Raw genomic sequence first — 144,179 nt, 5'->3', positions numbered from 1 at the left:
ATTCTATGATTCCATTACATTGTATTTTGTCAGGATCTTTCTTTCACCACTATTATTTTAGTCTACTAAGAAAATATGTAGTTTACCTATGAGTGTGTGTTTCTTTCTTCATTGTTCCTCACCTTAATATAGATGAGAGTTTTACAGAAATGCAACAGGCATTTTGTTCTCCATAATTATTAAAGTTTTGGCTTCAATGGTGTTCGTGAAAGATAGATGGTGATTCATGGATGGAATTTTAGGCAGTGATAAAACTAAGAATTCACTAAGAATTGTAATAATTTCTCATACTTGTTCTTACCTACTGTGCAAAGCACTTTTTCTTGAGTAACCAAACTATATTGCTCTGAAGTGCACTAACTAGTTCATAAAATATAAATAGATCAGATTTCCTATTGAAATTCCTTAAAGATTCACTAGCATACAGAAAAGCAACATAAATGTCTTTCAAACATTATTTGCTCCTACAACAAGTTTTCCACTGTGTTTATCTGTATTTTAAGATCACTTTGCTGCATTGATTTAACATTAGTCTTCCAAAATATTAAGAAAGACACTAATTTAATATCTGTGTTCCTAAATTTTTAACACACTGAAAGGAAATCAGGTAAGATTATAGTGACTAACATTCCAAAGTACTGTATAGTGAAGCAAATGCCATTTAGTTTTAATCAAGAATGGCTTGTATCCCCAACATTTGGATATTTTGTCTATTGAAATAAATTTAATCAGTAATATTTGCTGTGTTAAACCCCCTATTTTCAAATTATCATGGCAGATTTGAAAAATCTCTTCACATTTATATAGCTGGGGTGAGGTCTATGGAGTCTGTAAGCTTCACAAAATTACATGAAATGTTCCGATAAGCCTGTGAAACCTAGGAACATCTAGAAAGGGGGCACAACCAGGTCAGTGGAAGAGATCAACACTAGAAATCCTCTTGTGGAAGTTGGTTATAGAATATGTCAGGCAAAAGGAGGAAGATCTACATAAATATTTCATTCAGCCTGGAGAGAGGTACTTCTTGATTTACTTCACTAAGAAAGAGAGGACAAGATAGAATGAAAAGCAGATGGAAGGATTTTCTTGAGAACTGTCAAAAGTAAGCTTTTCTGACTAGTCTTTTGTTAAGTCTCACTACCCTAGAGTTATTCCTTGTTATATTTCTACTATTTGCCATTTAAGAGTAGTCCCTTTGGCATTACTTACCTCATGTGGGAGAGTATCTAACATTCAGTAAAATCTCCCTCATGTCTACCCTTTCCCAGTCCTTGTGCCTTTCATCCTGAACAGAGTCCTACACCACTGAAGAACACATTGCCTTGTGTGTGGGCTTTCTCTCTATTCCAGGCACTTAAAATAAAAGGTTAGTTCTATCCCACTCAGAGTTCTTCTGCAGTTCATCTTTCCCCTTAAGGATCCACACCTGGAGCTAATCACAGTTCCTATCTTTTGGTTCTTCTCATTTTCCTCAGTGACAGATCCTTTTTCAGCCTCTCCTGATTTGTGTGAGGCTGTCTTTCTCCCTATCCTCTCTTAGGATGGTACTGAAAACACAACCATCCTAAACATCTTTATAATCTGCCTTAGATTCTTCTTTTTAATCTCATTTTGTCATCATGACCATGGCCTCTTCAGGTGTCAGCAACAATTGTACATTTAAACTAATTTTTTCACACTTTTTTTTCAGAGTTAACCTTGTCACAGAGCAACAGATGCTAATGGTCGGCTGCTATCTCATAGCAGCCAACAGATGTCATTAATGCCATTATCTTTGGGAAGGACTAACTGTCTGGCAACATGAAAGAAAATAAAGGATGCAAGAACATTAAGGGCTTATTACGCATTTCTGCATTTCAGAATACTGTGCATGGGATGGAAACCATGCCTACAAAGGATGCAATCATCAAGCCAGACTTGAGTAAAAGTGAAGCTTTTTTTTTCAAGTTTGGTACATTTGCCTTGGCACATGTATCAAATTTGAATGGAAAATAAAATAATTGTGTTCTAAAATAGCTCAGAACTGTAGTACTTTCTTGGTACTGGGGAAAAAAAAAAGGAACTAGTCACTTCTGTTTTCATCTAGAACACTGCAACTGTATGCTGTCCTTACTCAGACATACTGTAATTATGGACCTAACCTTTATGCTGCTGTAATTGTGTGCCCCCAGCAGGCTGAGGTATTGTGCTATGAGTGTCACAGTAGAGATAAGTGTCCCTTCACAGTTACACCTGCTCTTGTTAGTCTTGTCACTGAAACAGAGATGGAGTTGAGTTCAGTGGCCAAATTACATCAATAGGTTTACTTTGTAATGTTCTGCATATATTCATAGCTAATTCAAATTGAATCCACAGTGCATTCTAAATACTTCACAACATTGGTTTGACCCCCAATTAGGTGATGCGTGTCCACAAGTAAATGTGAAATACAACATGTTTTCAGTGTTTCATTATCTTCTCTTTTCTTCAGTGAGTCTCTCCACTACCTGCTCAACAGACAGATGAGTCTCTTATCAGAAGTAGCAGATGGCAGAGCCAGTCTGTTTGAATTTTCCGACATGCACTTGTAGAACATTTCTGCAAATTTTGTTAAAATGCATTATATTACAGCACAATTGGGCATATAAGCAGGGGGATAGCACAACTTCTGTTCAGAAGTATATTTTTAAACCTTGTCAAAGAGTTCTGCAATGCAAAGGCTGCATTTTTTTAGCTGAAAGAAAGCAGACTGACTCTTAAGCAACATTGGCTTCAGCCCCTCCCCCATTTCAATGTCAAAAAGGAGGTTCAGAGGATGAACCGAGGAATTGTCTGCAGTTTGTGAGCTGGGGGAAAACACGCCCATGGATTTAACTGAGAACTAAATGACACTTAAATGAATAAGATTATTGTATAATACTGAATACTGCAGAATTTCACACTTCTCATGGCCAAGAAATGGACCAAATGGTTAATCTCTACAGTTAATAAAAATGTGCCAATATTGCTTCGTGATTTACATACATACATACACACACATATATATGTTTACATCAGACCTGTCCTTTTATCTAGGTTTTGGATAAAGTAATGTAATTATTCTCTAGGTGCCTCATTTCATAGAACAAGAGAGTGAGAAAAGAAAAGAAAAGAAAAGAAAAGAAAAGAAAAGAAAAGAAAAGAAAAGAAAAGAAAAGAAAAGAAAAGAAAAGAAAAGAAAAGAAAAGAAAAGAAAAGAAAAGAAAAGGAATTGGTAGAACTCTTTCATTTAGTTGACCAAAGTCAATATGAGATATAGGGCACACCTAGTTAATCTGTATTCTCAAACTTCCTAAGGAAACATGAGGACCATATGATCCTCTTCCACATCCCTTTTACCTCCTGAAGTTGACAGACATGAAATCTAAGCATGCCTTGCAGATGAGAGATAGACTCTCAAAAAACTATTCTTCTAGTGAAGACTGACAAATATTTTACAATGTTCCCTATTTCTTTCTTATCTTCAGTGTCTCTCTATATTGCAAGGGAAAACAAATGGGTTTGAAATGAGTTATCCCAGATGCTATTCATAGTTTCAAGGCAAATCATAAGCCTTTTTTTTTTAATTATGAGGGTGCACCATGCACACACACACAATGAATAAAATAAAAGTAAAGACCTCTAGAAGCTGTGAATTTATGCATTGTAAAATCCAGAAATCTTTCAGAATAAAATTGAAGTTGATGCCCGTAAATGTTCTGCTTTATTGCTTTTATATTATTTCCATGTTCTGTCATACCAGTGAGATGGATATAGGTAAGCTTTATTTTAATATCTATTCATAAATTCTTTTGATTCATATTCTGAGGTCACATGCATTTTAAATCTAAAACAGTTAAACTGAGGCCACCACACTTGACCTGAATCAGTATTCTAGACCCAGCTTCCCAAAACTTGGTGGTGTTTGTGTTAGTGCCCCTGTGAAGTCTTATAAGGTGAAGACTCAAATCTGAAAAAACCACAATGTTTAGAATTTTGGAACATTCACTCTAATGGGATTAAAAAAAAAAATTAAACTTTTAAACAAATGCATCTATTAGGATTTAAAATGCAGTGGGCAAACTGCACAGTGAGACAGCTTAACTGTTCATGATCTGACAGAGCCAGAAGTTCTACGTACAAAAGAAGCAAATAAACAAAGACAGGAGAAGCTCAAGGACAGACAGGGAAGTAGAATTTTTTTTTCTCCTACTTAATGGTAAAGATTGTGATCTGCATTTTTTTCCCCATTTTATGTATCCATGAAGATATTGTCTAGATTCTGCCCTTTCAAGAAAGAAAACACTGTAGAATATTTTGGTGCACTTCTCTCTCAGCTGGAGGAAAACTGAATGCATATTTCCAAACTATTATTGCCATTCTTGCTGGGAAAAATGACATTTCTTTTGTGAACTGAAAAATCAATTGCTAGTACAACCCTCAAGAAAGACAGCTGTGGTATGAACCTGGAAGTTAGGTAATGTGAGGAGGAAGGGTGAATGATAAGAAGAACATACTGACAAATACTGCCTCAGTATTTGTATTCTTATATTCAGCTAACAGGACATAACAGTAAAGAAAATTATAGAACACAAATGCTTACTTGTTTCCTTAGCTTCTACTAATAACAGTTGCAGCTGTGTTATTTTAAGAATTGGTATATATTAATTTTGAAAAAATCAGCCAACTGTTAAACCTAAAATAAGTGATTAACAATCAGCTATATACATTACTAGAACACCTGGTCTTAAGACTTGATAATTTAATTTCATCTATTTGATTTATAATGGATTGTTGGTTAATGAGTTTTTATTAAATGATCAGATTTTCTTTTCAGCAATAAATATTGCTGATGTGAGACATGTCTCACATCAGAGACACATGTCTATGCAGTACACATTAAGAGGAAGAATTTAGCTGTGGACATGTCCAAATGAAACTCAGTCACTGAGTTTCACAGATGAATCCCATGACAGGGGTGTGACTATCAAGTGCTACTGACTGTTGAGATGAGACAGGGGAGGAATGAGGGACAGAGATGTTGCCCTGCACCTCAAGAGGTGAATTAAATGTGAAGAGTTGCATCTGAAGAACAGTCCTGAGCAGGTTGAAAGCATGTGGGTAAGAATCAGAGACTGAGGCCACAAAGGGAAACTCGTGGTTGGCATCTGCTACAGGCCCCTGATCAAGGAGAACCTTTTGACTCTCGACATGAACAGCTGGGGGATTCAACCACCCCAGAATCTGCTGGGAAAGAGGCACAGCAAGCTGCAGGCAACGCAAGAAACTCCTGGAATGCAGGGAGGATGACTTCCTAAGTGATGTAATAGCCAGTACTACCAGTGGGGATGAAGTACTGGATCTGTTGGCCACCAATGGAGACCAAGTAATTGAAGTCACCTGGAGCAGAGTCAGCCTGCGCTGCAGAGATTACCCACTGGACTTTGCAGTCCTGAGGGATGTGGCCAGGTAAGGAATAAAGTCAGGCCCCTAAACTTTAGGAAAGAAACTTCTACCCCTTCAGGGAAGTAGTCAGAGTGCTTTCCTGGGAGACTGCTGTCAGGGACAAGGCAGAAAACAGAGCTGGCGGATCTTTTAAGGGAGATGCCATGGAGTGCAAGAGTTAGAGATCCCCAGGAGCAAGAAATTGGGCAAAGATAGCAAGATATAGCCAGGCTGAGTAGGAACCTGCTGCTCAAACTAAAGGGAAAGAAGCAAATTCATAGGCAGTGGAGCCAAGGACAGGTAACCTGGGAAGAGTATGGGATGAAGTTCACTTGTATAGGGATAGTATGAGGAAGATCAAGGTGAAGCTGGAACTAAACTTACTAAGGGATGCAACAAATAACAAGAAGGGCTTTGACAAAAATAGCTCGGACAGATATATTAACCAGAAAAGAAAAGTTAAATAAGGTGTAAGTTCCTCCTCCCCCAATAAATGAGGCTGGAAAACTGGTAGCAAAAAATGAGAGGGAGACTGAAGTACTCAACAATATTTTTTGCCTCAGTCTTCAAAGGTTTATTTCTATCCTAACCAAGAGAACAGTTTTGTATCAATTCTCATTTCAATGTAAATGTATGAAACTCTGCTATACTTCTTAAGTGCAGATAGATTGACATAAAGCATACTTACATTTTTTAAATACATGTTTTTCCTCACATTTTCCAGTTTCTGTCAGTTTTTCTTTTTTTTTTTCTTTGAGCTAGAAATAGTTGTGAAACTTGAACCACATGGATAAAGATTTACATTTTTTTAATGTCTCATTTAATGATATGATAGACACATGATACAGAATTATCATTAGCTCTATGATTTGGATGTTCACTTCAGAGAAAGTATATTTTCTCATATAAATGTATATTATGTATACATTTATATGAGAACATGTATATATTTATAAATACATCTTGCATTAATACTATGCATCTAGCATAGAGAAGAAATCTTAAAAATATCTATTCCGTATTTATTTTGTGCTCCATAGTCACTAGGCTATGGATGACAGCCCAGTCACTAGTCCATCTATGTGTCTTTACTCTTAAATATATTAGATATGTTACTATTATTTTACAGATCATTATCAAAGGGGATTGAGAATAAATTACACAGGAATTTAGAAAAATCCTCCAATTTAAAAGATACTAGTATAATTTAACGAAGTCAAAAAATGAACATGAGTGAACATTGATAAATGAGTTATTCTAACATAGCACTCATTTTAATATCAAATGTTATTCTAAGCTCATCTTTTTAGCACACTTATAAGGAGTTTGAGTCACAAGCACAAAAAAATTACTATCAATCATCGAGCAATAATTAACTGAGAAATATCCAGCTTTCTACATAGTTTTCTACTGATGGCAGATTTTTGTCTGTGGAAGAAAAATAGAGAAAAATAGTATTATTCAGAGGCTCTGAAATTTTGTTGCTATTTTTAGAACATAGCCAAATTTACTGTCTTCTTAATGGGCTATGAGTTGAGCACAATGAGAGTTAGTATCTGAAAATAAACAGACATTTAATTATTCCTACTCTTTACTAAGAAGACATTTTTAGTCAATAAAGCATAGATATGTTATCAGATGCAAAAATATAAATTAAGTGTTTTCAAAGCTTTTTGAACAAGGGGATATGGGTTTTTATACGATAACTTCCTGAAAGTTGAGAAAGACTGATGTGAAATGGAAAGATATCAGTGAAATAGACTACAACAGAATACTTTTTTGTTCATTAAAGTATTTAGCAGAAAACATTCCCTGATATATTGTTGATGGAAATTAATTTGGAATAACCAATATGGGTTTTAAAAAAACAGTGTTAATACATAAACTTCACGTTGCATGATTGCTCTAGCACCTACAGGGCTCAGTAATGGTCAGCTTGAAATACAGAAGAATCACAAGTGGCCTGGTCTCAAGAGATATATACACATGCAGACTCTGAGGTACTTTTGAGACCTCAGAGTTTAAATGTCAATATGTTTAAATTAATATTTCTTTTGCAATGGAGAGAGATAGTAATAAAAACAGGATCATTCATATTTGTATGGACTATTTTGTCATAAACATTGCAAAAATACTCCAAAATAAACTGAGAGACAATATTGGTAAAATGGATAATATAACTGTGGCATCACACCAAGTCGAATCAGTAGTAAATTAACACTGTCTCACTGTGGGGCATTTGGAGGTTTTACCTACAATTCATATAGTGACTCTATGCAAGTGTAAATTTGTGCTTTGACCAAGCCTTTTTGTTAGATCAGAAAATAGCACGTTATACTGGAAGAATGAAATTTTTTAGCTTCTTTTGATCCACTCAAACTTCTCTGTGGAAAAAAATATTATGAATAATTTAGGTTATGAATACTCCTGGCTTTCTTCATCTTCACTCTCAGAGAAGGATAAGGTACTTTGTCAGAAGTTTGTTAAAAATTCAAATCTGAGATGGGAAAAATTCCCAAACATAGATGGGAATCAGTTTCCACCCAAAAGGTAAAAATGAAATAAAATGTAAACCTGCTGAGATGAGGGTCTTTATCAGACATCAACAAGGTATGGTTGAGCTTTTAAGGCTTCAAAAATTGTTCAAATGCTGCCATAAAATAAGGCTTTCTAAGTTTTCTGTCGGATGTCTACTTAACATCTGTAGAAGGTGAGGCTGTAAAGCCTATGACTGTCTGATTTGACTCATATGGTTTTAACAGTGAAACTTTTTTTTAGAAAAGAAGCTTCAAACTGAAGAAGACAGAAGGAGACAATCTTAACCCCTGGTGTGGCTGTCCATATTCATGAAGTGAACTTGGCAGTGCTATTTTCACAGTCTTATTACATACAAACATAGGTTTGTTTTTTTTTTTTATCAGTTTTTTATGGCCTTTCCAAAATGTATCTAAATCCCAGTAAAATTGCTTTCTTTTCTTATCAACACTGGGAAAATATTGAGTGAAGTGTTATCTGCGTGTATGTGATTTTAAGCTATGTGTTTCAGTGCTGATAAGAAGAGATGTGTTGACTATGATAAAAGAAGAAATACTGGAAAAGGTGCTGCTTGCCCAAACATTTCTGAAAAAAAATCCTAGCTTTCAGGGTAAGATCTTCAACGATAGTGTTTCATAGTAATTGAAGAAATTGAAATTATGCCTTTCTTAGAAACATGTGAAGCCAATTACATCAGGTTGGATAAATTCACTGTGCTCATAGATGACATTTATAGCTAAAGTGAGACATAATTTATACAAGTTAGGTTTACCTAATTTGTTAGCAGTTAGATATATGTTAACACAGCAAGTATTTATTTTTGCAGGCAAGACAAGATTGGCTATGGTGTAAGTATTATTATCATGCTAAGAAATAGCAAACCCAACAATTTCTGAGGTTACTTGGGCTGTAAAAATGAGTATTTTGGAAGCCCTCTGGAACAGCATCTAAACATCATACATTCTAAAGTCTGAGATATTATCCCCTTAAAGCAGATGTTAATAAAATTTATATCTAGGATTGCTGTCATTATACTTTAAATATTTGGAAAGCTACTCCTGCATCCAGTGACTTATCAGGTTCTTCTAAAGCTACCTAAATAGGCACTTTGCTAAAATAAACGGTAGGAATTTTGTATCCTGTAATTATTGATCAGAGAACTGAATTTGTGGACTCTCCTTGCCACAGTGTGTACAGTGTCAAAAGTTTCAATGACTACTTGGTTATTTCAGAAAGACCTCAGATCCTGTTGCACATGAAAAACTAGGCTTCTGAAAGTTAAGAAAATATTCAACACAGTTGATAATGCATGAGAATTCTGTTATGCAAGCCTGATCAAAAATTAACAGGGATAAAATCCTGGTAAGAAAAAAATATGGGGAGAAAGTATAGCTTGGTGATACTGGAGACCATCAGCATAGATACAGCTAAAGCTGTTGAAATGTCAGGGAAATCAGCATACTTTATTCCACCATTTGACATACAGATTAAATATTCTAGTCCTTAGTCAAAATTTCAATTTCAAGTGAATGAGAGTTCTGCTGAAACAAAGAGAGTGAAATGTGACTGAAACAGGCAAGCTCCCGGCATGTGCTTCTATGTGTCTGAAGACTGGCTTATTTAGCCTACTCTTTTTCAGCTGCACACTGGGTAAAAAAACAAAAGAGTCTTAAAATAAACTTTTTATTAACAGGAGAAAATAACATGGAATTGTACAAACAAAAACCCCTTTTCAAGACATAGTTTATTAGATTTTGGACATTTCATTGCCAGTCTAAGTGTGAGATCAAAATCTCTCCTACTTTGAAAAACTAGGAAAAAGGAAAAAAAAAATACAGCGAAGAGACACTGCTACAGATGTTGAATAGATATACATAGATATACTGTTATGATGATTTGTGTCTTACAGCATATGATGGGAAAGTTTGCTTTGACCAGCATTACAATTGCTTTACCTCATACGAAAGGATGCAATTGGAATTGCAGAAATGCTAACATGTGAAAGGTGATCATTTGTTTCATTTTGGGATGGTTCTACTGCATTAATTCAGAAGATGTGCATTAATGCACATGGCTGTTACCGAATGCTGTTCCCAATATTTAGATGCATTAATTTTGCTGACCAGTTTGTTTTAGCTATATCAGGAGCTGAATTGCTGTAGGATTTTATCTCCAAATTAGTGTCTAAATTTCATCATTATGGAAGTTGTCTATTACCTTCTTTCTTAATTTTAATACTAAATATTTTTTGTAGAAAATATTAATAGTTTAAAGTAATTCCTTACTTTTTGAACTCATGACTTCAAGAATTCTGAGAATAGCTGAAGAAAATTATTGCTGATTGTTAGTTATCAGTATTTAGTTTCCCCAGTTAAATAGATCATTAAATAAGACTATTGCAAAAAGCTTTTTCTGAGTACCAAATAAAGAAAAGTAATTGGAATATCTGTGACTTCTGCAGAACTCTGAATGCAAAGACTTATTTTTAGCTGCAAACTTTGGCTTCTCTGAAGTCAGCTTTTACCTCCAACATCTGAGTGCTTTTTCTCTGTAAGTGGGGCTGGTGACACACAGATAGAACTCATTACCTGCAATGCCACATGCTGCTGAAGAGAAAGTTTAACAAGGGTGAGAAAAGTGGCTCTGACTTTTACCCATTGTCTTCTATCACCAGTCATCACGACAGCTTCAGGAAATGTGACAGCTAATGCTGCTTCTGCAAGTGGATTTGCATGCAGGGATTGCACTACATATTTCCCCAAAAAGACGAAGCTATCAAAGCAAGTTTGCCTGTCGCACATATTAGATAGTCAAGCATTCCAACAGAATTAGCAATTTCTCTAAAATATAAAACCACTGATTGTCTTGAGAATATTTGTTAATAAGAATTGAAAATATTATTTAAACATGGCCATCTGAATATAAATTATGTATTCACAAAAATTCTAAACAGCTGTATTGAAAGGTAACAGAACAATATTTATAAAAGTTACCAATTAGATGAAAAAAAAAATCTAGTTTCCACTGCATTAGCTTTAAAAATAATGATCAAATATACTTCAGAAAAAATATTTTTCTTTAGACAGAGGGGAGACTTGCAGTAGTTGCAGGCTATAACATGCTGACCTGCTCCAGGTTAATTAACTGGAGCATTCCTCAATATGTCCATGTTTTGACCTTGTGGCAGTATTCTTTATTCTCTCATAACTGACAGCAATGGCCTGGCAAGGCACCTTCTCACACTACTGCTGGGCCATCCTTCTTCCAAACTTTAAAACCCTGTTTCAGCAAACCCAGCCAAACAGGGTTGAGTTTTCTTAGGTGTGTTGTCCTTAGGTGTTTTCTCTTTGACACAGAAGCCTTTTTTTTTTTCTTTCATCTTTTCTTTCAATGCAAAAAAGAGTGCACTCTTTTTATGTTCAGTTTGGTTCTGTAAAAGTATTGGCCTTTGCTGAATCAGTTGTGTGGACCTTTTTTACAGCTGAGAACTGATGGAATCAGATGTCCACCATAAACCAGAAATCCAAGAATTTAAGAGTTCAGAGCTAGAAAGGTGGGTACCTGGCCAGAATGAGGTATTACTGCCCTGTTACTATTTCAGCAGAAGCTGTAAGGCAGGTAAGCTGGTCTTTCTCAGAGACAAGACGTTGCTGACCAGCATGAGCAGGCAGCATCCTTTCATGTAAGCGAGGAGTCAGCTCCCCCAGCCTGTTGCAAGGTATGCAGTCAGTCTGACCAGCAGCGGCTCTGCAATTGCCTCTGCCTTGTACCTACAGAGCCCAAGGTCTTAGCTGTAGAGCTCTAGTCCAGATTTCCAGACAGGGTTGAACTTCTTCTTTCCAGCTCTAATTAAATGAGTGCAATAGATCTCTGATTGCAAGGCCTGAAGAGGCAGCTCAGAGGGTTTGATGGTGGACTGTCTGTATAAACATCTTCGTAATCTGCCTTAAGTGTTGAGATAATTACTGAAAGGAAGAAAAAGGAAGGGAACAAAATGCCTAATTAAAGAGCTGAAATGAACATAAGGAAACTAATAGCAAGGTACTTGTTGTAAACTTTCAATTTGTACAGATGAGCCACTTCTTGTGTAATTTTAAATTATTTATGAAACAATAATCTCTGCAAACTTGGAACATGTCCCACCAAAATCTCCTTAGAATGACTTGCATCAGATATGTGAATGACTTGCATTAGATATGTGGTAACTAACTGTGTGCAAGTCCAGCTCCAGTGACTGGTAAGATACCAGCTTCCTAAAAATAAAAGTGAGCTGGAAGAGAGTCCATTAAAAAAAATCATCTATTATTAAACCAGATTTTGGTTTTTCTTTTCAAGTTTGGGTTTTTTATGTAATTCTCTTTCCGTTTGGGCTGCATGGAGCTACATCTCTTTTAAAGTTTGAGGTCCTTGACATTGTACAAGGTTTGACCTCAGCTTCTTTTGTTCAAATCTTTCCCTGTATAGATCTATTTTCCATCCTGCTGGCAAACAGAATCTGGACCATGTCAACATGCTGTGAAAAGAAAGAAGTTTTATCTCTTCACTCTTTTATTTTGGGATAGGGGCTCAATGTAAATTTTCCTAAATTTGTGTGTTCATTTCATGTGTTTCTGTGATCAAATTGGTATGTCTCAGAATGCTCTGAGGAGCAGAACAACAACATATTTGCTAAGACTCTTGTCCTATTTTTTATTCACTCTGATGGAGAGAAGATAGAAAAAAAAGGAATTGCTACCATTAGTGGCTGTGTTCAGCAGAGCAGGATACTTTGGAGGATGCCTGAACAGACTTCCACCAAGAATAGCACTATAGAAGGAGGAGAAATAAAAATGAGAGTAGAGGGGAAAGGGTGTAAAAGCAGGAAGTAGATAGAGAATAAACAAAGAACAGACAGGCAGAGGAAGAGAGTTATGGTCTTTCTGAATGTAGGATGGACAGGAAAGAGTTTCATGCATGGAAAATTCTTGGTTGAACAGTTTGTTATTTAGTACAAAGTGTGTGATTTTCAGAAATTTTCAGCATTCCCAAGCATTCAATAGAGATGTAATTATTGACTCGGGCTTGGAAAAAATATTCTTGTGTGTCTGTTCTTATTCAATAGCTTTGTAAAAATTAGCCTAGGAATTGTAACAGGAGTGCTTTTTTCTTGTTTTTAAAATGTTTTGGAAAAGGAAAATTATTGGTGTGAGACAGCCTGAAGTTCAGCTGCAAGATTCCCAGTGCTTTGTGACTCAGGACAATCTGATGAAGCATCATCATCTACACTATGCTGATCTGAACTAAGAAATAAAAGTACTTTTTCCTAATAAAATGAAATTTTAAAAAAGAGGGGAATTCTAAGAACTTTACACTTTAATTGCCTTGCAATTAAGTCCCACAGGACCTACAGAACTCAGTGAAACCTTCAATATTAGACACTGTAGTTCTTTTATTTGAATGTTAAGATCTTATTTCTTTCCATCTCCCAATCCATCAGGAAAAATAAAATAAAAAATAACAAAGACTACATATTGTCATCTTACGCTGCCCATAAGCTTAGTCGCACACATTCAGCAAACATTTAATGAGAGCTTCTGTTTAAGTGAATTGGACAGGAGGTTCTCCAGCTTTTCTATATTCAGACTGCTTTCATGGTCTTTGGCTCTGCATATGTACCCTATTTCTAAATGCATTTTTGTTTTGATTGATACAGCTTTAGAGAGTGCCTTGGAGAGAAACCCTGAATTATTAAGCCTTGAATATTGCTGGCTTTCATCCACTACGGTACCTTTGTCACTGCTCCATACTTCAAAGCTAATATTTGATAACAAGCTTTTTCTTTCTTTCTTTCTGTCTATGCTTAATGCAATTTCTGCTGTTAAAATTATAGCCCACATGTCTTTAAGAAATTATTTTCCAAATCCCCACATTTATGCTTTTTTGATGTCCACATCTACTGAGAACTTTTTTGTCTCTTTCTTTCTTTTTTTCTTTTTTTTTTAACATTTACTGACATGCTTCACATCCCACTCTTTTTTTTTTTTTTTTTGAGGCGCCAGCTGTACTATTTCCTATTTTTAATTTGTCTCTTTTAATTAGTAATCCTGTTCCAATCTGATTTTGAAAATGACATCCTGTCTTTGAATATCATTTTTACATTTTGGAAACTGGTTTAAAAAGCTTCTTTCTAAGTCACTACCATGAAAGAATTAAGCTGATTTTTTTCTTTTGCTAACATGAAGGTAAAGCTTCAAGCTTCTTCTGGAACTTTATGTGACCTTTTATGCTTCTGATGTTTTTTATATTCTTAAGGTTAGCAGCTTTATATCTCTGTTTCCTTAGGGAGCATAAATCTTTGAAAATTAGTGGGGGATTAATTGCTCTCTAGTGATTTTTCTTTTGGAAACACTGATTATATTTTCGCCACTAAAGTGTTTTCTGTGTTATATCCCAGATTTCTTAGTATACGTCTTGTTTTTCAGGAATGTTCTTTTTTCACTTTTTTTTTTAATATGAAGCTGATCTGTTCTTCTCATTGTTCATATGTACTCCTCATTTGTTGCCTGTTCAGGATAAAGCTGTTCACAATTTGGGTTTTTCTGTTGAGCATCATTTATTGCAGCAGTTGCATAGAGAGTGACCTCTCTTCTCATTTAACTATTCAGATTTAAATCCACCACAATTTCCTGAATGCTTGGAAGCCTCTGTTGGATTAATAGTCTGAGGCTTTGCTCTCATAGAGAACAGTTAGTCTCAGCCAAAGTCTAAATCTTTAACAATGTCTTTTACATGGGAAATGTCTGAAATATCTTCAAATTTTGTGGAAAGCTTTAAATCTGGGTCACACTCTGGCTTTCTCTGGGTGAGTAAAACCTGCTGAACTCAGCAGGTATGGAAGGCTGTGCAGAAGAAAAAAGATTTTGCTTTTTATGCCTATATTTCTAGTGACTGTTGATTTTTTTTACAAATTATATTTAAAATGTATATTTTGAGTCAGTTTCTATAAGTTTTTTAGGACTGACATGGGAAGAGATCCATCAGAAAAACCTAAGCTGGCATCACAACTGCTTTGGGGGCAGATGCATCATGCATCTCTCCCTGCTGTTCTGGTTTTTATTGTTGTTCTTTGTTTTTTTTTTTTTTTTTTTTTTTTTTTTTTGGTTTTTTTTTTTTTTTTTTTTTATCTTGGTGGGGTTTTTTTTAATGTGAAAAAAAACAGGGAGAAAAACCAGATTATTCTTTTGTCCTGACTGAAAGTCTCTCTCATAACTTCCACTAACTTTCACAATTGATTCTGGGTTATATGCATGTGGTCCAACCAGTTGACTTACCTTAGGGGGACTATCTTAGAGTAAAAAGTGTGTTTAAGTATGGAGAATCTACTCTTTCTGTTGCAACAGAAAGAGGAGCTGGGTTGAGCTAATCTGATTTGATCCACAGAACAAAGTGACCTTGCTGTTTCTGATCAACAATACTGGAAATAGAGGTTGGAGCCCAGTTGTCAACAAACACCAATTGCTGAAGCAAGATGATGGTACAATGCAAGAGAGTCTCTGGTGTACTGTGGTGTGCATGAAGTTGTGGAGGAGACATTAATGGGAAAAATGCTTTTGTAGCCCTCAGCAGACATATACAGTACACACAGAAGTCCCATTTATTTAATTAAAACAATGGACAAGCACAAGATTAATGTAGGTCTCTGGTCTAAGGTCCCAGCTTTCCTTTGCCATAAGGGTAGTGACACAAATTTTTTCATTAAATGCCCCAGTGAGCATCTTCCAGGTGAAAAGCTAAATAAAATATTAAAACATGAAGAATTACTATGACTCTGACATAAATAATACAGTTATTACTATTTTAAAGCTGAGAATAGTATGATACAGATGTGATATGCCCAAAAATGCAAACAAAACATATGGCAAAACAGAACTGAAATTATTATCACTTGAGACCCTGGATTTTAAGCAGAGTTAAAAATAAGCATACTGCTGATACGATATTAGTAGTGTGGTTGTATTATTTTTGTATTTCCTAATTTTTGAATGGTAACTCTTTGAAAAACTACGCTGGAATGTCTGCTTTATGATTATTATTTTATAATTAATTGATAATAAAATAATAATTCTAGTAAATAATTAAATTATTACATAGTAATGCTCTTTCCTTTCTCTTACTGCTGCATATTTTTTATCCTTGTAGTATTAGGTGGAGCCAAGGACTGGCCAAATTTGAAAAATGGTTTTGCTGCTGATAAACCTCCAGAAAACAACTGTTAGTTTGGGAAATACAAAATAATTTAATTAAGCTGATTGTCAGCAATATTGTCATGTTTTTTGTTATGAAAAATATAATCAGTTAAAGCTACATGTTCTACACTACATGAAAAACTTTGGTTGCAAATTAATCTCCTGTCTGCGTCAGTAGTCCAAATCTGGCTGAAATCAACAAACACTAAACTCATTATTGTAGCTGTTAGATCCTCTATAAAATTAATACTGTAAGTCTACTTGACTGCATATTTCTAAATTGTGAGATCTACTATTTAGATAAGTTTTTGTTTGGATTTCAAAAAAAGAAAAAGAAAAAAAAAATGTTTATAGTCTGAATCTCTTCTTCCACCCATATTATTTCCCACATCTCAGGGATGTAATTATAGGGAAGTTTATACTGCTGGTCCTCACACTATATTTGTTTCTTGAGCATAGAGGTTGTGCCAGTTTTGAGTAACATGAATTTGACAAATATTCCCTATATGCCTACAGTCTTGATTACTTTCTTGCTTTCAGCAGCTGCACAGGTCCCTAAAAATTTTTAGCTGCACTATATTCCTTCCAGAAGTCTTCAACCTCTTGAAAAACAAATTATGCCTGACCTTGTGTGCTTATCCAGATGTATTTACATAAAGTTGAAATTCTGTAAATAGTTATGACTATGTGTTTCTATTTACTGAAAAAACAGCTGTGTTAGTTGCATGGATCTTAACTTTTCCTAGGTTGGTTTTGTTTATATTCTTCCTTTCTTTCATGGAGGCCTAAAATCCAAAAGTATGGTAGCAATGATATGAGAATAAAAAGAAATAATTCTTTAACAACTAAAGTAATTTTCTATTCAAATACAGTTGCTCTAGCCAAAAGCCAAGCTGATCATGTATGAAATCACAGACAGAAGTCCATTGGTATTTTGCTGATTTAGGTCTTCTATAGTTATATATGTGCCATGACACTGTAAATATAGCTTCACATATCACATCTTATCTAGTGTTATGTCACCTAAATGTTCTCTCTCTCCTCTTAAAAATTTCACCTTTGACCTCATACTTTCTCCCAAAACTTTTTCTCACTATTTCTCTCTATTGCTAAGTCCTTCAGAAACAACATGGTTTTCACAGACTGACACAGAATATTTTGAGTTGGAAGTGACTCACAATAATCCTCAAGTCCAACTCCTGGCTGTGCACAGCACCACTCCCAAGAGTCCCACTGTGTGGACAACAGGATTGTCCAAACACTTTTGGAACTCTGTCCTGCTGGTGCTGTGACCACTTCCCTGGGGAGCCTGCTCCAGTGTCCAACATCATAAACTCACAATCTCTTCATCCTTTCCAATATAAAAAGCCATCCCTATAGCTCAGATTTTCCCTCACTGTTAGTCTGTTAGTAGGTTTTCCAGCAGGATTTCAGGCATTCTCTAAACCTTGTCTTCATCCTATCGTTTCTCATTCTGAGGGCTCCACATGCCATAGGTATTTTTTAAGTCTTATCTTTCTCTGAATTGTATTTTATACCTTTCTGAATCTATTCTTGCATCTTTCATGGTTCCTCTCATTAGATAAGTGCCTCCTTTCTTCTTCTTTGGCTACCTAACAGAAGAGCTCCATACTATGCTTCTAATTTCTATCTTCTGGGTGCTCAGCACCTTGTATCTCTTCTGTGCTAACAGTACACAAAGTTGTTTCCACTCTTGACTTTTCTTGATTTCTTTCATATTTGCATTTTAACATATGTTTTCTATATTCCCTGGGACAACCTCTTTAATTTAAAAATGAACACATTTCTAGGTGCAGGATAAGGCCATTTTAAAGGAATGATGCGAAGAACTGCATTCACAGCACACTCAATACAAATCTGGGAAACATCCAATGTCAGAAGGAAACTGGAAGTATCTAACTCTCATGTAAGTTTTCTTTTCCCCTTACTCAGAATGCTCTCCTAGCCTAAATAAAAGCCTTCTCTTCCAAGGAATCTGCAGCAAAATACCCTTTTTAAAGAAATGGTTGCCTAAGGAGGCATTTAGTCCTTCTAGTGAATCTAGTCCTTAGTGTATATTATTCTTGCCTCTTTAATTGAATTTAGAGGACTTAAGTATAAAAACCCTTTATCAGCAACATTTTCCATTTTTGCTTTTCATTACTCTGCGTAATATGGCTGAAGAAGTTTAGGCCCATTATTAGAGCTTCATTTCATAATTTGGGGCGCATTTTTCAATTGTTCCCTAAGGGATTGTTCCTAAAGTGCTTATTTACTGAAGTGCCAATAATATAGTGAAAATCATACCATTCGCTTGCTTGTTTTCATTGCTGACAGAGCACATGCCTCATAATTTCTTTTATTTATCATCTCTGGTTGCTGTCCTAGCATGAACAATTATTTTTAGACTTTCAGATTACAAATTTAAAACTGTTGTAATGAACTTTTTCAGTGAGACATGTTAGGATTCTTGACAAAATGTTGTACTATATTTGGGGAAAGGTTATACAAATGAAAAGCTCTGTGCTAGTTTACGGCTCCAGTTCAGTAAGAGCATATCACAGAGAACGAATATGAAGAGAACAGAGAAACACACTGGAATGTAAAGATTTATGAGTCAGAAGACTGGAGTTGTAGTCCATTCTCTGCTATGTAAACTGGATGTTGAGATGTCATCCAATTTTTAGAGGATATTTTGCTCATCCGTGCTTCAGATACTTCTATCTGTGTAAATAGGATATGCTGTTCTTCCTTTTTGAGATCATCAAATGACAAATTTCTATGGAACCTTCTTTGAATATGGTAGAAGAGTCATAACAGGAGGGCTAATGTGTTTTTAACATGAAAATAAATATGATTACATTTCAACCCATACAAATGCAAATGCTTTAGTCCAATCTGTTCAGTGTCCATGTTTTATTATATTTCTTTTGTGTACTTCCCTCCAGAAAAACACTCTGGGATGCAAGTGCAAGCATCCTGTTCTCTAAGCCTTTGGATGGCATTTGCACCATGCTGCCTGCTGCTGCTTCAGCAAACTTGCTCAGGAAACAAGGTGGGACTTAAAAGCCACAAAGACTTTTTAATTCGGTATGACCTAATGCTAATTAGCACTGGACTCTGATGGTGATGCCTTTCTGTCCCTTTGTGGTCACCAGAGAACTGATACAATGAGAGGGTACCTGGAACAGAGGCTAGACAGCGTTAAAGGAATAAAGTGGGTATTTATTAAAAGCCTTCAAAGGATACACCTTGGGCAGTACAAGAGCCGGGCTGTGACTCTGTCCAAGATGGACTCCTGGTCATGGGTTTTCACACTTCTATAAATTTTGGTGCATTTACATATTTGGGTTAATTGTCCAATTACAGCTTCAGGTAATGAAGTCCCATCCTCCCAGTTTGCTCTCTTCAATTCGCTGTTTGTATTTTGGGCCTGAAGCTGCGACAGTGTCCTTGGTTCTCAGGCTGGAAAAGGATTGTTTTGTCTAAATAAACTGTGAAGAGAACTTGCTAACACTTTACATGAAGTTCAGAGTCACACACAAGGAAGTACAGAATTTGGAAAATTTGAAAGCTAAAACTTAAGGCATCAGTGATGGTTTGTTAGGTCAGACATAGAGTTATGGCTTCATGTTGATCCTTATTGTTTTATATTCCTGAACCCTCCTCTGTATCCTTTTGTCCTTGGAGTTTTGATGATAAGCACAGAAAAAGTAATTCAGAGCATTGAACATTTACCCTGGAATGAAAAATGATTACCATGGTAGGAGTAAAATTTTAAATGGGACAAGCTAGCAACTACCTTGGGTATTCCAAAAGTTCCATCAAGTTATTCACCTTAGTCCAAGAACTTAAATTTTCTGGACACATTTTGGAAACTGAGACCAGGACATAGTAAAAGCTGATTTCCAGTCTAACCCAGACAAAACTGCTGCTGCATCCAGAACCCTGAATGTTATTTACAAGGTCGGGAGGCCAAGAAGAGCCTCTCAATAGTGTGTTCACTTTTACTGTTTTCTGCTAATTTCAGAGTAGGATAATGTGGCTAAATGAGAAATTCTGGGTTTAACTCTTAACCAATACTGTCTCTGCAATTCCCATTGGTGCCTTCAGATTTTACGGCCACATACACTATTTCCTAAGGCAACATTTTGACAAAATACTGTTGAAAGGTGTAATGGCACAATTTCCACATTCTCTTTTGTTACTGTGTTTTGAGAGAACACACACTATGTTAGGTTAGAACTATCAATACAAGGAAAAAAAGAAACAACAACCAAACCAAAACAAACACCACAAGGATCAGTCTTCATTCCATTGCATCCACATGTCACCATAAAAAATAGCCAAAATGCCTCCTTATTTCATTTTCTTATTTATTCTCAACAGTGTCCTAAGTCACACTCTCACACTCTGATGGAACTACTTTAAATTAATTTAGTATTAAATTGAACATATTTCCACCCAAAAAATAACAAAATACAGACATGAACTGTGAGCAGAAACCTAATAACAGGAGCACAATAGCCACAGTTCACATTTTGTACATAAAACTGGCTTCAGAGAAATTAGCTTTAGAAAGTAACCACTTACATATCAATTTTTTATATGGCAGAAGTCTGACTACAGCACATTTTCTGAGTAACAAAATCATTCAGCCTCACAATCTGTTGTGCCTGTTGCTTTTTGATATGACTTACTGAGTGCATGAGATTCCTCTATGTCCCGTAATTTTTTTTAAAGATTCCTAGAGTACTTTTATAATGAAATCAAATTTAAAACCTGGTTTATCACTTCCCTAAGTGAGCAAGTTGGTTTTCAGCTGTTTGGAGACATTTCATTTATTTTTTTCTCCAAGAACTGCATGGTCTCCAGTCAGTTTCTAGCTGATCAAAGATTTGGATTACTGAAAGCATCCTTTCTGGTGGGTGAAATACAAAATTTAATCAGATACCTTTTCTTTCAGCAAAAAATTGAGATGGGAGAGTTCCTTTCTGTCTTGAAATAAATTATTTAACTGCTTTGCTTTAATTTATTTTCATTAAAATATTTTTATCATGTAAATTTCTTTGGTAGGAAATATTGGAAAGCCAAACATATTCAAGAAAGGCTTGCCAAGATCAAAAGCAGAATATTTTTTACTACTTTAATTTTAGTACGGACAAAATTCTTTGGATTTGAACATTGCCCTACCTCATTCATGATCAAAATTCTACAGCACTTCACAACCACATTCAAAAGAGAATTGAAAATTAGTGTAAAGAATTAGATATACTATAAATACCTATATTTTCTGTATAGAGAGTAAATTTTTATTTTCACCTATCAAAATAAGTGAACTGCAAAAATGCTGTTGATTTTAAGTGACTTCAAGTACTTCAGTTTTAACAAGAAACAAAAGAGAGGGTTCTTATTTGGAAACTGTAGCTTTGTTATTTTTGTTTTGGTTTTATTGTGTAGGTGGTTTGGGTTTTTTCCCCCACGGTTTCAAATATATTTATTTATTGTAGATATTTTGCTTTTTTTTTCTTTTTCATTTTTTTTGCAAAGGAAGTGGGGAGGTTGGTTTGGGAGAATTTGTGGGAATTGTTTTTATTTTTTGATGTACTTCTCTCAGACCCTCTGAATTATAAGTATCCACCACTGTGAATGGAATGTATCCACCACTGGGCCTCATCTGTGCATTGTAATGTTAGTCTGAAAGTGATTTATAGGATTAAGAGATTGTTTAGATTCTTTAGCATTCAGATTACCACAAATGTATTGAAGTGATCTTGACTTTATGAAACATGCATCGGGAGGTCAGCCTTTAGGTATTAGTTAACACATATGGAAGGAATACCTCACAATACAGGTTCACCAATATTCCTTTTCCACTGGACAATGTGAACAGGCTACAAAAATATCATGGCAGAATATGAATTGGTAATTCTTTACATTTAATTTCCAGGAATTCTTGTGTTGACTCTAATTCTTAGGTATAATCACAGCTGAGGACCACTCTGGTGTATCCAGCAGAAGAAAAAAATTGTGAGATGGGATATAGTGGTCTCATAAACTATTATTTCCCCATCATTTTCTCGTCACTGTGTTTTGGTTTTTGTTCATGGAACTAACAAAACTTAAGCCAGAAACAGTTTGACGTTAGGAAACATACTTGGTAGAAAGTATGTTTCTAATCACTCTTGTGAGATAAATGGTCTTTGCTTCAACACTAATAATCAGACTAAAATCACCAAGATAAATTTGTTGGGCTGCAACAGTATTTAACTCCTAGAACCAGAGCTACAGCATGAATATTAAAAATCCGTGAGGGAGAGGGAGTGGAACACTTTGCAATAATTGGAATTTGCTGTAAAGTGCCATTTGCTTTCAGTGCCTTGAGGAAATTAATTTTAGATGAAATACAGTCCGTGTTGCTGATAGTGTAACTTTATTTTTTTTTACTAAGATGATGGAAGAATATATAGTTTTTTCTTGTATAGCCAGGAAATGAATTGACATACATAGTAAGGAAGAGTCTGCTAAAATCCATAACCATAGATGCCAGTGCAGCCTAAGGCAATACAGATATGGGATTAAAAAAAAAAAAGAAAAAAAAAAAAAAGGAGATTTCTGAACAATTTGGTGCAGGAGGAACAGAAATTTGCAATTTGTTCCCAGGTGCCTCATTCCATGCAATTGTTTCAGAAAGATGGTTGCATGTGAGCTGCCTTCCTCTAGTAGCCAATGCTCCTGGGACCCAGAGCCTAGCATGGCATGGAGTCACAGGGGAGACAAAATCGAGCAAGAGCAAAGGTGGATTTCTATTAATGCTTCATTGGAAATGACTCTGCTATATCTGGTCTCTCTAAAAAAGACTGCCCAAACCATCATGCAGTAATGAGATTTTGCAGATTACATTACCTACAAAAATCTGACCTTTTTTTAGTTCTGCTACCTAAAGCTGAGATTAAAGTTCAGTTTTAATGAAAAGTGAAATGGAGGATAGTCTTATTTCGTTTAGTTCCTGTTCTTGCATTTGTTCACCTAAATGATTCAAAAAGTATGTTTAATCCATTCTTAACTGCTAATTTCAAAAGTGGAACATGATATATTTGCAAAAAAGAACTCTCTTCATGCTTCTCAGTGATTCTATGTTATTTATGAATGTTTCTGTATGACTAGATTGACTTTTTCAGTCATCTCTTTCCTACTTAGGATATTTTCTACTGAACCACATTATATATTAAATTATCCAACTTGAACTATAGCAATTAACCATTTTGGCACGCTGGTAGCCAGTGATTTGTCTTCTTAGTCATCAGAAAACCACATGTAAAGAAACTGACATGTGAAAAACAGAATCACAAACGGTAGATGTTGTCTTGTGCAATTTCACTGTTGAGTGTAAGTGTGCATTTTAGGGTGATAACTCCAGGTGATTTCCTGACTTCATGTTGGGATTTTTTTCCCATCATTCAAAAGTTAATCCATCCCCCCAAAGAGTACACACACACACACACACACACACACACACAAATATGCTGACACATGTCTACATTTCCTCTTTTGGTCAATACTTGTATTATGAATTCTTGGCAGTTAGCATGCCCAGTCTAGCAGTGTGTTGTGTTTGTGCCAAGGTATTGATCTGTATGTGCAAAAACTAATTATGCATAAAAGAATTCCGACTGAAGCCATGTTGAGAAACAGAAAAGCAATATGTAGGCATAAATATAAGTTCTTATAAAAGACCATTTAGTACAAATAACTAGTGTGTTATTGTTTCTATTCTAACTGGAAATTAAGCTGCTTAGTTTCAAAAGAAAAATACATCAATTATTGATGTATGAATATTTTTTTAAACAGAATTATTTCCTATTCATTAGCATTTATCCAAAAGTCATTAATTTTAATATGCATTTGGGTGATGGTATTTGAATTGTAAATAATTTTGTATTCTCCACAATTTAACCACATTTTGCATATTCATGAGAAAATTTAGTCATAAGATGTGGCAGGGCATGCATTGCTTTAGGATGTAGTCACATTAGGTAATTCTGTGGTACTGTGTAGCCTAAGGTTTCACCTAATTCATTTAGCACCCAATAATATGAAAGATCCCATGCACCAGTGTCTCATGTAATTGAGATGAAGAGGCTCCAGTGAAAGCATTTCATGAACATATTCCAGTAAGGGTTTTCACATATGTTAATACAATCTTTATGCAAAATTATCAATCATAGAGAAACATAACAAAACCATGACTGAGTGAAAAAAATCAAAACATCTTTGTTTCCTGATTTTTGATTTTTAAACTGAAGTAATAATTTCTATATGCTAGATGACATAGCTCATGATGCTGGAGATAATTAGTCTTTGAAAAGGGGAAGTAATGATCTCTGCAGGCGTCTGTGTGGTAGACTGTCATGAGTCCTCCAGGATATCACAGGTAATTAAAGGCTGTAACCCACTAACCGATACTTGTACCACCTGCTTCAGATCTGAGTCTCTTAGAGCATGATTTAAAAGACAAGTTGGGCGTGGAGGGGGCAGAGGAGGATCTTTAACATTAATTGATTGATCAATGGTACCGCGCTGGCATGATATATTTTTCTCTTTGGTACATACAAGTTCTGAATCAAAAAAAATCTAAAAATATATCTGACAGTTGAAATGACATATTTCAAATCATACCCATGAAAAAACAGTTCCACAGAAAAGGTGGACAAATTGTTTTGTGAAGTCTATCACTTGCTATAGCAGAACAGTCTCCACCCAGAGACATCAAAAGACAAAGAATATGACAACAACCATACTTGAGAAATACTTCTCAAGAAAGAGAAAAGCAGGCTGTCTGAACAATGGATATGACATAAGAAGAAAGTGTATGCAAAATAGTGTAAATATTGCAAAAAGAATTTTTTTTAAATGCTAGTGAATATGGCAGTCAAGTAAACCACACTGAAGTTGTAATAGTGCATCATGAAGGTTGTCTGATATAAGTGAAAAAGTTTGAGGATATCACCTAGGCTTTAATGAAGCTTTTGACACTGGCTCCCACAACATTCTTGTGGAAGAAATGGCTACTCATAGCTTGGATGGGTGTGGTCTTTTCTGAATGCCAACATCAAAAAAATTACGGTAGAAGGAATTCAGTCTGTGCACAAGCGCTGTGCCCTGGGGCTCAGTATGGGGCCAGTTCTTTTTAATAACTTCATCAATGATGTGGAGAGTTAATACACTCTCAGTCAGTTCACAGACAACACCATGCTGGTTGGGAGTGTTGATCTGCTGGAGGGCAGGAAGGTTCTGAAGAGAGATCTGGAGAGTATCACTGGACAGACCAAGGAAAATTCTATGAGGTTCAACAAGGTGAAGTTCTGGGTCCTGCCCCTGGGTCACAATAAACCCGTGCAGTGTTACAGGCTTGGGGCAGAGTGTCTGGAAAGCTACCTGGTAGAAAAGGATCCGGAGATGCTAGTCAGCATCTGGCTGAAATGAGCCAATGGTGTGCCCACATGGCCAAGAAGGCCTGTATCATTAATATCGCGGCCAGCAGAATCAGGGAAATTATTATGCCTCTGTGCTCAGCACAGATGAGGCTGCACCTTGAATCCTCTGTTCAGTTTTGGGCCCATCACTACAAGAAGGACACTGAGGTGATGGAGCACATCCAGAGAAGAGCAACAAAGCTGGTGAGGTAATACAAGTCTTAGGAGGAGCACCTGAGGAAGCTGAGGGTGTTTATTCTGGAGAAACAGAGGTTTGGGGAAAACTTATTGCATTTTACACCTATCTGAAAGGAAGTTGTAGAGATGAGATGGTACTCTTCTCCCAGACAACAAATGATAGGATAAGAGGAAACAACCTCAATTTGTGCCGGAGGAAGTTTAGAATTGGTATAAGGAAAAAACCCACATTTTTCTCTGACAGGGTTGTCAAGCATCAGAACAGGCAAGGGGTTGAGTCACCACCCCTGGAGGTGTTTCAGACATGTAGATGTGGTGCTTCAGTACATGGTTTAGTGGTGGACTTGGTAACACTGGGTTGGACTTGGTGATCTTAAGGGTCTTTTCCAGACTAAATGATTCTATGTTTCAATGAAAGGTAAGCCCCAGAATGAGAAATATTTCCAAGTACAGTCTACCACAGATTAGGCCTGTAAACATGGTCATTATCAATACTTCAGTGGCAAGCTCTAGTGACCAATTAAACTTCGTGATTCAAAGCTTCAGTGAAGAGGAAGAGGATTACCAGTTTCTTCAGGACCTTTCTTGCTCTATCAATATTATCTACAGTATGTATGAGTTCATATTTATTACTCTTGCATAATTTTCTAAAATAACCTGAGACTACTTAAATGAATATATACAAATACTGTCACTAACTGTGGTTCATGACCATGTGCAAAGGCAGAAATAATTCAGAGATATTTTACCTACAGCATTATTTTTGTACATTTATTCTCTGTAGGCTAGGTTACAGTGCTTGCTATACTTAATTTCTTATAATAAATTGGGAAGGAAAAAGAGAAGTAGCTGTGATGAAAAAAAAAACTAGTAAGGACATCACAGATTCAAATTTACAATTTTACCAAGTATAATTTTTTGACAGTTTGTGCAGTACTCAGAAACAAAAAGAAAAAATAGATTCAGGGATATTTTCTTAAATATTAATGGTTTAGTCATTACTAACAATATGCAAATGCAGTCTCTTTTTGATTATCAATTTATTCATGACCCAGTCTTGTTTGCATGCAAAATGTATCATCATTCAAAAATATTTTTTTGCATAATCCCTGCCAGATATTTGATTGCTTACAAAATATTCACTTTAGGATAGCTCCTTTCATCAGGAATTATTTCCTGGTGAAAATGTACTTTCTGTTTAATCAAAATTTATTTAATGTAATGACCTTGTATATAAAAATGTCTTTTCGCTCATGAAAACAACTTTGTGTACAGAAAACTTCAAACTAAGCTTCTTTATTGCAGAACTGACCCCAAAGAAATTGCTCTGGATCAGATGAAATAAACTTAAAAAGAATATGGAAAAAACCCAACGAACCTTCACTCCTACCTCCAAGAAATATTTCTACCCAAACCTCCCTTCACTGCCTTGCAGGAGATATAATTCAGATATCCCTTGTCTCCTTAAGAGTCAGGTGTCCTTAAGGACTTGGAAACTTAGATGCAGCTAATATTCAGGCTTTTGTCACTTCAGTTGTTTGATGATAAGTACTGATCCATCTTGCTCTTAATGCTGCTCTGAAGAACATTTTCTAAGCTTTGATACCACCCACGCGTTTTGTTGCTTGTCCCTTTCCAACAAATCAAGCATGAGATCCTTTCCTCACTTTCAAAGTCTTTCACAGCTATGTCCCTTCCTACTTACTGTCACCTTACACTCATTATTGGCTCCCACTTCTGCTTATGCCTGCATCTATTGCTCATGTGTTAAATTCCAAATTACAGACACTATTTCTCACATTTGGAAGACCATGAGAAGTAGAAGAACTGACCCTTTACATCTTTCAAAATTCTTTCTGTCAATGCAAATTCTAATAAAAAGCTTGAAAATAACACTCCAGATGATATGTCAATGAAATTCCCTAGTAAGCTTTATGTTCTCTTTTTTCTCCCAGGTCTGCGTGTGCCCCTTCATCTTACATTTGGACTGTGCTGGCTTCAAGTTATGTATGTGTGCAGTTCTAAGTCAGCTTATCTCACAAAAGTGCTACTCCATGACTGTGGCTCCTGTGCCCTGTGATGATAAAAAGACTAAATGCAGAAAGGAATGATCCATTTCAAATGAGAAGTTTACCACAATTAATTACCCATTCAAAGATCCTGTGAACCCTTGGAGACAGATATTTGCATAAATTACTCAACTGGTTCGTGAATAACTACAACAACAAATAATATGAACACTCAGCTCACAGTTGGAGGAATTAATTGTTTTAACTCCAAAGTCAATGGTTGCTATCAGCCCCAGTCTTCCTCTTAATTGCTAGTGTGTGCTGTGGCACATCAGCTCGGAAGCACAAAGACTCCAAACAGGATAAAACAAAGCTGATGCACCATTACCTTTTTAGAGACTGGGCTACTAAAACCTGTGTTACTTTAAAAAGTGAGAATGTTTTCCTTTTTGTAACGCCATTAATGATGCTGTTTTTACATGCAAATCAAGAAATAATTAAACTTCTGCCATTTTAACAATAGAGATCTGGAAATTACCAGTAAAATACAGACTGAATGAAAAGGAAGAAGCCTAATTAAGTGAAGCAACAGACTTAAGCTTGCAGATTTCAAGGTGCAATTAAGAATACAGTTGAGTAAATGTTACTTGCAGGGATAGTTATTCACATTATTAGTGAATTTTCTTTAAAGGTATATGCATCCCTTTGTGTTTTCTTTCTTTCTACATTCATTTGAGTTCCAGCATCATAAACACTCACAAAAAACTAGTTTAAGGGTAGTCTTTACTTAACTAAGAAGCAGCAACAATACCAATTGAAGCAAAGAAAATAGTAATGAGACTAAAGAATTCAGAAAAAAAAACCAATACGGATGGATAAGACAACAGAAAAAGTTTTGAAATATTAACTGGGAAAAATATTGTCACTATTATTTTCTAAATTAGATAAATACTAGGCAAGGTACACCTAGAAGAATGCCATTAGCTATATGGAACATTTTATGCCATATACTGCTTCTATAGCTGTTGAAAGGCAGGTTGTTCCCACTCCCTAGAAACCTTTAGCAATTTCTTTTCTCAGACTCTGAAACCACATTTTCTTTTATTATATAAACAGATACTTTTTGCAAGAGAAAAGGAACTGGATTATCTTATTACACTAGAATACATTATTCCAAGTACAAATAGAAATTAAATTATATAAAAAACATTTCCAGCATCTTTCCAAATTAATGTAATCAATTAATTAGTTAATCTTTTTTCATCTGGTTGATGGAACTTAATCTTCAAGATATGCTATAAAAATGTATCTTGTAATCAACAAAAACAGCCAATTTTTTTAACAGTCAGATAATTTCTGCATTGCATAAATGTCATAATTAAATTTCCTTTGCTGTGGGATGATTGGAAAAACTTTTAATGTGATCAGGGTTTTCTTTAACGGAAACATGGTTTATCTCTAGCTCCTGAGTTATTTTCATTTACCCTCAGCAGTGGAGAATGCACAGAAACAAAAACCTCTTCAGATGCAAAAATATATAATGGCATGGAAACTGTTCTATTCCAAATGCATGTCTGTAATTCTTTAGGGTGTTTTTCTTCCCACTGCACCCTCATTCAGCTCCCAGGTAAATGGAAGTAAGCACTTCCATGTCCTGGAGAAATTATTCACCTCTAACCTTGTCATTCTAGGTATTCAATGTGGTGCAGATTTTCTGTTTAATGTAAGTAAAATTGGATTTTTTTATATATATGTAAAAACCTGTATGTTAATCCAAGAATGCCATTACATTCTGCATGGGCTTCCATCCAAAATATTTAAAGATTAATTATTATAAACATTAGTATAAACAGTAGTTTATATAAGACCTTGATATGTTAGGGAATAATCAAATTCGTTTTCAATACAAAAATCCACTTACACAGAAAGATTCCTATTACATGTACTGCTTACAGATACAATTTACATCAAAGTATTTTACATCCTCCTATAACTCAGAGATGGTGGAAAGTCTGACATAAGTACTTGTAGAAAACTTATCTTAAAAATAATCATTTCAAAGTAATAACTTGCTGAAGAATAAGAGCTTTGTGTTGCTGCATTTTGTATTCAGTGAGCAGTCATCCTGTCACAGCTGCCAATGCTGACTGATAAATGTTCAAAAGAGCCTAGAAGAATATTGACAAACCCTCAACTTGTGTGTAATATGGAGATAAGGACACCAAAATTATATTTACTTATGCTCCTAGTGTAGCAAGAAGCTTCACAAAATAGTGAAACTACTTTTTTACTACCTTCGTGTGCAATTTTTTATTATTTATTCACTACTGTAAGGTTGAACTCCTGTACGGTGATTTAGTGCTGTATAGAATTCCTAATCTCCATGGAAGCAGGGGGAAAGAGAGAAAAAAACCCCACATAAAAACAAGCCTCTTCACCCTCACCAACTCCAAGCCCATACTCTCATATTAAAAAAAAAAAAAGCAGAGAAAAAATAGGTGTTAAATTCTACATGAATTCCAAGGTGAACAAAGCCACTTAGCCTGTTTGCTGTTGTTGTTGTACCTAAAATATCAGCATAGATTAAAAAAAATTATTTTATTCTCTTGACATATGTGGAAAAAATCAAGTAAATTGTTCACTCAATAAGTTATCAAAGCTTTTCAGTTGAAGATAGTTTTGTAATGAATCACTCTGTGATTTGTTGGACTTGCAGTCTTAAAAACCATGAATATGAGGGTGGTTTTTTTTCTCAGCAGATGCATATTCCAGGGGCAAACAGATTTCCATGTAATTTGAATGGAAATTACACAATAACATCTTTATCTAATTTATTTCTGTGTTAATATTTTGCCTGCTGGATATGGTTAAAGACAAAACCCCCAGCAGGAATTTACAAATACTAAAGCCACATGCTACAGACATTTATAGCCAATATTTTCAAGTCCTTCTGTTGGCTTCAACAAACTTTGCAGTTGTCTTTTGTCTTTTAAAGGAACAAGCACCATTTTTATTTTTGCCATTTGTCAATTCAACAAATCAGATGTGCTCAGTTTCACAGAACTTTATAGCAAATCCTACATGCTTTCAAAGTCTCCTGTGAATTAATGGTGTATCGTCCAAGGGTCTACCCCAGAACACAGGCTTCAAGAATGTGACTCTCTTGATGAGATCTGCTAGGGTTTTGGGTACTGGAGGTAAAAGTCTTTTCCTGCAGAGACATGAAATATTTGTGTTTTATTCCAAGTTGGGGCAGAGAGAGGGATGGAAAATCCTCTTATTGAGGAATTGAATTTTCCTTCTTTATGCAGCTGAATTGGGGTTTTCATATCATATATAAAGGGATGGTTTTGAGTTTTTTAATGACACAGATTTCTGAACAGATATGCTAACTAGTTCATAGGGCTAATTTGATCTTGTGATTCTTTTTATGGGTAAGGAAAATCTGGAAACATAGGCAGTGAAAACCTATTCTTTTTTCTCTTCATCTTTCTCATAATTTGGGATATAAATCTTCTCAGAGATATTTGATGTAACTTTTAAGGATGCACATTAAGAGCCAGATTTTGCTTGGAAGCCATGAAATCCTGCCAGGTGTAAAACTCATAAATCCTGCCTATAGGTGAAGCTTAATAATTCAGCTCTAGTGATAAAGCACAATTTTCAGAGTAAATATGACTGTGGTGATCAACTTTCCTGCAGGAAGAGCAGGCTCTTGTCTTTCTATCCAGCCTCTGTAGACAAGCACATAGTTCATCTTTGTTACAGTAACAGATGGGAACAATTTCTATTAGCCTGTGATTGACAGAGTAAGTTATCTCAAATGTCTTTGTCCCTTTATAGCATTTTCTCCACAAGCAGCTCTTGCCTATTCAAGGACACTCCTCCTTTTAGGAAGAGAAATAGGCTAAAGAGGAATATACTGCAGAGGACCTACTTGGTTGAACTAGTTGCCTGTCTGACAAAAGGCACAGGAATTTCTTCAAGTAAAGCATATTTAAACTAGACACCATAAACAAAGCATTCAATCACCATTTAAAATTGTCAGGAATAAAAACCTACCATAATTATTGGCAAATTGCTTTCATTTAGAAGTGTGAAACTAAGTTATATTTGCATATATTATTCAGCTTCCCCCTTTTTTTTTTTTTTGTCTTATCTTTGACTGCTAGACTGGGATGACAGTTTTACTGGTGTTTTTCCTACTTCTAAACTAGGATTAAATTATTCCTAATTAACATTATAATAGGCTGAAGTGACTGTAGCTTGAACTGATCCCACAGAAGAGAAGCAGCCACAGACCACTTGGGGTCCCTTAAGAGGGTCAGTGTCTGTGCCCTGATTCTGCTGCATATGGACACAGAATCACAGAATTGAAAAATCAGAGAATCACAGAATAGGGAGGGTTAGAAGGGAACAAAGTGGGCCTTGTCATCCAACCTACCTGCTCAAGCAGGGTCATCCTAGAACACATTGCACAGGATTGTGTCCAGGTGTTTCATGAGTATTTCCAGTGAGAGAGACTCCACAACCTCTCAGGCCAATCTGTTCCAGTATATGGCCACTCACACAGTAAAGAACTTCCTCCTCATGTTCAGATGGAACTTCCTGTACTTCTGTTTCTGCCTGTTGCCTCTTGTCCTATTGCCTGGCACTACAGAGAAGAGCCTGGCTCCATCCTCTTGACAACCTCCCTTTAGATAATTATGTCCAAAAAGAGGTCCCCTCTTAGCCATCTCTTCTCAAGGTTAACAGGCCTGGCTCCCTCAGCCTGTTCTCATAAGAGAGATGCTCCAGCCCCTCAATCATCTTTGTTGCCCTCCACTGGACCTACTGCAGGAGCTCCATGCCTCTCTTGTACTGAGCAGCCCAGGACTGGACACAGCACTCAGCACTCCAGATGTGGCCTGGCTGAGTATACAACCAACGAAGGGAAAAATCTCTGGCAAGGCAAGGCATATATATATATATATATATATATATATATATATATATATATATATATATATATATATATATTAGGGCTGTCAAACTGAAATAAGCATACTTCACCATCACTTTGATTTTGATCATATTTTTCCACACTCTAGTGATCTCTATAGAGTTGTTTTATTTTCAGAAATGTTTAATCATCACTTGGTGATTGGACATGCTCCATTCTGCTGGGGCAACATACTTTGCCAACAGTTTGGCTATCCAATCCCAAATCAACATGTTTTCTGATCTGAGACATGCATCATTTCATACCATGAAACACACCAATGAGGTTTGCAAATAGAAGGGGACAAAGAGCAAAGTGGAATGAGAAGCATGTGAACCAAATCAGAATCACTCTTCCAAGGCGTATAACATAGAAAGATAACTAAAACACCCAAAATCCACACTCACTTGTCATAAGTCACTAGGTATCAGTAGGCAGTCAATAGGCACCACGTATCCCATATTCAGATTTTGATCCTAAAATATGTTAGGACTATGTGAATATGTTAGGACCCTTCTCACTTCAGCTAAATAATCTGCACTCTGGTTCTGCTTGCTTTGCTTCCAGAGTAATAAAAGTACAAGTAAGGACCAATTAAAATGTATGTTTACAGCAGTGTAATGTGGCACTTGTATGTTTTACGATTTGATGCAGTAACGTTTCAGCCCCGATTTCCAACATCCATATATTCTCAGTTGCAATTGCACCAGTATAGCTTCCACTGTCAGAAACTGGATTAATGAGCCATAGAATCAATGGAGATATTTTTCTAATACAACAACTCTAATGAAACTGTACTTTGCAATGTATGCATGAGCATATATGGTGCTCATGTTTTTGGGGTACTCTGAGCATATTAAATATCAAACTCATAACTTCCTTTCACTCTCCTTAGTGGATGGAAATTTTTAAACTTTAAAGATTTTATAATTAAACCTCTTGAATTTATGTTTTCAAAGATCTTTTGATGAATCTGGATGAACATTTATGGTTCTCTGTCACCCTCTTTTTTGTAAGAATTTCTTAAGCTATTAGTCATTTCCTTACCATTGAGTCTAAATAAATCTTGTAACAGCTCAGTGTATTAGAATTGCAGTAGTCTCCAAGATTGCTGCAATACCAATAAATTCCCATCTCAAACTGTCAGCTAGTGTATATTTTTAGACAATCTTAAAGTACTATAATTTTTATATCAAATGCAGTTCACATTGATGTGTCAAAGCTTAGTCTCCATGCGTAGACACTGGAATAGGTTTATACTTATACAAAGTTACATTTTTTTCATAGGTTAATAATCTCTGTGTACTTTAATGTACATTATGCTTTCAAAATTATGGTGGATGAAGTATATTTGCAAATGGAAAGCTTTCCCTCACAGAACGGTTGCTGTGGAAGTTTCTGATTGATGGTGTTTTGTGGATATGTGCTTGTCAGAAGCTGTCTTGTGACAGATATGCTCTGGTTAAAGTTTAGGGTCCTGAGACACCTGCATTAAGCTTTAGGATCTATTTCACCCCCTGGTGTGGTTTGGGACATTAAATTGGATTAAAGTTTACTATCCTCCAACCAGAAAACATCATTCTTGCTCCTTTTTACACCAGGTCTATCCCCATTCCCAGCAAGCTGCCCAATGTCCAGGGCTGGGACTGCCCCTGGTGCAAGGCAGCGGGATGGACCCCCTCTGTGGTCCTGGGGCTTCCCCCACTGCTCCCAGCCCTCAGAAAGCCCCTGGGCCCTGCTACTCTATTTTTGGAAATTACTTTAGGAAAAAAAAAAAGTCACAAAAGTGTACCATTATCATCTTATCATATGGTCCTACTGTTTATTTTATGCAAATGAAAAGAAATACAAAGTATAGAAAGAATTTCCTACCCTAAAGATGTGTTTTCTAGGTCCTTTGTTTTACATAAGATTTTTTTTTCTGAATCCTTTCCAAAATATTTCAGAGGAGTAGTCTATATAGCTTCAGAATGCCATAGTCTGGAATGTATTGACTTATACATTTAATACTTTCAAATAGGAAAGTTATTTTGCTAGTCCTTTAATGTCAATGTGAATAGCTTAACTGATTGTGCGGATGCTTCAGCTGACAGATGTTCTTTAGGGCATGTTACAGTGATTTCAAATATTGTCCCTGATTTCTCAACAGAATGAAGGAATGCGAACAGGAGACTTCATTCTGCTGCTACTAGAGAGCAGAAGGCTTGTGTTACTACAAGAACACAAAATTACTATAGGTGGGCTATTGTTCTCAAGATCTAATACTTGAGTACCTTTTCTTGTAAACAGTCTTCAAGTTTAAAAAATAATGTTAGCCAATGTTAGTTGAAATAATAAAAACTTCAAAACTTACGGTTTTCATTTGTTACCCCAAGAGGTGTAATGCCGCAGACGGAGTAAGTATGCTGATTTGACAAAATGCACATAATTCAAAATGGTAAAACCTACAGCTTTTTGATCAGTGGGAAGCTTCATGGTGCTGCTGTTTATAGGTGAACTATGTGCCCAGCGTAAACTAAGGAGCAGTTAGATTGAATCATCTGCATCTTTTCTTTTTCTTTAAAATTTAATTTTCTTATTGGAAGTTTGCATTTGTAGGCATATTTCTTTGAGGTGCTCACTCACATGACTGGGATATTGCTGAAACCTTATAAATATTGCAATAAACTAAAACCACATGAAGAGCTTAGCTTAGTTAATGAAAGATAAGCACATACTTAATAGATTTAGGATGCTCTTGAAATTAAATATGCATTTAAAGGCATGATATAATCAATATGTTAGCTGAGAAAACAGTTGACTATCACTTTATCCAGAAATTAAACCCTCTGATGTACAAAATATAGATGCATCTACTGTATAATTACTTATTTCTGGAGCTAACCAGGGCTATGGGGATGATAATAAAATATCTTAATATAGAAAACAAGATGATGCATATTTTTTTTTACTGGTGTTTTGGTATTTATACCCACAAATCAACCAACCAAACCAGTCAATAACCCCCTCCCCCCAAAACAAAACAGACAACAAACCCCTCTGAAAACAAACAAACAAACAAAAAATAAAATGTTAATATAGAAGCAGAATAGATTCAGACCTGCCTTACTCTTGTACTCTGATACTAGACATTCTGAAGTCTATTGCAGTCCCCACATATATCAGAACGTCACCATCAGCTCTTCCAATTTATCTCAGCAGTTCTTCCTATTCATAACCTCTAGACTGCAGAATGCCTTAATCAGTCTTCTGCCAATATGGATCTCTCCTCTATACCAGACTACTATTGAGGAGCCCTTGAAGAATTTTACGTGTAACAAAGGAAGACAATACACCATTGGGGGACAAAAAAAGTCTTTCATATCTGCTTGCTCATCATTATTGGAGAGGTTTTCTGTATTTGTTACATTTGCTCTATAAACAAGTGAATTATTACTTTATTGCATTAGATTAGGATAAAGAGCTATGCATTTAAACCATCATAACCAGCAAATGTTTTTCAGTAACTCTGCCAAGTGCTCAAGACACATGTATATACAAATATGTGTTGCCCCATGCCTAATTGCTCTCATAATGTACAATAATAATGCACTTATATTGATTCCAATATGAGAACAATAATGCATCAAGACCACAAGTATTAACAATAACTTTTAACTACACAGCTTAATATTAACCAGCTCCTATCCTATTTATTTTTTGGTAAAGTACTATCTTCACATGCTTTTATCAGCCATGAGTATTTCCTAAATAGAAAAAATGAGTGGTGGTAGGAGAAAAAAAAATAATTTCAGAAACTCACAAATCTTTACAGTTACTCAAGAAAGTAAATCTTGACAATAAAAAGACTTACTCACTAGAACAATCCCACAGGCGTGTAAGTGATACATTATAGGCACATATTTTTCTTATAAACCCATCAAGCTCCTGCAGATTTATAATAATTAATTAAATTACTTAAACATCAGAGAAGAATTCTCCTAGAGTTTGTGCTCTGTGCACCTCCAAAGGTTCAGAAGTCACTTGTGATAAAATTAAGCATCCAAAGGAACTAATGCTTATTATAAGATTATGTGAATTATGAAAATCTTTTGAGAGAGCCTGCATTCATTCTGCCTATCCAACAATCCTGTTTTGCTTATTTCTCAACATGAATACATTCCCTAAATTAAGCACTTGGCATCTTTCTGTATACATAACTGCAACACTTCCTATATATATATGTATTCAAATAATTTTTTTTTAATCTAAACAATCTAACACCAAAGTATATTAAAAAACAAAACCAAAATAATTTGAGAACATTAGAAATTTACCAAAAATATCTATGAAACATGATGGGTAAAAATGGAAATGGAGAAAGAATTAGAAAGCATTTTTGTATAAGTCCGACCATAGGCTTTTCTTAGAATTGTATTTTACATTCCGTATTTTGTCCCACTGCAACGTATTTATGCAAAATTAATTTTAGATGTGATTTAAATATTTACAGAATTTAAAAACTAAGTGTTTTTTTCAGTCTAAGTGAAATAGCAACAAATTATTACCTGTTCTTCTCTTTGGCTCATCTCTGTGATTGCAAAGCCTGAAAGATGTTTACCTAGAGCACTTGAGCAAATCAAAACCAACACCCTTGTTTCCATCTCCTGTGGAAGGGATCCCATGCTGGAGCAGGGTAAGAGTTTGAGTCCTCCTGAGGAAGAAGGAATGGCAGACATGTGATGAGCTGGCCCTATCCCCTATGCCCTGACCTGCTGCATCTCTAGTGAGGAAGAAATAGTGAAAACTGTGAGAAAAGCCTGGGAAGAAGAGAAGGATGGGGGTAAGACACTTTTAAGGTTTGGGTCTATTTCTTTTTTTTTTTTTTTTGGTTTCCATGATTTCTCTCACTCTGAAGAAAGGGTATGAGGAAGAAGGCTGACAAAGGGCACACAGCAACCTTCTTTGTCTGCCCATAAGAATCATAAGTAGTAAACTCAGATAAACTCTTCTGTAACTTATTGCCTGGCAAGGAAGATCAAACACAAAACTTAAATAATAGTTGTTGCAAAAGATAATATTGTATGTGAAAGATTTAAACTGAGTTAAAAAAAACAACAAACAACCAAATCAAACATTCCCCTCTGCCGCACACAAATCAGCACAGTACTCTTACATAACATATTTTTCATAAATATTGAAAGATAAAAAGTTTTATTCCAAAGAAAGTGGAGAAGAAGGTCTCTTAGGACAGCACAACTTTTCAGAGAGCTATCATAGGAAGAAGAAGAATATTTTAGTCTTCTTATGTACAGGCTTTGTGCTGAACTGATAAATGAATCTCACTTTAACCATATACATTTGGATAGGCAGAGCTATATTCACCAGATGATCTGACACATTGAATACAAGTGCATTGAATAATTGTACTCTTCTAACTTAAAAGAGAAGAGACAGTCATACAAGGATTAATTATTTAATGTTTCTACCCAGCTTGAAAAAATAAAGTGTCGCTCCTTTATCACTGTTAGCTATTACAGATGCTTGGATTTCCTTCAGAAAAGGTGGATGTGGGGAGAAAAGCAACAAAATGAAATAAATAATTCAGCAAATACTATTGTGATATAATTACATTTCTTTTTTTTTTTTCTTTTGAACACTTTTCTATGCATTTTTATGTTTGTTTTTTTTTAATTAAAAAGTAAATATGGTCACAGTATTAAGAAGTGTTACCCCATTTAGTTAAAAGTGTAGCACAAATGACTGTTCATGCACAAATTCAATCCCAGCACCTACATGTACCCTTCAGCCCCTAAACAGAGAGAAGGAAGATGGGGCAAGAGAGAAAAAGGACTAAAACATTGTCTGTATGTGAAACACCTTGCAAAAATTATATTTTTAAATGCTTCATGAAAGACTGTTTCTCAATTTTACCTCCACAAGTTGAGCAGAGGTTTCTTTGTTTATTACTGAACTGAACATTGAAATAACCATGTCTTTATATTCATGGATGCAGTTTATACATTTTTCCATCTTTACACTTGTGTTCACTCATCTGTGTCTTGGCTATAGGCTGTCTAGTCTTGAAAATAATACAAGTTTCTATTTTGTATCAGAATTAAAATTTCTATGTAAATCTGTTATCACAATATAGACGGTTTAATTGGGGCATGCTATGTCACTATGACTGCGCTGTTGAACTGCCTCTTGGGGAACTGATTTAGCTTTCTGATAGTGAATGGCAATATGGTAATAACCACTGCTCAATCAGGACAGTAATTAGCATCAATTCTGTTTAATTGAACTTAATTTAACTGGAGTAAAGAAGGAAAGTACTGATTAACCTCCAAACTATTGATCAGTGCTCACTAATTCTCCAAAGACATGAAATGATTATATCAATAAAGGACATAAATGTTTAACTTTACAAATAAAACGGTATATGGAAATACAGTACAGCATAAGTAGTATTCCTACATGTGCAAAAGCAGTCTGAATACATTATCTCTGTAGTCACGATTCCTTTTCAAATTTAAATTGTTCAACTAAAATTTACATAGTTGATGCAAATGACTTACTGCAGTGGTTTTTTTAGTACCTGTACATAAAGAATCACTCAATTCCACAACTTTGAGAGGGTGATGAATTGTAAAAGTGAGACATAGATTTTATAATGTCTGAGAGTAATGATACACCAGGGCAGGAAACTGCATGAGACTTGGTCTCTTACTATTCTCATCTCTGTACCCGTACAAATATCCCAGAAACAATGGGTTTCTTTTCTCTTGCACCAGAAGACAAGAATATGGTGACATATGCCTGTCACAAGTGTTGCAGATTTTCCCAGGAGCAACAGCTGAGAGCTACATCTCACAATCATTAGCATCTCTGGTGATTTTTTCACAAAGTACTGCATTCAAAGAGCTCAGCATAATTCATAAAATCTTTGCACTGAGTTGCAAGGATTTTAAGAGGATTTCTCTTTTTCTTTGTACTTTCACATACATTTAGAATTAATTATCAAATTTTTGCTGTTCTTTTGCTGAAATTTCTATACAATGCCCCCTCAGGGAAATATCACCTATCAAGACATGATGACTACTCTTTGAAAGTAATAATGATAACACTATTTTTTGGTTGGTTGGTTGGTATTTTGTTTGTTTGTTTTTGGGGTGGGTTTTTTGTTTGTTTGTTTCTTGGCTTTTTTTTTAACAGTTAATGAGGGTCAGTGGAATTTACAACCTTGGTTTTAACTACCCTCAAGTTAAACCAATTTCTTTTCTCATGTTTTTTTAAAGAGAATTTCTACAGAGTTTGTGTATAAGTTTTTAGAATATTTCCACCAGCTCCATCCAGCTGGGGTTTTCTAAAAAAATATTATATAAAATGTGTAAGTACAACCCATAACAAAATAACTTTCTTCCTTTGTACTTCAGTGGTTTCACACAAAGCTATAGATCTAACAATATTACTCCTTTTCTGTCTATACTGAATTTCTGCAGCAATTTTCAGAGGTGATTATGTCTTCAATAATTTCCGAAAGAAAGCAGGTCCCTTTGCTACAAATAAGGACAACAATGGACTGCATTTAGCTGTACAGGATTTTTCTGCACAGCTAGGATGCTTTTATATAGTGTGCATGTGTCCTGCTTTAATTCCAACCATCAACTGAACCCCTCACAGCCACCTGCCTCACTCCCCCCAGGTGATAGGGACGAGAATCGGAAGGGTGAAAGAAAGAAAATAATTCATGGTCTGAGGTAAAACTTTTTTAAACACTTCCTGTTGGCAGACAGGTGTTCAACAATCTCCAGGGAAGTCTGGCTGCATCACATACTAGGGAAGAAAAATGCCATCACTCCAAAAGTGCCTCCTTGCCCCTTCTTCCCCTGGCTTTCTATGTTGAGCTACATGGTGTGGTATATCCCCTCGGTGAGTTGGGGATCAGCTGCCTCAGCTGTGTCCCCCATCCATCTCCTTGTGCATCCACAGCCTGATCACTGGTGGGATGATGTGAGAGGCAGAAAAGGCCTTGACACTGTGCAAGCCTTGCTCAGCAATAACTAAACATCCCTGGGTTATCCTCACTGTTCTGGTACAAATCCAAAACATTATTACCTACTATGGAGAAAATGGTCAAAATCAGCACAGCATGGAAAACCAATGCTGTCACATTTTTTCACTAATTCTGCTTATGTTTTTTTATTAGTCACATCAGGAACTTGGTCTCCATCGCATAACTTATGGTCTTTTTCTTCAGCTACTGGAAGTTCTTTTTAACAAATGTAGCTTCTCATATCCTTCATTTCCAGCAGAGAATTAATTTTTCTGGTGTTTTGTAACTCTCAGAAGCACTTTCTGCAAAGCATTGATGATCCATTTTTTTCTATTCCTATTAGAACAACCTTCCAAAAATTCTGACAAAAGTTTTAAGAAGCAGCTGGTTACCTGATAATGCTTTTTAAGAATGTCCAACCCCCCCAAATCAACTGTATATTGATACTCTCCTGCCTAGAATGTATTTACTACTGTGTCTTTTGTCACACTGTGTGAAGATAGCTCCTTCTTATATGCTTCTCCATATTCACTTGGCCTCTTAGACTTTTCTGTCAGTCACAAAATTCAATCAGCTTCTCTGTGGTCCACTCTTTCTTGCTTGGAATGTACTGGCTGGAAGATTATCCATCATCTTTGTGAAGCAGAGGGAAATATTTCTTCTCTAATTTATGCTGCAAATATGAAAGACAGAATTCCTCTGCGTTCTCCTGTTCTCTTTCTGAATGCATGCTGTTTGTTGCTTTCTTTGCAGATTAATCTTTAGTTTGGTTATTACTGGCGTAGGATGCTACAATAGTCACATGAGCCATCTTTTCATCATGCTGGTAGAGGGCTTTTTGGTTTGTGTTTGCTTTTTGTTTTGTTTTGTTTCCCCTGTGAAATCCTGTGTAAATGATTAGGTTTTAAATTTATCCAAGTGTTCCACTTTGATGTCTGCAAAATTACAGAGTTCCATCACAACATTTTATTTTTGCATTTTGTTTTGCTATACCTAAACTTTCTTAAACTAGGTGGAATTGTTCAAGTCATGTTGTACAATATATTTTTAATATACTTCTGAATTACGTAACTTTTGTGTAAAAGCCTGATTTTGCGTGGTTCTAGATGACATGATAAGAATACTGATAGCCAAAGGACAGAAGAATTGAATTGTATCTGACCTGGATAACCAACTGTCTCTGCAGGTAGTGATTTCCAATTTATTTTAAAGGAAATCTTCCTTGAGGAAAAATTTGCCATATTCTCACTCATTCAGGGTCACTTTACTTGTTAACACTGCCTGTTTTTGTGACAACCACCAATGTCTTACCTACACTGAGACAAGGCTTGTTAGATTGGCCACGTCTGTCCATAAACATTCACTAATCTCTCCTCATCATCCTCCTGTTTGCAGGATGGAGCACAAATACAACCCTTATTGCTCATTAAGGAGCAGCAACAGCACTGGCAAACTTATTTAGGGCTTTATTCTGTATTTGACTTCCACGGAATGAATAAGACAATCACCGTCCTTGAACACAGGCCTACAGTTGCCTTTAAATCAGTAGCTTAAAAAAGAAAATAAAAAATTATTGCTGTTATTTAACTCTAGCTTTTTGTGTTTCTGTTTTTTGGGTAACCATCATTCTGCTCTCACACATACGAGGGCAGAGGATTTCTGCTTTTCCACACTTCCCATGCTTTCTGAACATTCTTTGCATCAGTAGAGGACAGTGTGGGCCCAGTGGAATTGAACTACAATCTCATAAATCATGCCAAAAACTAATAGTTCAATCTACCTCTTACAAAAAAGCCTTCCCTGAAGTAATAGTCTGTTAAACTGCATTTGTGTTGAAAAATCAGAGTTTTGCTATTAATGAATATGGCCAAAACCCTTGTAAAAGCATTTTAAGTTTCTAATTTCTTTTTACTCTGTTAAATTATTTCTGCTATAACTCCCATAGATTTTTCAGTTGGAGAAATTGATTTTTTAATCAATTTCTATTGCTATATGGTAAAAAGTAAAAACTACAGAGAAACCTAAAGTTGGACTTTATTACTAACAGCCCTGGACTGTGACTGCATGTGTAGACAAAAGGGTGGATGACCTGAGAAAATCTGCAAAAAAGATTCTAGGTCAGAGGTATACAACCAATGGCATCAAATACATGGCTTTTGTCCAGTTAAAAAAAAAAAAATCTAAGTGCAGATTGTCCTGTCATATTTTTATCTTTTATTTTGCAGTTTATTTCCTAAATTTGTTCCACACACATTGTTCTTTCTCTTATCCTTCTGTCCATTCTTAATTTCTTTCATTTTGTTTTCCATTTTGTTTATTGTTTACCAAGGAAACATGTATTATTATTCCAAGGAATATTTGCCATTCATTCTTTATATATCAAACCATTCCTTTTCTCATTATAATTGTTTGTATTTCTCATTCTTACAAGCTTTCCCAGTGAGGAATCTTCCAAAAATTATCTCATACTTTATCAATAAACATGAATACAAACCTATCACACCAGAGGTGAAAAATATGTTTAAATGTACTGCTTCTAAAACCTTATTCTGGTGTTAATTGAACCATTTAGCTTGAAATTAACTTTTAAAATTTTGCTTAAGTGTGGAATTTATTGTATGTACTGCAGAATATGACATTTCTGTTAAAAAAAATCACTGTTACTGATTTTGAGTTATTCTTCTTAATATATTTCTCTACAAATGAGCTTTTCAGATATGGATATTGGCTGTATAGCAGTCTTAAATTTAGCAACTTGTGAACAGAAAAAATGAAGATCTTTTTTCTTCTCTTCAGCAGTCAGAATACCAGCTGACACATCTTTGAAATATGCAGTTTACAAATGGTAAATATCTGTATTTACTGTGGTTTTTTAATAAACTTTTTTTTTTAATATTTAAAACTAATTTCAGGGTGAAATATTCACATTGTGTCAAGGATGAAGGTATTTGTCTTCATCATTGTCTGGAGGCAGATAGGTAATCTCAAGAGCAAGCAAGCAAACAAATTAATTACATGTAAAATCTCCTTTGGTTTTGGTAAACTGGGCATAAATCCCCCCAAAATCACTGCAAAAAATTGCCATGGGATTTGTTTGTGTGCTTGCCCAATGAAAATTATATGCCAAATATAAAGTTACCAAAAGGAAATATTTAAACATCTTTTTTACTTTGGCCATGCAGTATAAAAATCTATTGCTATCAGCAGAGATTTCTGCAAAAGGAAAATTTCCTTTCTAACAAAAATTAATTAATACCTTTTATGTGCTTTACATTCCTCAGATAAGAAGTAAAGAACAAAATATGTTTGCATGCAGATGATTTTGAAGAACAGGTATTGCAAGGAAGCAGAAACAGTTTCTAATTTGGTCCTGACTACATTGTTATTTAGTCTCTCTCTCTCGGGAGCTATGTAATCTGTAGAGACAACAGTCTTTGGGGAGCCAGGGATTAATTTATGATAACTACGGTGTTTCTTCAGAATTATTAGAGTATTTTAAATCAAAAATATGTGACAGATCATTGGTCCTGGGAAAAATTTTAATCCACTGCCAGAAAGCAAATACATAGGGTATGTATAATCAGACAATCAAATGAAATACTTGTAATTAAAAAATAATTCTGTGTATTAAAGAAAAGATGGTGCAAATAATTCCAGGATAAGATATTACTGTCCCATCAGTAGGTTTAAAGGCATTCTCAAGTGCTATAGCTCAATGTTTCTTAACTATTGAATGGATACTACATTTCTTCTCCCAGTTAAATTCAGAATTGCCTTTTATTTGCAAGAGAAATGTGAATCAACAGTCAGGCTTTTTCTATTCTCTGTGTCTTTGTGTGATCATTTTAGAAAGTGACCTTTGAAAGCAGTACCTCAGAATAGAAATGGATGCTGACTTTCAAAGCTTTTGACAAAGTTAGCACACTGAGAATATGCTGCTATGAAATTAGCAGTTCTGCCAGATGGTTTGTACCTGCAAGCTCTGCCATAATTACAATAACCTCATCATATTCTTGGTCTTTCATCACCTTGAATATTTTTATTGCAGTTGTGCAGGCATCTTTAAACATTTCACCTCAAAGAGTGGAGCTTTAATGTGGGTGAGAAATTGCATCATAAAACTGTAAACTAAGAAAATTAATAATCTCATATTATTTATAATCTCATGTTATTGAGTTCCTCACTGCCAGTTATTCTTGACAAGGGAGATTGCTAACATATTTAATGGCTCAAGAAAAATTTTGAGATGCCCTGAACATGGAACTTCCATTGAGCATGCCCTGTGTTAGAACTTCCGGAAGATATTCTGTCCTTGCAGCTAGCACCAAAATCCAATTCTAATGGAAACATGACCATGCTTTTCCTCTTTTTAGCTGTCACAGACGCAATGAAAACTGCAGGCAAAGTTTTTCAGGGCAGCAGTCCCGTTGAGTCACGAAGTTGAATCTCCTTTCTCTCTTTCTAAACTCCTTCTCAAAGAGTCTAGCTATTGTTGGATCCAATGCAAGTCTCAAACTTGATCAACAATTTATGTTTAAAGGACTATATGGGAATAATTGATATTTTTTGTTAATTTATCTTTTATGAATATTAAGACAAATATATAAATTTTATGTTTGTTTTATATAAATATAAATATGTTAGAAAGATAATGTATTTAAATTGATTATAATAATTAGACTAATAAGACATTAATCAGAATTAACACAGTCTAGTTAGTTATAAACAACAGTATAATGCTTTATTTGTTAAATCAATAATTTCAAAGCCAGCTTAATAAGTAGAGATTTATGTTACCTACCCATGCCAATGACTGTGGCCAAATCTCTCACTCGGCCTCAGGGTGTAACCTTGAGGCATCCCTGCTCAAGGCAGGAATCTCCAGACACACTTCCAGAAGAAATGTGTTAGGTTAGTGCTGTTAAACAGTGGGGCTGGGCTTTTCTAGTAGAAATTGATTGACTGTCAATCAAATGTTTCTAGGCTACATGTGCCAGCTCAGCAGCCTTCAGCTCAGCAGCTTTAGATAAGATATCAGTGCTATGACTTCTTGGTTCCTTCATCAGGAACTTTGCCATATCCTCTCCAGTGTCAGTTTCTGTCAGGAAACACTATTTTTCACATCCTCAGAATTTTTAGCTGTAGGATTGCAGAGTCAGGCTGGTCTCAGCATTCTTCAAGACCATAAGCAGTGTAAGCCCAAGGCTGTTTTGCCCCCACTTAGGCAGAGAATCCTGCTACTATAATGTATTTCATTATCCTAAAGCAGTGGAAAGGCAAAGGAGATTGTCGTTCTCCATCAGAACTGTTTAGATTAGAAGAGCCATTATAATTCTCACACTGCTATCCCATACGCATTTATAATCAAGTTTGTTTAGAGAGTTCTCATTGGGAATCCATTTTAATTTGGACTAAGCAGTGAATATCCATGTAAGACTCACATTACCTAGACCTATAGATAAGTGTTCATTTAATTTGTGAATCTTCCAAAAAAGGTTCATGCCTAAAAGAGGGCTCTACCTAATCAAGTGATTCAGTGTCGTAGAGGTTAATCTGCAGTCAGAGGCATCAGGTGCTGATGACCAGTATCCATCTGAGGTATACTTCAGGGGACCCTGCGTTAGACTAGCTCTATCTGTCCTGTGAGGTGCTGTGAGGAGTGCTGAAGACAACTTTTGGAGCATATCTTCCAGACAGCTCAGTTCAGATGCTTCCATGATGTGACTTAAAGCATATAAAGTAGGGCAGGATAAGTCTCCTTCAAAGCAGGTTCCTGGTTTGGACTCAAAGGGAGTTAGGGAGACGCTCATAGCTGGTGGTTCTGTGCATCCACAGAACTGCACAGCGGAAGTAAATGCAAGTGACATTGCACTTACCACATCATTAGCAAGTCTTTGCAACTCTGTGTTCCTCTGAAAGGGATGATTCTGTTCCTGAGACTGTCATAAAACATGGGTCAGCATCTCAGATGACATCTAGCAATTTTCCATGTATGGTGTTAACTTGTCACAGTAAAAGAAGATACTCATCTGGTGAGGAGAGGGGTTCATTTGGCATCAAGGAGTAGATGTGCTCTAAAGGAAGGGAAGAGTGAAATTGTGAGTTCTATAGCCCTCTGTAATGCCAGTGAAACATACACTCCAGGTTTGAACACATCTTTGGAACAAGAAGGCTTGATTCAAGTTTCAAGTGACTGAGAAAATAACTTATTTTCTTTGTGCTAAATTTCTTTACTTATAAAATGAGTAAAATACCCTCTGTGCACAGTAGTTTCAAGGAAAAATAAAGACTGTGAAGTACATTTATACTACTCCAATGGTCTTGAACAACACATATAGACATGAAGCAGTGAATGAAAAGATGATAGTGAAGTTAATGTGTAGCAAATACTGTATGGAAAGAAAATCTGAACAAACCCTGCATTGATTCTTAATCTTGGTCTGCTTGATGACTTTTAAGTTTTCTGACTAGCACTTTCTTATTTTTAACTCATTACTGTGTTAGGGAACTAGAAAAATAACTTGTGATAGTGAAAAAGGATACTTGGTCTCTTTTCTATGTGAGCAAAACTTAGTCCTTCAACTAGAAATTTACAGGGCAAATAGTGAAAGTCACTGTTTTCAGAATGCTGTCAAGCTAAATAAAGAGAGAGAATGCAGAAAGCTTTTTTATCTCTTCCATCGCCATAACTCCTTGCTCTTGACTGTGACAAGACTAGGTAGAAAAAAGTGTGAGGAAGAAGTGTGATTATATGGATTGTAAGTGGGTTATATCCTTTTAAATATCAATACATCATATGTGCTCACCCACTGAACAAGGCCTGCCAGCCAGCTGCCAAGTTGTTTAAAGTCTTGCTAACAACCCATCAATTAACAAGTGGAATTGCTGCCTTCTGCTATAGAATATTTTGTCTCACTCCCACCTGAATTCACTCCACATCAGATCATTTCAGCCTAGATGTAACAGTAGATGGCAAAGTAATATCCAGCATATTGATTTAATTTAATGCATCACTTTCAGTAGGTCATATGGGTAAAGTTCAAGTCAACCTGAGCTAACTGTCCTATATTTGAGGATCCAGAGCTCTCTCTTTCTTACATAAACCTATAAACGTTTTGGGTTTTTTTTATTAAATCATCCTGGAAAAGTGGTTCTGTGTTCCGCTTAAGCAGCTTGCAGGGGTGGCCAGAGGGGAGACACACAATAATACAAAGAGACAATATTAGAGATAATGAGTTATAAGAGAGAAAGGAACTTTTCAAAGTTTTCTGGTTGCATTTACATTATCTGTAGCACTTATGCTCCAGGATGCAGTCGAACCTTTCATTGTCAGTAAAGGTGAACAAGAAAGCCTTAGTGTTTGCCATGGCACTGGATAAAAATCACTTGAGAGGAATCACGTGGCCAGCTGAATCTCTGCAGTCTATTAATGCTGGGAATATCACTGTTAATGGACATGGTGCTCTGTTGGGTGCAGAGCTCATGAAAAGCTGGTTTTGACCTTCCTTTCCACCAGCATTATAGGACTCTGTGCATATGGCAGTATAATCTCTCGTCACATCTTTCAAAGAAAACAAGTGCGAGCATATGCTCGACTTTCAGCTTGAAGGAATGAATAGAACAGAGACTGCCTCTCTTTCTCTCTATTTTGTAAAGGCCTTTATGAGAACTGTGATAAAGTGTTCTACAGGAAGAGAGGCAGAATAAAGAGCAAATGTTTCACAGAAGTAGCAATAGTTACACTCATGCAGATAGCTAGGAGAAAATGACATGCCGTGTGCAGAGAGAGAAAAGTGAATGAACAAGCACACTGAAAGCCTAAAGCGCTGAGATGCCAGTGTTCTCCTTCAGCCTGAGGTGAGCACAGAAAGGAGATGTGCTGAGCTGAGCAGAGAGAGGATTTGGTTGCAGGGTAAAGTGAAAAAGGAGAGTTGTGGGGTGAGACACAAAGAGAGGAAGTAACTCAGGTGGAGGACTTCTGGAATAAGTGACAATGTAAGCAAGAGATGCCCTCCATCTGCAGAGTTTTGTAGAGAAAATGTTACCACTAGAAGTACCTGCTGAGGGTTCATTCTGTGGAAGAGCTAAATTCTGATTTCATTTTTTTAAAGTGGAAATCCACTGAGTCTGATTCTCATCTTTCAATATTATCATAGAGATATGATTTCTTGGATTTCTTGTCCATCCAGGTGCTTTTGGATGTAATTTAGGATATTGATTGGCTGTTCCTAGCTTGAAATTCAAAATGTTTTTTGCTGGACACAGGGGTCACTGACTATTATTACACTGTAAGTGTAAAGATTCAGGTTTACAGTGCCAGAATTTGGAACTTTAATTTAGAAACTCACATTCTGAAAGTAAACTTTCTCTGTAAACCCTATAAGCAGCAATACTGTGCCAAAATATTCATAGGGAAAAAATAAAAAGACAAACCCCAAGGAAACGTTTCCATTTCCAACAGAAATTACATCCTAGAAAAATTTAATAACTTGAATAAAATCTATATTTTGAGGTTACTAAATATATATATTGCCTTTCCAAGTTTGTCTACAGAAGAAATCTAACACCAGAGAATTGATCTCCCTATTAATGACTAGACTCAATCATTTTTGCCTTTCTGATTGTAAATGCAAGTTGCAAAGCATTCTATTAATTATCAGTTTGTCAGACCAGCTGAGTGGCTTTTTCCACAAGAGCTACTTAAGTGTCTCCTAAGTCAAAACTAATGAGCTGTTCCTGTGAGATTTTTGCCCAGAACAGCTAACACTCCTGGGGATTGTGTGTAAGATTATACTATCCTTAAGATTTGTCAATGCCTTCAAAAGCAGTCACGAGCGCAGATTTTGTGGCTATATCCAAACTTGCTTTCAGCTGGCTAGCTTTGAAAGAAAGTCAACCGCACTGGTCTCAGATCAGTTTGGCTGCCTGAATATTGTCCCAGGGTGCTGGAGAACTCAGGTGCCTGGACTGACCTTTATATTATAGCAGCAGCAACATTTGAATTCATTGTCTTAAACCTAGATGGTATTTGATGATTATTCCACAGAAGTGTGACCTTAGGATCAAAGTGCAGATGTACCAAAAGCAGCAAAAAGAGGAATGCATACAAGGCAAGAAACAAGAGCAGATCTTGTTCTAGAGAATCTAGAGAGTTCTGAAGATCCTTTCAAATTTCAAAAGATGTTTGTATGTCCAAAAAATAATTCAGCTCTCAAAATGCTTTATTTACAGTACACTTATGTATTTCTACTGATTTTAGGAGACATTTGGGACAATATTTTAATGGCTTTTCAGGAATATAATGGTAGTTTCTTGAAAGTTAATGCTGTCTACTCCTACTTGGCTTGTCAGTTGTGGAAAAAGTTGATACCTATTCCCCCTGTCCCTCTATTAATATTGTGTACCTCTATTATTGCTGTGCAATAATCAGTTTCAAAAGATTATTTATTAGATAAAATAGTATCATAATTTTCATTGGATATAATCTTATTCCTTCTAGTTATGTAACATGATTGCTGACGTCTATCCACCTAGATTCTTATATGGTCCCACTGGATAACATCATTTATATCTGTGTAAAAATAGAAACCATTAACAACTTTCACTTTCTTTCTGCTTTCTCACCCTGCAGCAATAATTATCTATGATCTTTAGGGGTGGGTGAGAGACAGATAGGTAAAGGAAAAAAAAAAAGTGGAACTTTTTGTTTCATAAAGAGGTTTAATATTTTTTTAAAACTTGGCTTCACTGCAATTTCAAATGAAGAGCAGGCATGTTTACATTCTCCATGAAAGGTGGGAGCCCTCAGTTCTCATGGTTCCTTGTAGAGATGGCTGAATTCCCTGGGCATTTGATATTCTCCTGCAGCTCTGCTTCTGAAGACTTCAGCAGTCCAGACTAACAAACAACCATGATTTTAAGATTTTTTTTAACTTTGTAGGAGAAAATAAACTGAAGATAGCAGATATATATAAATATAAATCTGAGACCTGTGGTTGTTTTTCTTTCTTCAGATATTTTAAGTTGGTCTTTATGAAAATTCTCCCACTGTGTAAGTTTTCGCTACATTTTCTGTAAAGAATAGAGTAGTTTCAGCAAAATAAAGATGTTCTAAACCTTTACTGAAGAGAGAGAGAAACAATACTGAATTTTAGTAGGAGTCAATATCATTGAAAGTTCCCAGTAAAACCTAAAATAAGGGAATAAAATTTTATATAATGTAAGAGTCGCTGTAAGTGAAATAGAAGAAGAAGCAACAGTGAGCCACTGATCCAGCAGACCTGCATAATGTCTTCTCAGTCTGAGGTAAGGTCAACACAAACTTCAGATATTAGTCAATCATCATGACTTCAAAATATTGCTCTCAGAAAACAAAACATGTTTATACATATGCATAAAATTGTTTCCAATTAAACAAAGTACAGAAAGTATGGGAAAAAAACCTAGGAAATTTGCTTTGAAATGTGAACATATTAAAATATTGAATTAATTTTGCTTTTATGACTCTCTGAAGACTTTTTTTGGTAAATTTTAAGCATTTTTGTTGACAGAGTGAAGCTGTATATATTAATGTTCTTTAAGAGACAGATATTTTAATGCAAAAGTATAATCTCTACTTTATTTACTGTTATGAGAAGACAAGGGGCTGAGAGAGTTGAGCCTCTTTTTCTTGGGAAAAGATGACTGAGAGGGGATCTTATCAAAGCATACAAATAACCTAAAGGCAGGTTTCAAGAAGATGGAGCCAGGGTCTTTTCAGGGTGCCCAGTGACAGTACCAGGGGCAATATGGGCACAAACTGAAACACAGGCAGTTCCATCAGAATATGATGAAAATCTTCTCTAATGTGAGCATTCCAGAGCACTGGAACATGCTGCCCAGAGAGGTTGTAGACTCTCCCTCTTTGGAGATATTCAAAACCTGCCTGGATGTGATCCTGCACATCCCACTCTAGCTGAACCTGCTGGAGGGAGAGTGGAGAATTATATGATCTACAGAGGTCTCTTCCAACTCCAACTATTCTGTGATTCTGTGAGAGTATAGAGATGCAGAAAAAGAGAAGATGATTTCACAGGTTTCTTCCTCACTCTGATAAAAATATGATTAGCCTGTGACAAGAGCAGTTTCACCCAGTATCAATGAGCTTGCTTAGATGGATACTATTCAGTGACAGACCAGGTGGTTCACTATGATATGTGGATTTATATCCTCCTTGAATTGTGCCTTTTTATCCTTTGTAATTAGTTATTTATCCCAGCAGTAACCCTCTTTCATTTTTAATAAAATACCACTTCCCCAAAAGTCAGACTGATTAAATGATTTACTGTAAATTTTGTACCTTTGTAATCCTTGTTTTATCTTTGTCAAATCCTTTATAAAATTATTTCTATTGGGTGATTAGCCCTTTGCAGATGCTGATAGTTATCCAGAAGAATTATCTCCCTGACTGTGGTGGTGTTTCCCATGTCTATGAGTGTTCATAAATGTGAACAGGGAATATACAAACTGACCTTGTGACTGTATTTGTTTGTCAGTTTGCATAAAAGTAGTTCAGGAATATACTTTTGCAAAACTGTCCCTTTTACTATCTGCCATCTGTGATATGTTGTCATTATAATGACTGCATTTTAAATAGCAAATGCATTATAGGTTTTAAAATGTGCATGAACCTTTGTTTTTGTGAGATAGCAAGAGAAAACAAAATGAAATCTTTCTCATAAGACATAAATTTTGCATGGAAAAGAGTTTTAACATTTTTCTACCTTCTTTGCTATGAGGTCTCTGAAGAACATGATAATATGGGTCATATCTTCCCTTTCCTTATGCTATTATAAAACTGAAAAATCTTGGCCAGACCCAATGAAAAACTGAAACTGGAAATTTGTAATCAAATTTCGATACCCACACTCAACACTGACTTTTTTTTCTTCTTCTCCAAGTTACCTTTAGAAGAATTGGGATTGTTCAGCTGAAAAAGAGAAGGCTTTGGCCTTCCAGTACCTGAGAACCACCTACAACAATGGAGATAGACTCTTTGCAAGGGCATGTGGCAACAGTTCAAAGGGAATGGATTCAAATTGAAGGAGTTTGTACACTCTCTGAAAGAGAGTGTATGTAGGTTAGATACTAGGGGAAAATTCTTTCAGGAAGGTGAGGCACGGGAAAAGGTTGCCTGGGGAAGTTGTTTATGCCTCATCCCTGGAAGTGTTCAAGACCAGATTGGATGGGGCTGTGACCAGCCTGGTCAAGTGAAAGGTGACCCTGTCCATTGAAAGGGGGTTGAAACTACATCTTTAAGGTGCCTTTTCAACCCAAGTCATTCTGTTATTTTATGTTTCTATGATATAGATTAAAATTCATCTTAGTTTAAAACATGAATATGTTGCAGATATGACAATGTTGCATTTAGTTGAATTCTGATGAGACAAGAGCTGGAGGGTGCATCAAAGTCTCATCAGAATAATGACTAAAACAGAAGAACTGTCGACCAGAATGACTGCGACTGAATGTTTTGGAATGTAGGTTAGTCTTCAAAGAACAAATTATTTTTGACCACTATTAAAGAGGATAATTGTCACTTTTAAATATGCACTATTATAAGTCCCTTATTTATTCTAGAGTTTTCTATTCTGATAAAGCATGAGAGTAGAATAATACCTTAAACAGGTAAAGTAAAAAAGTAAAGTATAAATAAAATTTAAAAAATGGACCTTCAAAATTTCTTTCAATGAAAACTTTGGGGTTTTTTCCTCAATCTTGGTATGCACTGAAATCTTCTCTTGAGGTTAGACAAGAGAAGACAAAATACAAGCTAAGATGTGAGATAAAAATCTATGGCACAAATTCCTACATTTTTTTAAAACCCTCCCTCCACCCCAGGGACTGGTTTCTGTTAAGCAGCTTGCCAGGGCACCCTAAATAATGAAATCTTATAGTTTTTTGGTTTTTTTTTATCCTAAGGCGAACTATATAAAGTGCAAGAATGAGGTAGAATTAGTAGATTCGTCTCAAAGGCTAAGCCTAAAGCCCATATGCAGTATGAGTTACAGTCTCCCAGCAAAGCTAGAGTGAATCACAGAATAATACAATCACATAGACTATTTCAGAAATCAGCAGTGCTACTTGTATCTGACACTAATAATAACTTCTCTTCAGCCTCCTCAAATCTAACAGTTAAGCACAGTGAAAGTATGTCTAGGATCTGAATGAGGACCTCTCTTTCTTTAGAATAAATTGTAAAATGAGTAGCAGATAGCATCATTACTGCAAATGATAGACATTTTTAATGCTTGGTTATTTCCTTACATCAAAATTCTTATGCAGAATGGATGCCTCTTTATCTGTTATTTTCTCTTTCCCTAAACAAGACAAAAAGGAAAAGAAAGCTTAACATAATCTTTTGAAAAATTAATGCATTTGCTTAAGGAAAAGCATGTTTTTGGAAAGTTTTTCACTAAAGCATTAGATGGCACTGCATCAGTCAATCATATCCAAACAATGAGACATGACAGTCTCTGTGATCCAGCAGGTCCTTCAGCTATATCCCCTCGGGTACAGGGAGTTCAGCCAACTGCACATGGCCTTGAGTGTCTTCATGACTAAGATTAAAACCTGATGTAAATTGATGAGGTTGTTTTCTAATGGTAGAAAGAAAAGATACAAATGCCATGAAACTGCATAACACCTCTGCTTCAGAGTCCAAGACTGGGGAAAAAACTTGTTCCATCAAACAGTTCCTCTGAATTAGCAATTTGCTGTGATCAACTAATAACAATCGGAACATACATAATTACAAGGACTATTCACTTGGATGAGTGAAGGCTGCATGGCCAAGTTCTCTATAGGTTGATAGAGTGGAAGAGCAACTGGGTTGTGACTGCTGGATGCATTTGACATTATTCGTAGGTTAGGGAAGTATAAATAAAAGACACAAAAATGATGGAATTGACAGAAAAGAAGATACAGTGAAATCAGATTTTTTTTTTTAAGTCTTGTACAAGAGAGGAAAGATGTTAAGCAATTTACATAGATAAGCACAGTAACATATTCTTAGATCTTCATAATATGTTTCATTTTTTATGTAAAACATTTTTACATTAATTCAAAGTACTCAGTGTGGGCTTTATCTGTTAGGAAAAGTTGGAAGTATTTATCCATTTTGTTTAACTAGTTTTCTATCTTTAAAAAGTTCTGTTAGATATCTCTTTGTAGCTTGATTTTTAATGTATCTTTGATGGAGCCTGAAGCAGGGAGAAATCTAATTATCCCTCTTTATTCCTTTCTTTCCTAATTTCTAATAATAAAATGAAGTTAGTGATTAAGGCCACAGAAAACTTGCTGAAATTCACACCCAACTCCATCCTATCTAAATTGTAGAGAACATGCTCTGTACAATCCTCATCAAAGCAATGCTTGAACAGTCCTACATTTCTGGCTACACTGAAAATCTGGTATAATTGGGAAACAACAGGGGAAGATGACAGAATGCAGAGAATCTGCAGCACACATCACATCATCAGATGGAAGCTGGGCATGCTGGTGGTGCCCCTGAAGAACCTCTACTCCAAGAAGAATCTGCACCCAAGGGCTGGATGCCTGAGCTCATCACATAACACTAGCATCAGTTTGTAGTTTAACAGAGTGAGAAGGCTACTGATTGCCTCAGGTAGGCATGAAAAACTTTTCCTGGTATCTCAGCTTCTCCAGAGCTCTGAATAGTAATTCTGGATTGATAAGAGACATCTTTTCCCACAGCTCTGTAATCCTCATATGATACTTGATTGATTTTTCCTTTACATGAGAATGTAAGTAATTTATTTGTATTAATATATGGCTGGCAAAATAGGTCAGGAGGATGGCACTGCTGATTTTCCCGTTGAAACTTTGCTGCTTGGTGGACAGGTGTTTAGAGAATTTTGGGCCAAGAAGAGGATATGGAGAAAGAAAAATAAATTTGAATATAGTAACACAGTTATCCAGTTAGAGCCCAAATTCCAATTTCTATTCTAAAATATGCAGAGAACTAAAATATATGTAGCAGCACGTAAATTTATTTGGGAGAACTAGATGGTGAATGCCTTTGTGAGTCTGCAGCTGTTTCCAACCACATCCCAAGCATATGAGTGACATAAATTCCATGTTTGATAGATGTATATGAGCTACTGCAACAATGGGATTTATACAGGAAGAGTAAAACAGTGTCATCAAGAAAGAAATTCTTGTATCATAATACAAACCTACATTACCTCAGCTGAGCCATGAACTTTTGAAGAGGAACAGGGATGCACTGTTTCTCTCCTGGAGAGACAACCATAATTCACACCATCAATTTTGAGTCTATAATTGGTCTTTGTGTTTCTGCACGTATATCAGGGATTGCTACAGCTATTGTATGCAGTCACAGGAAGATAAGAAAAAACAATCTCAGTTTCCTAAGCATCCTCTATTTTCTTCCTACAGAATATCAGGAAAATGGAGTCCCAAAAGAATGATATTAAAGCTGTCAAAAAACCCCAACAAACCACCTTTACATTTTCTTTACATTTCCTACTGCTATTATTTCTTAAGCTCTCCCTAGTGACTGCTATATTAGCACGGATTTACTATTAATGTGAAATATATCATGTAATACTGGCTACAAACTTTGAAACAAAACCTCTTTATTTGTGGTATACTTAATCTCAGATGTCCTTGCCTCCAGTAATATATTCAGAAGGCTTTCTAAACCCAGTCCAGGCAGTACTTTAAATATTGAACCAACAGAATTTAGGAAAAGATTGCCTCTCAAAACATTCTCCCTATATAAAGCTGAGTTGGTTGAATTAATGATAATGAAAAGTAGCTATTTTCTACTATAAAACAATTTTTTATTTGATAAACAAAAAAGACCCAATTATATCACCTATTGAGTAGTTTTAAATTTCATATCTCATCATTGTCTAGTCAAGGTATACCAAATAACGCAAAACTTAGGCAAGATTTCTGCACCTATCATCTAAGAATCAGATTCATCAGGCAGTTTCTTTGATGTATGATCATAAAAGATCTTCAGCGTGAAGCACTCTTCCTTGCTGTATCCTAATGATAGTTTTGCTTTACAAACAACAGACTTAAAAGATTCAGGATATTACAGTGCAGGTTTTATTAGTGTCACATTTACTCTGGATTTCAATAAACACCTTTTTAACAGCAAAGTTAATGTTAGCTGGTAATGTCAGTATTAAGTAGGAAGATTTTTAATAAACTCAGGTTTATATACACTGGCATGTTAACAAAGGATGTTTCAACCTCTTGAACCTACAATGCAATCCAGAATCAAAACGGGTTGTGTATGAAACCTGTACTGAAGCCCTGAACTCTGAGTTCGGGGCTTTTGAGGTTTGTTTTTGGTTTTCGGTTTGTTTTTTTTTTTCCTGGCACAACTAATACTGTGTATTAAACTGCAATGTCAAAGAGCAATTATTTTACGTAAAAGTGATTGAAAATAACTCTTAGGTGTCAAGAAGTCTTTGTCTAGTCAAATTTATTTCAGACAGACAGGAGCCAGAAAGAAAAGTTATCTTTCGATAAGTGCTGCAAATCAGCTAATTAAAAAGTACAACAGGAATGCTTTTAGTGATTTATAACCAATTCATGTCTCCAAAAGCCTTTTTCTGGGACAGATAATTACTGCAAGGGTTGATGAAGGCCAGAAGACTTAGTACAGTTCATGGCATCATTTTAAATTTTCTTAAAAGTAATTATGTCACATCATATACAAGGGAATTTGATTGTCCTATGAATTACTTAGGCTTTAAGAAGCCTCTGAGCTTGAGAAAATAAAACTTTACTATTTTAAATTAAATTCTAAGCCTTCAAGGCTTGGTGGGAACAAAGACACAAATTCTGAACGTCTTTTAACAAGCTTGGAAAGAAGCTTCTAGCTATTCAAATGAAGTTTTTATTAACTTTAAAATATGTTCTTAACTTTTTTGCTACATAAGCTTCTAGGTGCATTTTTAAGACCTCTGCTCTAAATCTTCTATTCTAACGGTTTTGCTCTTTTCAAAAAGACAAATAGGACAATTGTCAGAAAAGTTTTTGTGCTGTAAATCACAAAGGTTGCACCTTGTTCAAACTATATAAATAATGATAGATAAGCTGGGTTTTTTTCATTATTTCAATTTTTTCATTAATTTTTTTAATCATCAGACTTTTGTGCCACACAGCAATCAAAACTGTCCTTAAAAAAGACATTAATTTTACATGAAAGGATGCCTGCCATCTTCACATAAAAACTTTTAAACGAGACTACTTCTTCCAATTGTTCTCTTATTATTCTTCTTCAATTGAAATGCTTTTTCAGCGGCCTTCACGTTTATGTAAAATTGCAATTGTTGTATTTATTTCCCATATTTCTGAACACTCATGTAAACTGAAGTGTTGCATACAGCAGTCAAGGGCCTCATGAGGCAACATTGTATATAGGAGCACGCACCATAATATCAGCCTCAATCCCTGGGGTTTAGACTTTGACTGTGGGCATGCACATGTATTTATTTTCTGAGGTTCAGCATCACAGGATGTGTAAATTGTAAATACATCATGTCATTTGCCCTCTGATCACACACCACATCATGTCATTGGAATGTAGCTAACCGAGCAGTGGGGTCTGGTGCAAGGTGTCCCTGCCCATGGCAGAGGGGTTGGATCTACGTGGTCTTCAATGTTCTTTCCAACCCAAGCCATTCTATGGCTTGTTGTCTCAATCTGGTTAATGCAGGTGCAGTGAGATGCTTGCAAAGACACTCTTTGTAAAGAACAGATGTTTAGCATTGTAACACTTCAAAACTGTACTGCAAAAACTGACTTTTAGGGATACAGACAACGTTGCAAAGCCCTATTTAAGGTTTTACTACTGGGATATAGACTCTGTAGCATTTCATGTCTCCCATAGCAGTGAATCATACCCAATTCAAGGACTCATTATTTATTTTCTTATTTCCCATTTGCAGCTGACAGCTTCAACTGCTCTTTAAAAGCAGCAGCACTGTGAGTGAATTTTGATCCCTGGAACAAAAGGCTGTTCCCCTTTATAACTCTGGAGCAGTGTCATACAAATTAGAATAGGAAATCAAGGTCAAACCATCATCAGTAATCAAATGAATCACATGTTTATTAAAATTTTAAGGTACAGGTTTTATGTCCACTTTCTGTGTTTATGTTGAGCCACAATTTCAGAGACACGTCTCAGAGATCTCAAGAAGGAGATAACATCCCTTTTCCCTGCCTCCTTCCTGTGTAAAGTTCTCAACTGCTGTACTTTCAGAAAATACCTAGAAATATGGAGTGCAGAGCTTTTCAGTGGTTTTGTATGCTGCCTCTGTCCCTGAAAGGCTCTTCAAGATAGAGCACAAATTTTTACAGGAATGGAACTCTTTGCATAAAATTTAAAAATTAAAACTTTTAGGTTCTATGCTTAATTTTAACTATTTTGTTTCTTTTGCGAACAAAAGAAAGCATTCTTCATGGTAAACTCATAATAAATCACATTTTTTTCTTTGTCATCACATTTTTAAATCACATTTTTTCTTTATCATCTGTAAATATTTTTCAGCATTATTCATTTTAGAGAGCTGTGAAATCAAAAGAATTCTTTGTTTATGACCCTATATATTTATATTTACCAGTTCTTCTTAAAGGAAAACCTGTCAAAAATCACCTTTGTGTGCCACAATCTGCTGACTCAGCTGAATTTTACTGGAAGCTGAGTATGCTCAACAAAAGAAGAAAACAATCAATGTACTTCAAAATCAGAATCTAGGTATGTATGCTTAAATCCTTAATACACTTCTGTGAAAATCAGTGTTTTTCTCTTTCTCTTTCTTTTTCAAAAGATACTCTCTTCACCATTCACCAGAACTAAATTATGCACTAGCAATTTCAGCCTAATCAAAAGGATTCTGAAGAGCAAAAAAGAACCCTCTTCTGAACTGTTATTGTTATCCACAATGGGGCACTCAGACTGCAAGAGTTAGATTGCAGCACTTTAATACAATCACCTGCTCTTTTCCAAGAGTACACCTGAGAAGAAACGATGGGACTAGCAAATGTGAATGAATATTATGAATAGCCTGAAGTGTAGTAGGGTTCAGAAGTAAAGTTAAGGCTCAAACTTACAGAAAATGCAACTGGTTGCAAAGTTGACATCTGACTTCAGAACACTAAGCCTGTCAGAGTTCAAGAGTGTTTGGACACCATTCTCAGGCACACATTGTGATCCTTGGGGTGTTCTGAGCAGGCCCAGAAGTTGGACTTGGTGATCATGATGGGCCCCTTCCAATTCAGCATATTCTATGATTTTATGACTTCAGGTGGCAATTTTCAGGGACATTTAGATTTTTCCAAAGTTTAATCTTGGTGTCAGGCTAATGATATTTCAAGAATTATAAACTGTTTTATGAGCCTAGTATAAAGAGAAACGCTTTTAAAGAATACATCAAAAATCAGTCAAAACTGCTCAAGCCACAGCTAATATAAAGTTAGAAAATGTTGTAAAGTTATGAAATGTTAGTAAGCTTTTAAAGAAAATCTCAAGTACAATGGGAAACAATTAGAATACTTTAAAATTATTGCTAGCATCTGTCTATATCCACATAATATTTACATCCATGTTACTGCAGTTTAAAGATTTGTTTGATGCTAAGAATTTTCATTTGCTACACAATTCCATTTAATGGAGGGTAAAACCTAAGACATCTGATGCCTGTCTACACACAGCTATAGCTAGGGAATAATGACATCTTTTGCTTCTGTTTATCCTGATGGCATTCAGGCAGTTAGATGTCCATGAGTTCTATCTTCATTCCCTGTTGGGCACTGTCAGATAGAATTCTGTATGCAAAAACAAAGGGGAAAAAGAGAAAGATTAGTGAAACTATTTTTTTCCAAAGAATATAATTTTTCAAAATGTATATATTTTCATTGTCAGAAATAAATCTATAGTATTTTTACCTAGAGAAGAAAGCAAAATATGCAAAATATTAAGCAAAATAAGCAAAATATTATGTGACCCTAGCTTATTTTGAGTATAAAGTGAGATATAAGCGCTAACTAACATTCTCTCCATATTCCAGATTTTATTTTTGCCTTTTTAACCCCAAGTTTCATACACCAGCCCAAGTAAGAGACTTTCCTTGCATTATCACACATACTTTCCAAAAACATGATTTCAACAGGCAAAAAATGTTAAGATACTTGAGAAAATAAAATAGAAAAAATCCTCTGTTCTGATAGTGTAATTTCAGAAGAGTTAGATTTTTAGGCTACAGCTTCATATAACTTCAAACTCATTGTGTCAGTGTCACCAATCTTTCCTATTTTGAGCTAAAGTTTGGTTTTTTTCCAAGCATTTCAGAGACTACAGGATATCTGAGCACCCCTTAGAGCACCCTTTTACAATCTATGCATTCAATAAAATTGAAAGCTGCCATAGATTTTCAGTGTCTTTTTATTTAGGGGGAAATTCTGGACAAATTATAGTTCCAGCTTAATATTTTCTTTCTCTATGTATTTGAAAGTGGCCAGTGAATATATGTGGTGTTAAACTTGTGTAGGGAAATTGAGACTGTGGTAAGGGAAAATGTGAATTTCTGCATTTGTGATATTGAGCTGGTCAATATAATGACAAATAGATTTTTCTTGTCTCTTTTGCCAGGTAAACTGTGATGAAAGCAAGCAGACTCAAGTTGCAATGGGAGATTTAGGCTGGATATTAAAAAAATGTTTCTTCCCTGATAGTGTTGTCAAGCACTGGAACAGGTGTTTAGGGCAAAGGTTGGATCACCATCCCTTTATTTAAAAGGGTAGGGAGGTATTTAAAAGATGTGTAGATGTGTAGGCACATGGGAACACAAGTGGTGGACTTGGCAGAGCTGCATTAATGGATGGACTCAATAATCTTAGGGGTCTTTTGCACCCTAAACAATTCTATGATTCTATGAGCCCATGACTTAATAATAAAACAGAAGTGTATAAGAAGGTTGGTTTCTTGAGGGTGATGAATCTGATATGAGTTTTTAAAGGCAAAAGTCTTAACTTCAGGGCTATTAAGTGGGGGCTTTGGCTCCTTGTTTTTTTGTTTTCAATATTGGTTGGTTGCTTTTTTAACAATGGAACACTACTGTGAATTCAGTGCAGTTAATACTGGAGATAAAACTGGTTCTGTTTGGAATTGATGTTATCTAATATGTTTCCCTGGGACAAAGAAAAGTATTAAGGAAAATAAAAATGACACCAGAGTCTATTACAACCCAACTGCAAATGATTTTTTCATAGAATTATGAAAGATGAATCAACCAGTCTGAAATAAAAACATTTCAGTTCTTATCTGTGGACTGATGCTACCATTGTGAGTAGTTTCTAGAAGATTTTTAACTGCAACACAGCAATTTTATGAAGTCAACTGCAGAACAATTTATACATGATATATAGCTCAATTTTTGCAAAACATTTGTCAGATGACATGTCAATCACAGCATGCTAGTCAATGTTCAGAAGGAGGAACTCAATCTTCATATCTCAAAATATCACAAAGAAAGAACAAAGGGAGATGGATGGGGGAAAATAAAAGGATAGGAATGAAATTTTGCAATGAATTATTTTTCTTTGCTTCATTCTCTGTCTCCTTTGTTTCTTCTTTTTTCATGTACCTTTCTTTGTCCCTTGATTTTTCCTTTATCTTGCTGTTGTATTTTTTTATTAATAGCATACTATTATTGTGCCTGAATCTTTCCAAGTTCTTTCTAGAGGCTGTTTCTCATAGCAAATCAAAGATAAAAGCTAGCTGTGTTGCACATTTCTTCTCTGATTTCTTTCATGTTTGGACTTCCTTTCAAAAATATTAATAATTATAATGCTGTACTACCATCTCTATCGTGTCTATTCTTTGTCTAATTGTCATCTTTTTTCTCTGACTTCAGAGATCCAGAAGTCTAAACTGATGTCTTGGTTTTTTAAAGCCTGTATTTAATTCCCTGGCTGTGAATCAGTTTTAAATTGAAACACTGAGTTTTATAATACTGCTTTCAATGGCAAAAATTTTTAAAGACTTGAAGACTTTGGGTGACAGAACATGACCCCATGGAGCACAGGTCCTGATCTATTGCATGTTAAACAGAATTCTTTGGAAATGTCACATAGTAAAAAATTATAATCACAAAAACTGTTGGTAATATTGAGACTAGTTAGGACAAAATGAGAGTCTCTGGAATTTCTTGGTCAGTAAGCAAGTTAGATGTAAAACCATAGACACAAAAAGGGTTTGCAATGAAGCAGTACATTTTAGGAAAGCTCTATACCCAGTAGCTGCGACCAAAGCTAGATAAAGTGACTAGTGTAGTTTTACAAGTGAACGAAACTCAGAGACAGTGGAGGTAATGCAATTTGATGTAATAGATTAATTTCTCATTAATATATATCTTCATGATGCATGTGAGCTTGCAGAATCTCTCAAGTGCTAAATTAAGAAGTCTTGGACTCCCAGTTTTTTCCTGTGCCCAATTTCTGTTGAGATCCTCCGTGTAGACAGTCAAGTTTTAAGGCACAGTTCTGCTTTAGTATCACCTCTCAATAGTTAATCATCTTATAATTTGAGAAGGCAAAATTCTTTTGAATGCATATAGATGTTCTGATGTGGGTTGGATATGCATTTATATCAGTTCATTTGACATGAGGGACTCTCAGTTTCCTTGCAATCTTTTACCTGCATTGGTGCAATAGCAAGATGCTATGCACTAGAATGACCTGTCCATATAGACCAAGGTACTGTCATAGAAAGTTTTATCACCTGATATCTAAATCAGTTGCAAATCAGTTTTTAATTATCTAAATATACAGCAATCTATGCTTTCTTGATTGCTTAGGCCTAGATTCACAAATCTGTTTGCTTCAGGAGGTGCATTTGTTTTTCTCCTTTGTGCTGTTATTTCCCAATTTCTGTTCTGCATCTCTGTCACTCCCATCTATGTTATCAGAAAGCATTTCTGATATTTTTCAGATATGTCATCACTAAATATGTCCGATTCAGCACTTCCTTTATAATTTCTGATGTCTCTTTTATTTTTTTATATGAAGTTCAGTATTCCCTGAAATATTTTTTCATATGTAGTAATTTATTGCTGATGGTTTCCTTTTCTATCATCCTATTGTGAATGCTTCAGAGTGAGTACATGTATCTACTTCTGATCATCACAGTACCTTAGAAGGTACATAGTTAAGAGTTTCTGATCTAGAATTATGTACCAGAACACAGTTATTGAGGTTTACTGTATTGCTACCAGATGAAGCCACGATCACTTTGCCATTTCTTTTAAGTCAGAATTTTGTAACTTTGTAACACCCACTACTGCATCATATCAGTTGTTTTAAAGATGCGTGGAGGTTGCTATTGCAGAACTCTGTTGTGAATGCTCTTTCCCAGCACGTTTTTTTTCTTTTTTTATCTGTTATGTGCCAGCTTCTGAGATCCCAAACCCACTCACTTACTGTAGCCTACTGCAGCAGATGCTCCTTGTATTTCTCCTTCACAAACTCTGAAAGCTCTATGGCAGTAACCAAACACTTAGGCATTGCTGCTGCTTTGCTTCCTTCACCCTAGGCTCTGCTGTAGTCACTCCTATTGCAGCTTCCTTTCCCCTGCTAGCATTCCATGTTCTCCACTGACTGTGCCTTCATGCATTTGCACTGCTGTCCTCAGTTAAAAACAGCAAACCCCCATCTTGCTTCTATTTAGGTCTGGATGTTTTTATTGTTCCTTCACCAACATGCATTAAATGAGCTACTTGGTGTTGGCTGAGGTCTCTGTTAATGACAGCTGGAGAGAAACCTGGATATTTCTTCACAGCAGGTGACAACCAGTTGCTTGGAAATCTCCTTAAAAACTCTGGTGACTCAATATAAGATTCACAGTCCCTGCACAGGTTAAAAAAACTGATCCATAAAACTAAAGTCTTGGTTCTCTGTATAATAAATGAAGGTAGATTCCTCCTAATTGAGATGCTCTGAGGTGCCCTTTGGAGATGCTTACTTTTATTCTTTGGATATATAATGAGCCTAGGCAATTAACTGTCTCCCAAATTAGGTGTCTAATGTAGACACCGTGAAAAAAATCCTCTTCCCCCTGTTACAGCAGAACATTATGCATTGTAATCTCTGGGTCTAATGAAAGTCTTTGGGAGAGGCCCCAGCTGGAAAGAAAAATAACATTTTTAAACAGCTCCAATTTTCTCTTCACATTTTTTTAATACATCAGTCAGTGAATCTCCAACTAACTGCGTAGTAGAATTCTGCGTAGTAGACTACCTATGAATCACTATTATATACATATTCTATAAGATACCTTTTATGTCTCTACAGAAATTCCTCCTTTGAAGGTCATCTTTTCTTCACTAATGTTCTAAATGATTCTTATTTCCATTTAAAAGGGTCCTTATATTTGCATCTGGGGGCTAAATTATGTCTAGCATGCTTATTCTATCTTGACCTAGATTTAAACAAAAAAAACCAAAACCAAAACAACAATCCAATATTTTTCCATTAACAATGCCAATTATGGAACAATCCTATTATAATGCAGTGTGAGACACTATAGCTTTTTCTGTGTGATCCCTGTAATTCATGCATCTTCCAAGTTAAATGCATGGAAAAGGCGTAGACTGCTACAATTCATGAGTTTTGCCAGGCTGCCATGTGAAGGATACTGTAGGTCAATGGTCCACTGGTGCAAAGGGCAGTCATTTAATACACTCACTGCTTCTGCCATCATCTAACCACACATCTTAGATGCAAAATAAACACAGCTTCTGTCTGGGCTTGATTACCATATCTAAAAGGCTGTAAATAGTTTTCTTCTAGCTTTTTTTTAAAATCATGAATGATAAAGAATGACAGATATTTTAGAAATGAGAATAAATAGTAAAAAATAGGCAAATAAGACATCTGAATTAAGCTTATTTTCATCCCATAAAAAAAAATCTATATTGATTAGTGGCAAATGATAATGAGCTCCAAAAAATCAAAATTGACCTGTACATATATTTTGTTCTTGAGATGCATATATACCTGTTAAAACCTTGCAAAACTATATTACCATAGCAAACTTTCCACACAGTCAATATTTAAGTCCTATAAGAGACCTGCTTTGTTAATTAATTAATGATCTTTAAAATTTGTTTTGGCCTTTTAAGCTACTACTTAAACAGAGAAGAAGAATATGGTATTCTATTGTTTTGCTTTTACACAGTGTTTTGTCTGTCATAGGAAGTAAATTTAATCTGCATTATTAGTAACTGTCAAAAGCATACTCTGAACAGAAGGCAAATACAGCAGGTGGTATAAAAAAGAGATGGCTGAAAGCAGAAAAGCAAAACAAATGATTGCTAGAAACTGCTAATCTAGTTATGAATAAATTTAAGACAAATTAAACTGCATGTGAAGCTTTCATTGAAGGTGAATACTTGACAGAAAAGGAGATAAACTGACCAGTTCTTGTTATAAGACCATTTGTCAGGAAGCTCAAGTGCTAAAAACCCTTGAATATTCTAATTACTTTAATGCAACTTGTATAAAATTAACCTGTCAGAATTTTTAACTTCCTAAGTGATGGCTCATCAGACAACAAATTTAGAGAACAGAGAACTGTTTCTTTGTTTACTAACACATAAAATAGGTGATCCTTTCAATTTACTATACTTTTCACTGGTCAATTTTATTTTTTCTTTGCATATAGTTAGCATTTTCATGATATTTCATTTGACAATTAAAGGAAATACAGAAAACACTCTCAAAAGACATACAAAGAGTGAAAAAATCATGCTCTCTATTTTATATTTTGTAATAATCTGTTTTTCAGTGATAGATCAAAAAAAGGGTATGCAGACAGTTAGGACTTTGCCAATGGAGCAAAGTCTGTCACATTTTGGATGATGTGTGCAGATTGAGAGAAAGGTGCCAAGCCCTTCAGCAGTTCCCTAGAGCCTGGAGGCCAGTCTGCCTGGAGTCTGGTGCAGAAATTCACTTCTCCCAAATCTCACTTATGCCTTGTGCTGGATATTCAATTTTTGGCGCTCAACAACTTCAAAATAATTGGCTACGGAGGTGGTTGAAGACAGCTTGACCTTAAGCCATTAGGTGGCTGCTGCTAAGCAGTTGTTAAAATTCCTCTAATCCCAATGGAATAATTATCTCACTCTCCGTAAAACTCTGAAATTACTTGGCTCAACTTTGTTAAAAAATCAAACAACAACAACAACAAAAAATCTTCATGGTTTGAAATTCTAAAGCATGTTAACAGAAGCCAAAGAAACAAGAATTTCTTTGTTCTTGAGTTTTCTCAGATGTGTATCTTATCTGCCTGGCAGGCAAATAAATGTACCTTCAAAGCTCAGTGATGCTTCGATTGTCTACAGCGTGATTTCTCTGTCCTACCCACATGATATGTATCCTCCTGGGACAAAGATCCTGTATGCTCACTTATTTCTTTATTGAATTCTTCATAATTGCAACACATGAAAATGAGAGAGGAAAAGGGATTTAGACAAGCACACAGGCTCCACAAAGATAAGACGCCTCCTGAGAGGAAATTCCACTTTCAGAGAGTTATAGCACCCCACAGACAAGCCCCCATGTTTAATCTTCCACCTCACTGGTGAACCAAGGGTATTGAGTGACCCTTGGTAGTGCAGGGCAGTCAGGCTCACTCCAGCAAGGCTGCAGACACCAGCTGCACTGAGGCTGTAACACCACTTACCCAACCTGTCACTGGAGCCAGTGGGAGCCAGGGCAGCCATTAGCTATGTAGCGGAGGTAATGCCAGGACCTTTTAGAGCTGCTAAACTTCTAAGGAATGGAGTTACAGGAGAACTCCACAGGAGCCCTGCAACACGCAGGGAAGTTAGTGTTCAGATGCAGCAGCGTAATTAAGGCAACTGGGGCACAATATTTCATGTTGTTTAGAACAAATTCCTTGATAAAGTCAGTCTTTGCTTATGCTTTGCATAAAAGCTGCTCTTCCTTTTTGACATTGTATAGGACAGATGGTCTCAGAGCTCTTTCACTGCTATGGAGAACTCTGTAGAGAGAGCTCTATTTTTTTTCCCCCAGTTTAGATGTCTAAATTAGGTATATTTTTTAATTTCCATAGTTACAATAAATAATTATACTTAAGTAATTTAAGTCACTTTATTTGAGGACTGAAAATTAAAAGCTTTCATCCTGCTAGAGTTCTGAAATCATCTTAGAGCTTACCTTTAAGAGTTTTAATTAAATTGAGGAGACTGTTCCTTTTAACACCGTTTCTTTTTTTTTTTCAAATGAGAGCTGTATGGGCCATTCACTTTAGACTTGGACTCAATGATCCTTGTGGGTCCCTTTCAGCTCAGAATATTCTGTGAAATCTATGAAATATGTCTCCATTCCCAGCTGCATGTGAAGCATGAGTAGGAATATCCTGCTCCTTTTAATATGTTCCTCCATCTTTTAAAGTCTAATTATTTTGATTCTGTCTAACTGGAAAAAAAAAAATAAAGACTCATTCTATGACCTTCCCAGCACTCTCAGTTCTGTTATGGCTGTTATGCCTTGCAGCATAAATTTTATGAGATACTATAAATCTCTTGTATTACAGAAAAACAAAAAGGAACACTCCTTTCCTGCAATTTAAAGCTAGAGAAATTTAAAGAAGAATAAAGCAAAATAAACTGCTTTTTTTTCTTTTGTTTTCATTAATAAAGAATTACTTTTGTTTGTTGACCTAGATATGTATGTATTCCCCTATGCAGTCTGCTGTTAAATTCTAAGATTCACAACCATAAGTGGACATTAAAGGAAAAAAAAAGGACTTGGTTTTTCCACAGAATTAGCAGTTTTATGACTATTAGCTTCTGCCTCAGCCAAATGTACCCCTGATGAAACAGAATCTAACCTTAGAGTTTAAAGTGTAAATTCTCCTTGTTGACACAGAGAATAGCTTCTATGCAAACAGGTCTGATAATAATTACACATGATCATGTGGAATAGAATGGGAAGGATTTATCTTTCTTTAAAGGAGCAGGTATGTCTCCTTCCTCTCGTAGTGTCAAACCTAGATGGAGACAGTGATCAAACATGGTGTGACAATTTCTGCAATGTCTCCCTGTGGGAGCTATTAAAATTCAGCTTATGCACAAAAAAACTCTTGAGTGTCTAGCCTGGTAAAAAATGTATGTTATCATCTAGGAGATGAGGTATTATATCTTGCCAAAAAATAGAAAACATATTTCGTGGACAGTTTTGTGAATTCTTCCTCACAGAAATATTTTCTTTTTGTCAACAGCTTTCTCTTAGCTACTTGAAAGTGATGGATAAATCAGCTCTCCAGGGTCAAAGCCTGAAGCTTCTTCTTTGTTCCAGCATCATATAGACATGTTCAGTTCTAAAACCATCAAGGCCCATTTGTTTGCAGAAAGCACAAGACGAAGGTAAATACTGGGAGAGTACTAAAAGAAGAAATATGACATTGCACAGGACTAAGTCCCATGATCAATTTGCTAGATCAATAAAAATTATTGCAACTCATATTCCAGACTTGCAGTAGTCCGCTGGAGTCCTGATTACAGGTTTCATAACCTGCTTTGAATCTGTGTAAGAAGTGAGTAGTCTTCATGAAAGATTTTAATAAACAGTAATTATTCGGAGTTTACTTATGAAAGGCCTTTTCCTAATTCTTAGTAATGAGGGAAGAGCTACATTGTATTCTACAAGGAACATTTCATTAGAATGAAATGAATACATTAAAGCCATCAAGAGTTACCTACATCAAACAACAAGAGGAACTCAACACGAAACACAATATTTGAGAATTTCAGCAGTGGATTTATGCATGATATTATGCACTGTTCCAGGCTGAGTGATAACTCAGCTCCTTACAGCTGGAGCACAGGGGGTCTCTGTTTTCACAATCAGAGGAAGAGGGTTCAGGAAGAAGCAGAATAGTTAATCTAGTGAATGCTTGGCTGCATGGCTGGTGTCATACTCAATAGTTTTGACTTTGCTGATCATAGATTGACCTTTGAGAAGTCAGATTTGTTGAGAGCTGATGGAAATCACATGACAAAGTGGAGCAAGAGGTCTTTTACACCAAACTGGTCAGATTTAAAAGGAGAACTTTGACATAGATTTGATGGGGAAAGAAATGGAACTTTGAGTAACAGAAAATCCAGGAGTTGCTGACATATTGGGAACCAACAGAGAAAAACCATGAAATGTCTCAGAAGAATTTTGACTTGTTCCTCTAAAACTATGACATGGTACTGGAGTCTGTACCAGTACATGTAATGTGGATTACAAAGAGGAGGAGTTGGTACCACCGTACTTCCATGCTCTGATACTGCTGGGGGGCTCCATTCACCCTAACCCCTTCTTGAAAAGCAGAGAAATCTCTAAGTGGTTTGGAAGTCTCTTGGACTCTGTCTGGGATAATGACTTAATCTGAGAGACAGAAAGCCTGACTGGAGGAGAAACATTGCTGGACCTGTTGCTTATCAACACAGATGGAATAATTAGAGGGGTCAGGATTGGTGGTTGCCTGGGCTGCAGCTCTGATGACCTAGTATAATCTGTGATTTCACAGGATATAGGCCAGGCAATAAGTCAAGACCCTGAATTTTAGCAGTGAACTTTCGGTTACGTAAGGAATTAGTAGATGATACTCCCTGGGAAACTCAGGGTTAAAGGCTCAAAACAGAGTTGGCAGTTCTTTGAGGACTTGTTTCTAAGAGCACATTTTTTCTAAGACCAGCATGTGTAAGTAAGGACCTCCTGGCCAAATTAAAGGCAAGAAGGAAATTTACAGGCAGTGGAAGAAGGGGCATGTATCCTAAGAGGAATATAGGGATGTTGCCTGGAAAACAGCTGTGTCCTGGGTGAGATGAGGTGATTCTGCCCCTCTGCCTGCTCTTGTGAGACTTCACTTTGTGTACTGCATCCAGTTCTGGGGTTGTTAGGGCAGGAAAGACAGTTCTGTTGGAGTGAGTCCAGAGCCAGGCCTTAAAGAAAACCAAAGGACTGAAATATCTCTCTTATGAAGAAAGGTTGAGACAGTTGGGGCTATTCAGCCTGGAGCTTACTGAAGCCTTCCAGTATATAAAGGGGGCTTATAAAAAAGATAGAAAAAAGCTTTCTAAAGGGCCTGAAGTAATAGGTCAAGGAACAGCAGTTTTAAACTGAGAGAGGGTAGATCTAGAACAGATATGGAAGAAATTCTTTACTGTGAGGGTGGTGAGGCACTGGAACATGTTGCCTAGTGAAGTTGTGCATACCTCATCTCCAGAAGTATTCAACACCAGGTTGGATGAAGCTTTGAGCAGCCTGGTCGAGTGGAAGGTGAACTTGTTCATGGGAAGGGTTTGCACTAGATGGCATTTAAGGTTCCTGCCAATTTAAAACACTCTATCATTCTATGACCCATTCTATGACCATTATGTTGAAGATTATTATGCTGGTAGTATTTACATATTTTATCATTGTATTGGAACATGAAGCACTTTCAAAGCTGCATCATTTAAATGTATACATTTTATTTTTTAATTTAATATGATTAAGGAAAATAAATACTAAGAATCGTGGCATCAGCATGGTTTACTGAAATGACAGCTGAGTATGAACAACACGGCACTTTTTAGTGAGAAGTAGTTCTAAGACCGTCATAGATTTGCTAGAAGATAAATAAGGCTATTCATTTCGAATGTTTACTTGTTAGCTTAGAGGAATACATACATAAATATTAAAATGCAAAACTGTACTTGAAACTTTGATCCAGAACATGGCATGCTACTGCAGTGAAATAATTCTTCCTCAGCATCACATTTAACAGTAAGTGTTCTTCTTCCAGATTATTCCTTAATTAGCAGGTTTTTCTGTGTGAAGAATACTAGTGGTACTCCCAGTGATTGCAAAAGTATTGGAATTATTGTTTTATACTCCTGATAAGTTTATAAAAACTGAAGGCTTCTGGCATTTTGCTGGTACTTTCAAAACCAAGGATAACATAGATTTATATATATTATATATATATATATATATATATATATATATATATATATATATATATGACCACTATAAAGGAATTATTTGTCATGGTCATTCTCTATTAATTGTGGCTAGTTTAGAGATACTGTTTAAAGTATCTCCTTTAAAAAAAACTCTCTGAAGTTATTTGCAATGATGTTTCCATTTTTCTCTAAATCTTTTTAAAACTGGAAAATGATAAAAGGTTTTTAAGTTTTAAAATACTTTAAATTTTTTTAATAATTAAAATTGTAAATTTGATGTAACAATTATTTATTTCTTCCAATTTTTTTACTTTTAAGTCATATAAGCAAAAAACTTGTAAACCCATCATTCACACTATTTATACCTAAAGGTGTATAAATAAATCATTTTACATCCCACTGCACAAGACACTTTTTTGGTCTCCTCTTTGTTAGACCACATGTGACTTCTTCAACAGATTAGCTTCTCTCATCTTTCTTCCTGTTAGTGAAACCAGGCATTTACCCAAATCACACCTGCAGCACTAATAAGAACTTTCTCTATTTTAGCAAGAATTCTCAAGCCATTCAAGGACTGAGAAGTCTGTTTTGCATAAACCCACATAATCAATTTATCATTTACTTACTCTAAGAGAAGCAATCTCAATGTTACAGTAGCTCAATTCCTAAAACCTTTACAAACAAGTGAGTTTATGTATATTAAAAGTTCATTTATCAGACATGGTTTTCCAGAAACCCTAGGTCAATTAACCCATAAAAAAAGCAACATATCACAAGACTACTAATAGCAAAAAGATTTTTATTAGACATAGATGATTTTTATTCTGATTTGAAAAACTGAGATAATTTAGGATTTATTAAAGTTCATTGCATCCTTGAGTATAAATGTCCTATCTCCAGACCCTAATGATACTCATGGGAGCCTAGGTGACATACTGGAGATCTGACAACAGTTCTGAACCTGAGACTTCAAATATCATATTTAGACCTACTTTTATGAAGTTTTGTAATTCATTCATCGTTCTTTTTAATTAAGAATTAGCAATCAAAAAATCTCATTGATCTAAAGGAATGATTTGCCATGATATTTACCAACATAAATCAGATTGTGCATCCAGGTGCTTTAGAACAAATGTTGCATGTATAAAATGTGCATTATTATCAGGGTTCTCCAAAGTGCTCTAAATATTGCTGTAGCCATTTCTCCAGTAATGCCACAGCTTAAATTAAAAGAAGCATCTACCTTAATTTAATTTCTCTTAATTTGTCTGTGGCTTGAGATGATTCTGGAGCATGACAAATTTGCAGGTTTTGGATAGATTCTCACTCAAATATCACAAGGATGACAAGTGTCTAGGAACACTCCAATTTTAATTGAAATTTAACTTATTTTAGGAACAATCTCAAGTTAGTTTCTTAAAGTCAGTTCTGTATAGTCAGGTAATGTTTATATCTATTTGGAATTCCTAATATGAAATGGCTTTTTGTACCTTTAAACTAGCCACAAATATTTTACTCACCTCAAAAAAATCCTACTTCTTTTTCACTGCTTTAAGTCAAACTTGCAGGAGATTTTAAGGTTTATTTGTCTCTTGCATGAAAGAACTTTTTGGGAATTTTGAATAAATTAAAGAACTAAGCTAGTATCACTGGATATTAAGTCCTTTGAAGAGTAGAAAAACTAATGTACACATTATGTGTCTTTCCCAAAATCTATTCAGGAGCTCACTAGCAAAATAGAGACTAAAGCTAATAGTTTTTATTTTATATTGTATAACTTAATCATAGATTAGCCTCACAAACAGCTTTAGCTAGCTAACTTTTAATCAAACTAATCATTTTATTCGGAATATTAATAAGCACTTGGCCCTGAAAACTTGTTAGGGATTTGAAGCTGTTGATTCATTTTCTTGGCTCATCATTTGCCTTTCCCCACCTTTACTTTAAATTGCAAGGGCCATTAATTTTCATTACACAATTTGATTATTTCCTAACTCATGATTAAATTAATAAAATTTCCCAAAATTTTGAGAGAGAAAAACTATAGTGACAAGTACAATACATCATTCACTTGGAGTTTTAGCTGTGAGAAAAATTAACTGTATTATTTTTCTATACCAGTTTCTGGGAAGAAATCAACATAAAAGTAATCCATTTTTGCATTTAAAAACTTCAAAGAAGACCATCCTTTCTGTAGTCAAGTCAGAAGAACTCCAAATGGAAATCCAATCTTTATAACATGTCTACTATTTGAATGAGCAACAGTAAAGCTGTGGGAAAAAAAAAAAGTTTTATACACACAACTTTAAAGAGGATATGAATCACTATGATTGTATTTCCTCAGTGTTTGCTTCTATTTGGTGCTGACACAGATTTTGAAAGTAACGGAAAAAGTGAGAATATAGATCAGTGATCACTTACAATTGTGCAGGCTTTCCAAAACTGATCATTATTAAGACATAAGAAAATTGACTATGAGTGGTATCACTTTCACAGAAGATTATTCCCAAAGTCTAAAGGAAGAAACTCCAAACTCAAACCCAACCAACCAACGAAACCCCCAAAACACCACAACTTCCACTCCCTGCCCCCACTCCAAAACCACAAACAAAAATTTAAAAAAGAAATACAAAAACCCATCCCAAAAAAAAAAAACCCTCTGAACTTAGTTGTTTACTGATTATTTGAAAAATGAGATTTTCATTGCAACTTTTCAACTTTTATTTCTAGTCCCACTATTTACGGCAAAGTTCCTTCATTCAGATGACATACAGTGGTCACTGTTTCCACAAGTTTGATGTATATAAAATGAAAATATATTTGCAAGTCTCTTTTAAATTTGTAGGAAATCAATTGCAATTTCTATTCTTTCTTTAAATTGAAGATCAGTCTTTATATTTTGTCTTTCCATATCATGTTACTTTTCACACTGATATCCTCAGCTTTCAGGCTGTCTTTATTAAAGCATATTTCCAAATTGCTAATGTCTATCATCTGTAAGAAAGGTGCAAGGTGTGTCTCACCTTTTCAGCTCTTTCTCCATCTAGTACTGTGTCAGAATTTTTTATTTCAAGGCAAAATGCAGAACTGATATTTTTCCCGCACATAAAAGGGAAATTCTGTACTTTCATTAAAGGGCAGATATGGTTTAAATAAAATAAACACTTTGTACTGTAGAAATATTCAATATAATACAGATAGCCAAAAATATTCATACAACAATGCTGGTAAAATTCAAAAGCCAAGCAAACAAGGTTAAACTGATACTTATCCAATGTGAAAATACTGGATTTATTTTTAGGGGAATATCTTTAAAATTCTGTTTTGGAGATGGAAATCTCCTCTTGAAACAAAGATGTCTAGACAGCTGTATTTTTATTATATGTAACATATTTTTAACCATGTCTGGAAAGTACTTCCCCTTTCTGTTCTAGTGGAAGGATATCTCCTTCCCATGATACTTGCTTTGCAGACTCCAGGCAAGAACCTGGGAATGCTGTTCCAGCTCCCTACGGGACCAGATTCCATGCCTAGAAAATATTCTTAATTCTTTTTAAAGACATATTATTCAGTCTAGGAATCTGAGACTTTTTGAAAAGCATGTTTCATTTTTCACTGCCTACTAGAATCCTCTTGATGGAAGAAAATGGTGACAAAGATGTTTTCAACACAGTTACATGATGCAGACACATGTATATACAAAAAAAAAAAAAAAAAAAAAAGAAAGAGACATTGCTTAGATTAAAGAATATCCCTATAGGTAAAATCTAGTTGCATGGAGTATGCAATGTACCAGGACTTAATTGTATTCTTTCAGCCTTCACAATAGCAATACAATTTGTTTTATAAAAGAACAATGATTATATTTATATCCCAACCAGTATCATCTCTTTCTGAAAGTTAGAGATGATCTATCCATATATATCCATGATATAACCAATATCTGAAAGTTAAGACTTCAGGTAAAAGTGGCAGAGGCAGCCCCACTTTTTCTGGTAAACAGGGGTGCACAAGAGAATTTCTTCCCCTGTAGGACAAAACATAAATTCCTAACAAGGTCTTGCCTTTCTGTCCTCAACTATATGCAGCAGGGTTGTTCTCATGCTAATTTGATGTTGTGGGATCGTAACTCCCTACTGATGGAATGAATTTTAAAACATTAACAAAATTACTTGTAGGCATTGCAGAAAATGTAAAATAAAAGGTTGCTATTTTCCAAATATGCCATTCTTGAAGGTATGCTGTGGAATTCTTGGTGTGTGCATTCATTTGTTAGCAACTTACTTTCAAGATAATTATGCAATTTAATAAAAGAAACTCTGCAGGAATATAAAAATTACCCTTCCTCCTATTATATGGAAACAGTTAGAAGGTGCTTTTGTTTTCTTAACTGAGATTTACTGAGCTTTTCCTATTTAAACTTTGCAAAGCTTGTGTTCAACCCTAAGGGGACTTACAGCCAGCTTAATGCTCACATTGTAAGAAAATGAAGATACTTCAGGGACAAGATAATAAAATAAAGCAAATCTTTCCACTACTCCCAATACTTTCTTCCCCATGTCACTGATACACGTCTGAATCAGTTTAGAACACTTGGGACTTTTTAAAATTAGAAATGTCACACTTGTCTTGATTTAAATTTAAATAATTTACTAAATCATTGTAATTATTTTCCCCCTTTGCCCTTACAATAAAATATATATAGTTTTATAAAAGAGTAAAATACTGTCTGCTCTAAACTGAAGGATGATCAGCTCAAACTCTATCTCATCCAGAAATGGATTTTCTTTGTGTAAAAAGAGGCAATGAAAAGCATATGAACTTTGATGAAGAGATTTTTTTTCTTCTTTTCTTAAAAATTGCACTGTATCTAAGCAAGAACAGAAAAGTAGTTTTAAGTGACAAGTACAGTGTTTCATTTCCTCCAGCAAAATGTGCATGTGTTTTATTTCCTTGCCTATTTTGTTACATGCTCTTAGGTAAGAAGTAAACAGATAAATGGAGGTACAATCCAAAGGGAATTGCAGGAGAATCAATTTTATTTTGTCTGCAGAATTCTGTTAACTTCATGTTGTTTAATATTTTCTTGATGTTTATTACGTGCATTCTCCTGGCTCTTATCCTCTAAGAGTAATCAAGACCTCTTCATAATGTCTCTAAAAGCTTATTAGAATAATAGATCAAAAAAAGGGATTTATACACATGGGTTTCACAAAGGTAACTTTTCATGATTCTCTAACAAAAATTAAAGTAATTTTGTTATTTAATTATGAAATATGGAACCTCATTTTAGCCTTCTGGAGCATGAAACTATTGAAAATGACACTTCAATTGCATTTACCCATGGGCTGATGCACTTTGGGAGTCAGGCGTGGGCTACTATCAAAGTATGGGCATCTTCCCCAGTTCTTCATACCTAATTACTGCAAATAAAAAGTTTCCTCCAGAGAGGGACCACTTTTATGCCATATTTGACAGGTAGAAATTAGCTGCCTAATGGAATGGAATAGTTCTGCAAATTGAAGGAATCAAGTGAGCTTTTTTAATTTGGGCTCCTTTTAAATTAGATTTTAATTTGAATTCAAATGTGAGGTTGGTGTCACAAGGCAGTTTATTTTGGATGCTTTCCAATAACTTTATAATGCCCACTGCTGACGTATCCCACCTTGTGTCACTGTCATATTTTATGAAAATCCCTTTGCCAGGATTTTTCTCCTCAGAAGCTGAGAAGCCTCAGAAAAGAAATGTAAACAATAACTATCTGCTGCTGTGGAGCGTGGTTTACCAACCAGTGTATCTTTGATTGGTCCCATGTGAATTGTTTTTACTTAATGACCAATCACCATCAGCCATGTCAGACTTTCTGGTCTGTCATGAATTTTTAATATTCAATCTTTTCTAGCTTTCTGATGTATCCTTTCTCTCTATAGCTTAGTATCATTTTAGTATAGCATTTTTAATATAATATCATATCATAAAAAATAAATCAGCCTTCTGAAACACGGAGTCAAGATTCTCATCTCTTCCCTCGTCCTGGGACCCACAAACACTACCACAATCTTGCCTTAGAGCCAATATTTGAAAATACTCTTTAGTCTACAAACCAAAGAAATTAAGTGAACTGGAAATTTCCATTTGCAGAAAAACTCAGAATTGTCATTTAACCACTGAAATGATATCAGTTAACTAGCTGCATATGACATCATGGACTAGGTACTACTAAAGGGACAAAGTCATCATAGATTAAGAAAAAAATTAATAAACCTGATTCTACCTATTTTTATAAGTCTTCTTTTGAAATAGTCATAGATACTCTGAACATGTACAATATGATAGCCTAAACTGCACAAGCAATTTGTGAAGAAATCATTCTTAATTTCCTTTGCATTTGAGACAGATCCCTGACTTACACATGATGCTGGAAAAGCTCATGACTCTTCCAAAATATCACAACTTTAAAATGAGATGTTGAAGCATAACTGGCATTATTATTTTAACTTCAAAGAATTGGAAAAGAAAATACCCTCTTTTTTAAATTATGATTTTTCTCTCTTATGTACTCTATTCTTCTTTTATTTCCAATGATTTTCCCATTTATCTCTCCTGATAAAAAAGTTTCTGAGTTTATTTCAGTACTTTCAAAAAAATATATAAGTGTTGGACAAAAAATGTTTAAGAGAAAGAAAAGAACTTGAATGTTACCTGAAAAGTTTCTTATTTCACTTCTTTTGGAGTTTCATTCTCATATCTGCAGCAAGAGCTGACAGGAACAATATTTTAAAGTAGTCAGTTCTGTCATAATCCTCTATTCAGTGCTGACTACAGTGGCATGTCATTTATGCTTTCCTGTCCTATTATGGCCTATTCCAGGGGGCTTTTCTCCCTCATGAATCTCTTCTGACCTCATCAATATGTTTGAAGAAACCCTTCTTACCTGTGAGATATGTAGTTGAAGGGAGATAGTATTGCACTCAGAGTGGCAGAGGAAGAACTTCTTTCAGTGACATTTTATTACATATACTTTGTGAAGACACTCAGCAAGATTTCTAACCAACTCACTGGCAAAATTTAGGGAATTTAAAGGTCTGGATTGTTCCTGAAACAACTGTTTAACTTGGTTATGAAAAAGTCACTGCTTGCTGTGTGTAAACCAGCAGAAACTGGTAAAGATTGTAAAACACTTGAATTCTGCTAATGTATTTTTTGATGGTCAGAATCCAGAGGAAAATCATCTTGGCATTATTAAAAGCATCTGAACAATACTGTCTTTGTCTTGGGAGTTTCTAAGTCATGTCATACATCTGGCTATTTCAAAAAATTCAGGTTTAAAAATATCCTTATACTTGGTTGTTTTGTTTTTATAAGCACTATAGACCAAAGAAATTAAATGAGCAGGATATTTCCATTTACACAAAAACTCAGAATTGTTATTTAATCTCTGTAATGATATCAGATACCCAAGGAAACTGTTGGAAGATGCAAATATAACTATCTGTGTGTTGCTGTTTATAACTATACATTTTTTGACTGAGAGTTCAGAATGGGAAAAGTTGGAAGAAGATTTTACAGACTCCTCCAAGACTTTAACCATTAAATGAGGCACTTTTTGGACAGTAATAATTTCAAGAAATTTCTTTTGTGAAGTAGTCTGCTAAATAAGCACAAAATGTAGGAATATGTCCCCCTAAGTTATCTGTCAATACAGGAGTCTCCTGAGAGAAGAAAGGGAAAAATATAAAAGGAAAAAAAAACCAGAATAAAATATTAGATCTTGTGTAATACATTCAGACACACAATCTAATATGAATTTGTACCAAGATTGATAGACTGCATGTCCTTGAGACAGGGAATAAAGAATTCTTTGGTTTTCCAAACATAACAAAGCAAACAGAAAGGGTCTTTCAGAAGCCCTAATGGGAAAAAAAAAAAACCCGCTAAAGTGCTGGAAGAAAAAAAAAATCAACAATTATTTTCTAAAAAGAAAATGAATGTTTAACTGGGGCAGTTTCTGATGGCAGAGAAAGGGTAAGCACATCCTCTGTGAAAGGAAAAGTACAGCTTCATCATTTAAGCAAGCAGAACTAGAGGAGGAGGGTGTGAAAAAAATCTTTGACTGAAGTAATAAGGCTAAAACACTTGGGGAAAGCAAAGAAAGGAAATAGCATGCCCTAAGGATATTTGCACTTAGTGAAGAAAAAACCAAAACAATCATGAAATGAGAAAATGAGGACAGGCAATAGGATATAAGATCTTATTGTTAGTGATTAAAGGCTCACTGACACAAGGCAATAGATATGGAAGGGACACTGTCAGGAAAGGGTGGTTTGTTTAAAACTCAACACAAGAGACAGAAAATAACCTAACTTCTCCAAACAGCTCAGAAAACTCTTAATAACTTATTGGCAGATCTGTAATTCACCTTACAACATCAAATGCAATATATAATTTTCTGTGCTAACTGGGGATGGCCTCAAACACAGTAAAACAAATGTATCATCTGTCACCCATCCCAATCATCACCTAGTCCTTCAACCTTCCTCCAGACTGAGAATAATCCAGCAGCTCTTAGAAAAGCAAGCTAAGAATAGTGATTTTGCTGGAGGGGAAATGGGAAATTGACTTTGGAGTGATAATGTGTAAAGAGATTTAACCCATTAATCTTTTTAACTTACCTAACACTTTTTTGAAATTTATTTTCAAGGAATTCAATTTATGCAACCTTACATTACAAAGGAGTTTATAATTTATTTCATGTTAACCTATGTACAAAGGTGATGTTTAAAAGATTTGTTTGTTTTCCAAAAAGCTAAGCTCAAATGACAACTTTTTCAATGTGCATTTAGCATTAAAGGTATTTCAATATAGCACTTGGAGTAATCCAAAGGAAAGACAACCTTGTTGCTCCAGACCTCCTGTTCCTTCTTCTGGGAAAGCACAGCACAACTTGTCACAGAAATTAAGACATCCAAGTATTCCAGAGTAACTGAAATTCTTGTGAAAAAATGAAGTGGTTTGGATGGGATATCTCTTGTATAATTTTTTTTCCCTCAGAAGGACATCGCCAATAAACGACCATAGCAAGACAGAATTGTACAGTCTGAAATAAAAAAAAAATCTTAATCTCTTTTCAATTTCCATATCTATGCTACAGATTTTGAGGTTTACCTACTGAGGGGAGAAACACAGAAAGTACGTAACTACTTCATATCCTGTCTATGCATTGCAGAGTCCTTCGGGTATATTCAAGCTCTGCCAAAAGCAGTGACATCCTCCATGACACAAATTGTGTTGTCCCACCCTTTTGGGGCAGGGAGCACCCAAGATTCATGGATGTACATGATTAAAAGGACAAGAGCAAGAGGTTTTTTTTTCCCCTCCCCCACAAAAAGTATTATTATCCCTTACAAAGTATTATTAAAAATTACACTCTTGACATGGAAATTGCTTAGTCCCTCCTGGTTAAGCATACAGCAGTGGATTTTGGATAAAGGGGTAGGGTAAATAGGAATAAAGAGAGATACTAATTCAAGAGAGGGAGACAGAAAGGAAAGAATAAAAAAATCAGTCTGGCTGGGGCTGGGGTAGCCAGGGTCCTGGGGCCTAAACTCGGAGAAAGCATGCACAGTATTGAGTTGTGCTTACTCCCAGAAACTTGAACAAGCACATTTATCCCAGAAAAATGATGCCCTACCTCTGTGGGCCTGCTCCTCCAGCCACATCCTGTTCTCTCCCACAGTGTGTGATTACCAACAATCCTTGGCTGTAATTACCAACAATCTTTGGCTGACTCCATGGTTACCCAGCTATCAGTGGGTAACCAGTAACATGGGGGGTTAATTTCAGCCATTTGGGCGGTGCTTAGGAAAGTGTGGGCTGCTGTCTTTCAGCAGTTTTCCCTCAATTCTCTTGTACGAATTTCAGTTTTAAAAGAAAACACGGGAGACAGATATGAATTCTCCCTTAATGGATTGATGGATACAATATCTTTGGAGCCCAAAGGGTTCCTGAAAAGAAGCCCAGCAAGGTTCCATTTCCATTTTTGTTCAGCCCTGTGTAGCTGCTGAGCCAGGTTAGCATCTCCCTGTGTCTGGGTTTTTCCAGGACAATGGTGAAGGTCAACTCCTGAGAAATACTATTTCTATCTTGTTCTTCTTTATTTTTTTTTTCTTTTCATTTCCTTATAACTGTCAGGTATCTTGGTATCTTACAAAATTTGAGTACTACTACAGCTTTTTCTCTTCAAGACTCTTCAATTTCCCTTGAATTTATTTTTAAAGTTTTCTAAAGGAGACTTCCTAAAGAAAGAAAAACACTGCAACTTTTAAAATTATATCAAAATTAATATATTTAATTAGCATGATATCAAAACGTAGCTCAAATAATATTATTTCATGAAAGCACACAATAATTTTCTGGGGTTTTTTTCCCTACTTCAACAGGAAACTAGAGATGCTCTAATGATAATAGCACATAAAATAAATCTTTAATATATCAACATATATAATTTCTGCTTCTGTCTTTTTAGAAAAAAATACTTTCTTCAAAAGCTTACTGAGTTAATGACAAAAATAAATGTACAAATGTATATATTTACAGATACTTTATAAATTCATAAAGACAAACTTTAAAAATTGCAATATTGTGCTTCTTATATGGCTTTCTTTTGGCATATTTTAACATATCGATTTATTTTATCTTTTTTATTTGGAGAAGGTAAAGAGAAATTTGCCTTCTTAGGCATTCTTGACTAGAAACAATATTTCTACTGTAATGGAAATGAAAAAGGAAAGAATAATTTTCTTAGAGATAGACAACAGCAGTTTTTGGGAGGCTGTTTTATCTTGGGGGTTTTTTGCTAATTAGGTAAAATTTTTGTTTTCTCAAATCACATTGGGCAGCAAGACCTTTTTCACATTAGTTGATGGTTCTCTTATAGTACTAAAACAATTAAGAGCAAAGGTTTTGATATAGTATTTCTGAAGTTATTTTGATGTTACAATATTTTGTTAAAATATAACAAGGTGACTGTAAGCCTAAGGAAAATTGACATGTATCTGGAAATGAAAAGTACTAAAAGGCATGGTAAAGACAAGGTTCTGTGCAGCATCCCTAGGTGATATCTACTGATCTACTGATTGTAATTTTCTGTTGAGCAAGAGCATTGTGAGCTGTACTAGCTACTAGAAATAATTGAATTTTTTACCTTTTGTTTTTCTTTTGAATGACACAAGAACTTTGACTTTGTCCTAAGCAAAATAAATAAATATCATAGAACAGCTGATCACTGGGGTTCCCAGTACAAGACAGATACCACCTGCTAGAGCAGGTACAGAGGAGAGCCACAAGAAAGAGCGGAGTGTTTAAACACTGTTCCTGTGAAAAAAGGTTGAGCAAGTTGGGGTTGTTCTGTCTGGAGAAGAGAAGGCTCCAGAGACAGCTTAGTGCAGCATTCCAATCTATTAAAGGACATCCGCAACACGGATGGAGAGAGGCTTTTTATCAATGCCTGTTGCAACAGATCAATGAGCAGTGGTTTTAAACTTAAAGATTTAGTTGGTGAGCAACGGAACAGGTTACCCAGAGAATTTGTGGATGCCTCATCCCTGAAATGTCTGGATGTGGCTTTGATCAACCTGTTTTAGTGGAAAGTCTTTAAAGGTGCCTCCTAACTGAAATTATTTTATGATTCTATGTTCAGTTGTACCTCACCAAGAAAATTTGTTTTACTAGGTGTGCTTATTATCAATCTGATCCAGCAGCTAGCTGCAGCACAATTTAGATGCATAAGACATTATAGAAAAAGGCCATGCCTAAAGTCACATATTTTAAGTTCTTAAATATGCATGATGAATTTTAAATGTTAGTTTTGTAACATCTGTTGACTATTACTCCTATGCAGGTTATTATTATCTGGTAATAATAATACCATATTCCCAAAACCTCTAAGCTTTCGGATCAATTGTATTTCAATGATATTTTGTATTGTGTCATACAAGTTCATATTTTTCCCAGAGGGCTTAAAAAAATGACTATATGCTGTTTCATCCCACTCTATAGTTACATTTACTTTGCCTTCTCTCCTTTTCATCGACACATTAATGAATTATATACTATTCTTCCCTTGGAGCCCTGCTAGATGCAAAACAATGTTGTATTCAAAAGTGTTTGAAACAGTCAGGCTTCAGCCTCTTCACTATGTGAAATCTCAGAAATGCTCATCCCAGTGAATACTCATACCCTGCAGGTTGTGGACCCCAAGTGATGGTTACTGGAGAGGTTCTCCATTGCTAGAATTTGCGAGATCACAAATTGGCCTTAAGGAGAAATTACATCTTTTTTTCCAGGTTTCACCAGAGCACTATCAATTAGTGATATTAGATAAACATGTTAAAAAAATAAAAACAAACAAAAAACCAGAAATCATATTCCCTTACTGGATGGCAAAATGCTTCTAAGTTCTTCTGAAGCAGGCAAGTTTCTTGTCTGTGCCACTGCTAGTGTGAGGAATACTCAGCTCTATGATGTCAGAAAGACAAAGGACAGTAAAGGTTCTGTCTAAAATCCAACCTTTTATAGACATTTTGTCTGGCATTCAAAGTACTTTGGTTCTTTTGAAGAATTTCATTACACCTAGTTGAAGAGCTTTAGACATATGACATGAAATATCTCTCCTTTTTATTTTAGTTAGTCTTCAGTACTTTCTTCATGCTGTGGAGTCAGAAACGCTGAATGTCCTCTTGGTAAGAATTGTGCATGGAAAATGAAGGAGTACAAATAAAGCAGCAGAAATCTCAGTCCCAGCAAGGTACCAATAGATTAAAAAGTGTTAAAAGGAAGTATTAGGGTGGGATATTCTGTTGACAGATTCTTCATCAGCAGTGGATGTCTATCAATCAGCCTGTTAGGTAAGAGTCTGTCCTGAGCTGGGTATTTCTAGAGTTTTCAGTGGAAACTAAGAAAAAGTGAATAAATAGAAAAGATTCCCCCTTCACATTTCTTCATGTTTGCTGATGTTATTAAATTTCTCCCCATAATCCAAACAAAGCTTTAGGATTAATTTGACCTTATAAAAGAATTATCAATGTAATTTTCAGTCTGCTAATTACAATTGCTATAAGATTTAAAAATTCATATTGCAGGCTCTTAAAACAATTTTCTTTAGAAGTATATATGTACCTTTAGGTATATATGAAGTTCTTATCCACTCCAAATTTCTAAAGAGCTGGTTTAGAGAATTTCTCTTGCAATCATGGTCTCTTCTGCGACTTGCTTAAGAAGGAAGCATCTGTTTTTCTTACAAAAATTCATATATTGTCCTTAAAAAGAATAGAAAACAGATTTTTGAGGGACTGAGGTTCAGCTGACTTTCTGTTTGAAATTTTAAACACTAGAATTGCATGGTACATTTTTTAAATGAAGCTGTAGTCTGCTTAGAAAAATAGTCTTTAAAAATAATGTATTTAGCAATTATTTTTTGTAAAATCCTACATTCTTAGATAAGATATTTAACTTGCAAGGATAAAATGGAATCTTGAATCACAGACAATATTTATTGCTTTAACTTAAAATCTATCAATTTAGTTATTAAACCTGTATGTTAGAAAAGACAAATGTAAGTTTAGATTTTCATCTACACTTCAAACACTGATTACACTAAGAAAACTTGATCAAGCCTGGGCATTTCAGAATTTATCATCTCTAGTCATCCTTATTCAAAATTAAAACTAACTTTATTGCAAGAGAAAAAGATTGTCACATTTCAAAACATCTGAAATCAGAATAAAACCAGAATAGAATGTAACATGGAAAAATTACCTGAGCTATTTGAGTGCCTAGCACAGGCATATCTAATAAGCTAAAAATCAAAGAAACTAGGAAAAAGTCATCATGTGAATCAATTGGTATTTCTAAATTTTTGTCTAAATGTTTTAGACAAATAGATCATTTACAAATACTTTCAAAAGTTATTTTCAATATTTTACTTTGTGGGAATTAAACTCTTTTTTTTTTGGTTGTTGTTTGTTTGAGAATGTTTGACACAAAGCATACTAATTTTTTATTTTAAATCACATTGATTTACTTAACCAATACATGCATTCAATGGTGAAACTAAGGCATCTTCACCAATAGGTGCAAAAATAATCAGTTTTCACAGATAATTTTTTTTTAAATAGGATGAAAGAAAGCAACAACTTTGATTACAGATTTAGCATCAAAATATTCAGCAAAGTATTCTAGGACATCATCTTCATACTATTTCTGAAAGGAAAACTAAGATTTTTCAGAAAATATAAAAACTAATTTAAAAAATGTATTTTTGATGTTTGGATATTAATCAAGCTTCTGCCAGAAGCAAAATTTCATTGTTGCATTAAACACCTGAAAATAGAGGGCTTTGTCCATGACAGTGTTATCTGAGCTTCAGTTCAGTCCTGCAAGGAGACTTATGATTATGCATTTAATGGATTTTAAGTGAAACATGTACTGTTCTACATGGAATTATGTCACCAGACTCCTGGTAATGGAACTGTATTAAAAATAACTAGATCATGAAAAATCAGGATTCTATGTCTTGAGGCAAATCTTGCTTTCCCAATCCCTTTCCACTCTGAGAAAAACACAAGCATACTTTCATTCTCACATACAGTACACATGATTTATATCAAAATTCAATCATGCTCAATTAGCACTCAAAATTTTCCAATAATTATGCTGAAGGCAACACTGGTACACACAAAGCTCTAAGGGAGTCAGAGACTAAGCTGTGCATAAATTCACTAATAAGAGAAAAGGTCACAGGCTGATATTACTGAGATTTGATTAGATTTCAGATCCACATGTTATAAATCAATGTTTTTCTGGCTTGGGCATTTCTGCTCTCAAGTCAGCCATTCTCCAGAGTCCTGTGTCTAATCAGAGGCAGTAGCAGTGTTAGATCCTCTCCTGGGCACAAAGACAGCAAGAAATGAGAGAGGCTTTGCAGGTTAGAACAGACAGGCTCTGCCATCCCTGTGCTGAGTGGTTTGGGGAGCTGAAAGGGAAAAGCTGTAGCCACAGCTGTGATGTGAAACAACTGTCGTGTTGGTCAATGCCCACAGGAAAAGTAAAACCAGTGCTGGGGATTTTATGGCTCTTTGATAGCTTCCAGTAGCAATCTAGTCAAACCAGGATGAGTCCACAAAGGGCTCTTCACATAAACACTTCTGCTGAGTGGCTACAAATATGGGAGCTACAACCTAAATTTATTCCCACAACTAAAAAAAGGCCCCAAAACAGGCTTTAGATATATGCTGTTCCTATAATGTGAAAACTGACAGATAACAGGAAGTAATGAAAGCTTCTCAACTCTTTTGACAATCCATATGTTCCGTATGTTGTTCTGGGCATGAGTGGAAGTCTGTCGACTCCCACTGCCCCACTTGTGTTGCCTCTGCATGTTCAACTGAACAATTAAACAGATTGTCAGATGTATGGCACTGAAGTAACAGATTTTCATGGAAGAAGAAAGCAAATGATCAGATAAAAAAAAAAAAAGGAAATAAGAAAAAGATTAATTTCCAATTGGAAGTACTTCTGACTTTCACCATCAAAAGAGTGTGTTATATCAATGCAAAATTGATGAGGCAGAAGAGAGGATTAAACCTATGATGCTGGGGAAAAAGTCATCAGTTAGGGAACAAAAATGAAAAAGGAAAATTTCCCCTGCAGATCAGAACAGGCTAATCTGAGTGTGAGCCCTATGGCAAGGAGGTCTGAAGATAAATGATGAATTGCAGTTCTCCTTTTGGGAGATGAAGAGAGAAGCTATGACAGACAGGACACAATAAATAAAATATGTATTTATTATTGCAAACAGAAAAGGAAGAAAACTACAAAAAGCAGTCTAAAAAGCAGTCTTTTTCTCTGGTTAAATTTAAATATGGAGCAGGATTTGGTCAGATAATTTCTGCTCCCTGGAGCTGAGTTTCTTACAGGAAGACCTGGTTTCTGTTCAGACATAGCAGAAGTGGTCAAACACTCAAATTAATTGACACAGCCTTTAAAACATAATATACAATTAAACCAAGAGGCTGCATAGCAGAAATAGGTTATTGTGGTGTTTGTTCAACTAGAACACCTGTGATAAAGTGAAGTCTGTTCTGACAAACACTGCCTTTGCTTTTATTTGATTTATGAAGGAGATGATAGGACAAAGCATATTTTTGTAAAAATTTTCTTGGATTCACTTTTGAACCACTAGCAGATTGGACTCCAGTTAAACTACTTGAAGATATGCTTCAGATAAAGACATTCATGTGTATTATAATGGCTGAATCATACAAGGAATATTTTAGTTATTCTAAAGATTGTGCAGACCAAAGTTCTGCTTTAATTATCTACTTCTAACATCAAGCTAGTGATGCCACCTGGACCTCATGCTTTAACAAAACATTTCTAAAATTTTACTGACTTTAAATTGGATTTAAAAAAGGATAAATAGAGAGAAAAAATAAAGTTTATATTTGGAGTAAAGAACAACACATTAACATTGTTTGTAAAATGAAAAAAAAAATTAAAGTGTCAGAGGAAAAGGTTGAAAAGCTCACTGAAGCTCTATATTCCTCCATAATGAACAGAATAAACTGCTGGAACCCAGAAATCTACTAAATGATTTCTGGCTTGTTTTTTTGTTCCTGACTACAGAAATCTCCTTACAGAGATAAATTTATAGTTCCTAAGTCAATATCTGTAAACAAATATTTTAATCTTTTAAAAGGCATTATCCTTAGAGTTACCTTTTGTGTGTATGTGTGGACTACTTCATTACATTCTTTGTATGAAGGATTTTTTTATCAGTCACCTGAGGAGAGATTAACTAATGCAGTAGAGCTGGTAAGATTTTAGAGGAGAGAGATTTTTTGCTTTGTTTTGGTGATGGACAAGAGGGCAAACCCATCACTTTTTTTGCTGGGTCATTGGCTGCCAGCTTGCTTAAATGTCTGACATTACAATTGAGAGAGATGTATTATGTCCATTAGGAAAACATCATGAAGCCATGCCTCCTGTTTCATTTTTTAACCCCTGACATCAAAAAACATAGAGAATAAATGATCCATCAGCAAAATTCTGATAGTTGTTTTCTGTATCTACCTGATATATTGGCCAAACAAGTACATATTTACTATTTCCTTTTTTACACATCCACAATACATATCTCTCCAATGGAGTTATGATGTATTGCAGTGATTCTCAGTTTTTGGAAAAGCTTTTTCTGGAAGTTCAGAATCAAGACTTGAAGCAGCATCCCCATTCTTTTACTCAAGTGCACCTGGAGCACAACAGAAAAATCTCTTTATTCTTTGATTGTGATTTGGCACGTATTCTGTCGGCAAAACTGAGGCAAAAAAATTCTAAATCAGGGCCATCTCAGAGGAATTAGAGCAGCAGGCTGCTGAATTTCCTGGCAGATAGGAAAAACTATGGAAAGGTTTATTTCCTACAAGATAGTTCATTGTAACTTAAGTATTTGTTCAAGAAAATAAGATATTTTAATCTGAAACACAGATCTTTCCCCATGTCTATTTTGAATAACATAATCAAAGGTAGAAGAGCTCAACGGTAGAAGAGCAACCACATTTCTTCCTCACAATTTGCATACTATTTTGAATTTATTTGAGGCTGCTTTCAAACCCTAGGCAGCTGGTGGGGACTTTTAAAAATGATACATTGTTTAAAAAAAAGGAAAAAAAAGCTAATGTTCCTCCACTTTCTGACTGGTTAGTAGGAGAGTTCACAGATGGCAACAGATATTCATCAGAAGCTCAAAAGTTAGAAGATGAGGTAAAAGTAGATGTAATACTCCATGCTGGGCCTTGTGTCAGAGCGGCCTGCACTGACTTTTCTGAAGCTCCACAGTAGAAGTCCAAAGGAAAATGATCTTTATTTCAGGATGATGCTTTTGACAAAAGATCCTGCTGATTCAGATAAGCAACGTGCTAGATTTCAACTAAAATGAGCAGAAGGATACCTACTGTAAAACATGATTCAAATTACACTTTTTCTATTTTGTTTTAATATCTGAGGATGGGGAGTCCCTGTCGGGTCTTCACCTGTAAGCAAAGCGTGACTTGTGCAAACAGCTTTTCCTGGTAGGCAGTTCTGTTATAACTTATGCTTATGTTTTCTTCTCCTGTGTCTGCCTGCTCAGGTGCCAGCTGAGACTCTTAAAGTGGAAAATGCTTCCAGGTTTGTTATCCAAATCTCTTCAGAAGTTATTCCAGGTTCCTAAGCTGATGGTAATTTTGATGTAGTATATTTCAAGGTAAACTTCACAGAGCTTGTTAAAGCTTGTTATGTAGCTCCTTTTGGCCGCTAGAAAAGTATAATCTGGGTGAACATAAGAATTTGAACACTGGCAACTTTCTTCTTTTCAAATACTATTAACATCAAAGCTATTAGCAAACACTAGCTGTAATAATTTCCTTCATGTTTGCTTCCTGATAGCTTTCATGTGCTTCTAACTTTCACCACCATTTCCTTTATCAATCACTAGATGCTTTTTAAAATATCATTTGCTGCTTAAAGCACAAAGATGAAAAAACAGCAAAATCATGTTGCCATACTATTTTAAGCACTAACTAAATTTGAGATTTTTTTTTCCAAACTGAGACTCATTCTTCTGGCTCACAAATCCTCCTGTCATATATGTCATTAATTTCATTGTGGTATACTGTCCCTGGATAAAATTTGTGAAAGAATAGCATAGGGAACATTATAAATCAGGATTAACTGTAAACATTTTCAGCACTGAACAAGCTTTCTATTGCTTTAATGGACCACTTGGGGATTCTACACACAGGATATTACCTAAAGTTAGGCAGCATTCAAATCTGTGTTAAGTACTACAGAATCACAGAATCATCAAGGTTGGGAAAAATGTCCAAGATCACCAAGCCCAACCTATGACCAAATGCCACCATATCAACTAAACCACAGCACTGAGTGCCATGTCCAGGCTTTTCTTGAACGCCTCAAGGGATGGTGACTCCACCACTTCCCTGAGCAGCCCATTTCAGTGCTGAACCACCCTTTCAGTGAAGAAATTCTTCCAACCTGAACCTCTCTTAGTGTAGTTTGAGGCCATGTCCTCTTGTCCTGTCACTGGTGTCCTGGAAGAAGATGCTGACCTCCACCTACATGCTCCTTTCTGATTGTTGTAGACAGTGATAAGACCTCCCCTGAGCCTCCTTTTCTACAAGCCAAACTAACTCATCTCTCTCAGGCAATCCCCATAAGTTCTGTGCTCCGAGCCCTGCTCCAACTCCGTTGCCCTTCTCTGGATGCACCCCAGCACCTCAATGTCTTGGAGTGAGAAGCCCAGAACTGAACACAGGATTTCAGGTGCAGCTTCACCAGGGCCAAGCACAGGGGGACAATCACTGCCCTGGTCCTGCTGGCCACACTACTCCTGATATAGCCCAGGATACCATTGACCTGCTTGGCCACCTGGGCACACACTTGCTCGTGTTCAACCTCGGTTGACCAGCATCCCATGGTCTTTTTCCACTGGGCAGATCTTTAGCCACTCTGCTTTATCCTAAGGATTGCTGGAAGCCTTATACCTTCATCAATGCAAGGGGAAAGAGATTCAATGTATGTACATAAAATTACATTTTAAAAAAATTAAAATATATTCTGGAGGAAAGGGCAAAAAAATATTATGCTATTCATCCCTTATGGTCACAATATACATAATGGTATTAAACCAGGTAATTTTGTTCAATTTCTTTTTATCTACAGTATCTATTTAACGTTAGACTTTGATGATATTTTCATGATTTCTTTCTAATTATGCAATCTAATGCAAAATCCTAGAATACCATAAAGTATTCTACATAATTCAGCCTCATTCTAAAGTAACATGCATTGCAGTTTTAGGTGAGGCAATTAAAATAAGTAGAATAAAAGTTTTACAGGATGGCTTTCTGAGGCACCTGTCGTGTACTTGGCCTTATACAAAAGTCAGTTTTAAGAGCAATGAACAAGGCAGAGACGTGTTTATGTTGATGCAGACAAGCAGCTATTACAAAGGTTGGGAGTAAAGGTTTAGAGCACAGTAAGCATGATGCTCTAAGTTCAGTTTAAAAGACTGTCTTTAAATTACAATACACTTTGGATTTATTGAACTTGTACTTTTGCTCTATTGACTGCATCTGTCCTCTTTCTCCTCCTGTTTTCCTATCTGACACTCCCTAGGACACTGTGCTGGTGCTGCAGAATCACAACATGGCACAGTAACAGATGGTCATGCTACATTTATCTCAACATATAAATACAGAGCTCTTAAGGAAGAATGCCTTGTAATTTAAATTCCAGCACTTTTCATGTGCTAGGGGTAACAGCAGTTAACTCTTTGATCTTCTGTATAAGCTATTAAGGGCAGAGATGATTCTGCAGAAAGCAGATGGCTATGGAAAAGAAACATTCAATATTACTAAGTTTGAGGGAGACTGTTGAATGTTGGTCTTAGTCTTTTTTTTGTTTGTTGGTGTTTTTTGGGGTTTTTTTGTTCGTGTGTTTGCTTAATTTATGTTTCACTGTCTGCTCTCCTTGGTATTCATAAAGCTTATCATGTTCTTTGCAGGCAGCATCTACTTCCATGACATCCAAACACAACTTGGAACTGTAGCATCCAGGCTATATAAGCCCCCTTAATATAGTTAACCTAGCTCTAGGAGGTGGTGCAGGTTTCCATGAACTCAGATAGACATATTGTTGTTTACCACAACTAAACATTACTTCTCACAGGACAAAACATTACCCACAAACCACAAGACTGTCAATTACAGCAATTACAACAACTGGAATTAGAACAACCTGCCTCCAGTGCATTCCTCAATAAGGATCTAAATGTCAGATGTTATTTCTATAATTTCTATCCACTTAGTTTGGGAACATTGGTAGGATATTGCATTTAAATTGTAACTTCATCCACTCTGCAAAAGATTCTTGCTTGGGGTAATTTGGCTCACCTCAGTTGAAGATAATATTTCTCTGATGATTTACTGGGGGTTCTATTCCAAAGTCACATTAATTTAAGCTGTGGAGAAAATTACTGTATTATCCCAGAGGAAACCAGGAGACAGATCTCAGCTCTGGAATTTATTCCAAAACAAAATTTAAAGCAGTTTAATAGCTGCATAAACTCTTTATCATTTCCTTCCAGCAATATTTTAAAAATCCCTATTTTTTTTTAGTTGATTTCCACATAGAGGCTTCCAATGTGCAGATATAGAATGCTAACAACTGAGATGTTGATGGATAAAGGTGTGTGTACCTAAATCCACCTTACCCATTTGCAGCAAATCTTAATTTGAACCAGACAAGGTTCACAGACAAGGTTCAACCCACCACAGACAAGGCCTTCTGCTCTTGAGATTCATTTACATCCAAAACTCACACCTGTATAATTTCTCCACAGTTTTTTAATATGAACTTGAATATCATACTATAGTTATATGTATTTAAAATAGTGATAGAAACAGTCAGTACAATGCTGCACCCTGTTCTGCCCATTGTTTTACATCCCCATACAAAAGGACTATTTCATTCAGTTAGTTCCTCAAGATTTTTTTACTTTTGTGTAGTCTCCATATAGAAAAAAACATAAACATACACATGCGTAATAAGGTATATATTCCCATATATTGAAGTGGGTTTTTCTTTTTTAATTATTGTTAGATAAAAGAATAATATGTTTTTATAACTTTTAACTTTTGAATACATTCATTCACCACTTTACAGATACTGTTAAATTGCTAAGAATGAATCAAATCAGGGTATTTTTGCCGGTACTTTAGGCAAACAACAGTGATAAAAATATTTATAAGTTTTCTTAATATTGCAAATAACTCAAAATCTAGAATTATTTATATTCATATTTCTCTCCCATCCTTAAACTTTATTTCTAAAGAGCAAAACATTTTCTTGCCACATATGCAGTTGGAAACATTAATTTTTTTGTTATTTTCATTAGCTCTACGTGTCTTGATGAATGACCAAGTATTTTGAGTTTTGGGGTTTTTAAAATTCTTTTTTAACAAAGAAACTCCAATGATGCTTTTCAATAAGAACCTCAAATGCATTTGATAAATTGTTTGACATTGCAGTGACTGGATGTTAAAAACCCAGAATAAATATCCTGTGATATTAGAAAATAATACCATTAGATATGCTAGAAACCAAGAAGATGAGAAATTACAACAGTTTTTAATTTCAATGAGAACATAAGACCGGGAAATTTGGCTGAGGCAGTATCACTCCTTCACAGCCAATACCTGCTGTTCTTATAAGACAAAGACCTTCAATCTGGACACATACTTTGATATCCTCCTGTGGTAATAGATGAGGTCTAGTTCTCTTTTTTCTCCCTCTTACAAAAAATATTTATTTGATCATGAATAAATATTTATTAGTTCAAGAAATGACTTGGGAAAGGGATGGAACAGGAAAATAGAACTTTAAATTGCTTCATTCTGTGCTACATATATGATCTGCATTTTCTGTTTATCTTTTCCACTTCCTTGTTCCCCCAAAAGGGTTTATCCTAGATCTGAAAGTTTCTCCTTGAAATCAGTCTGTTTCTAGAAAAAATGATCATTTCAGTAAAGTAGTCACATGGGAGAAGAAAGTTATCATCTGTATTGTTAACTGAACCATAATGAATTATTGCAGAGTGACTCACTAAATTAAAAGTGATATATTATGCTGAAAAACTGTTTGACCAGCTTTGCTCATAAACCTAAGATTTAAGGCAGGCATTATTTTTTTCAATTATCTGTACATTTACCATGTTAAATGCACATTCCATATTAAACACCTAGATCCAAAAATGTATTTATTTGTGACTTCAAAGCTAGGTAACTTGTTCTAAAATATCTTTTCTGAGCAGAACTTGAATCTATTATTAAAACAATCTTTTACTCTCAAAGAGAACAGCTCCTCTGAGGATATCATTCCTGTACAAGCAAACATCCCTTCACAGTACAAAGTCAGATTTAGCCACTTACGAGCTAAAACAGAGAGCTGCTCCTGCTACAAAGCACCATAAGGGCACTTCTTACCCTGGGCCATTGCAATTTGCAAAGTGCTTGCTTGCACAAACTCAGTGTAATGCTCACCATGGGCTTACAGCCACTGTCAGCCCTTGAGAAGGAACCTGTGCAAGGGCAGAGATCTGAGCCTTGGCCCCCTTTCCACAAACACTGGATCATCAGACTCCTCCGCCACCACTCCACAGACGCTCCTTGATATAGAGATATTCCACAATTATTTATCCTTTTTTATGTTTTTTTTTTTTAACATAAAAATTATCTCCCATGTGAAACAAGTGCACTTGTCGAAGACAATTCGTTGCAGGAAAAATTTTTTTTTTTTTTTTTTTTTGCTAGGGGCATAATATCATATTGATGTACTTCAGTAATTTCTGTGGTAAAAAACCTATTTTGTTAATCTACCTCTTTTTTGTGCCAAAGTTGATCATAAAATTCTTATGCCCTTTGAAATATTCATAGTACTGCTGCGTGTTAAGCCCTTCCTTCTTTGTAACAAAATAAGTTCTTAAAGCACATTTTGCTCCTGCTAAGTTTTCTTGTACCTCAGTCCTTTCTTTCTTTATAATTGAACTATGTCATAGACCTTTGTGTGAAGAATTACGGAAATATGAATAAACATCAAGCATTGGAAAGGTAGTGAACATTACCAAATATTTTTAAAGACCCCAAACAAACCAAGCAACAAAAGAACCCACCACAAGAAAACAAAACCCCCAAATCTGGATTTTTTTTTTATTTTCAGCTGTTTTCTGAGCAATTTTCATAGAGCTTTTTTCTCTAAGGAGAAGAGGAATTCTGTGTTTTCTGAACTGAAAGATGATTAAATTCTGATTCCTTTAAAGAGAAACACAGCCTTTCTGTTTGAATCTTACTTTTTTCCTGTTTAGCAGCTGGTGACTAAAGTACTTAGAACAGACACCACTATTCATTATTGTTGAAAAAAAAAAAAAAAGAAAATTTGCAACATCACCTACAAAATTCCATCAGAAGGGTTGAGAATGTTCAGAAGTTACTTACCCCAATGCCTCCACAGAAAGGCAGATAGTAAATCTAAAAGCTTTCAAAACACAGATTTTTCCATACTGTTAAAGTTTTTCAAGGCAATGAGCAGGGAAAAGGAAAATAATAAATCTTTTGGGTCTTTTGTATTCCTGTTTTGTAAGCTCCAATTATTTTAGTACTAGCGTTAAATCTCTAATAATACATATATGCCCTAATGTATCAGCTAAGCTCTTAGGAACTGCCTTTTAGGGAAGCACAACACTGTAAATCTCTGACATGTACCATATGTACAATAAAAATAAACCATAAAAAGCTTCTGTTTAGTGCTACTAGCAGCAGCAGCTCTAAAAGGGGTGCAGATGAAATGGGGTCACGGTCTCCTCTCAGTAATCATCAGAAGCTGCTGGCTGTGGGAGGAAGCAGCAATTAGGGAGGGGAGTAGCAGGCAGTGCTCCGTAGCTGTACAGAGGATTGTGCTTACCAGAGGCAGAATGCCTCCCGGAGTGCCTGCTGCAGGAATGTGAATCCACACCTTCCCCAGCATGGCCCAGTACCTTAAAGGCTCAGTTAAGCCCTTACTGATTTTTGGAGGCACAAATCTGAAAATAGATTAAAAAAACAAAAAAGTTCTAAACTTTTCTTTTGGTGTTGACTTGCTTAAAAATGAAGTTTTTTAAAAAAAAAAAAAACACCCAGGGAGAGACAGGCTTCAAAGCCAGACAAGATACTTTCCAAAAAAGTGTGATGAACAAAAACACAGCTTCTTTGACAAGCTCTCTGTGTGTGCACTAGAAAAGCTGCAAACCTGTTAAATGACAAAATTTGGTCAACTTGAGTCTTAGATGATAAGAAATAAGCTATGGCAGTGCCAATCTCCAGGGCAAAGAAATTGTTAAAAATAATTTAAATAAAAGGACAAGAAAAAGAAAAAAATGAGAGGTTAAAAAAAGGCTTTTCTGTGAACCAAAGACAACACAAAGAATTTTCACAAGTGAAGATTCAAAGGGACTCAAAGCAAACAGGTGGAGCTTTCTCTTTAGAGAAAAAGAGTTGGAAGAAGTTGATAAGCAAAGCGTGAGCTTACAGCGATGATAGAATTACTTCCCTAAAAACAGAGTTCTGTTTCTCAAATAAATAACTTGTATTTAGTCCTTGCTTTTTGGTCCAGTTGGGAACACAAAGCTTGTATCTTCGTTGAATATTATGAACAATTAAGCATAATCTATTTCCACCTATTAAAATTAAAAAGGTCACAGGTGCTATGATTTTTTTTCCTAATATTTGACATATATACATATATGTCCAGATACACACTCATCAGCTACTCGACAAATTCTGAAGCTATCTTTTACTAGCTCTTATGAATAAATTTACTGTGTTTAGAAATTCAGGTTGGGTTCTTTATAACCAAAAAACAAACATGCAATGCATTAATTCAAAATCTTTGAAAAAAAATACTCAAAATTCCATTTTGAAAAATCTCCCTTCTCCTTTTAAAATATTACTTAACCAGAATGTTAAATATGCTTTGGCAGACACACAAAAAAAATTCACAATAAGAAATATGGTTTAGTAAAACATAAAAGATGATGTACTGAGCACCACAGGTATCAACTACTGTGGAAAACACAACTATTGAATAAAAGTTTCAACAGATAGTAAACTGTTCCATGAGCTGCAGTCTTCTCTTAAAGAAAACAGACTTCCAGCATGTACCACTCACAGCAAGAAACTCTTGCCTACTACTACCTTATAATACAACTGCTACTACATGGGATTGGTCACATTGCTCACACAGGATAAATCCAAATAATTATAATTATTTTTTTCTGGGTTTTTCTGTTCACATAGAGGCAAAATCTAAAATAAAATTAAAAAAAAAAGACTTTAAGTGAAGTTATGTACAACCAATAAGGGAAAAGAAAAAGATTTAGAAGTAAATATTGCTGAGAGAGTTTGCATAGGACACATACTACTGGAGGTATGATAAATGAGGAATGCAACACTATGGAGTGCATTTAGTAAAATAAGCCTGTCCATAGGAAAACATTTTGGTTTTATGAAATACAAACTGATATAGACAGAGAAGAAAAATGGCAGCCCTGAGTCCAGAATGGTTTAAGGGAGGGCACTCCCTACAGGAAAGCAAAACCTCTAGAGGTTACTAGCAATCTCAGAAGAAATTAATCTGCCAACCTAATGATGATTAGGTGGGGAAGCCAAATACAATCCTTGACAGGATAAATGGAAAGCCCAAATAACAGTGTGAGAGTGGCCATGAGGATGATTTAACACTTCAGTACCAATATGCTGGAAAAAATTGCAAGAACAGAAATCCTCTAAGCATGATCACAAAAACAGGGCAGAGCTTTTGCATTGTTGTAGGTGTGACTGTTGTAAGGGTACTTTTATCTACTATGCACCTGAAGGAACCGGTGGGTTTCGGGCTGTAAATCCCCCTGGCTAGTTTGGGATCTAAGCCCGCACGGATCCTACATGGACGAAGTAAAGGACGAGAAGCGCTCTTTCTCCATGTGGTTCTGATGTCCTGTTTATTAGCTGGAAGGGGACATCTGCATCGTAGGGTTTCCAGGTGAATAAAGAGGAAGAGCTCCAAACTCAAGGGACATTTATACCCGCGGAATGGGAGGCGGGAACGGAAGGCGGCAGCCAAGGGGACACCAGTGAGGAGGGGCGAAAGGAGAGGCTACGAGGGACAGACCACCTTATCCGAGGGATACACCATCTGAGGGAAAGGGGGGGAACATTTGTATAACACAACACCCAGTGCAGCATCCAAATAACAATCTAGTGCATCACAACATGCACCATCCTTGAGTACAAAGTTATGGTTGCCTTAATCAAGAAACAGCCAGACACCAAGTGTACTAGAAGTAAATTACTTTACTTCTAGTGGCACTAACCAGCTATTCCTGGGCACTAAGTGAATTTCCATGACACAAGCTCTGGTTTTCTGGTAATGATCATCCTGATGTATCATAAGCTCCAGTATCCTCCTCCAAAATCATCTTAGATTTGTGACTAGACTACAGGTCTAATCGTGGAACAAGAGTCTCTCAGTTATGTCCTCAGTCTCCCAGAACCAAGAACAATGAAAAAAAGTAAAGTTTCTCCAAAACTGGAGAGCCATAGCATTCTCCACTCTGTAGAAGAAAAGAAAGGAAGGGGAAAAAAAATAGAAAAGACACCAAATTTGCCATCCCTTCTTTTTCAATGTCAGCCTGAGAAGTGATAACATCAGACTTACTGGGACCTACCAGGTTTAGCTAACTTCTGCCACTAATACCTTGTTTGCCCTGCAGAGGGAACAAGCAATGTGTGTGCCAGCCTGCCCAGATCTCTGTTAAATCTGGTTTTACTCCTACGTCATCACTGGCCCAGTGCAACACCCAGGGCCAGTTCAGTACACCTGAGCAAGGGGAGGATGGATAGCTGAGCTCAGCTGAGCTCAGCCTGAACATTGTCCTTTCATGCTGAAGAAAAGGATTTTTCATAGGAGGCAAAAGAAGTATAGAAAATATATTATTTTCATTTGCTTGTGCAATATATTTGCATACACATTTGGGAGTCAAAGCTTTGTTTGGCAATCATTGTAAAAAGAAGTTATTTATTCTTAATACAAGATTGACAATGACTGTTATGTTTTGGTTTAGGGTTTCTCTCAAGGGGAACCACTATTTGGCAGCTCACTATCTCTTACTGAGAGACAGGAGACTTTGAAGAAAGAAGATATCTTTACAGAGTTGCCATGACTTCTGATCATTATAATTCTCAGGTTTTCACAAATCAAAAACTCAAAACACAGCAAGAGATTCCCTTTTGAGAACTATTTTCATGTTATGCATTCAGATGTCAAAATTCTCCAAAATCAAGTGTTGCTTTCTCAATCTAAAAAAAAAAAATAAAAAATAAGGGGCACTCCATTTCATGGATGTGAGACAGTATTTACCTTTCAGTAACATCTCACCAAGTGAGCCACAAGAGATTGCTTCCATTTTCCTCATCCCTCCAGAGTTAGATAAACTTGATATTTATTATTCACGCTGTGCTATTTGCAAACCTAAGGACTATGTAGAATTCTCTGTGTACTGCATCCTGACAGTTTTAAATGGGTATTTTACCAGCCATTCAGCGCTTTCCATGCATTTCATAATTACTTCTCTGCCTCCAAATCTCTCAATGCAAAGTAAATGATACAGATTTTTTTAATCTATCTTCATAAGCAAAGTATCTTCTGTTCATTTAATATTAAAATACCCATAAGATTTGCCATATGGAACAGAATCTCCTAGTAAAGGAGTAAAAAATATGATAAAATGGTATATAGGGGCAAATATGTTCTTCATGATAATTTTAAGAGGGTGGTATGTTCTAGTGGCCATCTCTATTTGATTGGAATGAACTTCCGCTGAAGAACATTCCAGAAGATAAAACCAACTCCCAGGTGCCAGGACAGGAGAAGTTTAAGTTTGTTTAGTCATCTCAAATCTAGAATGAATATTCTAAACTATTTTTGGAATTGTGCCAAATCAGCAGTGTATTTATCACTTCTCCCATCATTACAATAGTTTTAGAAAGTTTCAAAAATGTATTTCACAAACTAATTAGTTCCTATTCTTATTGCTCAGCCCACAAATATTGAATTGTCAAATGTCTGTCTCCAGCCTAAACTTATTTTAGAAGACAGAGCCATACCATTTTTTACTTTTATATAATTTTTATCAGTAGAAGAGCTAAATAGAAACAACACGTGTTGGAATTGTATTTCCTTTTGTTTCAACTACTGTCCCTGTCTCCCACCATATGCACATCTTTCCAGTACTGAAATTAGGCTAACCACTTTATTTCAGCTGTTTCACTGAGTGTCGGTAACCGGTTCTAATTTAAATATATAGATTCTAATTCTAGCTGGGATTCTGTGAAAAGATTTCAATATATTGCTGTAAACAGTCAAGGTGGTCTGAGAGAATAACAAATCTGATCATCATAACACAGTTTTTCTAGTGAAAATAGCATTGTTTAACCTGTTTCATGCATTTTCATGTATTTCCTTTCATAAATTTTATTTAACTTAACTTAAAGGTAACAGATCAACTGAATAAATTAATAAACAGTTCTGGGACTCCTGACATAAGGACACCTGCTGGAGTGGGTCCAGAGGACATCCAGGAAAAGGATCAGGAGGCTGAGCAGATGTCCTATGAAGGCAGGCTGAGAGAGCTGGGGTTGTTCAGCCTGGAGGGGAAAAGACTTTGAGGACCTTAAAACACCTTCCGGCCGCTAAAGGGGGCCTCAAGACAGCTGGATAGGGTAGGGCTAGTGCAGGTAGTGATCAGACAAGGGAAAATTGCTTCCAGCTGAAAGGGGGTAGATTCAAGGAGGATATTTTTTGAAGCGCTGGGACAGGTTGCACAAAGAAGTTGTGGATGCCCTGTACTTGGAAATGTTCAAGGCAAGAAGATGTTGTGGCTTTGAGCAACCTGGTCTAGTGGAAAAGGTGCCTGCCTAAGGAAGGATGGTTGGACTAGATGATCTTTAAGGTCCTTGTGCAAGGAATAATTATACTAAACCACAGCTTCACGGGATACTCATCAGCAAGTGAAAATCTCTTACTATTTTTTTTATTTCTACAAGTCCAGCTTCAATGTAAAAATTTCTGCAGAATGACTCTTTGAAGCAAATATTTTTACAAGCAGCTGCTCCCCAGTGAAAATGACTGGTTTTGAGCAAAGCAACAAATTTATTTTTACGGAGTTTCCCTTCTGTATTGCAGCATAATATGACAACAAAGAAGCAACACAATATTGCTCAGAAGTTTCCCTGTGGATTAATAGTTTAATTTCAGGAAAGAATTTTGAAACATAGATTGTGAGCCCTTCATCACAGACCTGTCAGCAGCAGTGCCTATAGAATACAGAAATAGCAGGATTTACACTGAAATGGAATAATCCTGATCAGTTCTAAACAGGAGGCAGCTCTCTGTCAGCAGTTCCTACGTGGCCACTTGTAGGATGCATGCTGCTGTTAGAGTAAAACCACACACTGAAAATATGGTGGCATATCTGATTGGGTAGAATTTTAAATCTCTATTTAATAGTTTTTATATGGCATAATTTCATATTTGTTTAAAGCAGTGTTTCTAAATCTGTAAGACAGAGTAGTCAAGAGATTCAGAGCATTATCTTTGGCTCACAGAACTGACTGGTTTAGCTATGTGGATTCAGTAATAAAGATTTTTTTTTTTGTGTTGATAACTGGGTAGCTTTTGAGACCAGAAGCAAGTAATGAGCAAAATGACTCCTGCAGAGCCATTATGGAAAAAAATGTGTAGTCATGGTACAAAAAAAATGCCAGTGATTTAGGGATTCAATTTACTTTTAGTTAGTATGAGTATATAGGTACAGCTATTCCATTGGATTATAGAGGTGCCCACTGTCCTCTCTAGATGAAAAACAAAGTAAGGTTTTTGAAAGAGAAAAAAAAAATCTTGTTTCTCTACAAATCATTGTCCAATCAAGTACCCCAATTTTTTTATTCCCTGATTTTTCCTTTACCTGCTGCTTCAACATTGAGATACAAGTAATTCTCAGGGGTTAAGCTAGAGCAGATGAACAGGATTTTCCATGCAGAAAGTTCAGAGATCAGCCTCAGGCACGTTGTAAATAATTAGTGAATAGATGATCTGGTATTATAACAAACATTTTGATTAATGTTTCTTGTTTGCAGAGTGTCATTCCTAAGCTTAATGAGAATAACAATTTCAATGCATGGCAAAATTGCAGAAATGCTTCATTAAAAAATGTTTACAGTGGATGCTGTAGAATTTAATAAACTGAACTTCTAAAAATATCGATCAGATATTTATCATACCATCCCTACAATGCACAACAAAATGATTCCAAATCATCAAACACTGTTTTTCCCTTTTGATCAAAATTTAATTACCCAATCTGGTGGTATTGAAATGATCTGAAAAATGTATCCCTTTCAATCTCTATTAACTAAAGAAGTAGTGCTGAGCACCATACAGTGAAACACCAGAATTGAGATCTCAATACTTAATGAAAATGAAGTATATATTCAGAAGATTTCTTGGCAGAAGGGGAGGGAGTGGAGGTTAAATCAGACATGCCAGGGATTGTCACCTGCAATCTTGAGTGATGAGCAAAGGTCATATCAAGAGTAAGCATTCTGAATCTCCAAAAACTCCTGTAAATTCTGTTCTCAACGTTATTGCTGTTTTCAAAATATTACTAGCCTTTTAAGTGAAAAACAAGCCAAACAAGTCCAACAGAAAATGACTCCGTGTCTCTTGCATCTGTGCCAGAGAGCGTTGCCTTAGACAAAAAGCCTCAATCCTCTTGTGCTGAATCTCCGCAAGCCACCTGGAACAGACCACCAGGGAACGTAACATAAACACCTAGCAAACCTCTGGTGCCACCTTCACAAAATGTTTGTTTGACCTACACCCTCTTGTGTTTTGGGAGCTGTGGAGGTGAGTGTGGCAGAATGTGCTGTGTGAGTCTAACAGCTGGCTGAACGCAGTGTGGGTTTGCCCAGGGCAGCAAAGTTGGCCGTGTAGGGGAATGCTGCAGGTAAGGCCACGCTGCTCCAGGAGTTGCCTGAACAAAAACTGCTGCAATGCACTGGAGGCTGAAAAGGACTCATCAAATTTGTTGTCTGTCTCTTGGAACATACAACCTGTTTTAGCAAAGGATGTGGACAGATAAAAATTAAAAAGGAAGGATTTTTATCCTGTTGCAGTCATGTGTCCTGTATAATCCAAAATAGCTGTTTGCCTTGTTCTCTGTTGCCTGCAGAACAAAAGCCATTTTATACCCTGGTGCAATGTGAAATTTTGTTTCTCTGCTGTGATATTATGACTGAGCAGCCCTCATTCCAAACAGCCATAGCAGTTGCCTTTAATATGCTTTTCAAATTTAAAAGCACATTCAGGGGATGATGTTCTCACCCACACCACAAACCACGCACATGTACTGAATGCCATGAAACAGCACAAGGCTCTTCTCTTCCTCCATGTATAATACTCTGAGTTGATTCATAATAGTCTGCATCTGACATCATTTTTAATGTATCCAGATCTTTTGATAGCACTACTCTGAAAAATATTAAATGTCTTAAGAAGAATTCTACGGTTGCCTCCAGAGGATGCTCATGTAAGAAGAGACACAGTATGTAAAAATATCTAGAGAATCATAGCTCAAATAGCAAGTTATAACAACTTTATGGATCAATGTTAAAAAAAATCCATTCTGTGTTCTAATGACTATTACCATATACCTTTTTATTTTAAAACAGAACTTTCCTCTTACTCAGTATAGATAGAAAAGAGCTTAATCTCTGCTTAGTGTAAATCAAGGCAAAAATATTTTCTAATTAGTATTTGTTTTAGTAGGACATATTTTTTGGTAAGATCTACTCTTGGGAGTAGATAAATTTTGATATTATAGTTTTTTTTTGACTGAGTTGTTATAAAAGCTTTTAAAACTGTCTTGAAAATAAATTCCTCACAACAAACATACGCGTTAAATACTTTTCACTTTTAACAATACATTAATTATTAAAGAACTCTGGAATTTCTATAGCAACAGCATAGTTAATGAGTTCACATTATTCATCACTGCAAGTAGTAATATCAGCTGCTGTTAATGTGTCTCACAATAACCAGTAAGAACTGGCCACCTGAGTCAGAATTTCCAGTGTTGTAAGACAGAAAGTTGTAGAAAGTGGAACAAAACACATAGCTTCCTGATCTTCCTTTTCCTGACTTTGACTCTCTGAAGACTGAGAAGCTAAGCAACCACATATTCAGACTGTATGCCTTTTACTGGATACTCCATTTCAACTGCTATTAGCATAGAGGTCTCAAGGGAATAACCAATCAGTAGAAGGAGATAAGCTTTTTATAACCACTCCTTCTGTGCTGCAAAGAAAGTTTTATTCTATAATGAACAATTTAAAACATTACCAATACAAGTGTTATTACAAACTTGAGAGAGGAAGGACTGGTTTATTTTTTAGAAGATCTGCTGCCAAAAAATAAAAAATCAGAAAGTCACTGAAAATCAGGAATTGGGCAGTAAGGTACCAGGAACTAAAATTATCCATTCCATTGATGCACATTCATTGAAGAAACTGAGTTCTAAAGGAAGAAAGACTCAAATACAGACCCTTGGATTTTCATGAAACCAATCCTTTGTGTTATATATCCTTGTTACTATATCACCTTTAATTGAGGCGATATTCCCAGCTAGAGACACAAAATGCTGTACTGCTCACAGTTTCCTGGGCTTTGGAACACTTCAAACTTTTTATTAGAGTAACGTAAGTACAAATCAGGCTTGTTTGACATGGTTTGACCTCCTCTTGGTGGCACTATATGCTGTCCTCTATAACTGCTATTGAACTCAAAGTAAGATTTACTTTGTTCTGTATTGCATAGTGAAAATTAGGGAAGGGAAAAGAAAAAAACCCTTAGCATGAAAGTCTGTTACTCTGTGTCTGAATACGTTTGAACAAGCTGAAACCACAAAAACATCAAACAATTAATTTCTTAAAATGTTTAAAAATAGGTGGTAGTAAGAAGGCACATATTCACATTGAATCTTTTGCTTGCAAGAAAAAAGAGAAAATAAGTTACTCCACATTCACTGAGGAATCACAGAAGCATTTGGGTTTTTAAGTAATAAAGAGAGGGAATGCCAAAATCATTACAGTAAAGCCACTTCTAAATATATCCAAAGAGTATAGAAGCCAATAAAAAGACCCATCCTTTCATTTGCTGCACTTGATCTGGACAACATAAATGAGCACAGGAAGTTAAGTATATTGTTGGAGACAAAAACAAGGGCAACATTTCAGATTTCATTCAAATAATCTGCATGCTAATATCATCTCTTTAAATGACATTTCTGTGATTGAAGTTTAAATGGCAGTGACCCTTCAAAAAAGTACTACTAGTTTAAGAGGCAGTAAAAGTGCTGTGATATTCTAGAATGAAAAAAATTTGCTGCTTTGATAAGAAAATCCCACCAAAACCCCTTTTTTCCTGCAATTCTTATATAGAAATCTCAGTAAAAGAACAGGGAGATATCAGTTCAAAGACAGGCTAGTCCTTAAAAATAATAAAATAAACTAAATTTAATCAATATTGAATTCTTCCAAGAAAACCCTTCTTGGTTGTGTTGCAGGTAATGTGACAAGACCATCCTCACAAGGCTTACATCTACGATTCTTCATTTTACCCAAATCAAAACTTTACTTTTAAAATCCAGGAAATCCCCACAATCAGAATTACACAAGCACAAAAGATAAATAGAGTAAGGTACAGAGTAGAGTGGAGGGTGTTTTTCTAATGAGCTGATAGTTCCTCTTTTAACCAATCTATTTCCTAGTTGAAAAAAACAAGACAACAAACAAAAAAACTTGCACCTCCAACAAAAAAAAAAAAAAAAAAAAGGGAAAAGATTAAAAATTTGATCAACACCACTTGCCAAAAACATAATATCACCCACCCCTCCCCCTCAAGAATCTGTGGTATTCTTCAAGTCCCTTACTAGTTCATAGTAAATTATTTTGGAGTTTCATGATAAAATGTGGCTTAAATTTTCCCTCAGCTTTGTCTCATATAATGATCTACAGCATATGTTCTTTGGCACTTTAAAGTAAGGGGAAAGTAGGAGACCATCTTGTTGCAGCAGCTAAAATAGAAATAAATTGTTTCTACAATTAATAGTGTTTTTCTCAGAAAGTTCATGATTTTTGACTTGTTCTGGCCTGCCACATTAGCATATTTTGTTCAATTGCTAGCTGTGTTCTCTGTGCTGGGAAGAAATAGGTTCACATAAATGTAGAGCTAGTCTGAAGTCCTGACTGAAGATAGGGCTCATAATTAGCCATTCCCAGGAGGCTGATGTGTGAAGAGGCACCAGTTTAACACTGTTAAAATTATTTCCAAAGAGTTCCCAGCATCTTTACTGAAGGAATCAATCAAAAATGTCTTCAGAAGAAAATGTAATTGCTTTCAAGGATTAAAATTTTAATCAGGAATATTCAATTAGAAGTTAATGTTGAGATCCACAGTTTAGATTTTTATGCAAATGTGCCATTCTTATATTCAGTCTTGAAGATAAAGGCGATTCATGGCAAATACAGTTCTGTCTCTCAGCTCATCAAGTTAGTGATAATTTACTTTGAAGAATATTTTACACTTGCTACATTTGGAAGTATGTAAATCAGTTCACTTTTGCCCCTTCTACTGTAATTAATCTTTGCATTAGTTATGTGAGATGGCTCATAGCATTTTCATTCATGTGAATCCCCTGGTTTCAAAAAGATTTGACCAATACAAGATAAATAATACATATCAACTGTTAAGCCAGAACTGAGGTTTACAAGAGTTTGATTACATTTACTCTTTACGAATAATAATTCTAGAATGGAAGATCTTGAATTGAAAACTGCACAGTTACAAAGAATCAGATCTTAAAAATTACTGATAAAATTCCTCTTCCCCTAAACCATTGCATGTTCTGAGAGCAGAGGTCAGTGAAACTTGCATATAAGTGGGTATAGAGATATCATATTGAAAAATCCAGAATTAAGACACTTTCCTTTATCAAAATCTATCTTCAGTTGTAAGAAGTAGAATTTTGAATTTGTGATTAGAGATAAATTTCATTATAGTTCATTTTAAAATTAGAAAATATCGCATTTACATTTACTTGTTTGAGATTTGACAATAAATCAAAAATCTGTTAATTAAAAACTCCCCATAAGGCATGGAAATGTATGAGACTATTTCCTAGCTTACATAAAGCTCTTTGATTTTCTGATACATATGTCTTATAATATGCTATTTTATCCTTGCAATTTACTCAGTACATACTAGAAGCTCAGAGAAATAGTTAAATAATTTAATTTCTCCTCAGAAACTGCAGGCAGTGACTGTTATAAATGATGTAATCTCTTCTTCTGTAGCATCCAAGACAAATAGATTTGTTGAATAGCCCGAATAAGTGAGAATTCTGCTGGAATCAAAAAACTTTAGAACTGACCATTCTTACCTGTCTAAATTATATTTTAGTGTCATTTATGTCTTAATTTTTACTTGGAAGTCTTACATGAATACATGACCAAAGACATCAAAATACACAAGTTAGCTTGAGCTGTCAAGATTTTGGCCTTATAAACCTCATTATCTGTAAAGCTAGAACAGATATCCTGAGTTGAAATACACACAGAAGGATCATTGAAGTCCAGTTCCTGTCCCTGCACAGAGCAGCTCCATGGCTGCCCCTGTGCCTCATATGCTTGACTTCTGATATTTTGGAATTGCCTGCTCCTGTTCTCTTAGGATGTGGTGCTCAAAAAGTGACCAGCACTGATAGATCCCAGCACCTTTGGAAGCATTCTCCCAGGAGACCTTACCTACCTAGATCCTTGAGAGCCTGAGGTGTGCTCTTCTCATGTCCCGGGCTGAAGGTTTGCTTGCACTTTTCATCCAGTCAGACTTGATTTAAATTCAGTTGTTCTGTGGTCACTGTGGACAAAGTGGCCACCCAATCACTACTTCAATCCCGAGACACCCTCTTTCAATAAGTAACAAATAAAGAAGGGCATATTTCCTAGCACCCCTAGTACCTATACCATGAAGTTACCATCCAGGTGTCCATCTCCTGGACCTGTTTGTGCCAGCTGTATGGTGTTCCCAATTATCATCTAGCAAGTGGAAGTTCCCTGTAAGGCAGTTGAAACAAGTTGAAATAAACAAGAAAGCAAGACGTTTCCATAACCATTACTCAGATAAAATATCTAATTAAATATACATCAAAAAGTTCATTGAGTGATCTGCATTTTGATCACTGCCTTTTTGCTAAGGAGGTAAGTACTTATAAGCACTGACTAAGGCTGATCAGGGGTGAGGCTGATCTGTGCCTGGGTTACTTTTGCTTTATGTAAACTGGACCTGACATAACAGCCATCAAGGTTTAGTCATTAAGTCATTACCTTAACTAGATATTTAAAATATCTATGGACAAAACCCATGAAAGATTGATCTAAGGAAACATACTTAACCACTATGTAGTCATGTAGGTTTTTTGATCATAGATTTCCATTAGACCAATGTTTGAAGAATACTAGGCAAAACTATATGAACCCCAGTCCTGATGGAGCCATGAAAATATTTTCAGAAGCAATTACAAGAATCAAGGAATACATTTAGCTTGCAAAAATTATTTCCACTGTATAGATTTATATATACTATCATAAGTATATACTATTTTGCTTAGTAACAAGTAACACAGTAAAAAAAAAGGAATGTCTTATAATTCAGATATATGTGTGTACATATATATAGTATACATATATGCATACACCTTATGAGAATATTCTACTATGCCATTAAAAAAGTGAATTCACATTTTTCAATAAATATTATCTACCTATGGAACCATTACTTTGTTTTAGAATTCAATAGTATTGAAATATATTTACATTTCAGATACAATTTCAGAGGAGTCAGAGCTGTTTAATGTAAATGTATAATAAAATTCTGTATTCAAAGTCGGGAGTAGTATATTTGAATTCTCATTAATTGCTCATTAAACAGTTTAAGTATAGTGCCCCCATTCTTTCTTTGTAGACAATTTTTAGGAGAAAAAAAGGTTTTTTTATATTTCCTTTTAGAGGTACTCTTCATTTATATTCTACATATAAGGCAACACTGGCCTAAATAATCACTTAGTGGAATATTTTTATAAATTTTACACCAAAGGAACATTTTGCTATTTGATCTAATTTTGTTCTTTATACAGAAAAGAGAAACAAGGAAAGTAAAATCCAGAATCACTTGAGAATTAAGATAAACAAGGGAATTCAGGAAAATAGGGTTTAAAATCTTTAATGACTGTGTCCCCTAGCAGTGTAGAAGAATCACTTGTTGAAGATGAGCTGTAGTAAGACATGATACGGTGACAGGTTTAACCGCAGTATTAACATTGCCACAGCACTTGAAACCCTCTCATCATAATATGACCACGACAATAAAGATGATCTCCACTACTGATTTCCAGCACTGTAAGTATGTATTTATGACCTGTTAATGACAAAAGGCATATGAATAGGAGGATAGAAATTTTGTTTGGCCAGGGCCAGGTTTCTCTGATCCTCTTATACTGACCAGATAAGAGGCTCTGCTAATGTGCAAATGTGCACCCTAGGGTTTCTATTACTCAGTTTCTATCATTCACTGCCTGGTACTTAACAGTCCCATTCAGTGTACCATCTTTCTGGGGATGGTGGCAGATAGGGTGATACATTCAGTGCTACATTTCCTGGCCCAGCTGTCTCCGGGATTATTTCAGAGATGAGTCCCATCATAATTCTTTCTGGAGTGCCATGTTGCCACAGGATTTATGCAGAATGATGTTTTGGGCACCAGCATGGATTGCCTGGTTTGGTTTCAGCCACTTGGCATTTGCCTCCATCACAGTAAGCATATAGTGATTGAATTGGTAGATTGTGGCAGTGGTCCAGTGCAATTGATCTGCCAGATCTACTTATACTGATTCCACTCACCATCCAGATATACTTTTTTTTCTGAATTATGGTGCATGTTTCATAGATAACCTGCACAAGTGGACAAGTCCCCCCCAGAGATCAGGAGCTGAATTTTTATGTCTCACATGCAGATGTCCGCATGTAGATGCCCTGTCCCACTGATCCATGAGGCACAATGGTGAGGTTGGTGCTTGTAGTCAGTACATAACAGCTTCCCATTGCTGCTTCTTCATTCTGATACTTTTTCTCTCCTTGGGTAACAGTTCTTCATGGGCTATAATCCTTCAGTTTAAGCCTGTTCTATTGTGGGTCTCCCTCCTACGACTGTGAACATCTATTCTGCCATCCTCCTCCTCCTTCTCTGTTCTTGGAGTTCTCTCTGTTGTTTTTCATTTTTTTCCTTGTCCTCCTATTTCTGACATTTGTTTTTGCTGAGCATGATGCATGACAGTATGGAATATCCCTGTGGTCAGTTTGGGTCAACTATCCTAGTTATGTTATCTTCAAGCCTCTTGTGCCAGCCCACTCATTTGGGAGGAGGGGAATATGGCAGAATGTGAAAGTCTTGACACTGTGCAAGCATTGTTTGACAATAACCATAACACTGCTGTCTTATCAGTGCTGTTTTAGCCACAGACATGAAACACAGCACCATATGGACTGCTGTGAAGAAAGTTAACTCCAATACAGCCGGACTAAGACAGCCTCCGCCCTGTGTTCCATGAAATTTTTCTTATGCTCAGGTCCCATATTAAGTGATATATTTATGTATTTATGTGTTGCAGTGAGCTGCAACTGGGTTCATTGTGCCCAGGGAGAATGCAGCTGCCGTAGCCGGGCATGGGAACAAAAAAGATAGGTCTTAGTTTCAGAAAGTTCAAGAATCCATTTATTACCCCCAGAGAGGAGGGGCGAGGTGGAGACGAAAGACGGGGCAAAGGCAGGGTTGTGGGGTTTTATAGGGTATCATGGGGTGAAGTTTAGGGTTTGGGTCAAGGGAGGAGTTATTAGAAACACAAGAAGGGTAAGATCAAATTCTTGCCTTTTAGGAACAGGGGCACTCCACATTTATGTAAGTTCTGATGTCCTATTAACATAGTTTCATTTCTATACTGTACTCAAATCTTCCAAAATATTTACCAAAACCACACTGCTTTTCAACATCTGATCCTTCTGTTTTATATCTTTCATTTTCCTTACCATTCTGTCTAGCTCTCATTCCCAAAATTCCTTCTTACCAATACTTAAAGCAGCACCTGAGTCTAGACATTGTCATGAACCACCTTCCACTGATCGTGGACATGCACACAAACACCATTTTTAATTCTGTGCCACCTTTCCAAAGGTCCACAAGGACAGCCAATGGGTTTGGCTCCATTAAAAAATTAACATAGTCTCCTGAACAGACTGGAGTGGAGTCAGACAGACACAGATATGTTCCAAGCACAATCTTATCCAACAGCATGTGTCATTATCAGCCAAGCAGATGAGTAAGAGTATTCTGACAACATGAGAGATGGTATTACTGCACAGCACTGACACTTGAAAGTCAAAGCAAGAAATGTGCACTGAAGTATTTCAGAAACTTTAAACATTCAATTGATCCAAGGAAAATGTGAATAAATTTGCGAGTTAAAAATTACTATCACATCAATATAGAATTTTTTGTGATTTTTTTGTTTTGTTTTAGTTTGGTTTGGTTTGGTTTTTGTTTGGGTTTTTTGTCCATTGTTGTTGTTGTCAACATTTTAAGTCATCAAATTTTCCAGGCCATTATCTGAAGTCTTTAATGACTTAAGAGGGGAAGTTAATTGCTGGCTACTGTTATTTACTGATATTGGTCATGGTTCAGTAGTCTAATAGCTCAGATCCTATGTAGCAAGCTCATGTAGCCTGACTCACTGCAGTAAACCAGTTCAACTACAGACAGAAGGAGTTAGATTTCCTAAATGAATTGTTTGAAAGGGGTTTGAATGGAGAGTAGGATTATATACAGTGATCACTTATCTGCCTCCTCTTTCTCAGTCTATCTGCTGTGCTGGTTTTTCTAGTCTTCAACACATGGCATCCCTAGAGAGGCAGATGCTTTGCTCTTGGTTACTTAAGTAATTGTATAGAGAAATATTGTATTGATTTTTTAGTTTTACAAATATGAATCATACCTATCCTGAAGAATTCTAACTCAGAAATCCTTGCTGGAAAACACTTACAAATATTTGAATTTATTTTTCTGGGTTGTTTCTGGTTGTTCTTTGAGCAGTGCATTCTATATATGCAATTTTCATAGCTTCACAGCAGCAGTTTCTTCTAATCTATCACAGGAATTCAGGGAAAGGTTTCAGTTGCTTAAGAAATGCTGATCAGTGTCTTCTACTTAACAGTTGCTAGACCTAAAATAACATGTATTTTAATTTTTTGACGTGCATTAAATAAGGTCAAAACCAGCATTAACATGCAGATATGGGTTTAAATGTTTAACCTGATATATAGCTAATTCTATATTGGCCAAGAAAACGTCCATGGCCACAGTTCTACTTCAGGTTAAGCAGAAGCAATATTTTGACATGTTTGTGCATGATATACATAGACGAATTCTATTTCTCAAGGCATAAATATATTCAGATACTCAGATCAAGTTTTTATCTAACATTTGACTAAATTAATGAGCTATTTAATAAATCAGTATGTTTGTCTTGTTAGAAAACACAAACAAAAAAATAAATGAGACACTTCAGATAGTTTTCCCCTGTGAGGATCCTCTTAGTTCGGCACACCATACCTTTGTCCCTCTCCCTGCCCTCCTTAGGGCACCAGCACAGAATCCATGCAGTGTGGGGTTAGACTGGATGTGAGCTGCAGTGAGTGTTAGCTCAGATCCTCTGTCCCTCAGAGCTTCGATACTACTGTCCAGTTTCATTCTCAAGCAGCTGAGAAGCAGATCTAATCAACAATAACCAGAAAACAATACTGCTCAAAGAAACATTGACACTTGAGATTAAAATTTTAAAGTATTCCTGGCTGTAGCAATGTTTTTTAGAAATTTCTGAAGAATGCAAATAGCCTGTACTTCTCAGAGAGGCTGTAAGCGGCAGACTACTCATTTTTTCTGACTCTTTGTTTAATTAAAGTAATCTTAACACTAATCTCATGATTTTACATAGTTTATGTAAAGAGGTTTTTTTTTTTTCCTACAGATGAGATTAACTAATATGGCTAAAATTACCAGAGAATTACAGAATATTCTTAATTGGAATGGACCCACAAGAATAATCAAATTCAACTCTTTGGTGAACGGCTCATACCCTATCTTATTTGATACAGAAGACTTGAGGTTTGAAAAGTTTTGATAGATAAAACGTTACTTGAAGAAACAAAATAAAAAGGAAATGAAAACTGGAGGGTGGTAAGCAAAAGAAAATGTAAATAAAAATGAAAATGAAAGGAAAGAATGAGGAAGAGAAAGAGAAAAAGAGAATGAGAAAATGTACTGGGAGATCTTGGTGTTGGCTTCTATTGCTCTTCAGTGGACTGCTTCATGTTTCTTGTCACTATCAGAAGCAAAATGGTTACCTTTTTTCTTTTCATTATGTACAGAAGACATTCCTTTTGACTGAGCTCTTGACAGCTAATTCCTTAAACTCTGCAAATGATCTATAAGCCATTTAGACACACATGGCACACCTCAGCATGGTGCAATGGATTCTGCAGTTCTGTAGACAAAAAGTTTTCTTGGCAAATGAATTTCAGAATCTGATATGAAAAATAAATATTGTAATATTATATTATATACATTCACCTCTCACTAGACCAAGCTGTTCAACAACACATCTAACCTGGCCATGAAGAATGTCAGGGAAGGGATATCCACAGCTTCTCCAGGCGACCTCTTCCACCTTGACAATAAATAATTTCTTCCATATATCTAACCTAAATTTTCCCTCATTAAGTTTGAAATCCCTCTATTTGAGCTGAGGAGTTCAATGGTGAGGGTAGATTGCTCTAGAAGCATTTTTTCCCATCTAAAGTTAAGTAATTAAAAAGAAATATGATGTTAAACAGTTTTGGCAAGACCAATATTTTATAGGTGTCAGCTCCCATCTATTTTTAATTTTTTTTTACATCTAAAAACTATATTCTTAGATACAACCCCTTCATAAAATATAGAACTACTACAAGAGCTTCAAATGGAAACAGTGCCCAGTGCTTAATTATGAGTTAGCTAATAGGACTAATACATTCCAAGATGAATAAGTACAGAAACTTGCTCACTGCATTTGACCAAGTTATCCGCAAGGTGTCAATATGGATTCATAATAATTTCTATGGCTATAAACAAATAATTGTCTTGTTAAAAATAGAAATTTGGAAATGACAATTTACAGGTGCTGGGGGCATCTCTTCTGTTCCAAGTTTTGAAAGAGACATATTTTCTCAATCTTTTTTTCATGAGCAATTTAATAACTGTAGAACTTTCATATTTCTTCTTTTGAAGGCACTAAAGGGTATTTTAGTAATGTGTTTATCTACAGCTAACAACCATAATTAGCTTAAGTTATGGGATGCCCCAAATAAATGAAGAGCAGTTTATAGTTGTTCAGAAACACAGTTTGTTCTGCTGGTGTTTTGTTAAATATTTGCAGAAAACATGATTTGCATCATTTGCAAGTTACATAAACCTTTATAATTATGGCCTAAGGTATTATACAAAAGTTATTTAAGTAATTCCCAAAGATTGCCACTCAGTGCACCAAGCATTAATCATCTGTTGTGTCTATTATAAATGCAGAAGCAATTAAGTAGATCTGTGGTGAGAACAGGTTATTGCCAGGTTTATACAACACTTTTCAATGGCATCATTACTGATGAAGACTGTTGTGAGTTGTTCCTTTCTCAGTGAAGAATAAAAAATATTACTTTGATCCCAAAATTCTTTGGGTTTTTAAAAATTAAGTGCGTTACAACAGAAATGTGATAAAACCTAAATAGATTTAAAATATGTATCATGGAAAAAAAAAATCCCTCTCCTTCCCTGCAAGAAGAAGCAAAAATTAATTTTGATATTAGAAAATTAATACATATCAATGTCCTAAAATTTGAACAGGAACTGTTCTGAAAGCATAAGAATCAACCTCACCTGCAATTTCTTTGCAATTTTGAGGTCTAATATTTGAATGTAAAATCTCCTGTCTTTGCCCTGTGAATTCACTGAAGGCAATGAAAGTTTTACTTGAATAAAATATAATAAAAGACATCATATCAGGCAAGTAAAAAGGTATTACACGAGGAAACAAAGAGAATGGAGCAGAAACTCTATGGTAAGCTAACATTCTTGCATGCATATTTTAACAGCCTACTGCCACTCTACCATTAGATCTTTCCTTTGCTGATCTTGGGTAACTGATAATAATCTTCTCCTGCTCTGTGAAATATTGTTTAACTGTCATATGAGGGTTCTGCCACCTTGGAACATGCTCAAATTATATTTGGTCCTATAAACATATAGATTTTATTCAAATATTAAAAAGGTTGGTGTTGCAAGAGCTGAGAACCACCTCCGCATATATTGTACAACGTACTCAAAACTGGGCTAATCCTAAGAGATGAAGTCAGTTTGGAGCTTTCATTAAATAGTCTGTGTCTTGACCATGCTCTTATTTACAGCTCCAATTACCTGAGCTAAAAAGCCCCCTTATAAATGTGGCTATGGGACTGCCTCCTTAGGTACTCAGAAACATCTCAAAAACCTGCATTCTTAAATCTGTCAAATAATTCAAGATTATTTTGTGCTTTTTAAGTTTGGGATGCAACATGTAATTACACTTGAATTGTATAATGAGCTAGCCAGTTCCCAAGTGTTTCATTTATTGTGTTTTGTTATACCAAAAAAGGCATTGTTTCATTGCAGCCTTTGTATCAACTGAAAAGCACACCAGCTCCTGCTCTGGCTAGCTACATCTGGTGGTCAACAGAAAGGAATTTATTTGTGTCTTTTCTTCTTGACTTTGTTATTCTTTCTTGGAAATACACAGTTCTGTAATTTGCAATGAGCTCAGATATTTATTATACTTAATATTCTTCAAAATGTAAATGTTTTTGGCTCATCTTCACACATTAGTATCTTACAATCTAATCTTTTGCAATGTCCTCTGAAAATCTGCCCAAATGTTCAACAGGGAAAAAAACCAAACAAACCAAACCCTGAGTATAGCAAGAAAATAGAAGCTCTCTAGATATAAACTGATTAAAGTAATACTATCCACATTCATGTTACTAGTCATTATGTGTAATCAGGATCTCATTAATTACTGTAAGGAATGAAGAGACTCTAGGACACATGATATTTAAAGATAACATGACAGAGACCTTTATATCACTACTGGCTCCAGGAATGCCATCTGTTTAGTTGAATATAATAAATTTTCCATTAGCTGTTGGTTTCTTGGTCAAGGTACAATGTGTTAGTCACAGATAACTTTCTAACTTAATGCTGTACGCAGCAAGCACATTAGCACATGAAAAATCAAGACAATTTTCAGTTAAACATATTGGAGGAATCTCAAAGTGCTTATTAAAGATGGAACTGTTTTGAGACACGGGACACCTAAATTTGTATCATATTTACAATGACAAAAATAACTTCTTTCACTTTCTCCTTTTGGGTTGCTTCACAGGACTTAATTAGAAGAAATATCATACAAATGAAATTGTGAAAGAAGTTGCCCTTTTAAAATATACTTTTGTAAGCAGCTTTACATTTTGGGAAATTACTGTAATTTTTGCCCTGGACACTCAAAACATTTTTAAATATTTATTTTTTTTAAAGGGAAACATTTGTAAGGGCAACCTGTTACCTGTAATCCAGGCGAATGGGAGAATTTGCGAGGACCTTAATATCCACTTGGGATCTTCAGCTTAGAAATTAGTGAAAAACTGTAAAGGTTAGGAGCAGTGTTAGAAGTCAATGTTCACTCTGTCACCAGGAGGCGTTTAGGAACAAGATAAATGAGGCATCTCCTTAGAGTAATTCCTTGCAGTAGGAGGTGCAACCATGAAGCAGGGGAGTGCAGTAGATGACCTCAAGGTCCCTTCCAGCTCTCTGAGTTTATGTATCGGCAGAAGTAAGTTTATCTAAAGGGGCAGATTGACTATTCCTCTGTACTGCAGTGCTTCACCTCCATGCATTGCTCTTCTCTTTCAGGACTGCAAGCAAGAAAGAGCTAAGGGTAAACAGAGGCTGTTTACATCAGTTGCTGTTTTCTTTTGCCCAGCAAACACAGGGAGCAGATTATATATCTGTACCTCGAGTCTGCACACAGAGTCTACAAAGTAACCTCAGAGGAGTGGACTGAGATCTTGAAGTGGTATTAATATGTTACACAGCAGGAAAAGGAAAGAATCCTTATTGTAATTACACGGATTCAGTGAATAGTCATCCACATCTCCTAAATGGAAAACTATAATGACATAAAGAAAATAAAGGCTGTTCCAAAGATCCATGGCTCTGATCTTCAGCTACGATCAGGGATCTTGTAATGCACTCAACTTGAACTCTGTTGTAGCAATGTTCAGATTTTGAAAAAAAATTAGTGCCGCAATAGGACACAAAATGTCAACATGGACACTGCTGCTCTACAGGCGAACAAAAAAGAGGGACCTTTATTTTCTGACTCCAACATTTATAGCTTTCCAAAAGTGACAGTGGGTTGGAGGGTGACAGTGCCACCTCTCCAATGACACTGGACAGACCAATAGTCCATCAATTCTCTCCTCCTCCATGATAGAATGCAAAACATATTTACATGTGTGTGAAAAAGTTTGTTAAAAGAATGCAAACATCAGAAGCCTTAGCAAAGTCTTAAAAAATCAGGGTGACAAATTAGTATTCACTTATAAGTTTTTCATTTAAAGACTTTGCTAGAGAAAACTAATGATGTTTCCCATTCCTGTACCAAGCAACTCCATATTAAGTGAAGTCAAAGATTGGTATTCTGTCACCAATGGCAACTTGACAGTATCCCTCCTTATTTTTCTACTGGGCATCAATAAATTGCAGTGAAATTTATCTGGAAAAAAGAAATAAGCCCCCTCCGCCCCCCCCCCCCCCAAAAAAAGCAAATGACAAAAAAGAACATACAAGACCCTAAGATGAAGACAACGAATGTACCAGAAATTAAGTACCTCTGTTATGAGAAAATGAGAAAAGACAAAATTAAAAATGGAGAATAAAAGGAAGTTTTCAACACCACCAACAAAAAAGTGGAAAATGCAATATATAGTTTAATTTCGGTTTTAGCTAGTAGGAAAAAAAAAACCTGCCTATCTTTTCAGATGTGGAAAGCAGGCAAACACAGGATGCTTAGGCAAGGAAGGATTAATGTCTCTACTGAGGCTAGGAGCTCCCAGCTGACAAGTAAGCAACCTGTAGGGTTTCCTGGTATTTTGGGAAGGTAATGCTGATGTGCCAAATTAGGGTACTCTTTCAAACTAGATTACAGTGCCTTTCACAGTATTATCTGATTTAAGTCCTGGTCACCAACTATATTATAATATTTCTTATTTCTTATATGAACTATAGTAACTATATTGCTTGCTATTCTGATAGTCTCACAGACATGCTAATATTTGTTCAGATTTCTTCTTGTATAAGCAGCACCTAACTGAACCCACATCACAATTTAATATGTTATATAAATTACTCAGATTTCCCAGAAGATAATTTGTGTCCTTGAAGATAGCCACTGACATTCACAGGCTGAAAGAATTCACTTTTCCAGTGTGAGTGTTGCAACTTGTGCTTTGACAGTAAAAATAATTTACAGAAATGTTTCATGGTTCTTACCATAATAGAACAGACCAATGCATCTCATCATCAGAAAATTTAGCAGGCATCCTGACCCTGCAGTTATAAGGACTGCTCTAAGTTTATAAGCAGATATAAATATCCAAACAACAGGATTTAAATATCATACCTGCCTCCTGTTATGGTCAAAGTAGCAGCAAAACCCACTACTTCACTTAAAAGAGGAAGGGGAAACTTTCAAGTGCAGTTGATATCTAAACAAGCAGAAGCATCTCCCTCAACTCCTGTTTCTTTTAGGAGTGTTTGATGTCTTAAAAGATTTTTTGGGATTAAAGTTATTATATTTAAATAAATTTATAAACAAAAAATTTTTACACTTGGCCTTGGTTCTCCCACACTTATAGAAGCAAAATATCAGAAAAATGTCAAATTTTTTTTTGGGAAAACAAAAAATTTAAGACACTCAAGTCATGATTGCTAGAAAGAACAGTTTGTCTCCTCCACATAATGACAACTATGAAACCAGAAATAAATACATTAAATGTCAGCACCCTAAAATACTGCAATTAACACTACCCAAAGTACTTCTAACATTTTAGTGCTGTGTACTGTAGAATATAAACTTTTCCCACTCAAAACATAGAAAGCACCATGATCAAGGCCCAATCATAATGCCTGTCTTTACATTGCTGTTAAGGCACTGAACTTTATTGCATGAATATAGAGCACAAAACCTTCATACAATATTTATTCTAACACAGCAGGTTGACAGAGGATATCAGCAAAGCACCTTTCTTTTTAGTATCTGTTTTATCTACGATTTCCAGTCACCAATGTTAGAAAAATGTGATGCCAGGGTCTCCCATTCTGTACCTGCAAAGTAAGTTTTACAAGTCAGAGAAATAAGTGAAAAATAAAACCAAAAAAGCATTTAAACTATTAAAGGGGTTATGTAGATTTTCAATCACAATTAGGTACTTATTTCTAAAATTCATTTGTAAGTGAAAGTGTTGCAGGATATTCTACATTGATGAAAATAACAAAAATCAAGGAAGTAGATGGAGCTCAACAAGATATGGAGTATTTGTATATACAGGAGGTGGAGAACCCAGGGCTCTAAAAAAGGCTTGAGAAAAAAAATTTTGGGTGTAAAGTTACAAAAAAAACAACAAACAGTGAAGGATGCTGATACTGGTAACACAATAGAGTGTCAGTGGTTTTGAAATAAATGAACTTCTTTTTCCTCTGAAATTTTCTGAATATAATGCCCTGTAAAGTGCAACAAATTCATTAGTGTCTAAGAATGGAGCCACTTCAAAACCATACATTAGCAGTTTGGCATGAAATATAGGTGAATGGAAGCAAACAAGATTTTCTTAGAACCTGATAATTGTCCATTTTATCAGGTTTTGTAAAATATGCCCATTTGTTCCAAAGAATTCATAAGTTAAAAGGGTAAGATGAAGTTTGTGTAGAGGCAGGGAGCAGAAGAAACCTCACATGGAGAAGAAAATCCAGTCTGGAGGCCTGGTCAGAGCAAGTCAATGTTATGTATGGCAAGAGACTCTGCAGAAATAGTTCTCTGTACCTTCATTGGGAAAGTCTTGTGATTTTCTGGAGCTTTTAAACAAAACTAGCGATCGAGAGAGGAGAGGTGGCCATCTCTGTCTTTACACTTCAGGCAAATGGCAAAGACAGGCTTGGAATTGGTGTTACTTGGACTGCATCTGAATGCTCTAGTCTGTATGAACAAAAAAAACAAACGTATGAAAAGAAGTTGAAATCCTGAACCTGAACAGCAACATATTTCACATATGGTATCAGATTTAAAGTTTACTTAAACATTGGATAAGTATATTCCATTATGTGAAATTCCAAAAAAATCATTTATCTACAGCAGAGGAGGCAGAATTGTAAATTTCTAATATTTTCTGATAAGCAGATTATATTGAATCAACTACAGACTAACTCATGCCATACAAAATAAAACAGAAGCATCAATGAGCATGTTTTTTAAGGCTAGAATCCCCTTTTTTCCTACCTCTAATTCTGTTCTGCAGCATTTCTTCAACTTTTTAATACAATTTGCTTGTTCATTTTATTTGTATTAGTTATTTCTTGCAGATTATGTTTTTATAATTAGTAATGGCAATATTTCTGCCTAAGATAAGTGTTTTACAGAATTAAGTGTGTTGATGTGTATGCCATAGTTAATTGCATTCTCTAAATTTAGGTAATGTTGTGGGGAATAATTTCAATTAGTTTGCTTTTCTTCATGGTTATTAAATTCATTTGAAAAACTAGGAGAAAAAAACCTAACAGCAGAGTGATGGGAGTTCAGAAATAACAGGTTATAACTTAGCAAATCTTCTTGAAGCCATTTGCAGGTATAACTATAATTTATTTTATTCATTTAGGGGAAAAAAAGAATAAAAATAACCAACCCAACCAACCAAAAAGACCACCTCCACCTCCCCAAAAAAATCCCCAAACCCCAAACCAAGATAAAACCAACAGCCACACAATAGCTATAGAAATTTAATCTGCTTTCTCCTGACTTGAATGCAACACAATAAGGAAATCTTCAAATTCAATGTTACCTTTCACATTAGCTCTCTCTATAATATTGTTCTAATATTTAATAATAGTATTATAATTTGTCTGAGAATAAACTATTAAAATAATTAATATCTATCATGCTGCAGTGGCTCCAAGTCCCCTCCCTGAACAGACCAAACCAAGAAGAGTAATTAATGGGATGAGCAAAACCATACTCTTATGTCATTGACAATCCTAGTAAGCCTGGTTTCTACCAATGATCTTCAATGCAAAATAAAAAGGTAAATCTAGATGAAATTAAAAATTTGGGATGGACAAGTGAGGAGGAAATGTAGATTAGACTGGGTTTAATTTAATAGAATGGGATTGATACCTACTGAGAGTCTGTTCCTCTTGGGAAAGTAGTTCTTTTAAATTTTGTGCAGAAGCCTGCAATTGCTCATCGTGCACAGATAAAGGAAGCTGTGTAAAGCAGTTGTAAAGACTTCCAGTCAGAGACAGGGCCATGGTGTCACAGGGTTCTCCAGGCAGCCTCTTGGCATATTGACTCACCTGCTGCTGCTCTCCGTGACACTGATTGAAGGGACATTTCTTGAACAAAGCCGCTGGGACCCTTGCTCTCATCTTGCTTGCAGACTCTCCTCCAGGGTTTGCAAACCATTCTCTTACAGCACTGCATGGCAACTAAGCACACTGTGCCACGATATCTTAATAAATTGAGTGAGCTGGGATGGCTCTGTGTGCCTGAAATGTAATTAACAAAGCCAATATCTAATACTGGCAGCTGTGATGGGCTAATAGGCATTCTGGTGACCTTAATATTGCTCAAAACTTCAGAGGAAATTCTGTGTGAGATCAGGTAAGTGGAATGAAAATCAGGACAAAAAGCCAAAAGTCTGCAAAATTAAGCTATCTTTTTCTAATAGGCTATATTTTGTTAACAACTGTCATAAAGAGTATGAACATGCCAATGCCATCACAGAGAGCTGTCATCTTGCTGCGATGGCAAGAAAACCGAAAGTGATGGAGTGACGGAAACAAAGACACATCTAAGAATGAGGATCTGAAAAGACTAACCTGCTATCCTGTTTTTAACTTCATCATTTGTTCAAATAATACCAGATGTTCTGGCCCTTGACATGGGGGTTGATCAAAAGCTGTGGGAACTGACAACAGAACAGTAGGCATGGGAGCTGAACATGTTGCTCTGTACTGAAGCAGTACATGTACCAGACCTCCCTACTCGCTTATATGATTCTTGCACAGTGGAAATAGGACAGTGCAGTGACACAAATCCTTCCTTCTGTTGCTTGAATAAGTTACACATGGTGAGAAAATGCCAAAACCACAGTTTTTGAATTCTGGAGTGGGGAAATTCCTGACTTCTACACACTGAATCGATAAATCAAGTTCTAATTTCAGGGCAAGATTAAATGCACCTCTCACAGCCTGCCATCTTTGATAAATTCTCCTAATACTATTCTATCTTTGATATTTACTTAAACCTCAGCTGAATTAAATCTGGGCTCATTCTCTTTGACCACAGATTTACTCAAACTGCAGCTATCCTGGTATTTCTGGTTCCAGAGAACAGGAACCAGATTTGCTCAAGTAGCCTCCTACCCTGTCCTCCACTTGCCGTTGCAAGTGCCTCAAAACACACCACAGATGGAATGTGATGAGATGCAACTGAACCTTGCTCCCTGTTAGGGGGGGACCAGTCTCTGCAGATATTTTCATGGCTTTGAGCGTTGATATGTTGAGACTCCAGATTAATATCAACAACCAGGATAAAGGGTACTTTATCAGATCTAAGGAAAAAGAATTGGTTCTGTTGCAACATAAGAAGAAGTTTTATTTATGTTTTCCTTAAAACTAAATGTTTAAGGTGATGCTTGGTTAATATTAATCTCATAGATGCTGCTTCTTGCACATGATCTCTTGCTAATTGAAACCTAATGAGAAGATCACATTTTCTTGCTAGATAGAAAATAAAAATGTGGGCACCATAAAACAGCATAGTGCATTTTTTTTCTAGGATGTTATAAAGGGAATAAAGATAACTGTGGAAGTGAAAGCCCACATTTACAATGGAACACTTCTGAACAATGGTCTAAATTTTGATGAAAGTTATTCCATCTTTACATGTGCAGATAGAAAGGGAGAAGCCACAACAGATTTTCTTAAAGTTTTGAGAGCTACCACATGCTGAGAAAATGAGGGCTATTTCTAACTCATATCAGAAGGGGGCAATAGTTATCACCCAAAAATAAGTGAGGAAACTAATACCTAAGTAAGAGCTTAAATCAAATTCACATGTCCTTTTACAGTTTTCACATTCTGTCACATGTTCATTTTATTCACTTTAAGTATACATTGACTATTAAAAACTCACCAACAGAAAGCTATTATCATTTTTAGCAAGACTTCCATAAAACAATTTTTTCTTAAGGGAAGTTCATCATGTGGAAAATTTTCATTTGGCTAAAAATGTCAGTTGAAAGAGCATGCTTCTACATATACTAACTTTAACAATATTTTAAAGTACAGTTATTTGTGTCTTTTATTATTTCTCTTAACAGAAGTCTAACTACAGAGTTATGAGCTTTCCACAACTTAACCCAATGAATAAATTTAATGAGAAACATAACAGCTTGCAAAAAATGAAAGAAAGAGTTTTTGGAATGAACACTCATACCTTAATTAAGAGAAGAGGCAGAGTATTTTAGATTATTGTCTACACTTTCTGATGATAGTTTTACAGCCAATACAGAGGAAAAAAAGTCCCTATTCTGAACCCTAATGATCTATTTCTATACCTTTTGAGCACCTAATGGAAACCCTTTTCTCTTTTAACAAGAACACTAAGCAAGGCTTTGAACTGTTGAGAACAATTTGTAGCTGTCCAGCTAGGAATCCATAGTTAAGTTTTTAAAGTTTTTCAACAAAAGATCACACTTTCCTTTCTTCTTTTTTGGAAGCAGGTTTATTTTTAAATTAATTTTCTATGGATGCCCACACTTCACTGAAGTTTCTGCTATGCAGAAGTCCTGAACACCATGTCTGCTTGGTAATACTCAATTCCAAGCAAGGAAGGATTTTGTGACCAGTGAGGCTGAATGCTGTGTGCTGCTGGTACATGCAATTATCTCACGACCTTTGATATACAACTCTGATATACGACTCTGACAGAGGAAGGGATGATCCTTGAACTGCTGCATCACTGTATGGATGACTTCTTATCACGCTAATCTCATTCTACAGGATTTCAAATATGGGAGGAAAAGTGTTCCAAACATTCACAGGAGTGGATATTCTGGCTAAATATCATTCTTTATGTGTCAATCAAAATAATGGGTTTTTAAAAGCCAACTGAGTATGATCAGTGCTCTGTTCGAAAGTTAAAAATGGAACATTCCTAAGTCTTATTTCCCTTGAACAGAATTTAAAATTTGCATTGATAGAAAAAACTAAACATATATCAAAAGTCAGCCTCAATTTGTAATTTCAAAATTTCATTAGCTTCCATTTTCCTTTCCTAACTTTACTACATGATTTATCTTCCCTGTGCTTTATCTCCTTTAATCTTTTTGATGACACATACTTTTCATGAAACATTTGTTAATATCAGCAAATTTCCAGTTAATTGAGTTTCATTTATTCAACTTAGAAGCTTTGCAGGTCAGCTTTCCATAACAAAGTAAATGTAACTTTCCTTACATTTTTTGGTCAGAAAACAAAAATATTCTGCCAGAACTGGCCAGTAAATATCACTGAAATATCAAAAAAAGACTAAGTTGCTTTGTAGCAAATGAAAAAAAAAAAGGGATGTAGTCTTCTTTCCCAAGCCATGGCAAACCGATAGTCGGGGATCACAATCAGAAGTGCCACCCCTGTAGTAATGCCAGTGGAATTTTTCACCATGATTTCTTAAACAATTTTTTGAATTTTTGTAAACATTCTTCATCTGTAGCCTCCTATAAGAAGTAAATGTATCAGAAAGAAATTTGTGGTTTGAGGGCTTAAATCTCAATTCAATACCATGTTAGGAACAGATTTAGACTAATATAGAGCTATTTTTTCCTTAAACTGAGCTTCTCAGCTTCACTATTTTTTTGCAGAAATATATGAAAGCTAATAATAGCTGCAATTCTGATATTGTTCAACAACCTTGAAAATCTTTCTAGTTTACTGGGGGTTACATGCTCATGCACTAGAAAACACTACAGTATACAACATCTGCCTGGATCTAACTCACAATGACAATGACATCCTTTTGGCTTTAAATGCAAAAGACAGCTAGCACTGAATAGGGTAGAAGACAGGAGTTATTCTGATATATCCAATTACACAAAGGTTTTATTTGAGGGTGGAAGAGTGAAAATGACATCATAAAAGGGCTATAAAACTCAAACATATTCTTTGCTCTGGAGTCCAATGTGGTTCTCTGCAGATCTTCCTGGTCTTGTGCCAAATGCTTCCAGTGAAGATGTAAAGAGATTAGCAAGTGATAGGGACATATGAGACCATTCTTTCCCCACATGACCATTTTGCCCTCAAGCCTGTACCTAAATGTTAGCTTATCTCCTGAAGGAAGAAGCATTTACATTTCTTTCAATGTAATAGGTAATGTTGAATATATTTTTAAAATAAAAATTGCTATGTCTCTGCTCTGTGCAGTGTTCTGTAAAAGTAACTGTAAAATAACTTCTTTGGAATGGAAAAGTTTTTTTGGTTAAGTTTTGTGATATGTAACTCTTCAACATTGTAAGAGTACTAGTTAGCTTAAGATATTTTCAAAGCATAATATGATCAAAAATATTAAGGTTTATTATTATGGTTTTCTTATTTTTTATAATAAGAATGAATTATCCATAAAAGTTAAGGCATGATCATGAATTGTTAAACTCTCCAGTTTTAAATTTTCTCTTGTAATTAATTATCAGAATTTATTTCTAATCTTTATTTACTGGTTTTTCAGTTTATTTTAGGGTGCTAGCATTTAATTTCTATCTTAACTGATAAGAAAATATCTTCTCAAAACATTATCAAACTTCTGGCTTACACAGTTGTAATATATTAAAGTAATTTAAGTTACTGTTAAGTAACTTACCATTATATAATTTATATATATTGTGTGTATATAAAAATATATATTTTATATATCTATATATGTGTATATATATATTTAAAAATATATGTGTTAAATATATCTATAGAGAGCATATATATTAATAGAAGATTAAGTAACTTATTAACTATAATCCTTTTAAAATTTTCCCTTGATATTTGTCATGCAAGAAAATCAACATTAAGTGACATTATTACATATCTTTTCATCTAATGATATTAATTTTATAAACTCTTGATCTTTATCTGTATCATGTAAACATAGCTGTAAATCATATCTATACTTTTTTTTTGTATTCTGCACTCATATTTAACTGGGATAGAAATCTTAAACTTAAGACCTCACAAAATTTTTCCCAAAAAAGTACATAATTATGAATGAACAGCCACACAAAACCTGACAGGATATCCTAAAGTAGCAATTCTCTTCTGCCTTAGAAATCCCCAACTAAGTCTTCTCAACCAGTTGTAAAAGAGAGCAGGTATTGATGGAAACAACCAAATTCCAATATCAGCATCAGTAAGATGCACTAAAAATTAGGAAGCCTTCTTCCTGCCCTTAAAAGATCCTTCAAGCACTTTGGAAAGACTTAAATAAAAAGCACTATCTTGGTTGAAGTTTATTATCTTGAAATTTCCTGATTTTCAGAATGAATATGATACCTTATTGAGCAACCTCTATTCCAAAATAGTTTAGAATGTCTTTACTGAGATCAAATAGACTCAGATTTTAAGGGAAAGAAAAATAGATCGTATGTGTTTTATCATATGGATAATGACCATTCCCTATTTGCATTTGTCCCAGTGCCTCCTTTGATTTATTGAGAAGAATAAAGGGAAAGATTGTGCTTTACAAATACCTGTCTATGTATACTGAAGATTTAGAAAACAGGTGAATTGTGCATTAACTTTTAGAATAAAAAAATCACTGTATTTTAGAATAAATATTGTATAGATATATTGCCTTTGATTTCAAAGCACTACTTTAGAGTTCTCATGTATTTGAATTATTTTATTAATGTAAACAGTGCAGAGTAATAAAAAAGTCAAAATTTAATGTTATATTAAAATAAAACTACCTAGTATGTTTTCAAGTAATTCTTTTTAGATCACTTGCCAATAGAAATAATTGTTTATAAAGGAAAGTGTCATGGAAACTTTCTATCAAATTGTACAATGAAGGAAAAGTGTTGAGAAGAAGAAATGTATGTACTTGTATATATATATAAGTAAGCAAGAAGCTGTAACGGTTAGAAAGGATTCTCAGCTGATTTTGCTTTCCAATATATTTGGGTGGCTTACCTTAACAATGTGATACACACAATTTCTAAGGAAAGATTTTTAGATCAGTACCAGGTCATCTGAAAATTGACATTTGTTGAGAGGAAATAAAGGTATATTTTAGTACTGAGAAAGATGCATAAGTAAAAAGTGAAAATGAATATCAGACATGCAGGAGTAATAAATCCAGACTTCTACTGAATTTTAAAAGAGAAAACAAGTTTATCCAAACAGAACACAAGTCAGAGAAAAGAAAAGACCAAGCAAGACAAAATGGAAATCTCATTACACTCTAAAGACAGGAGGAAATATGAGACACCATATCTTTTAATGAAAGCTATTTTACAAAACTCTAGCTCTTAGCTGAAGGAAATTCATTGACTTCAGAGCAGGTATAACAGAATAAAATCTTGTATGCATGCATTTCAACAAAACTAATTTCATGTTACATGGAATACTATAGAAGGCAACATTTACCATTCTAATTAATAATAGTTCATACCCTATTAGATTGCTGTCTTCAATAACAATGGATCCAACATTATGAGAAAACAGATTCTGAACTTATTTAAATCTACAAGAATCTCTTCTATGATATATTCAGAGGTGTCAGAAGGAACTCTGTTTACATCTGTAATTTTCCATGAGGTATGAAACTGCTTCTGGCAAAAGTCTTGCATTTTTTTCTGTAATTTCTTTTTTCAGTTTGTCTTTAAATACAACTTAGAACAAATTGATTCCATTCCTTTATATTTGCCATCCTCCTCTTATTAAAAGAAAAAAGAAAAAAAAAAAAAAACAAAGAAAAGTAAAGAAAAAAATACCAATATACCTCAATTGTGTCATTTAATGTATTAATGAAGAATAACAATTTTTTTCAAAACTTTGCTTCTAGGATGTCACTTTCCATCCACCTAAAGGAGTATCTTAAGATACTTAGGTCAGGAATTCTTAAGGTTTCAGGAATAAATGCTTAAGGTTTCAGGAATAAATGCATGGGGTTGGACAGAAATTTTTAAAGCAAGACACCTCAAATGAAGCATTTCAGTCTCAAGTGAGATAGCAGTCCTTAATGAGAAATATCAGAAAATCTATGCTAATTGACGTGAATTTGCCAAAATTAATACTCTATCTCCCTGAAATTGGAAGGCAGGCCTGGGTAACTATGAGAATCTGGGGCAAAAGAAGTAATTTTTTAGACAAATATGAAGTTAATGTTTTACTCTGCCTCTTGTTTAGCAGACTCATTTAAAATATTCATGTGTAATCAAGTATCATGATTCCAGATGAAGAGAATAAGGATTCTGGACATCTCTAGTTGCTGGAATGCAGGCATAAACAGTGTCCCATGAGGAAAAATATCAACAAAAAAAAAAAAGAAAACCAAAACCCACACAAAAACCCAACAAAAACCTCACACCAAATATTCCTATCAAGATAAGCCATTGCTTTAGCTTGTGGCAAACCTTTCAGCTGGAAATTTTTCTATGCTTGCCTCTTAATCATAAGAGTTAAAAAAAAAAACAACAACAAAAAAAACAAGCATTGTGTAACGTAAAGAAACAATATAGATCAAATTTCAGAGGACAATGCTTGACAGTCTTGTTTGGCTATCCTGTTCTCTGCAACCTGGATGTACTATCTGACTCAAAAGGTCAGAGTGCTTTTCTTATTAGAACAGCTAGTTTGTGTCAAATAACCTTTGAAGCCATAGAGTTACAGGTATCCCACAGATTTTCCTTCTGAGAGCTGGGCCATTTCTACCTTCAGTAAAGCTATCTTTTTCTGGCAAATGAGTACTTGTTTGTGATGGTACCAGTTGTGCATCACACCAGTCAGGCAACAACAGGGTGTAGGAGCTTCAGTACTTCAGCATAGCTATTTATTTTTTGTGGCAAAAATAGGTGTGTCAGATCAAGAAAGTTTAAGAAACACTATCAAAGGGACAACATGTGCCTCCAAAACTTTGACAGTTCCTTGCAGTCGCTGTTATTTATATAATTCAGATTACTTTACTATTTCATTTTTACTACTTTGTATTTATTGAGACAAGAATAAATTAGTGCACCTGTGTGTTTAATGAAAGAAAAATTATCCCTGAGGTTCAAAATCATTCACCACTCTTTCCCCAATTTAAAACTCCCAGTAATCCCTGACATCTCTCTAACTCCTTAAGCAACACTTCGCATAGACCATAACCTCCCTTGCAGGGCTCTTTTTGCCAACATTACCTTTCAGATTTACTGTTCAAGTAAAGTAATTACACATAACATATTCCTACTGTTCTTGCAAGCAGCCCTTGTTTATGTTTCTGGAGATGGTACAGATCAATTTAATCTGTATCAGTTGTTTTAAAAGATTAATAAATTAAAAAAACCCACAACAAACTGCAGTTATTTACTCCTATATGTGTATGAAGGTATTATTTGACAACTATCCACTGAAATACAGATCCTAGATAGTATTTGAAGAATGGAAACTTGACTCTGCCCCTGCCTAGGAGATCCATCACTGGAAAGAGATAATCACCTGTAAATTTGAAGTCCATAACCTGCAGAAACAAAAACTAACAGAAGCATCTTAATGATACTAATTTTAATTTGCGCCCTCACAGCTCAGTTAGCTTCTCATCTCTGTTGTTTTGGTTTTTTACCTTCATCATTGACAAACACACTTTCTGCAGCAAGTGGGATTGGCTTTTGATTTCCCATGGATTTGGCCTAAGCATTCTTTTCTCCAGGTTAAACAACCACAGCTTCCCCAGCCACTCCTCACAGGATTTGTGCTCCAGACCCTTCACCATCTCCACTGCCATTCTCTGGGCATGCTCCAGTACACCAATGTCTGTCTTGCAGTGAGGGACACAGAACTGAGCACACGATTCAAGCTGTGGCCTCACAAGTGCCAAATAGAGAAAGATGATCTTTTCCCAAAACCTGCTGGCCACACTATTTCAGATACAGGCCAGGATGCCATTGACTTTCTTGGCCCCTTGGACACACACTGGCTCATGTTCAGATGCTGTTGACCAGAAAGCCCTCAACCTTTTCTATTCGGCAGCTTTCCAGACACTCTGCTCCAGCCTGTGGAGCTCCCTGGGGTTGTTGTGACTCATGTGCAAGATCCAGCAGTTTGCCTTTTTCAGTGTCATACAATTGGCCTTGGACCATCAATCCAGCCTTTCCAGCAGTCTCTGCAGATCTTTCTTTAGACTGACTTTCCTGCCAAACACAGAGTTGTCTGCAAACTGACAGTGTGTGCTCAATTGCCTCATCCACATCATTGATAAAGATATTAGACAAAACTCAATAATAAGCCCAGGGAAACACCGCTTGTGAGCAGCCACCAAAGAGTTGTCACATTTGCTAATCTCCAGTCAACTGGCCCCTCCCTGGTCATCCAGGACTGCTGAAAAAGGATAGAGAGTGGCTCAGTGAATACTTCCAGCTTCCTCAGTTCTCTTAAGTGAATCCCATTCGGCCTCATATACTTGTGCCTCTCTCAGTGGTGTAGCAGGTATCTGACTATTTCCACTTGGATTATCAGGACTTCACTCTGCTCCCTGTCGTTGTCTTCCAGCTCAGGGACTAGGTATTCTGAGAATAGTTGGTTTGTCCAATAAACACTGATCAAAGATGGCATTAAGTATGTTGTCCTTTTCTCATCCTTTTCCCCCCACATCCAATAAAAGATGGAGTTATTCCTTAGCCCTCCTTTTATTGCTAATGAATTTATAGAAACACTTCTTATTTTCTTTTAAGGCAGCAGCCAGATTAAGTTATAGTTGGGCTTTGGCCTATTTGATTTTCTCCTTGCATAACCTCACAATATCCATGTAGTCCTCCTGAATTGCCTACAGCTTCTTCCAAAGGCCACAAATTCTCTCTGTTTTCTTGAATTCCAACCAAATTCTCCTTTCAGCCTGGCCAGTGCTCTTCCCCACTTGTTTGACTTTTGGTACATGGGGATGGCGTGGATGCACTTTTAACAGTTCTTTTTTGAAGAACGTCCAGCTTGGACTCCTTTCACCTTCAGAAATGTCTGTCAAGGGTCCTGTCAGACAGTCTCCTAAAAAGGTCAAAGGCTGCTCTCTGGAATATCAAGGTAACAGATCTTCTGATCCCCACTCCTTACTTCTCTGACATCAAATCTATCATGCTGTGCCCAAGTTGGCCTCCAGCCCTTAAGTCCTCTTCTGTTTGAAAATAATAGATTCAGTGGGGAACAATCAACATCTGTGCCAGAAACATCTCTTTATAACACTACAGAAACCTCCTAGACTCTTTCCTTTCTACTGTATTGCGTTTGCAGCAGGCATCTTGGCAAATTGAAGTACCCCACAAGAACAAGAATTAGTGAATGTGAGACTTCTCCCAGATTGTTTTAGAATATTTTGTCTGCCTCTTCATCCTGAGGGAGTAATTTATAACAGATTCTCACCATGATACCTGCCTTGTTGGCCTTTTCCTTCATTTTTATTCATGAACACCCAACCATATCATCGCCATCACTCAGATCCAGACAATCAAGACCCTCTTTTCTTGCCTACTCCTTCTGGAGAGTTTATAGCCATCCATTGCAGCAATTGTGTAAGTCAGCTAAAGTTCTCATGATGGCAACTATATCACTGTTTTCCTGCTGAATAGTGGTTTCCAAGTTCTCCTGGCTTTTGCTTGTGCCATGTGCACTTAGTCAAAGCAGCTCCTCCCAGGATTCACTAAACCTGTTATTTCTATATAATTTCCAAATCCAGTCCTGTGTCTGAAAATAACACATAATGAGACAGATTTCAGAGCTGCCTTCAAGTTTTACAAGGTCTGTCTTGGGAGTACAAGTAATTGTGCTGCAGCTCTCAGTGGGTAAGCAATAGGTTCTTACAGAAACATTTAGGAATTGCTGCTTTACATGGTCAGTAATTCCCCACTGTCTCATCTTTTGATGGGCTTTTTAGTCAGAACATACAGTCAGCCCCCACTCTAGGATTAAAAAAGGAAACAAAGGCTCCAATGTAATTAATATGAAAATACTTCACCCCTCTTTTAAATCACTAAAACCTGCTGGTGTCCCCTTGAAGCACCATGTTTATCTCCCCCAAGGTAAGGAGTTGGTCCCTTAGAGCATAGTAGTCCTTATTATTGCTGTTAGAGCTGTGAACATCTTTCAACATTCTCTGCTTAATCCAATCTTTAATTTTCTTAATTTGGCAGCTTTAGGACATATTCATTTAAAAGTTAATTTGAAAGAATTCAAAAGTACTTGGCTTTCCTGAAGGTAATTTTTCTTTTTGCTTGGGGTAGAAGAACCAAAAGAGGTGCTCTACCAAATTTTCTAGAAAGAGCAAAAAAATTATCTCCCAGAAGAAGAATATCACCTTTGTGCTTTATTCACCAAGATCATTCTGGATGCATATTTTGATCAAATTGCTTAAAAGTTTCTCAAGTTCCCTGACAAAATTCTTTGCAACTCATCCCAGTCTAATCCCCTTTTCCTCTCAACTCAAACTTTATGACCCCACATAGATGCAAGTATTTTACAGACGTATGGTCACAAGAGATCTAATGACCATCCTTTCTATACCACATTTCCCAAAATACCTTCAATTTGTAGTATGGAAATAAAAAGTCAATATTCATGCAGAAAGAAGAAAACCCCAGAGATTACCACTTACATCTTCAGTTTTGCAGAACCTTCTTCACAGCACTAACCACTTTCATGATGCATCATGGAAAGCATCTCTGAATCATCAATTTATATTTCAAAACTAAAAGTGATTTGGAATATTTGATACTTTACCCTACTTGTTCTTCAATATTGTTTATAGAAAAGCAATTAATGATACATTTAGCATGTGAATAAAGCAAGGTGAAATTTTTCTTTCATATAAAGTTTTCTTTTTTAATCTGAAATGCTGTTCATTCATGCCTGTCAGTCATCTATCCATTAATTCTGCTCTCTCACATTTTCTTTCTCCAATACTTTCGACAGGTCTTTATCCCCCCCGAAAATAATCTGCATGTTCTTCTGCTCCTAAAAACTCAATATTCTTCCAATCTTTCATAATAATTTTCTCTCTGTAGAGCTGCTTAAGGAATCCCACAAGCAAGTTCCCAAATGCAAGTTGATTTTGTCACTCAAGGTTATCAGAATCCAGTTCATCCTGTTGCTAAATATTACTTTAAAACTACAACATTTGGAACTGATGGGATTTTATTTTTGGGTTGTAGATTTTTATCTTGCTTTGAAAATACCACTTGATAATAAAATAAACTGGGCCTTCTTAGAAATGGAGACGCTTTATTCCTGAAGCTACAGAACTATAGTTGAAGTTTTTGCTGGAGGTTGTGGAGGCAGATAATCAGTAATGCACATGATTACTTCTATCACATATTTACAGGAATACACAGCTGCAGGTGTGAGATTTCATTAGTGATTCTAAAATATCTCTTGACCGAATCTGTAAATCAGATGCCAGTGAAATGAGTCACAAAACTTCTGGTTAGAAAGGGATGGTTTACTGAAATCAGAATATTTAATGAAAACTCTCATCTGAGTTCAGAAAGAGAGATTTGTAAGGCTTGTTGTCTTAAGATGACAGAGACAGTGCTTTGTAAGTTATGGAATGTTCATTGTAATGAATTATACCAACCGTGGAAACAGTAGACCAAGTTTCATAATCCAGTGTCCCTTTGAAGCCAGGTATTTTACATTCCTGGAGTGTAATCTCATCATGGGTCTGCAGAATCAGGATCTTACACTTTACAGATTTCTCTAATTTGTGTTAAGTATCTCTTGAGCCCAATAAAAAAGAGACAGATAGTGTATCTTGGTGGACAGGTAGCTGACAGATAATGTGAGCCACTTAATTAGGATGTGAGAGTTCAAGATTCAGTGAGTATTCATTTATTAAAATAGAAAAAACTCTGACAGGAGACATTCTGAGAAAATCTGCATTAGTTGTTAAATATGAAGGACTTATCTATGATGCAGGGTTGATAAAATGAAGGCTTTTGCCAGGATCAGGTAAAGCAGAAGCTTAAATGTGTAACCCTTCTCCTTATAGGGGAAGGATGTGCTTAATCTAGTAGTTGGATTCCTGAAACAAAAGGTTCGTTTGCTTTTGAGATTAATTTTTTTAAGGGAAAATGACTATTTCTACATTTCCTTCCCCTTCTTATTTTGTTTCTCCCATCTTGCTGGGTTTTTTAACCTGTTGTTAAAATGTTGTTGCTTTGGTTTTTGGGGTTTTTTTGTTTCTTTTTAACAGATAAACTGCAAGTGAAGTAAGCACCATGAAAAGCATATTTGTCCTTCCTTATGAGTATTTTTTGTCCTTTTCTGCTTTTCAGGGAAGTGGGACTGAAAAAGAAATTACTCCTTCAGAAAGCTCCAACTAATTTCTGTTCTTTTCTTTTGGAAGGACAGCCATTATCCTATTTAACAGTCTAAAAAGACTATTAAATTGATGCTTCTTTCCTATAAGTCTTTATAGAGATAATTTGAAAAGAAGTAAGTTAAATACATGTCTTAATATTTAACATTGTAAATTGCTTCTCTCTTTCATTGGGAAAGTAGAGGGGATTCTAGATAAAGTAATTGCTACCCATTTAAATTAATGCTTGCAAACTGATGTCTTCATTGAGTATCCTAAATGGAAAAAAAAAACAAAAACATTGGGACTCTTTTTTTTGCACACAAAAGTTAACAAAAGAAAAAAAACACAACAGATAAAAAAAAATTTAAAAGGAATAAGAAAAAATAATTAAGGTTTAAACTGCTACTAGTTGCTAGCCAGTACTCAATTACTGAGTTTTCCAGTTTGCCAACCACAGTTTTCTGGACTTAATAGAAGAGAAAGGATGAATAAGTTATATTTTAGTGTACTCAAACCATCTTAATTTTTCATTAGTCATATATAGTGATCTTAGCATGAGGATTGGCATATTTAGGGCTTGGCCCAAAGATTTACCTATTTGCACCCCTCGGGGAATTTTAATTTTTCACACAGAAATCAGTGTGTGTCTTTTCATCTGGACAGTTCACACCTTTTGAGATGTTTAAAAATAACAATTTAAAGCTATGGATGAAATGGGCTTGCTAAGCAATTTCAACAGTGGAACAGAGGAACATGATGTACTTTAAAAAACTTATTTTTTTCCTTTAAGAAGGAAAGAGAAAACCAGGATTTTCCCTGAGCTCTTTCACTCCTACTAAAGTAACTTTTTACTTGTTTGGCTGGAAAATGGCAGACAATGGCCTCAATTTTCCCTGCAGGTGTGGAGAGCCGTGGAGAGAACTGTGTAGTTTTGTTATTATATCTGAAATCAGGAGACTGGATGGCATAGCCATTAATCAGTTATACTCTGAGGCTCAAGACAGCTAAAAAGTGTAGTCATGAAGAATCTCGTTTTCTCTTATTAAACTGCTGAGAAAACAACCCAAATATATTCGACCCACCATGTACCCACACACTGCCTTGATGAAATCAGGGAATAATACTCCTAGGAGTACATATGGGACCATTGATTCTGAATCACATTGCAGTGGCTCTGCAAAATTGAATTCCTACTGAGCAGGTATTCAGGCATGGCTCCAGGGCAGTCACCGAGGCTCTGCCTCATAGCAGGAGACATATGTTAGATTTACACTTACTAGGTTGGGTATTGCCATCGGTGTAGCCATAGCAACATGTTGCTTAGCCTGAGCTCATCTCTGATCTGCAGCAGACCCGTGTTAGCAGCCAGAACACTTACTACTTACTCTGAAATCAGCTTGGGTGTGCTTGCTTGATCTGAAGTGTCTACACTGAACAGAGAATACTCTGAGAATACCAGGAGGTAGAAAACTCAGTTTTTTGAAAAACTTTATGCACACCAGCTATCTGCTGGAAGATTGAACTTTCAGATCCGTCTGATCAGTCTTTAGAAAGAGAAATGCTTCAAAACAAGTTATTTCATTTATATGAGGGCTATGATGAGTGCTGCTCTTGAATTGAACTCCTTGAAGACTTTATTATTATTACTGTTATTAGCTTATTTTGCTTTTGATGCTGTTGGATGTGGAAGGGCTCTAACCTATGTTTACTCTATTTCAGATACAGTTGCATAAATTCATAAACATCAAAAAATAAAAGAAAAATGTCCAGAGGAAGGTATAATTTGAAAGACAAATCAGAAAACTTTACCATTTCGCAGGAGTTTCCTGGTGTTTATGTATTTGCAGCCTTGTAGGTGTTAAATATTTAAGTACCACACCCCTCATATTTAGCAAAAACTAATGTAAGTAATGGGTGTGGGAAAGTTCTATATGTAAGGAAACTGGTTATGAAACACATTTCTATGTGGTTCTTTCATCTACAAATTTAATGTCTATTCTGTTTCCGGAATAATTAATAAAAAATGAATAAAACATTTTTTTGATGGAACAAATCACTTGTTTTCCTTTTGTTTGTGGTTTTTCAGCCTGTACAATCCATTGAGAATAGAGTTCATAATTTAATACAACTTAAATAATTTTTAAAGCAAGATTTTGAGGCAAAATATTGCATGCTTTCATTATAAATCTGTCTCTCCGGATATGGTCAGATCTTTTCCAGTCCATCACTTTTTGACAAAGAATATGGAGCTCACAGAGAGATATTCATGAAAATATGCTGGTTGATGAAAACTACATTTAAAAGTATAGAAAGTATTTTGTTACTCATTAAATATTCTATGTGACATTTTTGGAGCAGAGCTTTTCATTTTTTTAAATTTTATTTGTAAAATATTAATAGTAAGACAGCTGAAAGAATTTTTTTTTCAGCAACATAAAAAAAGCAGGATTCAACAAGATTCCTGCTTATATTAAATGCTTCAGAAAGAGGTTTTTTTCCCCATTTTTTTCTTGAGATAGAAAATGTAATATCTAGTAAAAATGATGGAAAATTAAATAATCTACAAAGCTTTCTTCCACAATTTAACATCTTCATTTTCATAAGAAGAAATTAAGCTTGTCCAATAAGATACCATTTTCACGTTGTTTTCCTAATGTCAACCTTATTCTCCAGTCTATTAACATGATTAATTGTAAGAAGTAGGAATATTAGGTAGGAATATGCCTCTCATTTTTCATTAGTGCTTTTTCCTATTTTTTATACATGCAAAACCTCCTCTAAAATAAATGGAGACTTGTTAAATTAAAGATTACTGTACTGCTAAGACAAAATGCTGACAAGTACTTTTCAGCTGGAGAATTTTTTTTTTTAATATATAGATTTTGAGGCTAAGCTTGTGTCAAGTTTTTCTGTACAAACCTTTACAGCAGATGTTTCCAAATTAGATGCAATTCCCCCGGGTGGTAATCCTGGAAGGTGTTGGTAAGAGTAATGAACCTGACAGGTATTCAATAGCTCCTACATATATTCAGACTTAAGAGCTCACTGGAAGCAAAGCTAGAAACTCAAAACTGATTACTGAACCACACTTTACTATTCAAGAAGGCCCTGCCTGTTTCTTTTTATCTTCCTGGTTAACTCATCTTCATCACCACATATTTCAACAAATTACCACATTTTTCAACAAATTACCACATTTTTCAGCTGGAAAACATCTGTAATTTTTCAGTGAAATGGAAGAAAAGCTCAAAAGCATTGATACCTGCTGTGAAAGCCACGAGAAAGACGGATAACATCCACAGAGAAGTGGCTGCCTATGGCCCTCCACATAGCTTTAAAATTACCCTTATTTCTCTTTCAATAGCTTTCATCTCAAAGCAGTATAGAACTTTACTATGACTTTTCAAATAAAAATGGGGACATCCCTGCTTATACATACCAACAATTACGCTGTGAAGACAACAGTAGCTCTGAGGTGACAATCTCAAATAAACCATGATATCTGAATTCTCACTGGTTTGGTATACTTCAAATTGCCAATAACCTATTTGAAAGAAACCTGTGTGATGTTGTCCTCTCCCAGCCCTGGGTTTTTGGACAGTCCAAGATAACAGTTGAGAAGTTCTTTCTCAGACATGTGAAAATTAATTTCATTCAGTGATAACTGAGTGATGTCAGGCAGAAAGTGTATATGCCCCAGAACTTTCTGATGGTCAAAATATTTTCAAGTTAATTTGGAAGGTGGAAGCATGGGTAGCGTTCTCTAGCACAGTTGGTCAAGCACTGATTGTAGCAGGCAATTCCAGGTGCTTCCTAATGAAGATATTGTACTGTAGGACAAAATAATCTACTTGCTGATAGCAAATTTTCATGGAGTCCCTTCTCACTACTTGTATGAAGAAATGTCACTGTCAATTATAAGACTTAAAGAAAAAGGTGACAGGAAACAAGTTTAGCAGCACTTTTGCAGTTGTTCCTCTGTTGGAGCTGCTAATTCAGGAAGGGTTTCCATCCACATAGGAAAATTTAATTGTCTACAGATTCCAGAATTTTATTGTCTCCTGAAAGTCAAACCCTTCCTCCACATACAGTAAAGGCCAGACTGAGGAGCAGGTAGGTATTTGGTAAAGACAGGTTATAAAGTTATAACAAAAAGTTATAACAAGGCTAAGAAAAATGCTACAGAGCACAGTTAACAGGAGGATGTCATTGGAAGAATTTTCTTCTAGCTTTTCCATCATAATGGAAAAATAGACCTGATCTGGATTTTTGGCGCATGCTCTTGAGAAGGACTACACAGCATATGAGGCTCTGATCAACCTGGTCTAGTGATGGGTACCCTGGCCCACTGGGGAAAGGAGGCAGCAGGCAGCAGATGATCTGTGAGGTACCTTCCAATCCGAAGCATTCTATGATTCTATGAAGAAAGGCTGTTGTATGGACAGCAAATTGACCTGCCCATCACCTTGTACAGTTTATGGCTGAGAGGTTAGGAGGCAAAAATCACATGTAGACAGATGAATAGAAGATAACTATGGATTTGTTAAGTCTGAGGAATATTTCATATCTAAACCAGAGATTATTGCTGTTAAGCTTCTCTGAACTTGTGTCTGCGCCTTTTATAAGATTTTACTGACTCAAAATCACAAATAGACAGTCTTGAGAAGAGGGAGAAAGGAAGGTTGAAGGAAGCAGCAGTTGTAGTTGTACACCAGAGCTGCTGAGAGGCAAACTGGCAACATCTGTAGGCTCGGAGGTGTCTCAGCCCAGTAATATCTGATTTTCCTGGCCAGTGTTTGGCCATATTAAGAGTCTAGTGCCTACAACAATAATCAGTATTCAGTATATGTAGCATTAGTGTAGGGACTGCTAGGGTTAAAAAAAAAAAAAAAGCTTCAAAGTTCAGGAATGGTTGATCTACTTCTTCCCAAGTAATCAAAGCAGGGAAATATTTTTGAAGCATTTTTATTACACTGAACCTTTGTATCATCAATAATTTAATAAAGTATGTGCAAGAAAAAACTTGAAGGATCTGACTCAAAGATTTGAATACTGTTTGAGCTGCCTTAACTAGTAACATGGTCTATCAACCTCCTAGAAGTAATCAAGAAAATATAGTTTCAAAAGTACTTGGTAGAGGAATATCGAGAGAGAAATATGGAGATATGAGGATTGAAAAAAATTATTTATTGGTTTTTCCCCAAAAGCACATTTACAAAGCAATGATGAGACCACGGCTTGCTGCTGTTATATGTCTTGCAAAATGTGAGGGCTGAATTGTATGTCTTTCTAAGATTAATTTTTTTGTACAGTTTATAGTTTCAATGTAAGCAAATATAGCTTTAGTGACAACCTGTCTCAAACTTTTTCAGAATCTAACCTTTATAAAAAGGGTTATTTCTACCTAATGTTCTTTAGATAAGTGATTTTTTGCTTACTTTCATGGTACTTTTACATTATTTTTTTAGTCAAACATCTGTGTCAGTTTATATTGTGTTTCTTTACAGAAGCTATAGATTCTTTTTCTTTCTGAACATTTTTTTTGGCCATCATAAAATTTGCTTACTATCACTCATGAGAATTTAGGTCAACATCAAACATATTAACTGTGAAAAAATCAAAACATTAAACTTGTAATATTTAGAATATTGCTAATATAGCAATCTTAGATGACTCACGTATTCCCTTAAATTACTCTAGATAAAATAATTTATAGCTGAAATTAAAAAAAAAAAATTGTACCTTTATCAATAAACTACAGATGTATTTTATTCTCCTGAGCTATCAGGTTGCATTCTTGCCAGATCACATAAATTACTCACTTGTGTTCGAAATCAGTAGGTCTGTATTTGGTATATATTTTTTAATTTTCTTTAGCAGCTTTTTCTGAGTGAATGGAACTGTACTGTTAGAAATGTAGATCTGTAGACAGAACAGTAAACTTAGTACAGGTAAAAGAGCTCATATAATCTTGAGGAACTGCACTCAGCTATGCTCCAAATTTCATGCAATCTATATGATGCTTGCCATATGAATCAGACTATTTAGTGATTTCTGTACCTCTCTGGTTTATCTTTTTTGTTCTTTCATTTTGTAAGTAATTTAATCTAAATTACTGATCTGGAAGCTCTTTCTTTTACAAAACTTCAGAAAATACTATAAAAGAAATTAAAATTTTGCACTAAATAAGACTGGACTGCGTGGCTTTCTTGATTGTGAAGCCATGTACATTTAAAATTAGATACCCTACAGGTTAAAAAATGGGATACTTATTGCTTTTCTGAATTATCTGTTACAATTATACTTCCATTCTTTCATGACCTTTGCATTTGGATAGTAGCTAATTGCACTTAAAGAGAATGAATCACCCATAAGACTAAGATTAACAGTATACAGTTAAAAGGAAGTATTTTAATCTAAAACTAATGTCTTTATGACCACACAAAGGAAACATTTGAATACTTGAAGATTATGCTAAGTCTTAATATTCATAAATATATTTAAAATTCCTGAGGAAGAAACTACAAAATAAAAGGAGGAGAGAGGGAATTTTCACTTTTAAAAGAAAACCCCTTGCAGCATTAAATTATAGAATCAAAGTCTTGGAAAGTGACAAGCTGGGCCAAAAAAGTCAGAGTAAATATACATAAATGGTATAGAAATATTGTCCCAAAGTCTGTAACATATAAAGATTTCCTGCTTTGCTCTGACACAGAAATTGGCAATGAGGCCTTTCTGCACCCTGAGTTTAGAAACCATGAGTTTTTATTGAGATATGGAGGCAAATGCATACTGGGATTTATTAAATGAGAAGAGAAAGAAACAAAACCCTTGAACATTGTCCCAAAGCACAAATTTTACTTTGGTAGTTTTTTAGCAGCTATTTTTACTTAAGTAAAATCATATGTCCTGTACCAAATGTAAATGTCAATATCTGGTACTCTCTTTCCTTCAATATAAAGTTTAAATTTCCTGACCAAAACCCCACTGAAACACAAAGTAAAGGTTCCACAACATTGAAATGGAGCCACTCTTCCCCCCTTGGAGCGCTCATGCATGTCTTCTGCGTACTGGGAAACAGAGCTTCACTCTGCTGAGATTCCTTTTGTTCTTTATGTGCCTTGTCTCTAAAAGGAAGAATTCCAGTAATTCTGTTCCCAGCAAATAGGCAATGCTGGGAAACCTGTTCTAATCCTTAGAAAATGGGGCTGAATCCCATAGCAATAACCATATTGAGTAAGCCATCACACTATCTTTATTTTTTGTTTCTAAGAGACTGCATTTCATCTTCAAATTAATAAGAATTATGTACAGAAGCTCTTCTTGTCCAAACCAATTTCCTCTTGCAGTTTTCTTTTCTGTTCAAATCCCTAGCCAGCAGTCAAGCAGAGATAAAAACTCCTGAAGCTGCTCTGCCTTTTAAATCCAGTGGAACAGGCAGCACTTCACAGACAGCTTGTAGAGTGCACAGACACCAAAGTGACTTGCTGATTGGATTGACATGTTCTGTCCTGTAAATCAGCACAGAGAATTAGTGATCACACAGAAAATCATCCCTCTAGGAAAAAATTACTTTTATTCGGATTTGTGCAAACATTCAGAAGTAAAACATACTAGAAAAAATCTGCTTTTTCATCCTTCTCATGTTTCTCTCTTTCCTATGATGAAGTAAGAATATAAACTTATTGCGGTTCCTATGTTTTTTTTCTTTTTGCTTGGGCAATTTTCATGAAATTCACTGTGGTTCCTGCATACAACTCTGAATGAACTGTAATAAGTCAATTCCAAAGACATATTCCTTGTTTTTGCTGTAGTGGAATGCATCATGGGCCTGGTAGGCCTGTTGGATACAGTTCTACATGCATCCCTGCCTGAGCATCTGGTATCAAATGGCATGGAAACTTCAGTAAGATGTTCATAGATATCAATATTATTACAGGACAGGAAAGATTTCGTATAAGACATATCATATGCCTTATTAACAGAATTATTCATTGTTCAAGTTTGTGAACACAAATTTAAATAACAAGCAATTTATGGAGAAGTGTAAGCATAAACAATATTATGCAATAATATATTGTTTAATTTAGGTATTTTCTTTTGTGGTTTCAAACTATTTACTTCTTTATGTAACAGCCTATGGTCTTCTCTTTTATAATCTCACTCTAGAGTTAACATCACTCGCCCTTAACATATCTTTTAAAATTTGATTAATGCTATGGGGGTTTAATTCCAATAAGATTTGTTTATTATTGTACATATTTATAGACTCTAAAATTCTGCTGGCAATAATCTGAGAGCTACATCCTAATATAAACCTTGTTTATATTGGGACTGCTAGAGCTGTCCTAATTTATGGTAAGGTACTCTGTA

The 144,179-nt window shown here is 35.5% G+C and overlaps 1 long non-coding RNA gene across 1 annotated transcript; it reads right to left on the bottom strand.

Moving 5' to 3' along the window:
• Positions 1–58,958: 58,958 nt before the first annotated feature.
• On the bottom strand, positions 58,959–96,221 carry LOC119697545. The gene is made up of 3 exons (XR_005255866.1): positions 96,076–96,221; positions 85,142–85,281; positions 58,959–60,773 (listed from the first exon to the last, which is right to left on the bottom strand). It is a non-coding gene; the product is annotated as an uncharacterized LOC119697545 (long non-coding RNA).
• Positions 96,222–144,179: the final 47,958 nt, after the last annotated feature.

The sequence above is a fragment of the Motacilla alba genome, chromosome 2 (genome assembly GCF_015832195.1).
Source record: "Motacilla alba alba isolate MOTALB_02 chromosome 2, Motacilla_alba_V1.0_pri, whole genome shotgun sequence".
Lineage (NCBI taxonomy): Eukaryota > Metazoa > Chordata > Aves > Passeriformes > Motacillidae > Motacilla > Motacilla alba.
Note: the sequence above shows the minus strand (reverse complement) of the source record. Positions and strands in the feature narration are given on the sequence as shown.